At 42.1% G+C, this 144,179-nt stretch overlaps 2 long non-coding RNA genes across 2 annotated transcripts; both read right to left on the bottom strand.

The window, feature by feature from the left end:
• Window positions 1-71,181: 71,181 nt before the first annotated feature.
• On the bottom strand, window positions 71,182-102,221 carry LOC129210765 (uncharacterized). Its single transcript, XR_008578625.1, has 4 exons — window positions 101,921-102,221; window positions 95,040-95,136; window positions 85,035-85,107; window positions 71,182-72,788 (listed from the first exon to the last, which is right to left on the bottom strand). It is a non-coding gene; the product is annotated as an uncharacterized LOC129210765 (long non-coding RNA).
• A 25,235-nt stretch (window positions 102,222-127,456) lies between these two features.
• Window positions 127,457-142,361, bottom strand: LOC129211004 (uncharacterized). The gene is made up of 3 exons (XR_008578704.1): window positions 142,317-142,361; window positions 133,440-133,545; window positions 127,457-127,747 (listed from the first exon to the last, which is right to left on the bottom strand). It is a non-coding gene; the product is annotated as an uncharacterized LOC129211004 (long non-coding RNA).
• Window positions 142,362-144,179: the final 1,818 nt, after the last annotated feature.

The raw sequence follows: 144,179 nt of genomic DNA, 5'->3' as shown, positions 1-144,179 counted from the left end.
AGTCGGGCATTTTTCCTCACAATAGTTTGTTCTCATTTGAAAGCTACAAATGTTTTACAGTCAGCGTGATGGGTCCAAGCTATTGATTGACTGGTGGTCACCCAGGAAGAATTTGTCCTTCAATTAGCCCTGCTTTTTTTCATGTACTGCTGAATTTCACACTTCAGACCAGAGGATCCGTTTGTTTCACTGGAGTGGCTCTTTCACAGGCTTTTCACTAAAACTGGGGTAAAAGCTTTTTTGTTGTTGTTGTTATTTAAATTATTTTTATAGTATGACAATAATTCTCATTACACCAAATTTGATGAACTGATTTTATTTCCATCTTTTTTGTACTGAGACAAAGATTGCATCTGTATGTTTTTGTCGCAAGAAAGAAAGAAAAAAGCCATGTGTTGCCTCAAAACATTAAGCTGCCGAAAAGTACTTTTGTTGCTACCAAAATGAGGCTAGCATCTCATATAGCTGCTTTTGAACAAGAATAAGCTAAAAACTGCTGTAATTTTGTAAAAGCTAATTTCTCTTTTCAAGTTAAATGGAGGGCTACTTCTATAGATAATTCCTGCTCAAAAAAAAAAATCCATTTTTTTTTCAGAACACTGATGAGAAGAGAAACTTTTCCCTGCAGTGAAATGTGAGGCAATTTTAAAATTAAAAAAAGCTTCGGGGGGAAAAAAAAAAGGACAGGAGACCATGTATCTCCCAGAGCCTGTCCTCAGCTGATCACGGGACTTTCACTGTGCCTGACCCCTGTATGGTGTTCAAATGAAAATAGAAGCTTCAGTCCCACCTCCAGTCCTCCGACTATGGAGATATTTATTCATTTGTGCTATAAATGGGGAACTTGGGGTTATGGGTTCACTGTAGCAGATTCCAGTGCAAAATTGGGCCCCTCTATATACAAACATTTGTAACAGCAAAAGACTCTGTGGGCGCTATGGCTAAATGCAGGCTGGCTGCTCCATCTGCCTAAAGATTTGCTGCAATGCTCATATTTAGTACGTTGCTTTGCAAAGTACTTTCTGAGATATCTTGATGGCGAGCAAAATTCTCTTGTATTGTATTATAATGGGTAGCGCTGACCTGATTTATCCTCCCTACGAAGAGCAGCATGGCAAAGGTGCAGTGTTTTGGCATATTCTGGAAACGCAGCAGTCCCAGAGACACATTTGGGGTGGTTGTTCCGGCAGCCAGAGGGAAGGTGGAAAGGGGGAAAAACTGGGTAAATTCCATGGTGCTGCATTTAAACCCCGGAAAGCTCATTTAGTCAGAGATTAAGCTCTGGAGCTAAATCTGAAAGTGAGAAAGGAGAGGAAAAGCTATTGAAAACTGAGATTCTACTGCTGACTATGGAGGCCACATGACCCTGACACATAACTTTTACTGAGTTGACTATATCTCACTTCCTTTAAGTGCCTGTCCCTCCTGCTCACTCTCAAGGACTTGGCCAATCTCCTTTTGTAAATAGAACAATGCTTTATATTTCTCTATTACTCTGGAGTGACTATATCAATAATGCAGGAAAGGCATCTGTCCAGCACAATGAGATTATTTTTCTGATTTCGGTTGACAGTTATGGTAATAGTTTGGCAAACAATCTACTCCACCATCAATGACCACAGATTACAGCTGTTTTTAAAAATCTCAGCCGCTCCTGGAAACTTAGAAGATTGATTACATGGACGGAAAGAGACAGAAAGATGTGTCAAAAGCTTTTATGGCTGAAACTTTTAACTCTGTCTTGCTCCCTGGTTTTTCCCCCCGATTCTGAAAGTCGATGTGCAGCCTCGTAGCTGCCTTACGTGAGTGCAGACCATAATGAGTGGAGCAAGTAAACAAACGATCATGCTGCAAAAGGAATTGAGGAGCTGCTCAGCACCGAAGCCTTCAGAAACCAGGATGGGAGCTGTAAAGGTGGGGTGAGGGTGCTTGTGTGGCCCTCCTGGCCGGGGCGATGGGAGCTGGGGAGCGTGGCCAGGGCTGCTCACCTTGCCTTGTACGTGTCCTGCAGATTGTGCTGTGTCCCCGGTGCCTGCTGTCCCTCCGTGTTTGCAGGGGTGGGCTTTGGGTCAGGAGGGTTCCCGCTTACCTGGTGGACAGTGATATAGGCTGTGCCTAAGTATTTGCTCTTAAAACTTGAATTTGTTCCCCTTTACTCGTGGCTTTCTTGAGCTCTCATTGGGCAGCTAGTGGATTTGACTGGGAGGCACCTGCAGGATTATAGGAGAATCCCTGAAGAAAAGCATTGTTTCCTTTCATTATATGTATTATTTATCTCATATGAATCAAAACTGGGACCTTACAATCAAATACACACCTTGCAGAGCTTAACACTACATTAAAGGACTCGTAACTACCCATAGTCAGAGTGCAAAACACAGTTTTGCATATATGTCCCCTTTATGCAAAGAACAGGAATAACACCATGAGATCTGTGTGCCTAGCTAGCACTGGGATTTCAGATACCAAATGTTCACAGCGAACTGCTCAGGGACAAATTTGCAGAACAAGAATTATCCTCAGAAATTATTCAGCAGATATTTTCAATTTGAGTAACAACGGAGAAAAGGAAATCAGAGGCTGCTTGTGGACAGGGCCATGAACAGGGGGAAAAAAAAAAAGGAGGTCAATTCATCAAATAAATTATTCCCTATGAATTATTCACACAGGTCTAACTTAACTGTTATTCCTACTTTCCCAGCCTCACTACAGGGGTTGACAATAATACAGCTTTGTCAGTTTCTGGACTTTGATATTAACAGGAATAAAATCTCAGAGTGCAGTTAGGTCTACCAGAGTCAGTCAGGAGGTGAATTTGGTCCTACAAGTTGATTTTTCTCATTGGCCATGACATTGGTATGTTATCAGCCACCATGAACCCAGAAGATGCAGTCAAGAAGGTTAGTCAGAAAAAGCTGACAATTACAGCAATCTCCTGATATTTCTTTTCCTTCTTAGTTAAAGAGCAAAACCACTCAAAGCAGCAGTGAATATGGGTTAAGAATCTGGCTGTTCACACTTTCAAAATTCAGGTGGGTTCATCTGTCTTATGAACTCTTCACCCAAGCCCCAATTAGTATTATATTAACCTCCTTAAATATGGGATTGCTGTGATCTTACAATACTCCAAAATGGTCTATTAGCTACCCCATTTCCTGGCTCCGTCAGATGAAAATGTCTGCAGCAGGTCACCTGAAATCATTACTCAATTAATTCAGTGAGCTGCAGTGGGTACCCAGGATGTCTACCAAGCACAGGGAGCTTAGAGGACTTCTATTACACAGCCTCACATTTTCACATTACGAGTGCATGTAAACACGATCTGAGGACTCATGCACCCGGATTCTCAAAAAGAACCAAACCTTGACCTCCTGCTGAAATTGATAAAAATTAGGTACTTAAATCCCGTGAAGAAATAGGGCCACAGCATCATCAGTGGCCTTGGATTAAGTCCCAGGCAAATGAGATTATTAATTCCGGACGGTGTGAACACCACGTCACACCATCACGTATTCTGTGCATAATGCAGTTTACAAGCAAGGAATGAGATATTTCAATTTTCAGAGTTCCAGAGTATGCAGGGAACTTTTCGGGTGGGCTTGGGGGAAAATTTCATTTTGGTTTTTATGCCTATCCGATCATCATATACTGAAAGTTACTCACACCGTTGCTTTGAAAAAGCCCTCTGGATAACTAGCTGTATTTTTCGGAATCTGACTTTAACTAGCTTCTGAAAATGCAAGTTAAGCTCCAAAGCCAGCAAGGCATTTAGAAGGTTTTACCTCAGGTGCCTGTTATATAATGCTATGACACCACGTAAAACCTACTGCTATTTGTGGAGTTGTGGCATTGCCTCCACTGAATCCTTGCTAAATCAATTGAAAGTGCCATTTCCCATCTCCTTTCCCAATCATGCCTCATTAAGCATCATGCAGAATGTAATCTATTAGCAGCAATCTCCTTGGCTGGTGAGAAAATCAGTTATGAGTCGCTACCTTTTATAAAACAAAAAATAAATAAATAAAAACAACATTATAAGGCCTGCCACTATTAAAGAGATTGAATGCGGGAGTTGTGTATTTATGCCATTGAGCCAACTTAAATGTTCATAAAGACGATGAAACTTCAGTATCCCGAGTCGTTGATTTCAAGCTTCAGGTCAGAGACAGATGACTTCATGCTGAGATTTATTACTAAGAGGCGAAGCTTTGGAGTTTGTGTCAAGGTGGGCTCATCCATCACCGGAAGAATTCTGCCATAATATTCTGCTGTCAGATCCCATCTACCCTTGATCAATCTATCAGTCGGCCTGCTTAGGAAATTGTACATAAACCCAATATAATCTGATTAGACATCCAAAAACACCGCTGATGGTTAATCATGCAGGTAAATTGTAGTGTGCTAAATATGACTCCTTTCCCAGTGCACGCACATTATGTTAGACGTGGCGGGGGAAAGTCCCCAGCTAGCTGCCTGCCTGATGAATTTCTCAGTCCTCAGTGCCTGGGAAATCTGTGTTAGTGCTGTGTCCCTGTTAAAAATTCAACCCCTTTTGAAATCATCTGCTTCTTGTGCGCGTGTGTGGAGAGGCACTAGAGTTTGTGCTTGTAGAGTCTGGCTCTCGATTTTCAGTACGTTTTGCAAAAGAAAATTTTGGTGTTTATCAGCAAGTACAGATGACAGGCTATTTCCAGCAAGTATGCTAATGTTATCAACATTTACTGGTATCTAGTTGTGCACTTTGTGATATAAATACCTGGACTCAGACGCACGAAGGTGGAATAGTTGATGGAATAGTTGACTTCACAGGGTCCTTCTGTTTTCTGCGAGTGCCTAAAAATCCATACAAACAGGGACAATCCTGTCCATTCAATCTATCAATAAATAATCCCAGCTCTGAGGAGTCATGAGTTGCCACAACTCTGAGATGAGGATACAGGTGGATGTTCGCCACCATAACTATACAAAAGTCTAAGGGCTCTGGTGACAGCAACACCTCCCATAAGAAGTCAGTGGCCCAGGATTATTTGAGAGTAGCTTGCTCTGAACATGCGCCCATCCCATTTACCAGCATGGCTCTTAAAGAGGTGCCCTACACATGGAGGAATTGTTATAACGCAAAAGTCAGTGGTTCCCAGGTACTACCAAGCAGGCTCTGAGGTGGTGGAAAGATCCAAAGTTAAACAAGTGGATTTCTGAACCGTAGGTTACTTTCAGTCAAAGAAATCGCTGCTTCACCGGTGAACTTTGCAAACTTACTGTGAAGTCCTGAGGCTCCCTTGTTATGTCAGAACAGGTCCTCAGAGTAAGACAATAATTTAAACGTCTTCACGTTCAGGATGCTCGTGAGTTGTGGTGCACAGGAGCACGCACATGGTGAAAGCATAAAACGGTAATTTCCCTCTGATTTTAGTCATATCACCTCCCACTTCCCTTCCAAGGAAAGCCTCAGGTCACACAGTACAGACCAGATCCTTTGCCCCGTTACGCCAATTTAAGCATTGCGTCCTTTCAAGGCGTAGCTGAGATTTGGGACTGCTGGGTTGCAATGCTGAGCTCCCACAGGTTAGCAACTGAGCCTGAGCATCAGTATGGCCAAGACATTAAGAGAGATGAATTTTCCAAAATGAGGCAGACCAGTGAACTGTGCTGGCAATTTAGTTCCATGACTTTCAAAGGAGTTGAGTCAAGTGGAACAATGTTGTACCTTAAAGAAAAAAGAAGCTGGATTTTTATTATTGTTATCACAATTACTACTACTACTATTATTATTCCTTTGGTGTAACAACACTAAAGAAATGGAGAAGTATGTAGAGTTAAATAGCAAACACAGCTCCGAAGGGAAAGAATATTAGTTGTCCTGGGGTGTAAAATAAACCTGCTCAGAGTTGCAAAAAATGGCTGCCAGTGATTCCCGGATAAATTGCTCTGAAATGGAGTTGGGAAACACTTCACCCTCTGGTGCTTTGCCCATACAGGGTATCCTCCATGGCAAGTGTAATCTTGAAAGTTTCCATTAATTAAGGGTTCAAATCCAAAGAAATAACCAATGAGAAGACGGCTGAGGTTAAGGTGAGGCTTGAAGAGCTACTGAAAGGGACTAGAATCTCACCCCAAAGCCTTTTGCTTCAAGTGTCTCTGACTTGCCTGTTTGGATAAACAAAACTATGCAGATTGTCTAGACACGCAGAGACTGTTGGCCACATCCATCAACTTTATCTGAATTTCCCTCTGAAAGGTGGCACAGACTCGGGACACTGGCAGTGCTGTGATGAGAGAGGACATTTCTCATCCCTGCCTTTCATTCATTTTCCATCTTGAATTCAGATTGTGTGGAAGGTCTCATTAAAGAAGATTTAAGGGGAATTATTCAGAGGTGGGTTTAGAGAGAGTCTGTGCAGGTACAGATGATGAAGGAAGAGAAGGTGGAGCTCAGCAGAATTTATAGTAAAAAAAGACCAGAATGGCAACACAGTTTATGCTCATGTAACAACATAGTCTTTATGAACTTTATCTGTTTACCTTCAGGATGACCAGACGCTGCGTACCTGCTGGGTACAACACTGGGCTCAGATTTTGGTTTTTTTGGTTTTGGTTTTTTTGTGGTTTTTTTTTCTTTGTTTGTTTTTTCTTTTCTCATGAATTATTTCATATCAGGACAATGCTGCCCCATGGCTTCTGGTCAGCTTGGGCAACATACCAACCCACCTTCTGCCTACAGACAAAGGACCACCAAAACACCACGAGGTTTATTGGGCACCAAGAATCCCAGCTTCACAGGGAAGGCATTACCACATGTGGTATTCAGATAAGAATAAAGAGAAATAGAAGTCCAAGGTGGATGGTGAGAAATGCCCCAGAAGGCTGCTCTAACCATTAGGCAACACTCTTATCCCATGGAGGGATCTGTGCTTGGGGTTTGCTGGGATGCAAGATTCACTAAACCAGCTCTTTCCATCCTACTACACACAGCACGTTGCGCAATCCAAGGAACAAAAAAGCCTGAACAGCACGCAGTTCAGGGAAAAAAAAAAAAAAAAAAAAAGACAGCCAATATTTATAATATCCTGAAGCCTGTAAAACATTGAGTTGTTTGAAAATCCAGCAGGAAGGTGCACTGAAGCTTAGCATCTACGTTTCGAAATACAGGAGGTAAGGCACAGAGAGCCAGGGACATTTTCCCTGGAGCCCAGCTCTGAAATGCCAGGCTTTAATGATTTGGAAAGAAACACATTTCAGCACTACCGTGGCACAAAATACAGCAGAGACGTAGTCAGGAGCACGAGCAGGTCTTTCTCCTAAATACCTAGGGGAAGTTTGTAACCGCTCCGACCCACTCATGTGCCTCCCAAGGGCAAAGTGTTAACAGTGCAGTGGCCTTGTTGGGGTCGGGTGATACCATGTATTACACCACCAAAATTGTACCAAAGTAGCTACGGGGGGATTAGCCAAAGGTATTTGACAGCTGCTGTTAGGTTGAACTTTACTTTTACCACTGTGGGTTGAAAATTAATACCAAGTCAAGTCATTGTTATATGAAACCATTACCTCAGTGCTGGGTTACTGACCTGACAGGCCGTCCTTTGTTAGAGATCAAATTATTTGGATTTTTTTTGCAATGGCTCCATTAAGCCGGGGTGTTGTGGTTGCTTTTTTAACTGTCTTGGTAATTGTTTATTCCCTCCGGGGCATTTCTTAAAAAAATTTCCTTGTACATCTTTAGCCAAAATAAGTACAGGCCATGGTAAATATTGCCTGGGCATGTGATCAATTGATTTTTTTTATTTTTTTTTTTCTGTAGTAGATGGTTATCTAGCTCTGGACAGTTTAAAATAGTGCAAGAACGAGGCAGTCTCATGATCAAGTGAATGTTATAGAAGTGCTTGAACTCCAAGGACATTTGCAATGGCTGGACAGACCATTCTTTAAAGGAATTTTGATTTCTTCAAGTAGGATCTATGCCTTTGCAGGTAAACTGATTTATTCTCAAACTGCTACCCCACCCTTGCCAGCATCAGGAAAGAACATGAAGGTTACATTCCAGTAGAAGGACTAGGTAGCTCCAAGATGTGCCTTGCTTGAAAGAATTCATATATATCTTTCCTCTCCCCAACACTCACTTCTGGCTATTTGTTTGGAGGTTTCTCAAAAGACCAGTTGCCTGGAAAATATGATGGATGAACAAATAAGTTGGGTTTTTTTGTTTCCTTGGCTTTTTTAAGAGTTTCTATCTTCTACAGATGCTTTTCAAACACAGGAAAAGTATTTGTTCTCCTCAGAGTTTAATTCCCAGTGAGGGGATGGTAAAAACCAAATAGCCATGTGGAACATAGATGGTTTGGATCTGTATCACCTTGCTGTGCCATCAGAACTTCCCTTTTTGCGTTATTATGGGGTAACACGAATAACTCTGAATACCTCCATTGTGAGTGTGACCAGACTCAGGGACACCACTCACCATCTATTACCTGTGCTTATGGAAAGTCAGCACTAGATTTTTCAGTATGTGTTTCCAACACTGACTTACACTGCACTTTTTGCCATATCTTAAAAACAACCTGCAAAATCATACACTTTCTTAAAAATTTGTGAGGGTGGTGTAGAACAAAGGTGCTACTGCTCTTCTTTTATCACAGAAAATGAAACATATGCAGGGAAATCATGACCAGTATTATCGAACTAAATATCCTATACAAGTCAATAGAAACTACAGAGTTTCATCGGCCCTGAAGTCTGACTTTAGGATGCAATAGTACAGAATTAACTACCGATAACTAACTTCAGGTGCAAATTTAGTAGCGGAAGGTGAAAGGGCCTTTTGCTTTCTAATTAGCCTCAGTCATTGGATCCAGCCCTAGCTACTAAGTTAAATCTAGAAGGCTTGCCCAGGATCACAAAGGCAGTAAGAGTACATCACAGCAAGGACTGGCTCCCAGTTCTTGGCCCCAGCCATTTCCCCTTCCTCCACCCCAGCCTTCCCTTTTGTACTTGTATTACTTTTGTCTGTGCAAGTGAATATCTGGCATCAGTATTTGTGCATATCTGGAGATCACCAAGCCAGTTGGGTTTTGCATTAAAAGAAAAGAAAACAAAAGAGAACAGTTAACCTTCCCCCGCCCCGACACCCCCAATACATGTTCTGTACCGTGCTGCGGCATGCTGAATTCATTTGTTTTTACTAACCAAACTCAGGATCGGTAGGACAGCTAAAGGGGAGGAGGCAGTTATCAATAGATAATCATGCTGTGGATTAGAGGCACTTAGCTATGTATTGTACATTTGCTCTCCCAAGGGTATGATTATATCCCTTGGCTATGCTTTAGATGATGTTAAAAACATACTAAAGCAACTGATATCCCTTCCAACCCCAAAACACATGCTAAAAGGGGAGATTAATCTCCTTTGGCAGCTGATCACCTACCTGGTGGTGAGCCACTTTCATTAGAAGAGGAAGGGCAGGGCAGTGTTATATATACTTGCTGCTAACTATACAAGCATGGGAGGCAGATGACTTCGTTGGCTCTGTGCTGTCCCTTGCAGCCTCGCTCATGGGTATTTTTGCCTGTTTATTGAAAAATGCTTAGAGGCAGGAGAAAGAGAGAAGCACATCAGGAAAGTATGATATGGGATAGCTAAAAACCAAAGTGTCCTGGCCATCTACCAGATTCCACTACAGTCATAAAAATCCATCTTGTAGACGTGCTCACGTGAGTGTGGTGAAAGGCCTTTGTCAGTGCAATAGATGCAGAAAAAGAGATGCAGAACAATCTGATGTTTTCCCCACAGGCAGGGCAGTCAGGAGCTCCTTGATCTCATCTCAGTTTCAACTCCTTCTGCGGCCTTTAGAAGGTCACTTCACCATTTTTTCTCCATCTGGAAAACAGGAATAAAAATAAATCACATGCTTATCTAACTATCTCCTGGGGTTGGTGTGAAGTTGTTCATAAAACACTTTAAACATTGAGCACGCTCTGTAGGGCTTGCCTTTATTATGAACTTCGTAAGTGTGTCCCAGATGAACCACTGCTGATGGGAGGATATTACTCCCACAAATTTTTCTGCCTGTGGAATCTGGCAGTGCAAGGGGACAAGGCGGCAAATGATGAAAATACGGGGCAAAAGCAATACTTATGAATACGTTCAGAATAATTCCAGACGATTTAGTTTGCAGGTCTGCCCGACTCATTGCAGTTGGCTTCCTTTTGTGCTCCTGTTACATGCCACGACCAGCAGCCTCTTCTCCATCTCCTTCACCTGCACATTCCCATGCCCATAGTCTGTACTGGTATGTTTCCAGTGACAACAGCTTCCCGGGCCATCTAGGAGCCATGTAACCTTCCCTCAAGACAGGATGCACAGGACACTGGTGTCCTCCAGTAATGATTGTCTTCTGCACCAGACAGCTGTTCTTCCAGGCATTTCTAGCGCTCAAAATGGCAACAAAGCCACAAATGCCATGTTCTGAACACAGCTGTTCTGGTTATGCACTCTCTGTGCTCTTCTTCCACCCCTTGATAACCAGCTACCTCACAAGTTTGACTCCTACTCATAAAGCATCACCTTGTGTGACTAGTCTTCACGTTAGTTTGTCCTATGAGAAATACTTAAACAGAAAGCGTTGAACATTGGTTTCCTTTATCTTGCTGCTTCTATGCATTTCAAACATTGAAATTTAACTTTTTTTCCCTTTTAATTCAAGCACAGAACTTGAGTCCAAGAATATTACTCCCTGAAGGAAATAATCAATAACAAGCTTTCGTTTTGGGTTTTTTTTTTTATTCTTGTTGGTTTTCACCCACCTACCCCCCTTTTCACTTTCATTGGAGAGAACCAAACCTTTTAATACCCAGAATCCTTCTGACCCATCACTAATTGTCCCTATTTTTAGGAGAGCTTGGCAGGTCTGGTGACATTATAGAAAAAGTCCTCCCTAAAGAGCACTGCCAATTTCAGCTTTAATTCCATCAGTAAACAACTTTGACTGTGTTGGGAAAATTCCATTAATCATTCATGTTCTGTGAAGAATGATACACAAAGGAGCTGTCAAAATCAAGCAGCTACTCTCCATTTGTTTGGTAATTAAGAAACTCCAGGCCATTCTGATGGCACAGGGATGCAAATTCCAAGCCCAGCTAGAACCACTTGTAATGAAACGATACAGAATCACCTGCACTTAAACTCTAGAGGCCAGACTTTAAAGCCCTCTTTCCATTTCTGTACTCTCAGTGGGTGTATTTAAGGTCACCTGCACATCTAAATGACCTATCAGATATTTTGATGTCTAAATGATGTCAGCTGCCCTTACAATTATTTGTGGGAATACACAATAATGTGCCAGGGCCTGGGCAAAGAATATGATTAAAAAAATGGAATGAAAGAGGAAAAAATAAAGTGGGTAAAACTGTGGGATTTGTTCCCACAAAAAGATTGTGGGATTTGTTCCTGAAATTTTACTTCAGTCAGATAGCCCAGTTTTCCTAGGACCCAGCCCTCCCTTCTTCCCCCTCAGTTTGTCCACTGCCTTTCCTACCGTATGGCACCTGCTCCTTGGTAGCTTTACTGATTTCAGTGCCTTTCTTCTGGAGTAATGCACTATAGAAAACGTGCTTGGCTTTTAAAATATATTTAAAGATTTAAAGATGTCTTCTTTCACAATGTTTCTAAACTTTTGGTGTGAAGCCCTTCATTCAGGTTTTAACCGAGGCGGGAGTTACTTCAATGTCGAAGATATTTCAGGAATATGTCAGGTTGGTCTGGGTAAGTATGTGAAACTAATCTCTACCTTGTTTGAGCTGAAAGGCTTTGGAAAGCAAGGCAGATTCTGCCAGGATATTCCTGAAGATATCTGCAGTGCTCCTCAGTGACTTGTTGGTGAGGGTCCAACCAACATCAGAGCCTACTCCAGGGGACAAGCAGAGCGGCACAAGGAACAAGACTTTAATATGCTGGGTCTAACTTTCTGATGCCTATTTAGCCACTCTTAATTTATATTGGAGCTTTATCCCGATAAAGCTATGCTTAGCACGGACTAAGAATGGCAGCGTGGAGAGTTAATAACGTATGGCAACAGACTGTCAGTTCACAAATATTTGCTCTCCACAGTGCTTCCATGTAGACTGAAATGGTAAATATGGATTGCTGAATTTAGCCAACAATGTTCAGAAAGAAATGGGCTGAACGATGACCAATCAATTGATTGTCTAATTTAATCACAGACCTTCTCTTCTAGTCAAACTGGAAATAGAGGTTTATAAATAAAGACTTTGTTAAGCCTTCATACTATAGGAAATTACTTCTGGTTTTGTTTATTTAAAACAACAAATATTATTTGGTTTTCTATATAATAAATAATTATATACAATATTTTAGGTTATTTCTATAATTAAAAATATATTATATATGCCACATATCTACTACAGATGTAAAAGTATTCTGTGCTACCTAGTGTCTAACTGCTATCTAGATGTCTACCTGGAAACTGCACATCAGGCAATTAAATGCTGTGAAACCTATGCACTTTTAACTGATGGTACAAGCTCAACCGAGGCCCTTCAGAAGAAATCTGTGCCTTCGGGGTTAGTAGTACTTCATGCTGCCGACTTGGTTGCCTGAAGCTGAGGGCAATGTATTATTTATGAGATTATTATTAGATCAGTAATGATGATCAGTAATTCACCAGTGGTGCTTGATTCTGGGCAGATGTTCTGGAATCAAAGATGTTCTGAGAGATTTGTGCAATGGCCTAATTTTTATGCTGAGGTCAGTTTGCCTGGCAGACTTTCCAAGCAGTGTCATCAGACTGACCTGGTGGTTGCGATGGGAATCCCTAGGAATCACCCCGGGACCCTCACCCTCCGTTGCTCTCCTCTCCCCACTCCCAGGGTGCTCCATCTAAACGTCACCTGGAGAGCTCCCAGCCAGGGGGAAAGCCTCCTCCCAGGTGGGACCAAACACTAGCAAAAGCCCAGAGTTGTTTTTTTGGTTTTTTTTTTTAACAGAAAGATTTAATAATCCCACTCATTTGTTATGAACACAGTACCAGAAACACGACCCCTTTCTGACATTTAAATGTGACCTTTCCTTAAAACCACAAAGTACTCCCTTGCTTACAAGATACTGGCTTTAACATTCTTAACCCATTTATATCAGACCAGTGCAGTTGAAGAGAACCCAATGATGTAACAAACAGCATTTTAAGAGGTTTTGGTATTTTTTTGCCTCTGAAATTTAGGGCTCCCCTCTGTTCTCTGAGGTCCTCATAAGCACTTCTTTGGCTCTGTCAACAAGGACTGTAAAACTCCCAACATTTTGGAACAATGCATGGTGTTCAAACTCAGCAGCTGACTGGGTATTTCTTCTTTCTTGTCCTAATATTGATTTCTCAGAAAATCATTCTGAAACCATGAGTTGGATTTTAGGGGTGGGAAAAGAAGATAACTAGCTGATTAGTTCTTAATCTAAAGTAAAAAATCAATCAATCAATCAATCAATCAGCATGTGCTTCCATTAACGGGCCTTATTTATTTAGAATTGATTAGGGTGCTGTTTTCCAATTATACATCATGCCTGCAAAGGGGTTAGAAATGCATGCTTCCTTCCCGCTACCAGGGAACTGTAGCAAGTTACCATGTGTCAGCTGAGCTGCAGAGCTTTCCTGCAAGTGCGTTCTTCTGCCTGGGGCACGTGCAAAATAATACATTTCACTTTGCCCTCTTTCATGGCAGGCTGAGCTACAGCATATAAGGTAGCATTTGCTTCCCGATAAAAGCATTCCCAGGGATGGTTACTGCAACTTAGCTGACTCACGGTAATTTGCTGAACTGTTGTGATTGGATCATCTCTACTGTTTTTTTTTTAATGAAAGCTGATTTTTTTTTTTCATGCACCTCATTCTCTGAAGCTGCTACTTTGGATAAAAAAGCCATCCATCATGAAACTAGTGACACAACCACAAGAGTGGGCAAAACTGCTCTTCTGCATACTCTCATAGCTTATGGAAGGCATTTAATAAATTCCTTAATATCAGACGGTTTTAATCTACATGAATGGTAATTGAGATCGCTACTTGGCATGCATTCATCCTGCATCTCATCTCTCTCTCCTATGTATATCACATCATATCTTAATTAGAAAAGTGAGTAGGTCTGCCTTGAAATACACTAGGAACATGCCTCTTGAGGAAAAAACCAAAGTCCTGTTTCATACTCCATTTCTTTTGACTGCAGAGGAAAGATCAGAAGTTATAGCATGAACCACGTAGCCATGAATTTTTCTACCTGATGATACTAGATGTTCATTCAAGAAAGAATGATCAGCCTTTTAATACCTGACTAGCAACTTGTTGAAATGAGTGAGGAGCTGAGGTTTTGTTATACTCCAGCAAGCCTGGAACTGCATTTGGAGGATGAGTCAGCCGAGCTGTCCAATGTGCAGAATCAGATTAAATCAAGCGTGGGTTCACAGCCCGAGACCTAAACCCTGGGAAATTACAGGTCCACAAGGGGATCTCAGCATAGCAACATGGCAAAAATAAAAAAAATTCCAAAACAAAAATAAAAACTCTTCTTCTTGCTGAACAGGTCTTCAGCACTTTTCCTTCTCAAGACAAATCTTAACTCTTCTGACCACAGCCCTACAGAAAAGGGGTAGTCTTCATTAAAAACATACTACACATCCACAGATTTAGGACCTCCTTTTCAGAAGCAACTTGAGCCAGACTTTCATTTACCAGCCCTGAAGACAAAATGATTACAGCCGATTTGACTCCATATACTTCCATACACCCAAATACAGGAAAACGCAAACGCTAAGACAGCCTAGGACCTTGAGTGGCAGCCAGAATTTCAACAGGAATAAAGCTGAAGGGAAGCGTCGATCAGACTGAGTAAGGATTAATGAATCTGTCCTTAAAGGACAGCTGTATCCTTCAGTAGCTGTCCTCAAGGAGGGGAATCTGGGAGGAGATCGCTGTCTAGCTCTGGCATTTGGGGGTTCCCTCCTCTCTTTTGGCTCACATGAGCAGAACCTGGACGGTCTCAGAGCAATCAAGGGATTTCCAAGGATTACTTGGTTGTCTCAGAGCAATCAAGGCATTTCCAGGGATTGCTCTGTTGTCTCTACAGAGGGCCAACATAAAGACTTCTGCACCACCTAAGTTCTATCTGGATGGTGTACATGACCGTAAATTGCCTTGTGCTGGCACTGCACACAGCAATGGATTTCACTTAATGAAGGCAAAGCCAGTCCCTTAAAGCTGCACAGCTGCTAGTAGGTATGATAATCTCATTCAGAGCACTCCTCCCTTGGTCTCCCTTCCACCACTCCTGCCTTTCCTTAGGCATGCAGAAAAGCCTGTGATTTTTTTTTTTATTTTTTATTTTTTTTTAATGCCCTGTTTTCAGTAGGGCACCGTAAAGGTCAAGTAAGACATTTGATATATTTTAACGCAGGCGGCTTTGGAGATGAACAGATTTGACATATTTAAATAAAACATCCTAATAGCATGTTCTGGCCTTGAAGGCCTCAGGCAGCATACATTGTATTTGTTAGACACTATGGCTTAATTACTCTCATAAATGAATTATACCCATTTCAATTTAAAACCATAAGTGTTGCATTTGAACTAGGGTCAAATTAAACTTTCTGTCAATTATGCAGATTACTTAAGCAATTATGTAAATTGTTAATAAATTCTTAAATGGAGGGAATTTTTTTCTTGCAAAAATATGTATTTTATGCATTACCAAGCTTAAACACTTTCAGAGGACAAAAGTACGGGAGAAAAAAAGAGTGTGGCTTTAAATAGCTATCCTGGGATTTGCTGCACTATCTCCACCTTATATGCTGGTGGGTAAGGTGCATCTGCTCTTGAGCTGAATCAGGAGAAGTGGACCGCCAAGTTAATGCTAGGTGATGGTTTTCTTCCTCCCCTGGTAAGAGAAGTGCCACTAGGCTTAAGGCAGGATGCTGGTGGTGACAGCCAGTACTGTCACAGGTTGTCACACAATCTTAGAGATGTTGGGGTAAGCTGCCCCTCTGTCCCATACTTTGTAATGCATTTCCAGAGACAGAAAGCTTTTGGAAGTAGTGACTATGCTTTCCTTTTGATTTCCATTTGCTTTACTGGTTGAGCTCTGTTTCCTTCAGCGAGAAAGAAGCAGGAGCTTTGCTACCGATTTAAGCATATGCTGGTTATAGTCAAGAATAATGAAAATAATAATTAATAATCAAAGTAAAAATGTTCCCTTCTCTGGACTTGTATTTCCTTCAGTACTCCAACCACTGAAAGCAAAATCCTAATCTTTCTTCTACGAGGAAGAGGGTGGAATTACACAGTTATGACCAAGGAACAATCCCACAGAATTTAGGCCACTGCCTGCTGGATGTGTTTTGATGCAATTACGCTGAATTTATTTTGGTGCAAGAGTGATTGGAATTTTCGGGGTCCAATTTTAGTCCTGTCATTAGGAGGCTCAACTCTCCCAAGACCTGCTAGTCCTCTCACATACACCAGTTTTATGCCAGTGTAACTCTATTGACTTAATTAGAATTACTCCCTGCAATGAGAAGAGAATCAGGTCCATTAACTTCAATGGGAACTTTCATTAGGACTCAGTTCAGTCTCCAGGGACTTCTAAATGAATTAAGCTACATCCATTTTGCACCCCCACGGAATACCACAAAGGTGCAAGTTACATTTCTGTGTCGCCTCCGCCCATTTGACGCTGACTTGCACGTCGCTGTTATTGAATCCTGCTGATTTGTGTTCCTCCCAGCCCAATTTTTGCTTGTCAAAAAACCACAGAGGTTTCCAAGTTTCTACAAAGACATGTCCGTGATTTATCTGAGCCTGGCACTCGATTCACAGCTAGTCTTGTTTCTACCATGATGCAAGTTGTTCCAGTGCCGGGTGGGGTGAGAACTGGAAATCCCACCAGGAAAAACAGGAAAGCAGACCAGTGGTTGGGTCTAGCAGTTCAGGAGCTTTTGCATCTCAGCTTTGGCAAGGGCAGCGTTCCAACCCAGAACCTGGGCGTTCCCAACTTGGCCCGTGACTAATTGAAATCCTAATAAAGAAAAGGCCTCTGCCCTCAATCCTCCAGGCCACTTACCTTGTGCAAATTAACATTTTAACATCAGTTATAAAATGTGCTACATCTTTGGGAGGTGGGTGGAGGGGGGCACGAGGGAGGGGGAAGCATCTAATGCAATGAAATATGCATATCAAAGCCTAAAAAGAAATGGGAAAATTCAATGAATGCTAAATTATGGATCTACAGAGGGCTGTCTTTGTTAAAATCTACACGGCAGTATCTTTAAACTCCAGAGTATTAACCAAAGGCATGGGGGCAAACATACCTGGCAACCCTTTACTTTTTATTCTTCGTGACACAGAGAAAATACTTTATAAAATATTAGATGAAAGGGCCCTTTCAAAGCTACTTTGCTTTTATGGTGCCTTTCTCTCGAGCTGTTCTGCATACTTAAAAGTCAGAGCCACCTTGAGTGGATTACATTATTTTTTTTAAAGTGCATTATAGCTTTTTCGCAGCAGCCGACGTAACAGCCACCCGACCTGCGTTCCCAATGCCTTGTTGTCATCATGATAAGCATTTACTGTGATAGGAAGGCAAAGAGAATCAACCTTTTTAAACACACACAAAACCCTCGCTGCTTTGTTGAAGCAAGCAGCAGCCCCAGCTCGCAGGGATACACAGGGGCTGTAGACAGAAAGCTATTTAGAGCATTGAAAACAGGCTTATTACCCTGCTATTTTTTTGTGCACAGGATTTTTTTTTTCCCCTCTCTCTCCCTCTCTCTCCCTCTCTCTCCCTTTTTTTTCCGTGACATTAGAGAGTCCGAAGTGACATACATTTTTTATAGCTTCATAAAGTCGTCTCCTGACCGGGTCACCCTTCTCATAACTAGGGAGCAGAACGCTTGAAAAAAGCCATTCATCAACGTGAAAGGAGCCGCTGTCTACTGGCTCCAATATGCACACAGTCTGGCAAGATTCAGCTCAGTGCAAATGCTAAGTTACTCCTTTGCTAATGCCAAATGACCCGCTCACTTCTATTAGCACACAGAAGGGGACAAGAAGGGCATGGCTGCTGTCCGTGTCTGCATAAATGCCTCTCAAGATGCAGACCGGGATCAACACTTCTTGCTAAATGTACTGAACACATACAAAAATTAGTTTCATATTTATACTAATTAAATATTCAATTAAACAAAGATAAAATTATGGGAATAAAATTTGTTCTTGCCTAATGGGCTATGTCCCGTTTATTACTTTTCCACACATATACCATTAAAATCTCTGCAAAGGGATGCAGGACTGTTACTCCTGGTTTATGTCTTCCCCTCGCTCCCCCACAGCTCTTTGTTCTGATCCGAGCCCGTAGGACGGGGTAGGTAAAATCAGACAGAGGGACAAACAGACTTCCCTTTCTGCTCTGGGAAAGCTCCCCGGCTAAAGACCGCTCTGCGAAATACAGACGTTTGCAAAGGGCTCGCTAGCGGGAATATACCGATACACGGGGAAAAGGGAATGATTATCCTGGATGAGGCCTCTCTTTGCTATTAATGATGGCCAAGACTAGATGCCTTCAAGGAACACCCTGGAGACCCTCTAGTGGGCAACTCTGGGATGACCTGCCAAGAGAAGAAGTTTCTTCCTGACCCTATATAATTAGAGTTTAGACTTCTGCCAGGAAGCCCGAGGGTTTACCCCAACCCCTTGAAAAAAGTATGTTAGAGATGTTCAAAATGAACAGTAGGTTTTTGTCGTTATCAAAATAAATGTCACGTGGCTTTTTCAGTCTTGCTTTTGACTCCAAAGAGACCTCGCAGCGATGAATCTCATAGGTACGTAAGTCACTGCGTCAAAAAACACCAAAACCAACACCAGGGAACTGTTTACTTTGTCAAATTTAAATACACTTCATTAGTCTTGTGTTATAGGAAGAGTGATAAATCATTCCTTGATTTAACTTCTCTATGCTGTTTATCATTTTGTAAAACACTTTCACTCATCTTTTCTCTGACTCATCTTCTCCCAATGCTAAAGGGTCCTCATGGTTTTACTCTTTGATTTTAAGAAAGTATTCCACCACTCCTTTTCATTTTTGTGATATTCTTATGAACTCCTGTATCTATTTTGTATAGTTTTTGATCATAAACTGCTTATTCATACAGTGAAGTGGTACCACTTACTGATCACATTAGTTCCAAATTTAGTTTTATTTTGTTTTCTGCTCTTTTCACTGCTGCTATACATTTAACCATGGGATTATTCACCTTTCCCTAATACCCAAAACTTTTGTATCTTTTTTTTTTCCCCTTGAAAGATTATACATACCAGGGAACCTCTGGAAACTGTGGGTCCATGTAATCAGAGCTATGTGCTTATATGGGATTTGCCTTTTACAAAACCTGAAGGTTTACAACAGCTGCGCTCTTGAATTGCGTTTGAGAGCAGAATGCTTTTGCAGGATGAATGCAATGAAGCTCTTTACCTAGGGAAACCTGAGTTCACCGTAAAACTTCATTTGTACAAATAGTTCATTGAGTATTTTTTTCATTATCTGCCAAAACTAATTGTCTTTGTCTTTCTCCTGAACAGGGAACTAACTTTTAAAATAATGTTTATCAGAAAACAGTGTTCTCAGAAACAGATTGGGAGTGTATCGACAGCAAGTCGGTCCAGAAGAAAATTAAAGGGCATTGTTAGCACTTCCCGGATAATGTTCTTTCCAGAACCCGCCTAAGCAGATCTCAGATATTGAGTGGAGGAGGCAGGCTAGTCAAAAGAAACCCTAAAGCTTTTTTTTTCCTGGCAATCATCATGGTGTTTCATGTGGGCCTTAGTGGAACTGTCAGTCAGAAGCAGCTTCCCAAACTGAATGGATGCACATAATGTTGCAATAAGTCTATGCTATGCGTTCCAGCCAGAGAAAAAAAGTCAAGCTTTCATCCCCCAAGCGTTGGGTCAAAAGTCCCAATGGAAAATTTTGAAGGCCTTATTAACCCTTCATCTTTTGTTGTTGCTGTTCAGGAACCTTCTCCAATGAATAGTACTTCTTTATTTCAAAAGCCGTTTTCCAGTTAGATACGTGAAGGTCAAAGAAAGGCAAAAATGTGGGGGAAGTTCAAGTACGGAGACAAACCCAAACTGATGACCCCATTCCTTAACACAGATACGTTTCTGCCTGTTTTAAGCTGCCTGTGCAGGAAACAGAGAATAACACACATGAAGATACTTGGGTGTCAAGGCAGTCAGGCTGTAATTGCCAATTATAAAAGGAGACGGTGAGGCTGCAATATTGATTGAGTTTTTGGAAGAGAAACTAAAGTAAACATAGTACATTCTGCAAACATCATATCTTCATTGTGCCAAGTTAGATAAAACAGGGCCAGAGGATTTGTGCTATAGAAGAAGTTTGTCAAATGCTCCCCTTGACAACTGAAAGTCTTTCCCAAAATGGTGTCTAGAGGGTTTGCTTCTTTTCTGTACCATTTGCTGTGAAGCAACAAGCTCACAAAGAAAAAAAAAAAAAAAAAAAGGGCAAAAAAAAAGAGCCCTGATTGGTTTTGAAACAGAGATTCTCTGTAAAATCCCAAATGGTTTCCAACTGTTTCAGATTCAAAGTATTTCCAAGTATATGCGGAATTTAAAGCACAGAAACAATTGGACAGTACAAATGGATGGAGTTTAAGCATCCCTCGTTGCTTTTCTGCCGTCAGCCTAGTGAATGCAGCGTGACACTGAAACTATGAAGACGGACACTACCAGGCTTTAGCAAAGGTCAAATGTCTGCTTGGATCAGCTAGGTTAAAATTCACCTGCAGGCTGCCTACGCCGTTCCTGTGCTTCCCCATCCTACAGCAGCTCCAGATGACTCCCTGTCTTTTTCCGGGCGTATTAAAATGACACCAGAAATCAGCAGGCAACAGAGGCTCTCAGTCCCTCAATCTAATCTTAAAATGCAAACCGTAAAGAAGAGTTATCTGTGAAGCAGAAGGGAATTTGGGGTTTCTTGCTCACTGCTGAGGAAATCTTCAGAAGTTTCAAAAATTCAGTTTCCAAAAGCAATGAAAATGTAGCTTCTTTTGCTAGTCCCCATGTTTTCTTTGCTAGACTTTTTTTTGAGGATGTGTTTTCTTGTAAGATTTGTTAAACAGTCTAGTTACAGCCGGTTTCATATTCGCTATTTCCTTTGGTTTCATTGTGACTTATATATGAATTTGTGGGCAGAATTGGATGGCTGAGTAATTTATAGAGAAGGTCAATACAAGATTTGTGTGAATAATTGATTTTTCAGCTTGTTTGTGATTTTTTTTTAAAATAGACTGTTTAGAGTCCAGCTGAAAAAGAGCCTTTGTTAATGTACTGAATGCCTCAGTGACTTGAAGAAAAAAACAATTCACACTGAAATATTTTATTCTCGGGAAGTCTAATTTTAATCAACTTGAAGTGTACTGAGAACAGAGTAATTCAAGTTGAAAAAGAAAATTAACAAAACGTTTGAGTTTTTCTTAGACTTCTTCAAAAGAAACAATTTGGTCAGTTTGACTTTTTCTTTCTTTGCTCTTAAACCAAAAAGGCATTTTGAAAGAAGCTTTTACAACCAAAATATTTGTCTAGCTGTAACTATTGCTGAAAATGACTGCCAAGCGTGAAGAAATTGAGTTTTGTCTTTTCTGTAATTTCTGTTATTCTTAAAGTCTTTGGTTTAGTCTATCAGGTCTTGAGCTCTTAATTTAAATGTCAAAATATATTGAAATTAAAAGTAAGCTGAAAGAAAACATTGATTGGGTTCTAAGCAACCTCAGGTACACCAAGGGGGACTATTTTTGTTTGGTTTAATACAATCCTAGTTTTTCAAGATTAACTGAAACTCTGTCAACAAGTACACAAAAACCCTTCCAAGAAAAAAAAAAAAGAAGTAGCATTATTTGCAAATAACCCTTTTTCTCCCAATCTGAGGTCTATTCTCTTTTCAGAGTACACCAAAATATTTGCACTGACTTCAGGTTTCCATCTCCCATGTCCCACCTAGGTTGTGATTTTGTTACCTCCAGCCTCTATACAATTTTCCGGCCGTGCTCTCCCAACAGCTCTCTCGTCTCTCAAGCATACAGTACTGCAGCCTTCTATTTCTTCTAACAGCTTTGCCCCAAGCTCTTGTCTCCATTCTTCTGCAGCTTGCTACGCTTTTATCCTGACACATTGTCCTACCTTTTTCCTCCCTATCACATCTTGCTGTTGGATCACTTCATGCTGCATGCCATTTGCATACTGAATACCAGCAGAGACAAGGTACCAATGTCGTGGGACATGACCCGCAACATTTAGATTGAGACGCACATTTTTGGATCACTCACCCTAATCCCAATTGAGATGAAATGCATCTGAGCCACAACTTTGGCAGATGGCTCACAAATCAGGTGTTCGCTAAATCCCCCCCTCAAAAGTGGGAAGCATTTGTGTATGCTTTGTAAAGTCCAACACTCCCTGGGTGAGAAAGAGCCCGGTCCTCTCCTTGGGCACCCAGGCAGGGCTTAGTTTTCAGGGGATTTTCCAAAAAAACCTGCATGCTATTTTCTGTCTAAACCAGCTTGATTTTTCTTTTGTAAAGGATTTTACAGAGCCTTTTTGGAGAGGTGGATTTTTTTTTTTTCTTTTCTTCTTCCTATTTAATTTTTGGAGCTCACCTAAACCTCTTGCTCAGTCTCCTGTAGATAATTAGCTTGAATGCCATTTCCATCCGTTGTGCTAATGTGAAATCAGACAATGTCAGGAACTGGTAGAATGGTTTTTTGAAATGAGATTGCTTACTTTGTGGGTGTGCAGAGGGGATTTTTTTTTTTTTCCGGGACTTGGGGAGCCACTGGGGAGATTGCTTCAGATATCTTTTCACTTGCTTTTATTAACTACATTGCACAGAATTTGCATCAAGTCAAGAGCGATACACAAACGGCTGCGAGAGGGGAAAAAAAAAACCAAACCCTCTCACTCCCTTCACTAGAAGCAAACATCAGTAAGAGGGTTACAAAGGGTAGTTATGAATCATTTGGAAACCCTTGTTTTGCAACTCTCTTTTAATAGTTGCTTGTCCCCCGACAGTTGCTGCCTGCCCTCTTCCTGGTGGTATATGTATCAGGCAGAGATGTGTTAATCAGCTTTATGAAGTTTGACCGTAGCAAGCCTCCTGCCTATACTCAGTCAATCAGCGTTTGGCCTGATGGTGCAGTTCTCTTCTCAGCTGTTCCACTGGTTGAGTTCATTGTTCGAATATCCTTGGTGGAGTCACCCGGGAAGGGATTCTGCGCGAGGTCAGGGTGCCTCTGTTTCATCCTTCTCGTAAAGTTTGAATGAAGCTCAGCTGAATGATGCTTCTTAAATAAAGTGGCTGCTAATTTATTTATTTATTTATTTATTTATTTATATATTCTGATTTGCCTCCAGATTCCTGGGAACAAGGGGCTTAAGTTTTGCCCAGTGTTGTAAGTCGGGAGGAACAGCAAGAGAGTCGCAGATTTACACAGGCATAAAATGAGTGGAAGTGAAACCAGAGTCCCCAGTTCTTTTATCCTGAACACAATGCCCTTTTGCCTTTTCTCTGCCTTCCTCTGAAAAGAAAGATCCCTACACCCACCACCACATTGCTTTCCTACCACCTCATTACTCTTCTCTGAATGCTTCTTGCTTTACCATTTCAATGGGGAACGGGTCCGAAAAATTTACAACAGCCTTCTTGTCTCCAAGGGAGAAGAAGAACCCTGCAAGGTGCTGGGTGAGCTCGCCAGCCCGCCGCGCCCTCCCATTTCCTAGGGAATGTGCTTAATATCTTCTGGGCTGAACCCCATCCTTGAGCTGTGATCCTGCGGTGACACGTGTGGGTCTCTGCCCCTACGCTCGTTCGAAGCCCTGTACCAGAGCGTGCCAGCGCCCGTCCCCTGCCTGTACCAGGGCTCAGACACCCCGCGAGCCTAAACCAATCTTCACAGGCGCCCGATGCACGCGCAGCGATTTGTTAAATTTCTACATATGACACCTCCTTCCCCCCCGGCACCCCTCCCCACATCTCCTCTCAGCGTAGTTGAACTTTAAAGGGCCCAGGAGAAAAAAGAAATAAGACTTTAAATAATTTATTTTGGAGAAACAGTCAGTGAAGAGGAACAAATAATGTTTCACTAAAAGAAGCGGGACCTTTGACACTCCCCTTTTCGCTCGGGTACCTGAAGGCCTAGCCAGATTGCATTAGTGAAATTTTCATTTGATGGCATTTTAATATTCTGCCTTGATGACTTTTTAGCAACATTTACTTTCAGAGGTCTTGAGTGCTCCCTCGGAGGAAATGAAACATGTCAAAGCCCATTACAAAAATCAAAATTTAAATACCTCGGCCACGTTGGGGCTCACACACAATCCCATCAGCGCTTAAACTGCGGCTCACAACTACTCATTCACTTGCTCAGTTGGTAATGAGTACATTTGATGAAGCATTCTGGGGTCATGGAACATACGTTAGTGATCTAAACTTAACCCATTGATTGCTTATACACAGAGGACTGGGGGAAGGGGTATTTTATTGAAATGTAATGTTAGAATAATTTCCACCAGTGCTGAAATAACTTTTTTTTTTTTTTTTTTTTTAACAATTGCTTTGATGAATTGGCATGTTAATAAGCATGATGGGAGGGCTTTATTTAAGGTGGAGAGGAAGGAGCCAGGCTGGGAATACAGAGCAGTTAGCTGAGCTCTTCAGCCACTGAAAGGCAAGTACAATACTGGGGCTCTCTCCTTATGAAACCTGCATTTGGCCTTCGCTGGAAATCCTCCTTGTCGTATAACCTACCTTCTCTTCTTACTGCTATATCAATTGGCATGGTAGAGGCAAATGGAGATGTCCAGTGCAGGACAGATAGCAAGAAAGTGCTAAATTCTAAATATCACAGCTAAAATTCAGCAATAAAATGTTTATAAAGTATCTGCACTATATAAATCAATCTGTGCAAATACTGCATTTAGTTCTGGTGTAGAGGTTGTGTTTTCTCTGGACCATTCCCGTTTTCTCCTTATTTTTCAAGATATCTAGCACAAATGACTGGGAATATCTGTCATTCCCTTCTTTCTCCTCTCCTTCCCCCCTCAAATTGAGAAATCTTTTTCTGCTGTATGTTAACCTAGCCCACGAAATAACCATAATGTCAATATGCCAGTGTAAGATTTTTTTGCTGCTATCATCCTGAGCGTACGATATGTTATCAGCAGCTCAGCAGTGGTTCCAAGAGTCATTCCAGCCAATGCTTTTCCATGCCCAAAGAAGGCTGGCTCCAAACTCTTTGGCATCCTAGTGCAATCGGCAGAAGTCTGCTTGGTTCATCCAGCAATTGGTGTCCTTTCAGTCAGACAGCTTTTCTCCATCCTCTTCCTTTTAATTGCAATGCTAAAACCAGCATTCAGAAAGCAAATGTCATGCAGAACCCAAGAGTTCACTAGGACCCAGAATAACCACTTATGCACGAAAGGCCAGATATCACAAAATCATTAGAGACAACTTTGCATCCACAAAACCCACTTTCTTCCAGCCAAAGACTTGCGTTTCAGAACTGAAGTTCACGCTTCAGCACTAAATTTACTCCTAGTCCATCCTCATGTTAAATTTCTCTCTGGAGCAGTCCTGATAAGATGCGCTACCAATAATTTTTGAAGGGTTCAGTCTTTGGCACTGAAGTTACAGGAGGGACAAAAATTGTCTTAATTGAGTAATTTGTTGAAATACACTCGCAAACTGCAAATTGCTCCAAATTGCTAAAAATCTAAAATCTGGGCAATTTTGCACATGCACTGTGCAAAATTTGGACCCGCACTGATGTTCACAAAGGACAATCACCTTTAAAGCTGATTTCACATGTGAGTGATAAGATGCCAAACAGCCCTTGAAGATGAAGGAATGATCAAACTTTGGGAAACAGCTTGGATCTCACCTGAATATCAATGACCCTTTGAGCTGATGGGAGACTTTCTCCCTCACACACAATTAGATAGACATTAGGCTGGGCTGGAAATTCCCAAAGGCAAAATACAATAAAAACATTGTACATGGGGAAGGTTGTAACCCTTTCTTTTGTTGATGAAAGAGTAGCATAGCTCTAAGGATTCATAACATTAAACAGTTGTAGGTATTGTGAGGAGACCACTATTAAATTGAATCAGGCCCTACCACTATTTTGTTGTGGGCTTTTATTGCTAGGAGGAACACAGAATGCAGGGAGCATCTTGAGTGTAAAAGCTCTTTCTGGGATTATGAAGGACAAGTGGTTCAGTGCAATTTATACATACTATAAATGTTGTCAGAAGTCCAGTTGCAGCCTCTTACCAATTACTCTGCATTGCACCAACCATGAGATGAGGAGGGTAAAATGCTGGTTGTTATAAACAAACTTTAAGAGTTCCCGTTATTCCATCTTGGCTTCTCTTAGGATATGACACAATTCATTGTGGGCAATCTAACTGTAAATGATTTTGAACTTTTTTTAGTCATCTTCTGGAAATGTGTTTGCAATCAATTTTTACAAGTAAGAATAGTTAGCAGGAGCCAGTTTTAACCACATATATTTAGATGATGTCAAATAGCAAGGCAGGCAGTTAGCAAACTGGGGGAATTCTTCAGTGAATTTGTGTAATGAATAATTTTGACATTCTGCGAAGAGAAAAAGGAGGCAAATTCGCAGAACTTGTTACAGATTCTTTGCTTGGCTGTTAGTAACTAAGCAAAATCAATACAATATGAATGAGGGATCCTGAAATCAGGTAAATGAGACAAATATAAGCGGACTTCTGCAATTCTTATTCCTTGTGAGCAGCATTGAACTTTTTGCTTTTGCAGAATTTGTCAGTATGTCCATTACAGAAACGGAGCAGAAATTGATCTGCGAGAGCTGTCCTCGTCACGCAGTAAGAATGCAAAGCAAAGGACCTCATGTGCACTCCAGACTTTGACGTCTTCATGCTCAAACCCACAGAAAACAGCAGCCAAGCAATTTGACTGTTAGATGATAGATAGTCACTCTGAGACAACATCGCCATTGAAAAGCAGCCTGGTTGCATTTGCCCTGGTTCTGCCAATCTGACTCAAGACCTGTCTATGAATTTGTTGACCCATTTCTCCCTTGTTCTGGTGCCCGCCCTGCACACCACGTATGCTATAAATCCATCGCGCGGTATGCTGCACTGCTCTTCTGTAACATGAATTTATGCTAATGGCTGTCTGCATATGCTTATATCACATATCTATATTAAACTTAATAGTCTGTTACATTGCTTCTTAACCCTGTGTCCACACATGATTAACTTTTCTGATTTCTTTCAAAACCGTTATTAACACAGTGTAGCATTTCACTCAACATGTCACTAACTTTCGCTGCCTGATGCAGGAGTTGGGGTAATTATGCAGCCCTATAACTCTTCCAAGTAACACTGTACACAAAGAGTTATTAGTCTATTCAGAGATTTGGGGATCTGTATGGATGCGTGTTTGCGTATACTTGCTTTTGTTCAAAGAGAAGTAGTGGTAAAGGATGATCCTGCAAAGATTGTTTTTTTAGTTAAATGATTCTCAACTAAGTTCAGTACTTTTGGGCCCAGATGTCATATTTAGAGGAAAGATCATCAGCATGCTTGCATTTGGAGTGATATGCAGGAAAGTCACTTGAAAGTTGAAGCCGGAGTTTAAGGAATAGTTCGGATGACATGGAACTCATTTGCAAAACTTTCTGGAGACCTACAAAGACCCAGACTTGAACCACTCAGACAATGCAATGATCGCAATCAAAAATACTCTTTTTGTGTAAATATCATACTAATAAAATTAATTTATTTAAGGCATTAGACATTGTATTTGCTTATAGATGTATGGTTTCATTGGTACAGATACAGACTTCTCAACTTTCTGCTTAAGGGAGCACCAGCGCATTTTCATACCTCAGTCACGGCTCTGGCTGTGGCTGCTAAAAGCAAAGACGTTTGAGCTGGAAGGCTCTGCCATATAGCATGCTTTCTGAAGTCAGAATTACACAGCAAACTCTCCAGTTTCATTTTCATGAGACATTTTAAGGATAAAATGTTACTCTCTTTTATAAGCCTCTGAAACCATGAAGTTGTGCTGGAATCCAAAGGCCTTTGGAAAACTGCCGGCTGCAATTCACACTTAAATATAAAGGTGAATTTGTTATTTCCCTCCTATTTTATCTGTGGCTTTTGATTTTTAACCAGTTGGAAGATAGGACAGCAAAGAGAAAAACCACAACAAATTGTATGTCAGCCGTACCTTCACGCAATGCACTTGCTGCGCTAAATAATGGGACAGAGCCACTAGTTTTGCTGGGGAGGGTGTTGATTCCTAAGGAAGATGAAACAGTGGTCTCCAAATCAGCCAGTAAATCAGAGCCAGGGGCAGGATCAGCCTTCGGGAGCTCCTAGTCGACAGCCCTGGCCTTCACTATCTAGACCCGAAACTCCCAGGGAAAGGAGAGTTTCGTATAAGTTTAAATAACAAAGCAAATGCTTAAGTAATAATTATAGTAAGGTAACAACTGGAGATCATGCAGGTACACAGCTGAATAGATGTATGAGGCAGATGCAAATTTAACACTGGAAAATCTTTGACTCTTGTTTTCTTAGTCCAATAGCCACATGTTGTTTTTCTTCATTCTCCACACCTTCATAATTTTGAACCTCTTGTGTGCTCATCGTGATATTTTGCAAGACAAATGGTCTCAAGAAATTTTTCACACAACATTGCATTAACAGTACCATAAGTTTTACAGGCTTTTTTAATAGGTGCATGCTATTAAAAAAGTGTTTTTCAAATTTCCTGTTTATCTTGCTTTAAAGCCTTTTGACATCATGGTAGAACAAATAATAATAATAATAGTAATAATAATAATAATGACAGTGGTGATATTTTTAATGGCACAAAATTAGACTCAATAAGTCCCTGTGGATGTTCAGCACCTGTCTGCTTTGCTCGCTACATTTAAATCCAGTAGTTATGAACATAAAGGTTTCTCAAAATTCACATAAGCAAGGGGTTGTTGACTGGGCTAACGGGACGAAGCAGTTTCAGCTATGCCGTAAAATATCACAAAAAGGATCATTGCCATCTGACACTAAGCAGAAATAAACTCTCAAGTGAGTGTTTCTGCTCCACAGGCAACTCTCTATGAAACTTTCCAAACCTGCATCTGACCTGTTCTCCCACCCTTCCACAGAAGAGTAGATCCACCTCCAGCCACAGAGCTGGAACGTGAAGCTCTCTCCACCACTGTTGCCACTGCTACAGTACTCGTTTCAAGCTCAGGTAGAGATTAGGAACAGCACAGGAACCTTACCAAGGAATTTCAGTGTAAAACTGACTTTTCATGGATTTTTCCAAATTTGAACATGATGAGAAGTAGTATCAGATGTAAGTTGATAGGATGTCCCTACTTCGCGTACCATTGCTCTGCAATTTTCTGTTGAAAACTGTCATCACCGTCTTGTGTAAGGACACAATTGAATCCATGGAGCAAGTTAGTGTGTTAGCGTTGATGAGTAATGGGGATAGACATCAGTGTGGATTGCACATTTTAGTTACAAATATAAAGACGTGGTTCACACTCTGAAGAGCTTTCAGCCTTGATAGACTACATGTGAAGCAAGAGGGATGTAGTTTACAAGGGCATGGAGTGATAGGACAAGGGGGAATGGCCTGAAGCTGAAGGACGGGAGATTTAGATTAGATGTTAGGAAGAAATTCTTCACTCTGAGGGTGGTGAGTCACTGGAACAGGTTGCCCAGAGAAGCTGTGGATGCCCCATCCCTGGAAGTGTTCAAGGCCAGGTTGGATGGGGCTTTGGGCAACCTGGGCTAGTGGAGCGTGTCCCTGCCCATGGCAGGGGGTTGGAACTAGGTGGGCTTTAAGGTCCCTCCCAACCCAAACCATTCTGTGATTCTACTATGATTCTATGAAAGGAAAAATGGAAGTTCGTGGAAAAGTAGTGCAAATAAACTGTTGCTCCCATGCTATTTTTTCATTTTCCTGTTTAGTTCAGTTTGTGCAAAAGTCTTCTGAAGCTTATTAATGACACTTACTTATTCAGCCCAATTTTGAATTGAGACAACTAGCTATGTTCGAAATACAAGAGCTTGTGAAGGGAATCTACTTCAGTTTTCCGGAGCAGAGTCTAAAGAGGCCAGCTGTAACAGCCCTTGCCAAATGCAGTTTGCAGGTTGTGCTCAAATAAAGCTACCAGCTACCATGGGAAGGTAGGAAAGACAGAGACTCCTCAGCTGCTTTGAAGGAAACGGCACCCATCTTGTTGCAACACACTCTCTTCTTGCTGAGTGGGCTGACATTTTTTACACTTACGGAGTGCACAAATACATAATTTACTAGCTTATGTGCAAATGTACTTCTAGCTTCTGCTGGATCAGTTCTGGCTCACAAACTCCTGCTCCAGTACTTGAACTTACTTTATCCTTTAGTCTCTAGCCAATAATTTTTATTTTTACTGGATGACAGTTCAAGTGACAGAACTATTTCTCTAGTGTTATGTGTGCCTTAACTGGCTGCCATGAAGCTATGAAATCATTGTAATCATGATGCAAAATCACTGCATATGGTTTTTTCAACACCCATTTACTAAACAAAGAAGTTTGCCAATGGCATTAGAGAGAACCTAGATTAAATTGCTCAGATCATGGGTCCGGGCCATCCCAAAGCTGGGAATGTATCTGATCCAGCTCAGTACCATATTTAAATATAAAACAAGTGGCAGCCAAGTCTGTACGAGCTCTATAAAATATTGAGCTCTCTCTGGTGTGATACACGTAGCCATCATGAAACAGATTGGGCACTAGGGGGGCAAAAATAGAGTGAAATACCAGAGTGCTCTTGGGATTGATTGTATCACATAAGTGAGCAGGGAAAAGGAAAGGACTTTTGCTAGTGGAAAAAAATGACTTGGCAACTCAGGGATGTGTTGTAACAAGAACTTGAATAAAATAAATAGGGAGCATTTTCAGGCTGTGGGGGCTGAATGAACACAATCAATCTTCCCTCAGCTGGAACTGCATCACTCTCACCCACAGCTCCCTCTACTGAATTAAAATCTCATGGTAACTGAAGTTACAGAATGAGACTCCAACGAGGGACATTCATTGAGGAGTCCGTGATGTGTATAATCGTATATGGGATTTCTGAGTGGTAGGTTTTGGGGAGTTACAGCTTCCCCTTGGTACCAACCCACAGAGCATGTCTTGCTGCTGGCTTGATGTGGGCATGTTCAAGAAATCCAGCAGCCTCTCTGTTCAGATTGGGTCTACATCCCGGCCATGACATGAGGATAAATTAGTCATCAAGCTAATGCTGTGCCATAATTTTCCATGTCTCCTGCTGGCATGCCCTACTCTTACCTACCACTTCTTTATTGGGCCTCTACGTTCTTGCTTTCAGATTCACATTTTTCTTGTCCTTTTTAGGATGTGTTTATCTTTCCTGCTTCAGAGGAACCATGTTCTGGTGCCACTAATCCTGTCTTTGCTTGTGTTATCACTTCACAATGATTGTAAAGGTCCTGAATTTTTGCTGGAGAAAATGCCTTCCTCCCAAGTTCAGAGCTTCTGAGCAGAGGAGTTGCGATAAGGGCTTCTAGGTTCATCCAGGGCTTCTTGTTCATCCAGAAGGTGGAGAAGCTATGCCATTGTGATTTAGGGAGCTGCTATGCCCTACTTTGGGCATTAACTAGTGTCACGTGGCTCTTTGGGTTTTTAATTATTATTATTGTGGAAACACCTAATATGAGCCAAGTTCATGTGAGACTCGAATAAAAGATTTCATTAAAAACCTCTGTCTGGCTATTTATTACGCTGTTGATCCCTGGAAATATAAGATGTCATGTGCAGGAGTCAGACCTTCAGCTCTGTAGAGTTTCTGCTAATTAAATTGCTAAGTGTGTCTGTTATTAGGAAATCCATGAGAAATGCAGCAAGGGGAGGGAGAGAAGTGCCCATCTTGTCCTTTCTCTGTAGAGCAGCGTTTGGATCACTCCGACCTCCGGGTCTCGGAGAAGCTGGTTTCTATCCCATCTGAGCCAAGGAGAGAAAACGGGGACGGGCAAAGAGTCAGAGCTGGGGGAAGCGTGTGGCCGGGAGTTCAGCTGGAGACTTTCGGGCACAACTTGCCCTCCTTGGACACACACTTCACCCTCTCCTCCCCCAGCAGCCCCACGCATCTGACATTTCTGTCAAAAGATACCCTGAGTCCCCCCTCCTCCCTCCCCCTCCTTTCTCATCCCTCTGCCCTTTTATTTTTTTTTCCCCCCTTCTTTCCCCTTATATCTGAATAGTGAGAAAATGACTGGAAACAATGTGCCAGTTTGCAGCACTTTACACTGAGGCCCTTTTCTCCTCTCCCCTGACTCGCGAATGACTGAGAGTTGTTTTATCGTACAAAGATTCTCAGAGAAAAGAACTTTTATTTTACCCAATAACACAAGAATGGGCAACGGGCAAACAGTTAGTGCCTTGTTCCCAGCTGCCACTCAGACCGCGGCGGGGGAATCGCTAATGGGGTCTCTGTGCCGCCTCTCTCCTCTCCTCCGTCTCTCCCTGTCTGGTTTGGCTCGAGCCTCAGTTGGCTGCCTGCAAGCCAGGGTAAAATGTTCCCGAGATAAGCCGCTCCACTGCGTTTAATAACTCCACCTTTAGTTTTTTTCAGGGCAAAAAATATTCCAAATTTTTATCACCGAGACTTGGAAGGCGAGCGTACAATGGGGGAAGGGCACGGATGGAGCGACACGGCTTGTAATTTGTCCCCTTGCACCTCGAAAAAGTGCAATATAAAGAAAGAGAAGAGCTGCAGCAGAGGGTGCCCATCTTAGAGAAAAAAAAAATATTTAAAAAATCATTTCCACTAATGGAAGCTGTTGATTCATAGTTGATATCTAAATGTCAGCCTTTTACAGCTTAATCATGCCTTTATTAACCCCTCTTCTTCCTAGCTGAAAGGCAGGCTGACTAGAAGGAAAGAATAATAAAGATTGGAGGATGGGGAAGCTGAAATGTGAAGAGTGAATTAGACTTGTTTAGAAAAGAAAAGACTAGACAAGAAAAGACAAGCTGGGAAAGAAGGGTGTGAAAAAAAACCTAACGGAAAACATCATGCCATTGGCTGTCCAAGTGTTTCATATTCTCGGCAGCAAAGTATGAAGCATAGTTGTTGGAGACATTGAGAATTTGGGAAAAAAAAAAAAAAAAAAAAGAAGCTTCTACTTAATTTCATCCATAATTCTCAAAGCTCATCTGTCATTTAAAATCCTTCTAAGTTGTTATACACTAAGTCTCTGATTATGGAAAGGATTTTCAGATTCTGATGAAGTTAGGTACTTAAACTCAATGAGACAAGAATCATCACATTTCCTTTGACAATCCCACAGTTTGGGGTCTGTTTTGATTTGTTTGATTTAGCAGGATGCCATTAGATTTGTAATAACAACATCAGGGTCCAAAGAAGTTTTTCACAATGGACTAATATGTGTTCCTGAGAAATTCTAGTCATATATAACGTAAGCAAAAATACCTATACTTAAAGCTGTGGGGCACTTTGTTATTACAACACTTTATTTTTACTTGTTTGTAAACTTCCTAAGCTTTCTGAGTATACCTCAGGTTGAGGTATTCATTTTTTATTATTTTTCAGCAAAAAAAAGCAGGTTTTTTGAGAGACTGAAATAAATTATGTTGCTTGCCCAAGTAAAGAATGTGCACCACTCATCTCCGCCTAAGCACATAAGAAATAAAAGGGGTCTTTTTGATGCATCTCCCATTATGAATTTTTGTCATGTATCCGAGCTTCCTTCTTCGGGGGGAAGAAAACCTTCACGTTTTTATCCTACAGTCAGACACCCAAACATGAGCTTCTGCATCTCCCGAGGATCCCTTGGCTTCACTAACAGCCAAGTGGAGAGAGAGGAGGACAATATCATGGAAATCGTGCCAAGATTAATAAATTACTTCTAATGATTATATTTAATAAATAACTATAATATCATTTACATATTAGGTAAAAAGTAATTAACATGCATTTACTGTACAGTATTTAAAAATTATATACAAATAGGAACCTTAACAGACTTAGATCTGTCTGAATCTCGTTTCTAAATCCTGGAAAAGCTGAGATGTTATTACTAAGAAAATCCAGGTGTATTGGAATCAAACTTGCTCTAGGCCAGGTGAGACTTTTTCTGTGCAGATGCAAGATTGTTTAAGTACCTTAATCCATTTTTTGAAATATAAAGTAGGTCTTCTTCAGTTTCACTAAAGCCTCATCTGCTCTGTGCTTCAGAAGGTTTATTTCCATGAGTATTTTAGGTGCCAAGTATGAAATTTTGCATTTATCTTTCATCCCATTTAATCTCATTCTCCCCCTTACTATGGACAGGAAACATTTTTTAAATTGAAGAGAAACAGGCTGATATCTTTGAATTCAAAGGTATCTTTGCTAAGCAAAATGAAGATTTTACTCAATAGATAGCCCCTATCTAGCTGTATTGATTCTGCGCCATTTTTCTTGGCATTGCAGAAAAGGGAAATACATTTCATGTTATTCATGTCAGAATTTGTGAAGTGGGATCCCTGCTTTCAGTGTAAATTTTTCACGGAATATATTTAGTGGCAGGATTCCCTAGCCATTTCAGGAAGGTCTTAGAGAAGGACTGGCCAAACTTCAGATCAACATCTATACAGCTGCGTTTCCAAAATTTCTGAGTTGGTGGACCAGAATGTAAGTTCGGTTGTGCCTTGGTCACAATGCAGCGAGCAGCGCTTAATCAAACACACATCAGCCAGTTCAGACAAGAGACGATTTGGTTTCTTTGCATCACGCATTTCAGGGATGCAGATTTGTTGGAACGAATTAATTTTGATCCTAGTCCATATAGAAAAATAAAGGGAGTGGCAACAGCTCTGTGTGTGTAGAGCTGCTAAAGCCTGCGGAACCCCCAAATTCAAATTAAACCTTGATGTTTTGCCTGTAAATTTCTCCAGGTAAATGCTCTACATTGGTTTAATCTCTCTTCCTTTCCTGCTCACATTTGTGATAATCTCCACGGTGAGTGAGGTCTTAGTTAACTGTTGCTCAGGTTGTAACTCAGAGAAGCAATTCAAGGCTGCGAGAGCAACATTTCAATTATACGAATAATCAAATTCAAAATGTTATTTGAATAATTTGAGTTCTTAAATTAAGCAAGCACTTTTTTGCAAGTGGTCTATAAATTACATTTTCCGCTACATTGGCAGTAAACGGGTAATTAATATCTCAACTTTTCCTTCTTAATGTTGATTTAAGAAAAATAAAATAAGCTTAGAACATAAATGAGCTTTGCTTTCATAGCTCAAACATTACTGTCCCTGCTCAGTTAGCTGTGTAGCTCTGCTATCTTTCTCTTTCCCATAGCTGGACAGATACGTAAGTATACAGATCCTTCTATTTAATTTAAATAGAGGAATTCTAGAACTAAAGAAAGTACAAAGTTGTAGTATTTTTTCAGTTGATTTCAGAGAAAATAGATCTTCATCTTCAAAATGAAGTGATTTGATTTGTTACTCCTCATCCTGTACCAACCAGGCATTTTGGTTCATTTGCCTAATATCAAATGAATGTAAATTTGACTACTTTCCTGACTGGACAAATGTAGCTAAGTTAAAACATTACGACAATAAAAATTTGCAGGGTCATAAATGCAGAGCATGTATTAAAAAAAAAAAAAAATCCCATCCAACTTCTCAGAAAGGCTTTGTGAAAATGGCCTTTTTATTATTTTGCTAAACTAAAGGACAGTAATTCAAATGGATAATATGGGATGAATTGTTAATATTTCTCAGCCAGGGAAAAATTATTAAGTGGACCACTGGGTGACACAAAGAAGGGCTCACCAGTGACTAAATGCATACATAGTCTGATCAGGTAACCCCTACTATAGACATTATGTCCATAGGGATATTTATAAGAAGCACATTTGCTCATAGTATTAAGGTTAAACACTTGCTGTTTCCTTTCCAGGGTTAAATGTAATGAATTTTCACCTGAGTGACAATAAGATATATAAAAGACAGTAAGGGAGACAAAAAGGGCGGGGGGGGGGGGGGGAAGAGAGACTGCATGTTTCCAAAGCTGCACTTTGAAGTGGTAGAAAAATGCAGGGGAAATAAACCGATCTATTTCAAAAGGGTTGGTATTTTTCATTTTTATTTAACCAATTACTTTTTTGCAAAATATGTATCAAGCACCTACCTGAAATGGCTTTGAGAACAGGTATGTTTCCTATAAAGTGCGAAGAGTGCACAGGAGGCTAACGATAGCCATTCTTTACTTGTACATTTTGTTTGTCCATCCTTTCATCTTTTACTAAACTGGTTTTGTTTACAAGAACTATTAAAAAATATTCAAAATCCACTGAGTTCTGAAATTCTGTCCCTCTCAGACTCTATTTCCCCTGTCTCTGCCAGCAAGGTGGGGTGAGAGCAGTGAAATACCAGAGAGACAATGGCATTTACATTCTTTGTTGTTTTAACGTGGAGCTTGGGAGATGAAGGGTGGCAGAAACCGAGGGGGGGTCTAAGTAACTGAAAAGAGACTTCACAATACACAAGAAGCCCTGAGACATACCCAGCAACGCAGAGCCTTTACGTGACCCAAGTAGATGTTTAAAATCAGACCCCCATACAAAAGTGCAGTTTCATATAATCGTAGCTCATCTAGATGGGCTCAATTCTCACATTTGGTCCGTGTCGACCCAGAAAAAAACGTGCTGGCTGCTTTAAACAGAGCCCAAATTCAGCATTTGTTTGCCCCACTACGTCCCACAGGGTACTGGAAGTCAGAACCTGCAAAGACCTTGGCCCCAACCGCATTTTAAACCCCTGCACAACCCCCTGCAAGCGCGGTGAGTGAGCCGCTCTGCGCTTCCAGCTGACACGCATCTCCAGCCCTAGGTCTTATGGAATATTCGAGAGTATTTAATTAATGATTTTTCTACCTGCTTCATCAACCTGAAGAGATATTAGGCATGAACGTTTTTTGTTATTTGAGAAGATGAATACACGATCAGAAATAATAGCTCCATCGTTTCCTACTGGTCAGAATCGGTGGTTGGTTAATTATTCAACAGGCTCTGGTGTTGCTGCCAAACCCATGCTTTCTTCTCAGAGAATAACAGACAAGCTTGTTAGAGCAGCTTTCTTTGGACTGTCACTTCAGTGTTGATATGGGGTTTACTGAGATGCTGGCACTTTAATTTTAGTTTATTCTTTTATTCTCTTACTTCTATCATTAAAAATGTACAACTTTCCCTGCATATTTGTGCTGGCAAGCTGAACTATATTAATATTACCTTTGTTATATCATGCCAGTCTTTTGCAGAAATTATATGCATGGTTTAATGTCTTCGCAGAATTTTAGAATTAATCTGTACTTCTTTCCTGGTACCGTATGTCGCTGTTTTCCACTAGCATGGAAATGCAGGTAATCTCGCGCCCTCCGTGACATGGGCAAGCGCTTTACAAAAAAGCATCTTTGACGGTTATCTTTTATACTTTAACACGACCAAAGAGTTAAGAGTCTTAACCACTAGGCCTTGTACTACTTTGGGATTGGACAAAAGGCAGAAGTCTTGTGATAGTAGTATCCATTTATGAGTGTGCATTATCATTTCATAAGGCAAAACAGAAGGTGATATAAGCCCACTGCCATTCCTTAGTTTTTGACGGAACATATTCATCAAAAAAGCATGCAGTCCCCTGAGCTTGCAGCCATATGCTACAGGAAAATGTCACCAGTTAAAGATGTATTCATTTGCTGTTTTGAAAACTCTGTTTGATATTCATGCATTCCAAGTGTTTTGACCTAGATTTCTGTAGAGGCATTAGATCCAGTACTGAACAGGAAGCTAGACAGCTGTTGCTTGTGTAGTCAAAGGAAGAATTTAAAGTAAGGGGGAAAAAAAAGAATAAAAAAATGAAAACATTTATTAATGCATGCCAACATTTTGCACAGCCAATATGTTTAATACTAGATTAACTAATATAAGCATATGGAGATGCATTTGTTGCAAAGCTTTAAAGAAAAGAACAAAGAAAAAAGTTGGATGTATCTAAAGTTCACACAGAATAGAATTTGCACTTTCTCCTAGAAATGAAAGCCTGGTGAAATGGCAACATACTTTAATTATAAGCTACTTGCTAATGTCACAACATTTAAGTTTGGGGGCTATATTGTAGTACAAACCTCTCAGCGTATGCCTTGCCTAATCCAGAAACCTTCAGGTAATGAAAATCCTTACTGAGTTCTGCAGCCTTTGCAGTCTATTTTGCCCCAAAGTCTTATAAACAGTTTGTTTATTGTAATTGTAGATTCCTTTCTAGTAAATCCAGGTACAAACTAGACATAATGTAAATATACACATCTAATTATTAAATGCTGGCATTCATACTACTGCTATGACAAAGACGCTGCATTTTGTTATTACTGGGTTTATACTGATATAGTTCACCTGATGTTCATAGGTTCTTTGGTAGTTGAGTAATACATGTAAATAACATCGGAAACAAATGTTATCTTGGTTTGATAGGACCTTATGGGGATACTCATCTAATCCACCTTTAGCCAAACAAAAGTTAGATTTCTAAGCTATTTATCCAGGTTGTCTCTCCATAGATCTTCATACCACCTACTGCAGACATCTGTCTTGGGCTGGGCTGGGTAGTTCTGCAAAGGAGCCCGTTTCTTTCCTTTGACTTTGATTTCTCCACATCAGGTGCAAAACCTTGAGACAGCTACAGACAGACAGTCCCCCTAACAGTAATAAGCACGACCAACTCATTTTTTAGTATTAGTGGAAAAACTTTTAACTATTAAGTTCAAGCAGCAATCTCTTATCAATTTCAACATTTTCTGTTAATGGATTTTATACTGAGTCAGTCCAAAAATAGAGGGAAACGTGTGAACGTTTCCCCTCCCCGAAAATGGCTTTCATTTTCGCAGTGAAAAATATGAAGATGGATTTTTTTCCCAATAGCTCTTTTCCTAAGTGTTTATCAAATAGTTTATGCAAACACATTTCAGCTTATGGTTTATTTATAAACAGTTCAATTTCATTCTCCACAAAGGTGTGGAATTGGTTACCCAAGCCACGTGCTGGTTATTTATTTATTTACTTACTTATTTATGACTGGGTGAATGAAACTTTTTTAAACAAGGGAAAAATGAATGAAGAATAGCGAAGAAATGATGCTGCAGTTCAGAATGAATAAATCAACAGGTCTAAATGTCATGAAACCGAATTCGCCAGTACCTTCATGAACAGTCGGGCAGGGTACTTGTGAAGGCCTGTTGACAGCTAAAAACCTGCACATTCAACGGTGCGGTCGGAATACACGCACACACAAATATGTGTAGGCATACAGTCTTGAATGACGTCCCGTATAAATGTCCAGCCCTTCTGTTCCGATGTGCTGCGCGTGCCGTGAGCATACATCTACCTGCACAGATCTACAGAGATACGTACGGACACAGCAGTAATCACTCTTCCCAAATCACACTGTTTGCACTCAAGATAGAAGAACTTCAAATGCAATGTCAAATCTCAGAAATCTAATGAGGTTTGCCTTTCCAATTCAATTCCCCAGTGGTGCAGGCCTCCACCGTTAGAAGCGATGCTCTGGAGGTGGCTCCTTCCTGCACTTTCAGAAGCCAGTTAGGGGGACAAGGTTTTGTGGGACTGCACGCTGCCAAATATCATCCCGCAGGCCATCACGCTACAAACCCAGGAAACGGAGTGAGGCTGATGAAGAGTTAAGTAGGGCCGTGGAAAGGCCATGGCTGTGAGGGGAGGGATTGAGCAGTGATGAGAAAAATAAACCTTCGGGGGTTGGGGTTGTAGGAGTTTGCAACCAGAATAAAAAGAACAAGAAAAGTCATAAACACTTGCTTTCCTGTTGATTTATGAAAAACAGCTAAAAGTATCTTCCTGGCTGCTAGAGAAATTTCTTCTGTTAAGTAAATGTATCAAACACTGGACTTTCTGTCAACTGTGTAACATCTCTGTATATGGCCCTTATTTCCACAGAAGTATCATGCAAATATGTTTCACAGAATTCTGTTCAGTAGTGACTACTGTTGAGGGTGAAGTTTGATAAGTGTGATACTTCCCTTTCCCAAATCAATCAACAAAGTTAGAGGTCTTTCTAAGCCTAGTTGACCCGCTGGGCTTGGTTGGGTGCACAAAAGAAACGCCTGGTTAGCCTGACATCTGGTTAGCTTTGACACCCACCCAACTGTCCATGAATTCATTTATGTCTGGATCATCCGGGCACAGGACCAGGAAGAGCTGATTTGTCTGGTAATATGATGTTTCAATCCTCCCACCCTTGCTTTTCCAGTCAGAAGACACTTTGCATCTTAAACTGACATATTTTCAATTTTTATAGTCTACTTTTGCAAGATCCTTCCATATGGTTAAAGTTAAAATTCAGAGGCTATAGATAGCTGGGTCAGTCTTTGTATTAATCCAAAATGTGCCGGCTGAGTTAGGAAACGCTAGCTCTGTACAACAAAACGTGAACTAATAATGCTTTAGTTCTTTGCTAATAGCATACCTGAAGCAAAATCTTGTTATCCAGCCTGAACCGCTCAGGAATTAGCAGTAGCATACTGTACTATAGCCAGTTTGAACAGATGGATTTAGAACCGGAGAGGCAAATATATCCCTTTTTGGAATTTGTCTGCCTAATTTACTCATGTTACTGTTACAGAGATACCAAGATAGCTGATGATGCTGCTCTGCACTGTATTTACTCGGCTGCATTGCCACACAGAAATGTGATTCATAGACTCACAGGAATTGCAGATGGAAGAGCCATATTAGATCATTCAATCCATCTCCCTGCTGATGCAGAATTGCTCGCTACAGCTACAGTACATTTTCTAGTGTTTTGTCTGGTCTAGTTGTAAAAGTCCCGACACGGGAATTCCACTGTTTCCCTTGGGAAACTACTCCACAGTTCATCTTTCAAAATTGGCACTGTCAGAGACAGGCTAGAGAACCAGGACCATTGACCTGTACTCAGTTGGGAATTCCTCCCTTCCTAATCACTAGGTGACCCTGCATGAAGATGCCATACCATCAAAATCACATGGTGCTTCTGGACATATCACAGATTTACAGTAATGGACATTTTTTCCGTTCATTTGCAAGATACACTTTGCTTCTTCAAACCTACCAACTTTTGCTGCCTTTTCTTCCCAGTCCCTCTGGTGCATCTGCTAGTCCTCAACGTGGTCTATGGAAAGACTTGACGCTAAAACCCACCCAAACAATCTCAGCTCCTCTCTGGATCCTTGCACTTGTGATGTAAAGCTCAAGTTTCTCATTCTTACAGAATGCTGGCCCACCATCAATGCCAGTCTTTTCCCTCCTACCAACGATACTGTCTTTCTGGAAGCTCTTGGTTGCTTGTTTACTGCTACAGGAGCCTTTGTTTCATTCCATACAAGAAAAAGGAATTTTCAGTTTTCTGCTTGTTCAGAAAAAGTCTGGCCAAGGAGGTGGGAACTGTTGTCAATCAACGCCAATAAACAATTTCCAAAAATTTCAGTAAACCAAGAAATAAAAATTAAAAAAAAAAAGGCCTGTTTCACTGAACGAAACATTACACTTAAAAATCTGAGTACACTGTAAATATTTAAATAATCAAAGGAAATATTTAGAAATGGAATTGCTGTGGTCGACTTTTGAACAGAATACTTTATTTATCTGGCTTCTTTTCATAAGGAAAAAAGAAAAAGTCAAAGTTCAGGCAGACAGTTCCAGTTATCTGTATGTATACTGGCTTTTCATTCAGCAGCTCTCCTAAACGTGGTGGTATGACCATCCTCCCATCCTTCCTGATTACCTACTTTTACTATGACTCTCACCAAAACAAAGCAGGTCAATATAAAAAGATTTCACTGGAATCAGAGGGCTGTCTGCTGAAAAAATTCAGATTTCTCTTCAGCTCCGGAGCAATTAGGAAATGGAGACTGGAGAATGAAAACTAGAAAAAATAAGATCAATTCAAATTTATACAATATAAAATATATTTGTATTTTTTTGGTCACCTATAGGTTTTTTTCGCTAGGTTCTGAGCCAGAGTTGGATAAACCAAATACCAAGTGAAAGGGCAGTTATGTCAGTAATTCTAGCCCATCTGGAAGCAATAACTACAGTCAATCACAGAGTAAATCCTTATCTGATGAGATTTCCAGCCCAATTTTTTTAGACACGAGAGGTTCAGATAGTTCAGATAAGGTTTGGCAGCTGAATTGGTATTTGTCCCAAGCAAACCTCCAGAGGTTCACCAGTCACTAGTAATAAATGAAAGTCTTTATAAAGGGATGGTTATTTTGTGGTCAACATGAGATAAATTGGTGGTGCCAGCCCAGGTCCTAGGAGACATCTGTCTATATCCGAACGCCATCACCAGCTCGCTAGACATCTCTGCAAAGGCACTGGTACCTGAAGGTTTTAACGAGCCTTCCTCCAAAGCGGGGTGGCTTTCACTTTTGCCCTGAGGTAGAGTGGGAACCCAACTGTTTTAAATGGGCAGTAGACCTAGCACATTCATGTGCTGGAGCAAAAGGCTCTTTGAAGGAGACATCAGTAGAGAAAACAAGCTGCTTGGGATGCAACACACACCGTGAGATCCACATCCATTCCATCCCTTTCCCATTAGCTCGTTTGCCTGCTATGCCAGGTGTTCTCATTAGCCATATGTATAAATATTTGTCTAACTTTTTTTTTTTATCATTCTGGTACTGTATGTATAGGAAGAAGTGGAGCCAATCTGTGTGTGAAAATCAATGAAGATTTCCTTTTGGCTGCTGGTAGCTGGGGGCCTATTTAACAGCCCCTGTTGCAGTTGGCTGCTATCTCAGAGATGCTTTTCCAACTACTAGGAACCAAATTAGGAAAAAAAAAAAAGATATGGATGAGATATTGACCTTCCACATGTCGTACATTTTACCAATAAGTATTAATGACAAAGACACTAAGGAGTGTAATCTCCCATCAATGAATCAATACAAATCCCATTAACACTCGATGAGGGGATAAGATAGCCTTCAAGAATTTCAGGCTTGCTCTTTGTATAGGACTCCCTCTAAAGGCTCTGAAAGTCCTTTTTGCCTCAGGACCACCAGTATATTGTGATTTTAATGAAATAAAGAGGTTTTAATGGTAAGGAGACTCAGCAGATGAACGCACCTTACAAATTCCAAGTCTGGTCCACACGAAAATGTAATGCTTCTCTGATGTGCATCGATTCTGCTAGAATCTGGAAACTGAGAAGTCCGTAACATCAGCCATTCGGGTTGTCAGCAAGATCAGTAAAAATCAGAGGCAGTTAAACAGTTTCAAACTTCCTAGAAATTGCAGGCTATCAGTTTTTAGTCAGCTGTCTCCCTTGTTCCTCACTTCTCTGCTCTAACTTGTCCCTCCAGTTTCAGAAGTGATACCAAATACCCACCCTTGACCTCTTCCCTTGTAGATCGACAATCATCTGCAATAGTAATTTAACTCACAGTCCCTGAACTGTGCAATTTCTGCTTCCACTGAAACCAAAAACTGGGGCTACACTTCATGGGAACTTAGAAGCAGCTTCAGGACACAGATTTAGCTCACTGAAGATAGCCACGGATAAATTAGTTAGAGGAAGCACTGATGTTACTCAGGGTAATTGGTTCGAGTTAACCACTAGACCTACTGGGCAACTTTATCAAGTTCTTGAAATGCTTTTAAACACAACCATGTGGTGGGAATAAGAGGAAAATTGCTTACATATATCTAAATCCTCTGAGGAAAATTTTCCTACCAAACAGTTCTAATTTAGGCTGATAAATCAGGGAGAAAAAAAAAATCAGATTCTGAGCTGTATGTTTTGATTTGGAAGCTTTTTTTTTTTTGTTTTTCTTTTCTGAAGTACCTGGTGGGCAATTTTCAAAGCCTCTGAGAGTAATTTGTACTGAATATTAATTTGAGGAGGGGGCTTTACTCCTCTTCTCAAAGTCTTTCCATAAATCCAGAGCAAATTTAGGTACCACAGTGTCAGTGAACTGAATAAAATCCTCTTCCTTAGTCTTCTATTTCCCTTTCTTCCTCCACTCTCCAGTATTTATGTCTCTCTGAAAAATTTGAAAAAAACCTGCCTGCAATTCCATTCCTTATTCTCTGGTTTTGCAATTAGATGTTCAGTCTGTGTTACCAGTATCATGGGAAGACAACTGGGCTGTCTGCCTCCTTCCTGGTTGCCTCTGAATTTCTTCAGCCTGCAAAGAAAACATTGTGGGACTTTGTTCAGAACAGTAAGAAACTAAATATTTATCTTCCCTCTTATAATTTATGCAGTATGGGATTAATATAGAAAGTACCAAGATTGAAAGGTCAAGTGAGCTTCCAAACAGTGTTTCACAATGATATATCATTGCACTTTTACCATGGCCTGCTTTCTAGAAAAAGAAGCACCAGTAGCAATGATGCACCTAAAGAAATAATCTTAACTGTGCTATGGCCCCATTTTCTGTTATGTATTTATAAGTTTCATTTACATTTCCTGTAGGGATCATTATCTCTGCTGGAAATTTTATATCAGCATTAGTACCAAAACAGTCTACATTTGTGGGTTACCCTCTAATTGTTTGCTGACACCTGCTGATGTTTTAATTATTCAACGGACTGGCTATGGCGTGAAGATAGTGTAGGTGTGGGATCTTTTGCTGTTGGACCAAGTCAACACAGCCCACATCCCTATCGCTCATCTGGAACAGACCAGGGAGTAAAATATCTTGTCGAGTATACCTGGGTTTCCTCGCGGCATGAGGTCATACAGTAGTAAAAACACATTGTCCTTTCTCATGAAAGACTTTTTGGATGGACAACTTCCCTTCCTCCAACCTGCCAAAGTCACACTCCTCACATTTATGCCCAAGGGACCTTTCCAGTTCCTGGGATTTCAGTAACACTCGAACCATTCCCTTTTACCTTTGCACTGCCATTATCGTAGGGACTTCAGGTGAGTGCCAGCCAGCTGGCATGCTGTACACCACAAAAAAGGGATGTATCTCTGCTCACTGCAGCTTTCATTAGTTTTAAGCTGGTCGAATCAGATAATGTAACTCCTCACTATGTCCTTTATACATCTGCTCGGTAGAGCTAGTCACTTAACTCAGCCCTTCTTCTGAAGCTGGAAAAGACCCGTCCATAAGATTGCATCCTGTGTCAGAATAACACACCGGTTTCTACTCAGAAGATATTTTAAGTGCTTTGCTAAAGTTGAATGACCCAGGCTACTAGCGGATATGGTGGGTTCTCCACCTCTTGAAGTCTTCAAATCAGGAGCGGATGCCTTTCTGAAAGATATCGTTTAGCTGAACATGATTTATTAGGCTCACTACAGTGGGAAATGGGTGAAATACTAAGAGTGGAATTATAGAGCAGCTTAGCATAAGTGACCTGATGACCCCTTCTGGCTTTAAAAATCTAAGAGCTTAGCCAAAGATCCAAGAAGTGAATACGGCTTTTTTATAGGCATGATGTAAACAAGTTTATGTGGATGCATGTGTGAACCAGGACTCGCCGAGGTTTTGCTAGGTCAGATTTGTCGCACTTTAGAGCGTAAGTCCAGTTCATGAGTACAGCAGCCATAAAAGAATAATTAAAAAAAAAAATAGGTAAGAGCTAAATAAAGCAATGGCATTGTTTTCCCTTAAATGTCAACTCCTTTGGAAGAAAGAGAGGAGTGGAAAATTATAGGTGTCTGGCCAAAAAAAGGGAGGGGACGTGGAGCAGGAGAAATATCAGCCATCAAAATCTTTTGGTTTGCCGATAAGAGAGGAATGAAAGACTTCCTGCACACAGGGAGCAGAGGCCCCGGGGGGCTCCGGGGGGCCACGGCCGGTGGGGAAATGCCCAGCGCTGTACGTAGAACCCCCCCACGCAAACAGCTCCCGCCTGGCCCAGCGGTGCACAGGAGCCATGTGGCGAGCGGGGGTCCGGGCAGCGGCGATGCTCCCGACCCCTCTGCGGCCCGTCTGGCCCGACGGATTTAACGAGTCCAGCAGTCACATCAAAAACACCCTCAGCCTTTAGATGAATGAGCTGTTTGTTTTTCTTCCCGATGGCTTGATAAGAGGTCACAGGATGTGTTCAATTTATTATTTTTTTCTTTCTTTTTTTTTTTTTTTAACAAAATGAAACAATAGGTTAAGAGAGAAAAGCCCCAGCCCAGTCCCAATAGGTCTCTCCGTCCCCCGTGCTGCTTCATTTCCTGCCTTTTTGAAGCAGACATCCCCCTTTTGTTTTCCTCCAGCTCGGCCAGCGCGTGTCGGTGCTGCGGCCACCGAACAAACAGGTTTTGGCCACCGTCCCCTCCTCGCCCCCGCCTGCCCGCCCGCCGCCACTTGCTCACGGCCGGCGGTTTCCTGAGCTCCGGCGGCCGCTGCCGACCCGCCGCCGGCCTCGCAGGAAGCGATGGAGAGGCCTGCGGCCGCCCGGGCGGAAGGGACGGGAAATCCCTGCAGCTGCCCGATTGCACTCCCGTGGCCGGCGGGACGCGGCCGGGGCGTGCGGGCGCACGGCGATAGAGCCTTCCTGTTGGCCCCGCCGCGGTTCTTCCCCCCCCCCCCCCCCGCCACACACACACATACACACACTAATGCTGGAAATTCGTGGCACGCCGGCTCCCACACGCACGCCGGGGGAAGTGCTGGGAGCTGGAGATAAGCCCTCCCGCCGCTCCGGCTGCCACCCGGCTCTGCCGACGCGGTGAAAGTGGGAAACAAAGCCGAGGCGCCCGGGAGACTCCTCCTGCCTCTGCCAGGAGCGTACCTGGAAGGGGACACTCGGTGTCTTCAGTTCAGGGGAATGACAGGTCCTGGGCAACCTGCTGAAGGGGAGCAAGTGAGTTGCCGGGAACCCCCAGCCTCCGGGGAGATGCACGGAGGAAGGATGCTCAGGGCTGGGCTCAGGCTTTGAGTGTTTCACCCCCCCTTCCCAGTCCGTCAGCCCGTCCTAAAAGTGGGGTGCAAATGGGTTGTTCCAAACATATATGAAATCCATGGGTTTCTGGGGGTTTGGTCCCTGCCTCTGGCCAGGCACCAGTACACCACCAGGCTTCCCCCAAGGAAATATGTCCTTGATTGCAAAAAACAGGGTTGAAATTCAAAAAGCAATCGCTGACTTCTTTAAAAGTCCGTACGCACCCTGTCTGTGCCCACCAGGAGTTGAGTAGCAATGGGAAAAATAAGTCTTCCCTTCTGGCTGGAGCTGCCCAGAAAGGAGGATGATGGCACACACAGATTTCAGCAGCCCCCGGGAGGGGGGGTTGGATCTCTGCCTGTGGGAGGGATGGGGATGAGCTGCTCCTGCCTCGGCCCTCCTGGGTGACCACAGCTGTTTGCAGCCATGCTGCAACTCTGAGGTTTGCAAGAGGTGAATGCAACTTGTAAATCTGTTCTGTACCAGCCTAACTTCTGATTTTGGCCTAAAATTATGAAAATTGAAAAAATTAGGAACTCTTAAGCTGCTCATTAAAGTTTTCAAACTTCCATCTGATGACCTCTCATTATAATTCCCTTCATACAGGTGACCTTTTTCTTTTGCACAGAGACTGCAGTGCTCATCCACGAGGCAATGCAGGAGTTAAAAAGATATTCATATAGGCAAATTTGAACACTAAAATAAAATCGTCTTCCTGAGGTCATTGTCTCTGTAGACCAAAGCGAGGGAGGAAGTGCAGGAATGCGATGCTGATTAAGATACCACATGCTGGGCAGGTATCAGTTTAAACACTTTAGACTGTTACCTGCTCAGCAGGGGAGACCTGAATCCACATTTGATGATTGGGCCATATTTATGTCTCAGCTCAGCAAGTCTCTATACATCGGCCTGATGAGCAGAGTGTATAAAACTCACACCAGTGTCTCCATATTAATCAGAGGGGTGAAAAAAGGTTTCACAGGTATGTTGGATTTCTAAATACGTGGGTGTCCAGGACCCATTTACCCCAGGCTGTATTACGAGTAAAAGATAATCCACCTACTCTGCCCCCTTTCACATTTTGGATGAATCATGCAGCAAGCTGAACCACATCGAATTAATACGCGTTCAGTGGCACAGGCAACCAAACTGATAATCTGCCGCCTGAAGAAGGGAATTTCTTTCTTGTACGTGTGTATATATATATACACATGCACACAAAAAATTATATACACATATATCTATAACTGTAAACACACACATACATAGGCTTATATATATATATGCTTTGCAACTTTACATGAGAAGCTGTAGCTATGTTACATCATACAGTATTTGAAGGTCTCAAATTCTGATTAGCATTCTTGATGGATTCTTTCAGCATGGTTTACTCAGGAAACAAGGCTTATGCAATCACAGTCTGTGTATGTGTGTACGCGTCTGTCACCATTAGACATCAGATAATTTACACAGGAGAGAGGCATTATGAATGTCCCTAGACCAGGAAAAGCTTCCTGGAGAAATAGCTTCTGTCAGTATTTTCACCTTAAAAAAACACAGACGACCCAACTACAAGACATGTATCCATTAAAAATCGTCACTAGGCTTTGTTCAATCCTATACTTGCGGAACTGCTTGCTCAACATTGAAAAAATTACTATGATTAAGAAGTTACAGAGGATGTCACCAAAGAAGCAAAATGCTGCTCATATTTTCTATTAATCCGCTACATTGTTCACTGCAAGATATATACATTTGTTAAGGGTTTTTATTTTTCAGTTTACAAAATTCTCCTCTTGGCAATACACAAGTGGTTTTGCAGCTCTGGGCAGAGCTCAGCTTTCAGGAGATTGCCCTCCCACATGACCAAAACAAGCTCACACGACACATGGTCCAATATTACTATTTGAGAGTTAAAGCTCCCTCCCAAATATTCATGAGTGATGCGTGAGAGAGGGCTTTAGCCCATATGCTCTGCAAAATCAGAACTCCAGAATAAGGTCTGATTAGCACAACTTCTGCTGATGGTCCTGGGTGTTCCTTCAGCTTTAGCCCGTGAAGATTAAACACCATAAAACCCAATTATGAACATAGGATTTAATATAGCTTAATTGTGGGTTGTTTTTTTTTTTTCCTTGTGTTTTTTTGCTTTGGGGATTTCTGTGGATATACACATATATATATACAGCCTTGGCACTGAGGTTCATACAAAGAACAAAGAATTGGGCTGGAGCGTTGCTTACACAAAAAATCCGACTCAAACAGCTGTGATTGCACCTGGAGATGTCCTGGCTCCTGCCAAAATCCATCTCTTTGACTGGGAGAGCTACGCTAGTGCCCAGTTAGGCATTTGTACCCTGGTACGTGATATTCCACTGCCTCATCTCAATGCTACAGCAGGAGCACAGACAAGGTACTGGAGTTCCTTTTGGGGCAAGTAATCCAGCGACATGGAGAAGCCAGGAAGGAAAAGGAAATTACGGTTCGAATTGCTGATATTTCTAAAGGAAAATCACCAGTTGCCATGACAATAAAAAAGTGCAATATTCAAAGAGGTCAGAATTAAAATACGTGATTTACTCTTCTCAAAGAAAGTGCTCCAGACACACACTCCCCTAGTGGATTTTAGCTTTTGAGATTCACAGTTTTTATTCGTATTTTATAGATTGAGCTTCCCTCACCGTTCACATAGTGTGCAAGCTGACCTCGTCTGTGGAGCCCATTTCTGAAATAGAGTCCTTGTGCTTTCTAGTAATTCCTAGAAAATCAGAAAAGGTGTCAAACATCTCTAGCCCATCTTGATGTCTGTGACTAAACAGGAGCGAACAGGCCTGGAGAGATGGAGAAGCCCCAGCTGGGAAAAGACGATGAGAGCACTTGCTTCTGTAATATGAGTCTGTTGGCAAACAGAGATGCTTTGGGAAAGACAGACCCACAATCAGCACTTTGTGTCTCTTTTCCAGTGCTCTGGAGAGGGACGGATGCTTTGTTTTTTATTTTTGTTTTGTTTTTAGCCTCCCTATGGCATATTTCCAGTTACAATATAGCTACCTTGGCACCTCCTTTTCCCTTCTTTTAATGCTGTCGTAAGGAAGACTAGCTCTTACCAGAAGCTTATTTCAGTATCTACATAATAAAACTGTCCAGAGGCTCCACCCACAAAATTTAAAATTTGCCAGAAAAAAAAATAAAATCCAATACTCTCTTGAACCCTCAGGATACAGAACCAGATTTTTTTCCCCCTTGTGGTAGCCTACCAAAATGAGAGAAGAGGATTGCTATTAAAAAAAAAAAAAATCCCCAGAAACTCCTCCTACCAGGCTGGGATTGATCTCTGTTTACCTCGGGGGTTGCAAACTGGCAGGAGAACCTGCCATCTGACCACGGCATGTGCCAAGTCTCGCAGACTTCTTCTTGCAACCGAGTCCTTGTGCTGTGATTTACTTTCCATGGAATGGGGATGTGTCCAGAAGGATCAGCGAGATGTAAACCTCGAAGTGTACAAAGCCTCTTTTGTTCTGAACTAATTATATTGTTACTCCTGTGTGTGCTAGGTTGGAGATGTCCAAGGAAGAGCAGCCAAGAAGTTTCTGCTACTTTCATCCTTGGTCACTGTTCAAGCCGTAGGGGATGTTGGTGGTTTTGCCCTCAGGGCCATCTAGAACAGAGAACTTTAGGAATTCACAAAATCAATAAACAATAAAGCGGTATCCAGGGAGAGAAGGGAGGAGAAGGGTCAGCAGAGGGACTTTGCAGCCTTCCTGACATCTGGGTCTTGCTCAGGGTGGAGAGGGGAAGGGGCAGCATTTTCTCAGAAGCTCTCAATTTACTGAAATAGGTTGAAGAGGTTGAGCCACTTAAAATCAGGTTAGCTTTATTAACTGTTCATTTGCTGTGCTTGCTTAGGAGATGTTGGCAGTGAACACCCTTACCCATACTATATTTTGAAGAGGACAGATTCTGCTCTCTGTGGTGCTGCTGTAAATGCTGACTGCATTAATTGTGCTGGATTCCCTTCATTCAGATCCTTAGCAAATTGTGCATGAATTTTATTCACTAACACAGGTAAAAACCAGTTGAATTAATAAGCAATGACTTTGAGTTTTCAGCTTTTTTTTTTTTTTCAGTCATGTAGAAGGCTGGTTCGTCCCCATTCATCCTGCTCAGCATATAAACGTACCAAAAATGTTCTGAGAGAATCAGCATCCTCATGGAGAAGGGCTGATCTATGACTTCAGTGGGCTATGGGACAAGCCATAAAGGAAGAAATTTATTAAGCAAATAATGATTTATCGTAAGAAATCTTTGAACCATACATTGAAATTCTTGTATTTGGGGCAAAATATTATTTGCACAACAGACTCAGCTCTCCTTATCTCCATAGCCTGAAGTATTCCAAGTGCTGCCAGCTGCACAGTGCGTATCTCATTGCAGTACATGGTGCTCTGAAGTGTGCCAAGTAATAAGCTATAAAGAGAGAAGCAGGACTCAAGCAACACAAGGATGCAAAGCAATATTTTCCCTTGACACCCAAGGTCATGGCATAAAGAAACATGGAACAAGGGAGCGTCAATTTTCATTGAAGATGCAGGGTACAGTGCTGCTGTACCAAGCTAACACAAATAAATTAACGTGATGGCAAACTTAGAGTGTCCCCTTAAAATGTGTTTGTAAGTGTGTGAGTGTGCATGCGGGGGGATGTATATTTTCATGGCTAGCAGAAAAAGGCATCACAGACTTAAAAAGAAACACTTTTTAAAGATAATCTACTCTGTATATACTATAAATACTGACATACAGTTTTGCAGGGAGCTCTGGGTTAAAAAGCTGAGAGGAATAAGTATGGTTTGCTGCCCAGTGAATTACTCATCAATACAGTTTTAACTCATCACCAATTCCTAACCAAAACATATATTGATTATACTTAATGTTTGTGCCCCTATGAAGCTGGAGTAACTATTGTTGCATTCTTCCGTTCTCTTGCCTCCACGGTGAGAACTGTATGTGTATAGGAAAACAGAAGAAAACTTGTTTGTCTATTTTGATTTTGCGGTGGTATTATACGGTGTAAATAAGGAGTAGATGCAGAGGACGAGTTGGGTTTCTGATTGCTCTGTGCCCAATTTGGAGTCCTGTGAAGTCAATGGAAAATCCTCCATTGACTTAGGGTTTGTATCTGTCCCTTCAACTTTATCAAGCCAGCAAGAGGGATTCATAGCATTCACCATATGGCTCCAACTTACTTCGGTTCTTTACCTAACATTTCTGAAATGCAGACTGTAAAGGAGCATTCCTTTATAGTTAGGAAAGCACACAGTGCTTAATTTTAATGGAAAACTCTTTTTTAAACACAGACGGATCCTGCTGTGTTTGACAAATATGTTCCAGAAAGAAGCTCAATCTAGATGTTATGTGTAACTTTATCTTATTCCCTTTTGAGCACTACTGTTCTTGCAAAGTGATCTCTCAACTGCCCAAAGTCATTACACTTTTTCCCTTTCACATTGTACCTCTGTAAATGTCAGGCATAACTACATTTTTATTTGCAGAGATACCACTGCTATGAATGAGTAAAAATTTCCTGCTCCCCCGCCTCCTTCTCTTTACCCTGTGCGCTTTCTGCTAATATGATTTGTTGAACAAATTGTTCCATTAATCTGGGGCTGTTTGACAGAGTGAGAAAATAAGTGCCAAAGTGAGAAGATTCACAAGAATCGGAAATCTCAGTCCCTCTTTCTCAAGGTAAATAGTTATTATATCAGGGTGTCAGACTGGTGAAATGGATGTACTTTCATTCTCAGTTTGTAAATGTCACTTTTCCTCAGCCCATCAGGGTGACAAATGAGGTGTGGGTTACAGTAAGAGTTCATTCCTTGACAAAGTTCTTGCTGGCTTATTTCAACAGGAAGGTAACCTCCCCTTTCTGCCCCCCACCCAAAAGCAGGGGGAGGGGGACAAGAAACAAGGCAACCTGGGCTTGAAAAATGCCCGAATTGTTTCCATTTGCTGCTAAAACCTGATAGAGGTTTCTTCAAAAAACAAGTCGTGATACACTTTGTTTGCCTTTCTCCCCTTTCCTTGCTTGTTGTTTTTAGCGAAGAACCATATGACATACTTTTACTGGGGCTTATGTCAATATTTATTGAACAAGTGGTCAAGAGAGGCCACTTTTTCAGCCCCGTGCTATCTGGTTGTTAATTACCACACTGCAATGTGTTAATGAAGAAGAACACCCTCTTCTTTTGACAGATAATTGATAAGAGATCGGGAGCCCCAATGCCTGACAAGGAACATGAAATGGCGTCTTTGATTGCCCCGCAGACCACTGTGTTTGAGCAGTCATAGGACTAGCAAGGAGCCCACATGGCTCACGGGGAAACTCCCTCCCGGGGTGAAGACTGTTGTAAGAAGAGAGCAAAGGATGATCTGAGCGATTTGAGCACAGGACCTTCTCTGACTTCTGAGTCTCTGAGAACCATACGGTTCCTCAGGAAAATAGAATTTGCAGTACCTCATGAAACGTCTTCACCAAGGCTGAACCATCATCTTCAGGACATAGACTTGTGCTTTTTTTTTGTGTTAATGCCCTAGTAACTGCGAAAGGAAGCTGCTGCTACCTGAATTTGCCATCGTAGTAATTCAGAAAGATATTTGTTTGATGGATTTCACCCTTTTCTTTCAGTTCGTAGTAGCTCTTAGTGTTTGGAAGTGTCTGGTGACTCAATTCGGATTCTCATCTTGAGAATGGTTTGTGAGACGACTGTGTTTGGTGCTCATGAGCAAAACTGCTATGAATCAAGCAGATGTGATTTTGATAGAAATTCTGGAGAAAAAGCAAGAAGAAAGTAACTGTGGAAGGATTTTATTTCCTTTTACTTTCAGAATGAAACAAAATTTTCTACAAAAACTTGGAAAATAAAAACAAATTTTCAGAACAAAATTGAACTCAGAAGCCAAGCTCTGTACAGGCTTCCCTAAGGTCTGCAAGGATCTGAATCACAAATGAGGATTTTCAGGCATTGCTGTCTCCTTGGTGGGAGATGGCTGGGATTGTATCTCACAAATACTCAGATCACAAGTCCTGAAAATTCAACATTTGTAAGTCCTCAGGCAGACCCTAGGAGCTATCAAGCAAGCTGAATGGAAAAAAAACCCGTGAACGTTTAGCTGAGTCCTCTTGTATTTTCTTAGAAGCTCATCAAAAGCAGTATGTTTCCATGTAACATTTTACTTTTGGAGAATCAGCATTTTCTGATGGAAATACATGTAGTTGCAAAATGTCTGCCCCATTGGGGTATGATCTGGCACATGCCATAAGAAATGAAAAGGGTTGAGGGTGAATGGGATGAATTTCCAGATCTGGATCTCCTGCTTGAACCGAAAGGCCCCTAAATGGGTGGCTATCATAGACTCTTGTGTGTTTGAACCCTCAGAGGGAGATATTAATTAAATGCATGTTACATGTTTCTTTTCCTGACTGATAAAATGTCAGGCTTTGAATTAGCTTAACAATGGCAATGCTTATGATTCAGAAATGGAAATTTGCTTTTCATTATTAAGAAAACCACTGTTCTCCAACACTCACTTAAAAGTAGCTATTTCTACAAACACATATGCCATTATATTCCCATGCTAGAATATTTGTGAGAAATTAACATGAAAAAGGAGACTACACACAATCAAAGCAAATCTATCTAATTTTCTCTCTGTGTGTGCATTTCCAATGTATTTATCTTTGTAGAATCCAGGCAGCAGATAATACTGCATTTTGTATGACATCATACCTGTTTCAAACAGATCGTAATCTCATAAACATACAATAATGCTTTACCTAACAGATCAGGGACTAAAAGGCCCTACTGAAAAAGAAATTTCAAAAAGTAATAGTACAGCGAACAGGAAAAACAAATCTCTTCATACTGCAACTTTCTTTTTTTTTTTTTTTTAAAAAAATGTTCTTCTCTTTTTCTCATCAAGCTTGCTCCTGCACGTAAATTGTTCTTTGAAGACCTATTTTCTCCAGTACTGGCTAAAATAAGCAGAACAGTTACAGTCAACAATATTCTGCCCACTTTGCCAGAGCCTTCATAATTTATGTCTAACCTGGATAGGAAAAGCCCTTATAAATTTCAACAAATGTCTCATTAATTAACACCCCATCTCCCTAAGCCACAGAGCAGCTGGTGAAAAGAATTGTGTAGGTTGATTCTGTAGATATAAACTAGGTCAACAAGAGGGATCCATACTCACTATTGCAGGCTGATATTTCTCTGGAGGGTATTAATAGTTTCTGGGGTCTTTCAGCTTAGACTCAAAACTATTCAAAGTCAACAGTATAAAGCTGCTCAGCCTATGTACTTAAATTTAAAGAAAAACAAACCCGCAAGGCATTACAAGGTTTCTGTGCAATGCAACGCAATGGGTCAAATCCTGAAATCCTTACTTAGGCCTCCAACCAAGACGATTGGAGGCTTTCTATTGATTTAAATGAACTTTGTATTGTGACCTTTTTCTGGTTAACGCTTGATCATGCAAACTCCTTACTTTGCTGATTACACTATATATTCATGGAGAGTCTGAAGTCCTTAGTCAGGCAAACTCTTTCTTCTTGCCTGCATGATAAATTATCTACAAAGCATTATTCTCTGCTCATTCCTAAATACTCCTTAGCCTATTCAACATGCTAATTTTAGGGTAATTTATTTTTTCTATAACTGTGCATAACTCTTATAAAATTAAATTAAAAATATAAGGTGGGACTGTAAGGAATTAATATTACAGGTCTATCTAACGCAAAGACCGAATACAAGGTGGAAAAATGAGAAGGAGTAAATGCCTGGGAAGCATTTCTCTAACTATAGATGTATTGCCTATGAAAACCTTGTCTGAAGTCATCTGAGGAGGCAGGCAGGTCATTTTCACTTATTCCTGCAGTTTTAGTGTATCCCATATCATGATTGGATACAGGGAAACGAGAGGAGGATGCCTGAGCAGTGGATAGCAGTGAAAGATTAGCCGTACAAAATTTAAACTGGATCTGATAGCAGGAGGAGGGAGTCAATGGGCAGGCAGAGCAGAGGAAGACTTTTCCATGCCGACAGACTCGTTTCAAAAAGGTGCAGAATTAGGAGTACAAGACCGAAATAAATGAGAGCGTGAGGGTTAGCATTTATCAGAAAAGAGGGAGAGCAAGTAGGGGATACACCAGGATGTGAAAACAGAAAAGCAGTCAGGAGCAAAGTCATAAAGCTCCTCGGAGGAGATAATCCTGACTCTAGTGAAGTCAATGGGAGTTTTGCCATTGACTTCAACAGGGTCAGGATTTCATCCAGGGAGTGTTAATGTGATGTGGAAAGAAATAGGAAGACAGTGGAGATACTCAGAGAGAGCGAGCAACATGGTCATAGCATATAACATTAGCATATTAATGGCTATGGCTGTTTTATTTTACAGCTCTGTATGAAGCATAGAGACTATACGAACTTCAGGAATACTAATATGTCCCTCATTATTAACTAATGCAATGGCAGGAATCCTCAAAATAGAGATTTCCTCCCTCACCTCCATTTTCCCCTGCAATATCTCTTGAGGGAGGTTGAGTCAGACTAATTTTGGTATTAAAAAAAAAAAAGAACAAATATCATCATGTCCAGTAAGCCTAATGTATTGATTGAATCCAAGCTGACCACAAAATTTAATTGCAGGTCCATAATTATTTGAGGTTAGGAAAAGTTACATTATATTTTCTGAGTTAAGCTAAATAGATCAAGACTTTTTATCTTGAAAAAGAACCACCTAGGAGGGGGAGGAGGAGGTCAGATATAGGTCTTTAACATTCTGGCTGGCCTGCAAATGGCAAATAGATAATGAGTGTTCACTGTCTCCAGTAATCTAAGATTTAAAAGTCATCAAATGAAGCTAGCAAGAGGTATATTCAAAACGAACAAGACTTCTCTCTTTGTAGCACAAAGGCAACTCGTAAAATTCCTTGCAACAAGATTTAGGGGTGGTTGCGTAGTTTCAAAAACAATCTATGGAGAAATTCATTGAAGAAAAACACATTGAGAGCTATTCGATGCATAGAGACCTCTTGTTCAGGGAGTTTCTGAGCCACAGGTCACTGAAAAACAGCAGAGTATTTTAGAAGAATATCCTTGTATTTTTCCCAAGTTATCTGCTCTTAGCTGACTCCAGAGAGCACGCTGGGTTATATGGCCCTTAGGTCCAACATGGGGCAGCAATTCTCTATTCGAAGGCAATAGAGGCTAATTTATTTAAATAAAGCCTCCGTTGATTGATTTATTTATTTTCCATTTTTAACAAAATTTCTGTGGGGAAAATCCTGTAATATATTTACTTGTTCCTTCAAGCTTTTATCAAATATGCTGGGGGTTCCACAGGAGGGGTAGAAGCGTCTGCAGGTAAAGGCTGTGTTTGTCAGAATGATCCGACTGGGAAGCTCCGCGAGGTTTGGCTGTGCCACTGCTCACTAAAAGGAGACGAGTGTGCCAAGAAATCGACAGGTTTGTTGGCTGGGTTTTTGCCTTCTACTGGAAATTCACTTAGGAGCTAATCCAAAGCCAACTAAGTCAATGAAAAACTCCCATTAAGTTTAATGGGTTTGGGATCAGACCCTTAAATCATATGTAGGCAGCTAAATCTGCCAATTCCTTAAAGATGCATAAATTTACCTGCTATTCCCCAAAGCGCAACTGCATCCCTCCAACACCTGTCTGACAGAACTATTGAATATAATAAGAAAACCTTACAGAATCACAAGTAAGCTGTGAACACCAGCCTGCCACCAATCTCTTCTGATGCCGAGGTAGTTAGTACCTGGGACTACTAAAAAACCGTAATCAGGGATGGTGCTGAGATATGAAATACAAGCATTCCATCTGTCTAAACGGAGCAGCTCGCAACACATTAGCCAACTGCTAAGTCGCTGCTTTTCTACAAACTGAGTCATCCTCATCACACATTCCGCTGGGTTTTAAATGATTGACAGGAAAAAAAGCTAAGAGAAGCAGCTATTTCTTTACATTTAGCTGGTTTGTCAGGGCATTTGAAAACTTCTGGATTAAGGTGAAAATGCTTAAGGATTAAGTGGGGAGTGAAGGGAAAGGGAATGAAAACATTTTAGTGCTGTGAATTTAGAAGTCAAGCAGACATGCTCAGGAGAGCTAGCAAGACCTTTACCAATATGCTGTATCTAATCAACAATATCATTTAGAGTTTTCCACTTTATGGAGGAAAAAAAGTAATGTTTGAAGGTTTCTCTCGCCAGTGCTGTATCTCATCAGGGCCTTAATATACTCAGCATGTGTTTTGCAAAATGAAATTTTACAAAAATCAGGGTCACCTCTTGCACCCAGGCAAGAGGTATTAAAAGATATTCATCTTTACAAAGAGCGCCCTGAAATGATGGAAATAAATATAAGTCTCGAACTTTTGAGAGAGGTACCAGGGGCTCGTTTGCACCAGAGAGTTGTGAATCATAACAAGAGATGTCTAGGAATGTATTATTCAAAAGGAATCACTGATACTGATAATATTCACATTTACAAGACTGTTGTGAATTGTTGCAATGTTGTTAATTACATGAATTACAGGCAAAAAGGAGGTGATTCTCTGTACTCCAAATTTCTCTGTAGTGTGGTAGGCAAAAGGTAACGAGGGGGTCAGGAAATGATGATTTCATTCCTTGGCCTATTGCAGGTGTCCTGTAATGGTTTTAGTACTCAGTTTTCTGTGTTTATTTCCCCATCTAATGTTTTTGTGCAGAAAAAAAAAAAAATAGAGCAGAAAAGTCATATATTACTAATTTTGCAGAAAATACTGGAAAGTCCTGTCAGGTAGCAGGAGATTAAAATGTCTTCAACAAAATGTGGAAACTTGGTTTGGAAGATTATAGGAAAAATGTAGGAAGTTCTTCAAATACTTGAAGTAAGTTTAAAGACCCCATGGAGGAAAAAGACAAGTAGGAGGAACAGGAAGATTTCATATTATCACTTGTAGGAAGATGTTTCTTTTGCAGAGACCCCTAGAGCTGAAAAAACAGAAATAGTGAGTCATTAATTCTCAGCTCAGTTGTTTTCTTTGATGTTTGCTATTCAGAGTAAGTAGTTTATACCCATTCTGGGACTGGAAACGTGTTTATATACACAGTAGCATCATCGGCATCATCAAAACTGAATAATTCATATTTTAAAAACCCCTTGCACACTTTATAAAATACTATACAGGCATTGCTGCATTTGCTCATGTAGAGGACCACACTAACTCTCTTCCTTAAATTCATTCCCTAGAAAATGTCCCAATGCTTAGGGAAAAAGATTGCAGATTACAAAAGATAATTACCACCTATGAAAAAAACACAGTTGAGGTTTTATCGGTAAAGATTGATTCATGTAACACCCAAATGTAGCAGCTATGATTCAGGCATCTATCCATCACAGCTCTGATTATTTCTGAACTTTCTTTTTGGGGCAATGTGTGAAAACTCGGATTTTGGGCGGTGTGGCTGCTGACACTTCACCGCAGTGCGGTCCCCTAGATTTTAAGGAGCTGTGCTGATTTCCTCTGAGTGCTTCTTGCAGCCTTACATGGCCTGTGCCCTAGCTGTTTTAAAGGTCTGACTCTAAATTCATCTGCTCTCGTGGCAGTGGAGGAGAGCAGTAGCATTATAGAACTTACTCCGATCTAGGAATATGCACTGCTTTGAAGGAGATGAAACCTATCCTGAGGATGTCCCAGTGATGGTATCTTCACTCTGAAGTCTGCTTCCCTCCAGACCCAGCAAGACCAAGTGCCCTGGCTCCCCTCTGCCCAACACAAGTTGATGTGCACACCATTGCAATGGGCATCCTCCCACTAAGCACCAGTTCAGGGTTTGCTTTCTCATAAAAGAGGCCAAAGAAATTAGGTTGAGTTCTGAAAAAAACCCCAACCAAAACAACCAAAAAGCACCCACCCTGATACTATGTATGTCAATGATTTTATTGGATTTAATTTGTTGAGTAGATGTACGCTTGTCAGGCACCCCAGACACATGGTTAAAAAATAAAAAGGGAAAACTAAGGGCTTGAAACGTCACACAGCCAGCCTGTACCCTTCCAAGTCTTGTAAAATACATGTAGGTTAACATTATTAAATCCCACTTAAAAATAGGTTGGTTTGGGTAAGTGTGGCATGACTTTTACTGAGATTTCTACTCAGCCTGCATTCTGGACCTTAGAAAATATGCCTAAGTACACATAGTCACTTGCTGATGTAACCACCTAGCTGCTTCCCTCTATCGGGTTCTTAGCCATTTCCACTTAGTAGTAGAAAGGACTTTTTATTTTTTTAGTCTGCACATTGTACATGCACTTAAATTTACATGAAAAATTGCATGCGTAATAGGGCATAGTGGCAATGAAACATGCACACTGGAAAATGTCCTGCCCAAACTTGTACAATTTGGTGACACGTTTGATACCAGCGTTTTCTAATACATGATAGTCCATTCACCGTTAGCTTTGAATCTCCTCTGTTAAATGCCTTGTTTCAGTTAGAAACCGCACAGTAGGAAATTAAAACATGTTGATAGATTGGAAAGTTATTAAGCTTCCTTTCAGTGTTAAACAAGAATTTACAAGAATTCGCTCTCCAAATTTATCAGGGATATATTTACAGTACTTGAGTAAGTGTGAATATTACTCACTGGAGATATTTAGTCACATACTGTATCTTTCTGAAGGGAGACCATATTGCATTAAATGTCTCCACCATGTTCTGTTATTTGAAAGATAAATCCTTGAGTGCTGATTAGTCATATATTGATACAGAACATCTATTATTTTGGGTCTATAAGAAGATTTTCATCTCTGTAATATTAATTTCTTGGCTATCATCATGGTTTTTCTTAGCAACCATCTTTCATTATCATAACTCAGGCCACTCAATATTGTTAAATTTCCTCATGTACAGTGCCAGAAATGACACTGCAGGTGGGGGAGGTAAATCTTGCTTAAATTAAATGGTTTGGTGTGGGCTTAAAACAAGAGCAGACATTGCTAGGGTTTCATGTGAAGTTTTTCCAGTGACACATTTTGTGGCATTAGGGAAAGTGCTCAGACTCAGAGGGGCTCCATTTCCACGTCTGAAAAATGGGTTGTAATGTAACTTCCCAGTGACAGTGATGCTGTATTTATTCCCAAATTATTATCTAATGTATTAGTTAAAATATGGCCCAATAACTAAGATCAAAAATAGTATTTAGCAGTTCTACTCCCATGGAATTCAAGTATCTCCCCTTGGGTATCCAGTAAAGAAAACAACTAGGTGCTCTGTCTTGGGTGTATATTCTGGTCTAGTTATGAAATGCAGGCAGCAATGGCGACCAGAATGAAATCTCAATTTTACAAAAGAAAAGGTAAAAGAATTTTGATCGGTTTGTAGGCAGTGAGAATTATCAGCTATATCTGATACGCATGAGCTTTACTCGATACTGAAAGCCGAAATAACATCCCATAGCTCAAAGTTGAAGGTAGGAGCAATTTTTAAGCATTGATTTTTGATTAACCATCAGTGTAGCACTAGATTTTTCTGTCTTTAAATCACAGCTGGGAATGGTATTCTGAAAATACTGTGGTTGAGTAAGAATCGAAGTTCCATGGAAAGTTACTTTTCACAATGCAATATTGTTCCTATTACATTAGAGAAATATCAGTTCTCCTCTTCTGTCTTCAGCCCACTTGTCAGGAGAAAAATTGTCATGTTTTCAGTTTTTCTCATTTCCCCCCCCCCCCCTTTCCATTAAAAACCAAACAAACAAAACCTCCAGTAAAATAACTCTGCCCACTAGCAGTCAAAGTCCACACAGGGACCCTAATTTACTTCTCTCCAATTTAAAGGTTGTGTAAGTGTTTCTGGATGGGGAAGATTTATTTTTTTCTAGAGAACAGTCACAGAAAAGACATTCAGTGCCAGGTGCCCTGCTACTGCCCTTCTAACATCTCTCAGCTGTGAGACGGAGGGAGTCAGACCCAGGGATGACACAGTATCTCATTCCTCTGCCTTTTCAGCCCTCGTCTCTCTGAGGTGGTAGTGATCACCGTAAAGTAGGCAGCTCGATGTCTTTTGTGATCAGCTGTGTTAGAGAAACCGCTCTAACACCAGCAATTAATTTCTCCTATTGGGACATCAGGGGCTTCAAACAGTTCACGAGCACAGCGAAATAAATGGCAAGACTTCCATTTTCTTCCATGAACTTTCTAGGGCATAAATCAGGTTTTAAGGGCACAGGAGATCATACTGTCTGACTTGCTGTATAATCCTGGAAAGGAGGCCTGTCCTAGGCTGACCAGCTTGTGAATGGAGGCCACTGTGCTTTTCTTTAGCAGGTCCTGCAGAAAAAAACATCATTTTCTTTGGGCAGAATGCTCAGAATCATGATGGAAAGGAGAAAAAAAAGGTGGAAGGGGAGAGAAAAGAGGAGAGGAGAGGAGAGGAGAGGAGAGGAGAGGAGAGGAGAGGAGAGGAGAGGAGAGGAGAGGAGAGGAGAGGAGAGGAGAGGAGAGGAGAGGAGAGGAGAGGAGAGGAGAGGAGAGGAGAGGAGAGGAGAGGAGAGGAGAGGAGAGGAGAGGAGAGGAGAGGAGGAAAAAGTACTTCTACTGCATTAAATTCAGCTGGATGTAAACCTGCCACAATTTAACCCACGAATCTTAGCCTTTCCTTCCTCAGCTCGACCAACCTCCTGCTCCATTGTCGTTCACAAAATGTTATCACAACCGAGTTGAGCTGACTGCACACTCATGACCCTCCGAGCACTCAGGCCAGTATGAGACAAACCAGCTGTGCCAAATCCTAAAGTGAAGCATTGCCGTGAGGTTCATCTGGTTTAGATCAAAGGGCCATAGGGCGGGTCTCATCGGAAAGTGCTGGGAATAGGAGTCCTTAAACCTTTTGATTCCTGCAGTCCCTCAACCTCCAGATAAATTAAAATATTTAATCAAAATCTAATGGCAGTGATCTTGTTTGTGCGAATGCTTTATTATCCTGTGCATTTTAACCACAATCTGCCTGGTTCCTAACGCGACCTAAAGAACCAGTCGGCATTTATTACAAATGCAAGGCAGAAAGCTTCTGGCTCAGCAATTAATCACTGACATAGAGGAATTTCTTCTCTCCAGGTGGGGAACCCATCCAAAAACTAAGAAAAATAATCGGGCTAATTAATTCTTATCTGCAAAGAGCAATTAGATAAATGACCTAAAAACAGGCCTGTCACCCCTAGTGAGGTGCTCAGCTTCTAAATAGAATAATGTCTCTTTGCCAGGCCATCTCTGCAGTGAAATGGAGATCACAGAGAGGAAGGGGAAAAGACGGCATGTGGGGAGGGAATGGACTGATAGGGGAGTAGGTTAATTAGAGCTGAGACCAGCCATTGATATAAAAAAAAAATTAAACCAAAGCTCTGCACTTGGGTAGATTTGATATGATCCCATCACCTTCACAGCTATGCCTTTGTGCATCTGGAGGTACTAAAGAGAGTGAAGTCATGTCTCCAAGCTACTTTTGAAGAGGAAAACCACTCACCAGGCTTGTCCACCATTGCGTTGCATTTCACCCCGGTGAGTGGCATCCCTGACACGGCACTCTATTAACTTTGAACCGCGCGGCTCCAGCACGGAACGATGGTGCCAAAGTGAGATGCAGAGCACTGTGTTTCAATTAGTTTGCTCTGTCAGACTTCTTTGGTTTCAGTCAGGAAATGTGCAATGCATACAGCTTCATGAGTGAGCCAAATTAATCTAAGCAGCACAAGTGAGAATGCAACAAGAGCATATGCACATCAGACCTTTGGTCAACTGTGCATCACTGGCAAAAGTCCTGCTGTCCTTTCAGATGTCTCAGCCACTCAAAAGCCAGAAGGAGTGATCAAAAGAGGAGAGAAAGGCCTTTGGGACAGTCTAATATTCAGAATATCATTGGTTTTGCAACCCTTCCTGGTTATAAGTTTTGCTTTTTGACAGACACTGAGCAAGAATGTGAAAAATCCTTCTTCACATATGAGAAGCCATCTTCCAAGGCGGTCTTTCTCTCGTGTTAACACGCATCTTCCTTGCTCTGTGTGCACAAGGTATCATTTCCCTGATCCTGCTGTTCTGCCTACTTATATCATAACACCATGCCACTTCCGATGGTAGGAGACAAAAGGAGACATTGAAGTAATTGATTCAAGCTTATCTAAGTATTTACAGAAATAAGTCTGAATGACTAGACATAAAATACTACACCAGTGAGATTAAGACAATCCACTCCAGTTATAGTTAATCAGGGCTTTAGCCTCCAAGGAGCTGATTTGAGACTAACAAAGTGTTTTCCAGCTCCCAACCCCCATGTCAATCACATTCCTCCTGCCTTGGAGCCATTAGCACAATACCAAATGCAAATGTAAATAACAAGTCTGCAGATAGTTCATAGATTTGCTCTGTTACTGTTTCCAAGATCCAAAGCCTTTTACAGTAAAAAAAAAAAAAAAAAAAAAAAAAAAAAGCCACAATCCCAAAAGCTACAGATGTTGGTAAGAGACCTTTGTTTCTCTCTGAAAACTTGTGTGACCAAGGTTCCTATAATTTATACAAAGCAGATGCCTGCTTAAACGCTTTACTCAAAGCTGTCATGGCTCCTACATCCAAGCAGTGAACAATAAATTATAAGGACTAATGGATTAGATCAAGATGCATGAAAACACTGTATATATTCTTAAGAATGATACTTCACCTACAAAAAAACCTGTGAATGTTTGGAGAAGAGACGAGATATCTATTCCAGTTAAGTACTTTGCTGCTTGCATTGGCTGAAATGCAGCAGCACAACACAAGCAACCATCTGTGTTTAAACACAAAGGAAGAGAAAAGCAAGTCTGTGTCAGTTTAAATTTATATTTCTCCTTGATGATGTTAACGGGAGGTTTAAGGCAGACCAGAGCCTACAGGATACCTAAAGATCCTTCTGTAAGATGGATGCGCGTGTTGAAGATGGACAGCTCAGACCCAGGCCTGAGCTTCCGCAGGGCTGGGGATGTTCTGGGGAGAAAGCTTGCTGCAGAAGTAGGGTTCATTGCCAAGCTTGTGTCTACTTTGTAAACCTTGCCGGAGTTCAGAGCGTAAAGATGAATATGTTTCAGTTTGGACTTTTTGTTGCGTATATCAAAATGGACAAGGCTCCAGGCACAGGCTGTTGAGGGTGACTAATTGGAAGATTGCTCTGATAAATAGCGTCTCTTCATTTTTTGCTAAGATGCGGGAAAGTTCTCAAAAATTGTAGACTCAGACAAGAATGCAGTCCAGAATGGATACTTGCTAATAATGCTGGACCGTAGAGATGCTGGGAGAATCTGAAAATAACATTGGAAAAACAGAGAAACAAACTGACGTTTGTAAGCAGGTTGGTGTTTTCAGATAGTGGGTTTTTTTCAAGAAAAGCCGGTGGCACATTCTTTAAAGTTCCCAACAGAAGGATTGAATGATGCAAATCAACAATATAATGCCAAAAATAGTTTCACTAATAATTTAATTAAAATTAATAACAAAAAAACTAAAGGGAGAAGACATCTGAACTGCAGTTTTTCTGCCAAAGTTCTTCCCTTCTATTTCTAAGCCTACTTTAACGTTAGGAAGAAGGGCCAAACCAAGGCCTATTCCTATCTTATCTAAAGCACATCGGCTGCAAACTGTTGGTAATATTCATGCCCACAGTGGAATTGGACATTCAGAGCTACTTGGAACTGAAAATTATGGGGGCAGCCGTTAGCTAAGGGTTAGTCCCCAATCCTCCGCAAATGTTGGAACGGGTTCACTTTCCTCTCCATGCATGCTGTACAATGATTTGGAGTTAGGAGAAATAACTTTTTTTTTTTTTTCTTTTTCCTTGCAACCAACGCACTTATGTTTAATTTATACAGAAGTAGGTACAGCCTCCTTCAGCACCAGAGTGTTAGGGTGTTTTTAATGAATAACTTATAAGAAACAGTCACCTGCTAACAGGTCAGCCTCCCTTTTGTGTTTCATTCCAGTTTCATTAGTAAAGAAAAAAGGCCTTTGATTGGATTAATGGAAATAAAACCACAGGGACTAAATCATAAAGTATCCAGTGGTTATTTCTAGTAGCTCCTACTTTCAGCCGGGATCATGATTTTTATCATGTCAAGCTCAAAGCTGTGGTGTATAAGTACGACTGTCTCGGACTGCAACATGGAAAAGGTTTTGCTTTAGCAGAAATCACATTGCATCTTCCTCTCTTCAGTGATGCAGCTAAACAGCCTCTGGTTTTGAGGATATCACCCCTACTTGATCCCTGAGCTGCTGGGATTGCTCTCAATAGAAACTTCCGAGTGGACTCTCTTTGGTTGTTTGCTTTTTTTTCTCTCCTGTCGTGATTCAACCCGGCAGGCAGCCAGAACAACCATGCTTGGGTAGTTCTCGAGCTGAACCACCTCCCAGCCCACCCCTCAGTTATATACAGAACATGACGTCATACGGTATGGAATATCCCTTTGGCCAGTTGGGGTCAGCTGTCCTGGCCGTGTCCCATTCCAGCTTCTTGGTCGCCCCCCACCTTCTCATTGTCAGGGCAGTATGAGAAGCTAAAAAGTCCTTGACTGCTTGGCAGCAACTAAAATGGCAGTGTGTTGTCAACATTATTCTCTTACTAAATCCAAAACACAGCACTATACCAGCTGCTAGGAAGAAAATTATCTCTATCTCAGCCCAAACCAGGACATCACCTCCACCTTTCTCCTCCTCATATCCCTTCACCGCCACCTTCCAGCAAGGGGCTATTTTTGTTTATGTATTTATTTCTTTTCATTGAAAGAATTGCAATATCCGGAGGTGGCTACAGGCAGGACGCAGAGCCATATGCTCGGCCTAACTTACATAAGCAGTGTCCTGGGTGACAGCCTTTCCTAGCCCATCTGCAGCTGCCAGGGAATCCATTATTTTTCTGGTCCCTGGAGAGAAAAAGTTCCTGAGCATCATTACTCCTAGGCAAACGTAACTGACTCTACCATGCACCCTAATTTGCTTGTCATAATTATAGGTCGCTCACCCCCTTTTGCTATTTATAACCCCTTTTTATTTATTTTTTGTACTTATCAATAATGAATGGAGGCTAGTGAATCATGGGGCTGTAATATTTGAATATTATGAAAATGCTAATAACAAGGTATCATAGGCAGCAGCACCCAGGTCTTATCAGCTGGTCAGATGCTCTATTAAGCAGCCAGTGAGGAGTTCAAGCAAATTGGTTATGTTAATGTCCTGTAGTACTTGGGGAAGATGAGGAGTTAGCAATTAATTTTTTTTTTCCTTCTTCCCAGGCTGCAAGCTGACAGGGCAAATTTATATTCCTCCTATTCTGTGGGACCCCAGCTCAGAAGGGGGGCAAGGTGGAAATGCAAGAAGCTACCAAGAGCTTTCTGAGATCTAATTGAATGGTGCAACTGAAAAACTGGTGGAAGGGGAAGCGGGTGAGCAAGGAATAAATAAATAAATATATGTATAAATAAGCAAGCAACCCCCAAAACAATGGGAACGCAGAATTCTTCCCCATTCATTCAGCTGACAGTGCTTTTGCAACTTAAACCTGTTTTATTAATTATGTTTGACATTTCCTTAATTAGTTTCATTTACATCCCATCAGCCCCTACCAGACGATTGCCCCATACATCATTTCACCAGAGGACTGAGATGCCTACAGAATTACAAAAACACCCCCCCTCCCCAATCCTCAATAACTCATCACTGTATATTTCACAGATTTTGAGAATTAGTCTTTTCACCCCCTATTTTTCTTAAAAGATATACAGATATTTTGTCATCTTTTTAAAATGATTATGACATTTTCAAACGAACGTGATGCTGGACTAAATTTCTATTTTGCTTCCATGCACACAGTTTGCTTTGTTTTGCAGCTCCTCCGTATCTTGACATTGACAAAATGAGGACTTTGCTGAAGGATCCTTTTCTGTGGACCCTGTCGTAGCTCCACTGAGCCCTGCAACTCTGCCCCAGTGCTTTCCCCAGATAGCTCTGCATACTCACAGCGCCTTGCTTTAATTTATAGGCAGGTTTCCTGTTGTCCCCACAGTTGCTATGCAGTTTTCTATGTATTGATTAATTTCCACAGAAGCCATACAACAGACTTTTTACAACTTTAGTAAGAATGAAAGGATTGTTTGGCTGTTTCATGCCATTGCTCTGACTTACTCTCTTGCGCGTTTGTCCTGCCTCTTCCTCCGTCCCTTCCACGGGCTGGCGTATGAGCTGTCACTTTGCACGTGGAGTAGTCAGAGATAGGGCTACCTTTAGACCCAGGCATTTTAAATTACATAATATTTTAGACTCAGCTCAGTGCGTTGTGCACCGCTGTGACGAACAGTGGAACTGGGAGAGACGGAGCCCTGTGCCTCGCAGCGGGGCTGGTCAGAGATCTCCAGGCTAATGCAGGTTGTAGTTTAGCACGAGGAGGACTGAGTGCTTTCAGTCTGGAAAGCTGCATAGCCAAAAATCACACGGTGCTGCATCAGCAAATCGAGTCTCCTGTCAGAGCAGCTAGCCCTGCACACCCAACCTGAGAGCCACCTGGCAGGAGGCTGGACCTGCTGCACGCCTCGGCTGTCAGATGTCTGGTGCAGAACCCAGCTCTTCTGTCCAGCGCTCAGCACAAAGTGACTGACTGTTCCTGACTGGGGTAAAGTGACAACCTGTTTTTGCTAATCCCAGAATGCGCTACCAGGAGCTGTCATTTCGGAGTCATCACACTCTCTGTTGATATCAGTGAAGTTAATCATGCAGAAGGAAAAAGCTTGTATTAAGGCAGATAATTATTCCCCAGCTCCTTAATAACACATGCAAGGGAAAGTGATTCTTATTGTCTTTGCAAACTATGATATTTCAGCACATTTTCTGCTTAGTATTGATGCCCAGGCATTCTTTCTCCTTTACACTTCCTAGCTCAGGGATGTCATACTATGCAGCGACTGGCCATCCAGCACACGAAAAGAGAGAACTTACTTTATCGTGGAGTGCTGTGCTTCAGAGACAGAGCCCCTACTCATTTGGTAACATAAATAATTGGCATCGTGGGTGCTTATTGACAGTAAGTAACCCGTTTGTCTTGATTGCTTTGAGAAGTTCATCTAACTGAAAAGATAGCCGAGGAGAAGTTGTCTATCCAACAGCCTACGTGTCTTTTGTAAGGGCAGTCCAGGTCTGTGTCACAGCACAGCGTGGGGATCTGCCAGCTCAGGTCCTCCCAGTACAAGTATCAGATGGACTTACAATCCCCAATAAAGGAAATATTCATGCAACATATGGAACTATATTAACTAAAAGAAACACACTCAAAGAAATATTGATGTGCTTGCGTTCTCAGTGGGACTTATTTGCTAGGGCAAAGCCTGCTTCAGTATCTCTTAACCAAACTTCTCAGCCCTTTTGGCTCTGGAACCAGGTCGTGTGAAGCCAGGCAGATATTTCTGTGCCTGCAACAGGATCCAGACGTTACAGATGCTCCTGGTCCTCTGTCCTCTCCAACCTTCACGTGGCTGGATCTAGGCTGGGTTATAACCAAGTGTCTCCTCAACTAAACCCAGAACTTTAAGCCTTCACTTTTATAAAATCCTCCCAGCCCTTGACCCTCAGAGAAGAGGTACAGGGGAGAAGATGGGGGAATAACGCTCTCAGTTCACCTTAGAGGTTATTACAGCTGCGCCTTGGGAACTGGCAGACATCGGGGCTAGAGTTCCACAGTTGGACTAGACATGGAGAAGAAATCTTGCAATTTGTTCTGAAACTAGAGAGATTTCGTTCTGTTTTGGAAGCCTTCCAGGTAAAAGCCATGTCTGGGACCCTATCCAGATTTTCTGCAAAGCAATGGCTGTTTCATTTCCAGAACATTTCAATCCTCAAGATCAAAGGCAGCCTGATTTTAAAAGCAGGAATTAAGTACTGGCGAAGAAGAAGGCAGATTTAACTTTGCTGTAATCATGCACATGATTCACAGAGGAGTTTAGTCAAAAAGTTTGGGGGGGGGGGTATTGTTTTGTTGTTTGTGTCTTGCTTCATTCCTTTCCTTGTTCTCTTATCTTTGATCCAAGCATTTCCCCAAGACACTGCAAGAACACGGGTGTGAGAGGAATACGAAGCAGATATTGTAGGGAAAAGGTTGATAAGATACATTCAGTAGTTGCTGGTGTTTTTATTTTCCAAGAATGCAGCTCAGAAGCAGTTCAGAGGAAATTTGGAGAGATGAAGACAGGGGATGAAATACATATTGCTGTGGGATCCAACAGCCCTGGGTGTTGTTCTGTGGGCTCTTGCTTCACACAGTGGTTCTTTTTGAGCTAGGCTGGCTGCTTTTTAATAATGTCCTCTTCGGTCATTGATGCTCTTTCATGGCATGTTAACCTCAAAGGGTTTAGATCATTTCCCAGCTTTCCTGTTTGGATTCCACTACAAACGTATGAACATAAACCCCGAACCCTCCAGTTCAATTATGCACGTTTAAAAACCTCCACTAAAATAGTTTGGTAGATTTTTCAGATGCTGCTGGGGCTTCAGATTTATCTGAAATAGCATCAAATGGCAAAAAAAAAAAAAAATCAAAATATTTTTCTGTCACATGCTGTCATACATTGTCAGGGAACCTTGTGCTGTAGCTGCAGTGAAGTTGAATCTGATTAAAAGATCAGCAAACAAGGCAGGTTGAGGGGAATTTGATCTCATCATTGCTATGCCTGGAAATACCTGTCATCTTCTAGGTTGTCCTGCACTGTGACACTCTTTCTTATCCAGTTTGCCAATGGACATTCATGGTGACATTCTGTGCAAGCAAAGGGAGGGGAAAGAAAAAAAAAAAAAAAAAAAGAGACCCGATCCATTCCAATTTTATTTTCAAGTCCTGTATTATTATTCCTCTGAGATCAAGCCTAAACATAAATACCAATTATCAGAGCTACAGACAAATGAATAATTTGATGTAAAACAATCCTGCTTTATTCAAATGAGAGTAGAGGTGAAATTAGAGCTACGCAGGATATTGTGTTAAAAAGCACACACACACACACACAAAAAGAAAGCAAGCAAAATGTCTAATTTTAACATAGTGTTGTTATCTGTGATTAATGATTTCCGTGGGTGTATAACTCTTATGCAAAAATGCCATGTAATCATGTACATATTTGATTAAATAGCTTAATTTGTGTTCATTTAAAAAAAATAAAATAAAGCCAAATAAGCTAGATAATGAGTGGGCGTGTTGTAGGAAAAGCAGATGGGATTTGAGGCACTAGCTGTGTTCAAAGGAAGCCACCAATTTCACTTCAAGAATATTTGCGTATGAAAGCTGATATTTTCTAGAAACATTCATGAGTAGAACACAGAGGGAAATTTTGCCAAATTCTGCTGGTTTTAATGAAGGCACACAGGGAAAAAAAAAAAAGTTCAGCTGAGCCCAGTTCAATTCCCACTCTTTGGGAAGAGCATCTTTATTTATTTATTTTTCTATATTTACGGGGAATGTTTTCTTTTTCTGAGTCAATTATACCTAAAGCATCCTTTTGTTTACTTCTGAATCTCTGACAACAACCTCCCCTTTCTTTGCCTTCACCTGTGGAATTAAATACTTATTTTTCATCACACAATAAAAAAGACACCTTTCCAGACTGGAAATAATGGGATTCTTTTGTGGGTAAAGCTGTGTAAATCACAGTGTCAAATGAATGGACAAAGCTTTAATGGGGCTAATAAACACGTCCCTCTGTATTGAGCAAGGGGAATTTTTATGAAAATGATCAAATAAAGTAATAAAAAAGAAGGGGCTTCCCCTCTGGGTTTATGAGCTCTCTCGTTACACATCATGTATGACACACTGACTGGCAGAATATATGATGGACTGTCATACATTGCAGAATGACTTCAATTAGGATGATAAGATGACAAGTTCCCATAGTTCATATCTGGGTTGGCTGTGGGGTTTTTTTCAACAGGGCTCTTACTTTGACCTCTTTCTTTCTAATGTTTGATACGAAATTTAAAGGGCCGGTTGAGGTCATAGGAGACAAAATATGACATGTCAGGGGAGGGAGAGGAAGGCCGTTTGTTTCTTTGTTTGCTCTTCTATCCATTGGTAGGATCCTGTAATTCAGTGTCTGACTCGCTATTAAAAATAATTAATGCCAACAGTTCAGCCCACATGCACAACTCCAGAATAACAAACCAGCAAGTGCAGCCTGCCGCTCATGACCGGCCTCAAAAATCACACAACCTACAAGCAAATACGGAGGCACATCAGACAACATGACGCATAAGCCAGCATCCACAAGTGTCATCATCAATTGCTTTAAATCACCTAGTCCTGCACGTAGGATCACAGGGCCAGAAATACCTTTATTTCCACAAGAAAGGGGCTGACTTCAGGCCAATGAAGAGATGCTGGAAGAAGCAGAACACTGATGTAATTTCCAGTTCTGGGATTGTCCAGCTAAAGTCTGGTTTGGCTCTCTCCGAGTATTCAGCAGCTAAAAGCCGCAAAGACTTTGGCTGAGACAGGTAGGCAACTCTGCTTGAAGAAGGAGTCGTGTCTGAGATGGATGGTGAGGTGGTGCTGTCAGCACTTTGAACCTTAGAGTAGAAAAAAAGGTACAAATTAGGAAGTACTTAGAACTTACTGATGGTTTTGAGGGTCTGGGAAACCTCATACGTTAAAAATAAAACAACAGACAAAAACTGTAGAAGGCTTTCTTTTAGGGGTATTTTGGAATTCTTTAAACGAGTATGCTCCAATGGTCATCAAGAGCAAATATTGCTATTGTAGGACCTACATATAATACTATTGGGTCAGGATCAATCTCAGACTGCTTCTCCTGTGGCAGCTATAAAATAGACAGAATGAAGATGGAAAGCTATTCATCCTCTGCAGGGCTAAGCGGGCTCCATGATATTGCTGATCCCTGAGACCATCATCTGCCTGACCTCAGGGGTACTCTCTGGCCGGACAGCACTGCCTCATCAACTCAGAATCTGACCCAGGCATTTTACATTGTCACATGATTTGAGACAGTCCACCAACCTGGAAAAGGGAAAGGATTTCCAACGGAAGATCAAATATTTTCCAGGTGGCCTGTTCTGCAGATTCAGCGCTATTGCAAAGGATTTGCCTTCCAGTCAAAAAATTGCTTGTGCACGAGTCTCAAAAGCAAATCGGTAGGTGGAAGGAGCGGGATAATGGAGGCACTTATCGCTGAACAAAGTGATAGGTTTGGTTTGCATACATTCAGGTGGGAATGACTCTGACTTTGAAGAATAGCACATGTCATGGTCTAGGCACAGGGAAGAATATAACTGAAACACAATGAAAAAGAAAAGCCTCACTAGGTAGAAACTGAATAGCAAAACTCACTTCACTTCTCCTTAGCTCTGGTAAGCCACAAATATCAGTAGCTACCAGGAAGAATTTCTTTGGCATCTACTTCTTGGGATAAATTGAGGTCTAAATCTAGACTAATGTGCCCAGAAGCTCCTGCTGGATGAAAAAGAGAAAGAAAAAAAGAGAAGAATAAAGGGGAAAAATTCAGCTGAGTTTAATCTGAACAGTGTATCCATCACCAAAAATGATACAAATCAGCTATTACTGGATCATGCAAAAGCAACTCCACTACCTGTGATCCTTCCTTTGCTTTCTAAACCTCTTTTCAGCCCAGCCTAATGAATTGTCAGAACTGTCAGACAGCTCCAAGGAATGACAAATGTCTATGATTTGCTGCTGCTGCTGCTACTTTGCTGAAAACACCTGATGTATATAGTCTTGAAATCCTCTGTTTTGTATTAAAGGCAAGGGTAAGCTGGAAGAATTGGTGTACATGTAGAGTTATTTTCTTTCATTTTACATATATGTAGCCTAATGGGAAGAATATGATGAAAAAAAAGTTCAGGTTGAATATTAGAGCACTCCTAAACTAGGAGAGGAGGCAGAAGATGCAACCTTGGCTGTGACCCATTTTGAACATTTTACAATCCCATATTTAGTTATATGATTTCATATTATGTATAATAACTGTCTATGACCTGACATAAAACTTGCAATGATGTATCTCCGTACTTGTATGATGTTTTCTTAATCAAAATTATAGATAATAAAACACAAAGCATTCTAACTACACAAAGAAATTATTTGACAGACAATAAGATCAATCAAATAATTAATCTGACAAATATCAGAGTTTGAGTTATACAGGCTCCAAACATTTATTAACTTGCAGCCAGATTCTGTGAACATTTGTCATTGACTTAAATGGGTCTAAGATTTCACTTCTTGACGAGTGACAGGCCCTGATGGGTATTTAGTCATTTCTGCTATACCAGATTGGCACTGTACTTAATACATTTGCTAATTCTGTCATAGAACTTACTCTCTATAACATTCCCCTGCACCTTCCCTAAAGAAACTCTTGTGAAGCTGTCCCTTCAATAACACACACAGAAAAAACATAGTTTTGGAAAACAGACAGTACGACTCTTGCCTAATGAGTCACTTGTCCAGCACTGTAATGCATTTAGAAAAGGCTCCTATTGACTGGAGAATATTTTTTTGCTGCTTCAGTGCTTGTTGGGCGATATTTTCACAACAGCTCCCAGGCAGTCAGGTTGGTTGTATGACTTTATGGGAAATGATCTGCATTATGTAAGGACCATTAGAAAAGAGATAGACGCGACCATGGTACTATCCTTGAAGGTAATGGACACTGAGGACCTGATCTGTTTAAGATTAGGAGCGTCACAAATTGGGTTCCTCATCTGAAAGACTGGAGGCAAAGAACTGAGGTCATGGAAAACTGAACCAACTGTGTCAATGAACAAGGAACCAAGTAGAGCTGATCATTCCTCTTCCTATCACAGGGGGAGGTTTACTGTTGTAGAGTGAGCTGCCTGGGGAGCCGGTCCAAATTCAAAGGGCTGCTAAAAGTAGGAACCTTAATAAGAACCAAGAGGATATTTTGTCATATTTCTTGTAGGCCAACTCATTTCCACCTCTGGAAAAAAAAATAAAATAATGCTGTTTGTAGATCAAAAGACACTCCCAGCTGCTCTCCTCCAAGCATACACAATGATGTCCCTGAATGGTAGAGCCAAGGGCGATGCTTCAAAGATGGGAAATGCGGTTGAGCTAGGTCTCAATGTTTTATCAATTTCATTAATGCTTCAGGCTCTCAGCAAGCCAGGAGCATGAGAAAAACTTATTTCCCAATGGATCAGGCCTAGTCCAAATAGAAAGTACTTGCCTAGCCCTTGTGAGTCTGATTAAAGTAGAGGTTGGGAGAAAAAAACCAAAAAAGCCTATAAAATTTCAAATTAATTAGTTGACTCGCATGAAAGACTGCAAAATGGAAGACCCCTGTACTGTGCGTCTTACAATAAAACACCGCTGACACACACTAGCACAGCTGCTGCATCGGTGTAGCATGCCTGCAGATGTTACTACACTGTCGTCTCCCCAGACATCATCGCAATGAACACTTTCCTCCCCAAACCACTCCTGTGATTCTCCCCATTTTACAGGCAGGGAACTGAGGCACATAGAATACAGCGCAGGACCTCCGAGGCATCAGTTTGCTGGCACCTATGGAAATCAAGAGCAATCAAACCTCTAAACAAGGGTTAAACTCTGAATAACCTTGATAATTTGATCTTAAAGGGTTTGCCCTCAGGGGTCAGTTGCAATAAACCAAGGGGTGGAAAACAGGTCCCCACATTATTAGGTGACTGGCTAAGTACTGGGGTAAGTTGTCCTCTCCCTTATGATCAGACGCAGTTTGGGGCAGAAGTGCCTGCCTGAAGACACTATGACATCGTTGCTGCTGTGTCACGGCAAAAGCACATTGATGGGGCTATGTGAGGCGCTCTCAGGGCTTGCTGGTGAATAACGGAGGGGGGCATTCTGCTCGCTCAGCAACGAGAGCTGGGCTCCCGCAAACAGCCACAGCAAAGGGCAGGAGGAAGCTCTGAAATACGCTGTTGGTGTCATGCACGGCAAATGAAGATGTGCATATCCAGACAGGAGGAATAATGATAAATAAATGCCAAAGAGATTACCGGGTTCCTCTCTTAGATTAACTCTAGTTTGGCAATGATTGGGGTTTGGGAACTCCTCTGTGATTTAAGAATAAGAATTCTTTTCTAAGTGGCCTAAAACTCACTGCTATATCATCACTTGCTGTTGTCAAATAAATAATCATGCGAAATCAGCTGCAGAGAAAAGTCTCCTGTAGAACAGAGTTCATGCATGACATATGATATATCTTTTCAAAGGGACAGATACATCTTTCTTACAGCCAGCATGCAGCTTCCTTCACTGCACCTTCCCTCCCATCCAAATCACCTCAAATAAATGTGAGTTCTGCTGTGTTCACAGTAATTCCTTCATTTTTAAACACATAATGGAAATGTATAACTAGTCCTCATAAAAATTTATATCTCAATTCGTCCCTTTAATTTATAACAGGCCCTCCAGGCAGTTATTATTCAAACATTAATAAAATGCCTATGGATCACCAAAAGCATCAATTTTCACATTCGCCTCCCCTCCTATTTGTACATATATAAAGCCAGATTAGAGTTAATGCCACTTCTGTGTCTAACAACAATTACGCCTTTAATAAGATAGGAACAAATGATATATTATCTTAATCATGTTAGGAATTTGAGTTCTTTTCATGAAACAAAGTTGAATTTTTTATGCCCTTTGTGACAATTGTTACTTAACAGCCTATATGTTTGGATATTGCAGTTTATGCAAATGTTCATGTTCTATAAATTTTAGATTTATCTCCATTTATCATTCCACATGTTCTAATATACAGGCATTATGGTCTCTGACTTTGCACACAGTCTAAAATAAGATTAGGACACCTTTCATGTATTTATACCATAGAAAAAAAGGGGGAGGGAGGCAGAAATAGCTATTGTAGGGGCCAGATCCTCAACTTCCATAAAACCACATACTGTGCAGAGCTTCATCTCACTACGCTGATATAAATCCATCTAAGAATTTGGTCTTTCATTTGCTAACAGTTGAATTTTAAAGGATTGAATTTTATAAGGGAACCCTTCATTTTGTGCTCTAAAAGCAGTTGCCAGCTCATTGTATATCACACTGTAAAAACTATTACTCATGAGAGTAATCATTGCTAATATGAGCTCTCCCACAGGGAGACAAGGAGACAACTTGCATGCACAATGGTTTTTGGCTTGATGCTCATTTAAGAGGAGCAATGATCATTAGGACCATAAGGATTCGTAGGAAAGAATTCCCTGGGATTTATCATTTTTCTGCTGGGAAATTTAAAGCCTCTTGAATTTGGAGAAGAGAGTGAGAAAAGCAGATCCTAGGCCATAGTTTGATTCTGCATAAATCACTCAGTCGTATTGACATCAAAGAAACAACAGCAATTTATGTCATCTGAGAAGCATCCATGAACAAAAAAAACCCCACCAAAAAAAAAAAAATCCACCCAAAGCATTCGAGTCTAAAGGAAGTTAGATTTATTTTCAGACTTCGCTCATGGGAACTAGCAGTGATGTTTCAAATGGGTGCTAAGCTAAGGCGAAATGATCAGGAATGGAGATGTCCCCATGGTTTCTTTACACCGGTAAACACAGCTTACGGGCAGGAATTCAGTTCCTTGCCTTCATTATGGAAACTGTGTTTGTAGCAGCGTTGCAACCAGGCATTAGCTGTCCAGGAAATCTTTCTCATTTAGAAAGTTTGCAGCAGTGATCTGGAAGATTTTATGACGGTGTCTTCCACCCGTGCCAGCGGGAAGTTCCCGTGCATTCACTAAGGTGCTCCCTCCGTTTCCCCTGCAATGTCGAAAATGCTGATGAAGACTCGGGAAGGGACCAAATCTAAAGTGAACCCCATTAAGACAGTAGCTGCTTTCCTGTGTGTTTCATTATTAATACTGAGTTCAATTACTCTGATTTCTTCTGTTGATGAATTAGTAGCACCAGAACCAAGTCCCTGGCTGATACCCATTTGTCTTTGCTTATAAGTGCTAATGTGATCCTGTTCCTTTAAAATCAAACTCCTGCTTCAGTCACTTTATGTCTTTGCAACACTAACTGTCTTTTCACTAATTGGTTCTGTGTAAATGAAACAAGCTGAAAAACACTGTGGCACCAATAAATATTAATAAGTTATTGTTTGTTTTCTTTACCTTGCTTATGAATTCATACAAAGACAGTGCTAAGACATTAACTCCAGTCTATTAATTGCCACCTGATAATTGCCACCTGATACTTTTCTCCTGGATAATTAGGTACCCATTAGTTCTAATCAAGTAGTTACTTAATTATTGCAGTAATTAGTCTAATGGACTAGCAAATTGAAGCTTTATCACTTTTGGATACTTAATGTTCCTGACAGAGTACTTCACAAGTGTCAGGGTTCCTGATTCAGCAACCTGCCATCGATGAACCCCCTGCTGCCATTTCCACCCCACCCACGCTGCTCCCCAGCCACTCACAACACAACTTTGATATGTGAAGCCAGAGGCAACATAAATTTGAGTCCCTCTTCCTTCTCGTTCCCCTTCCCACCCCCGTCTATGCCTCCCCTCCTGTGCTCTTACTGCTCGGCTCATTCCACGCCAAAAGAACTTTGTTGGGAAATTAAATAAGATCTTGGCATGGAGATCACATGCATTAGGCTGTACAGCAGCGTGATTCAAAGAAAGGAGCTAATGTTGGCAGGTGTGGGAAGAAAAAAGCAACTGTGAGGGGAGAAATAATAAAGAGCGTTCATGAATACTCGTACACAGCCAGGCTTGGAAAGAAAAAGGGAGAGGAGCAAAGCCGACTGGTGGTAAATGAAGGCATGGCTCCAAGGTCTGGGACTGGTAATAGGTCTCTCTTTCATCTCCGAATCAGAGGTGCAAATCTAACAGAGATTTTTAGTGACTAAAAAATATGGAAAGTCTTTTTTTCTGGCCATGGTCTCTGTACCACTGAGTTGGTGGACAAGGGGCCGTTAGCATTTCTGTGCGCCATGGTTTTATAATTAATATAATAGTTAATTCTAAAGGGCTGTCAATTCCATACTTTCACAATATTCAGTTCAGAAAGGGCATGTGAAATGCCATCCTCACCCCTGTACTCTGTCCGTGTACTAGTCCATACGTCGTCCTTGTGCATCGTGCTTGCTTTTGGATACTAATGTGTTTGAGGTGGATATAACACACGTAGACATTTAGGAGCATTAAATGTGGATTTCTCTCTCCCGTTGATCATCTGATCCAGATTCTCTCAAGTATCTTCGTGTCAGATTTATATCAGAATTGATCATCAAGCCCTTTGGCAAGTGTCATCTGCCCCAGGCGCTGCAATGTGTAACGTGTAAGCGCTCATTGTACTGGGAAGGGGAAAAAATGATTGATCCTGACCAGAAATAAAGAGGCTAATTCCATTCAATAAACACTTGACAACTTGCTAATGGTTAAACTACTTCACATATGCGGTAAGATTATGTATTCTGAAATAGATGTATTTATCTTTCTTGAACAGATAACTCATGTTTCCATTGCTGCTAATGCTGTAGCACAGTCTCGGATCTTGTCCAGAGAAACAGGCTCTGGGACATGCCTGGAGTGGGTCCTGCTGGAGGGTGCCGGGTTGCCAAACATCCCAGGACCGGGATTTGGTTTTTATGGGTGGCCAGGTATGGGCTGGTGGCAGCGAGGAGAAATGGCTGTTGTGCACCTGGGTTTTGAGCTACTGTGGAACTGGAACAAGGACAAGGTGTGGGTCAGACATCTCTTATGTGCCAAAACCCATATAATTTAGGTTACCACGTAAAGACCAGAGTCCCCTAGTCTGTCATGTAATGCATATTCATAGACAAAATAAACCCCATATCCAAGAATCCTCACAAACACTGGAATTTAATTTACCTATTGAACTATCCTCAGTATGTTCACACTGTCAGAGCTGCAAAGCCAGCAGTTTTCTGGGAAACAAATAAATTAGTAACTTCATTCCCCCTAATTCTTCTTACTGCATGAAAAGCAGTGTCCTTTGGGTAAGCACTCTTACCCAAAATACAACACACTGTGACAGAGGTCACCGGCTCCTGAGTTTTCTGCCATAGCTCCACATACATCCATCACAACTGGCTGCGAATGCTCTGTTTCCTCTGAAGTTACTCGTAGGTAACAGTCAATAAAACCTTATGCAGCTACTGAAAAATCATACCACAAAACTACTTAAACACCTGTGTGAGGCCACTGAGCAATAACAATCCCATGCACTGAGAGCAAAATTAGGCAAAGCATACTTGGCCCATTAAGAAAACATATTGCTTGAAATTAGAGTGCCTCAGGATGCCTAGATCTTCCTCCTGGTGCTCTGTAGGAGAGGGCTGCCAGCCCTGTTCAGCATGGGACCTGTGTTGACCTGAATTCAAGTGTCTGAGACCACCATCTCTGTTGAAGGCTCCCAGTGGCAGAAATCTCGTAGAGAAAGCTTCTGACGGTGAGAAAAGGTTACATTCTTGTCCATCAATAGCTGTAAATTGTAACTGATACTAAAAAGTTAGCAAAGACACCTGAGAAAGGCAGAAAACCTTGGAAAATCAGTGGCTGCTGGATCCACCGGGGCTCCTGAGTAGTTTTGCTGCTGCAGGCACCTAAGATCATACGCGTGTCCCTCAGCGTGCAGCCGAGAGCAGGCAAACACTGACAGCCTCGTCTGATCTCCCCAAACTGCTCAGACTTCTCTGTCCCACAGCGAGCAAACTTGGTTCAGAGCCGTTTCTCCGAGAGTGCTCCTCGCTCCCCGGGGGAGAGGGCAGCAGGGCAACAGGTTGCGGGGGGGAACCCATCGGGAGGGTCTCATGCGTGCTGTGCCTGCACCGAGGCTGAACAGAGACCGTCTGTCTCCAGCGCTATCGATCCAGCACGAGCACTAAATTCATTTTGAGGACGCTGAGAGAGAGAGTGAGCAAACTCTACATGACAGATGTTAGTCACGTTGCTTAATGTACTACTTGAAGGTGTTCAGATGCTCTGGTGATGAGGGTGCAAATAAAACCAATGCAGAATAGAGTGAAACAGGCTAAGAAAGGATTTTTAGTTTTAAAAGGCTAAAAAGGCTTTTTTAGCTTGAGGGGGAGTAAATATCACAGTATCCACATCATCAATTTTCCCTCTGGATCTGACTTTGAAGCACTGGTACAATTCTTCAGAGATGACACCGCAACAAGCAAATTAGGAAACAAACCGAGAATACCTTTTATGTTGGAAATACCAGGAGAAACTGTCCGATGATTATTGAGAGAGAGAGAGAGAGAGAGAGAGAGATGCTGAACTCATTAAGGCAAGATCTCTCGGAAAGCTTATGATGGTGTTGCATGCAAAAGAAAAGAAAAAAATCCCTGAAACATAAAGAAGCAAAATCCTTAGCATCCTTTCCCCACTTCTCTCTATGCACTTTCTAGCACTTCAGTTCACAGGCTTAGTTGCAATCAATTTTAGCTTGTAACAATTCAGCAGTTTAAGATCTCCATAATAGTTTAGACTACCGCTGTTCAATGGGTTGCACAGCTTTTGGAAAAGCCTGCCTGTTGTGCTGGGGAGGGGTGTAAGTGCAACGGGAAGGAAGAATCAGGGAGGCAAGCTGCTTCCAATTTGTCTATCCAAATCTAAGATCTTTTTATGGGGTGAGGGTTATTATTGGGAAGATGTTAGTCTTCACCTCTTTGAGGAGTTCTCTGAGCACTTCTTTTATGCTTTTCATCATTTCCTTGCTTTTGCACACATGGAACAAATGCCAGCCCACAGGATACAGGCGATAAGACAAGATCAAAGACGATTGTTCAGCCTTCTGCCACTGAATAAAGCAGGGTTGTTTGCCTGTATGGAGAGTTAGTAGCAAAGTATCTACAGGGTGACATGCAGAACACTATGTGGTTCCTCATGAGCACTTCTGGTGAACATTAAGTGCAAGATACCTTGCACAAAGCTAATAGGAATTTTGCCTAAGGGAGGGGGCTCCTGAAATGTAAGTGAGGGGTAGCTAATTCATGGACAGTCTGGCCCTTGCTCCCGTCTCCTGACTGCCACGAGCAGCCACATCCTGGGTCCTGCTGATGAGAAGAGTTCAACACCCAAGAAGTTCAGTGGCACGACTGCACTGAAAAAGGAGTAGCTGGCAAGCAGAGTCTGAGGAAACCGGGGTGATAGGTCGGAAAGACACTCCAAGCCATAATTTCATCTTTCTGGCATAACTGGACAGAGAGCTGGGAGTATGAAAGAATAGTTACAACACCCTTGGCCCTCAGGAGATGCACCAATGGCCAGAAGGAGGAGGTTTGAATGTCTGGGCCACCTTCCACTGTTATATCAGGTTAAGGATTAGACTGAGCACACCAGTAAAGGCCTCCCTGGCCTTCTGTAGCCACTCTTTGCTAAAGATTAGGGACATGGACACAAGCAAAGCATGATACCTCAAACTGCTCGTTCTAGTATTTGGGTGAATCCAGAAGTAAGCACCTAATGCTCAAATGCAATTCATGCTGCTTGACATCTGTCTTCTGTCACCCCAGTGCAGAAAAGCCTGGGTAGATGCCACTTCTCCTGTCAGTTGCTGCAGGGGAGTTGCAGTATCCCCCTCTAGCAGCATGCACAGCAGTGACACAACTGGCACAGCCATCCCAGTGTGCACCAGCCCCCCCCCAAAACACCCCTGGAGGGCTTGGATGTCCTCTTAAAGCAGAAAGTAGTCTGCTTTCCTGCTAATCCTGCTTTCTTCTTCTCATTTAGATCATCCTAGTGTAGGTCCAGCATTGAGATGATCTCAGGGTACAAGTGAAGAGGGAGGAGGACCAATCACTCTGAAATTTGGGTGTATGGATGGTTGAACCTCTGGATTTGGGGATCTTTGCTTTTTGTTGTGTTTTGGGGTTTTTTGCAGGTTGTTCTCAGCTGCTTGTCAGACTGGGCCATGATGAAACCCAACATCTTGCAGAGACATAAAATGGAAAACAGGCAACTCATCAGAAAAGTAGCAGCTGTTTTACACCATCACAAAACAAAATCATCATACACTAAAAACTAGATTTAGCAGTTTAAAAGAGCTGCTAACACAAAATTAGCTGGAGACAACAGCGTGGTTTTGTAACTGACAGTGCTTCACTCAAACGCCCTAATTCATGTAAAAACAACTTACGAAACATTAAACGGCTGATGCTTTTGGAAAGGGGAAGAGCATTCAGACTTTCAACGGCTGCTTAGGAAGAACGTGTAGATTTATTACATCATCTTTTTTTTTTCTTTTACGAATTTTAAATAAGCATTGTGTTAAAACTGCCACCTCTTAAATAACAATGATGCTATAGTCCTCCTGATGGACAGAGACACCAGCTTTTATTGGCAAGCCATTTGTATTTATTGCAGGCTGAAAGCCAGTAAAAAGGTTGTACAAAACTTTAATGGTGAATGAGATAGAATAAGAAGGCCTTGAGCACTTTGGATCATCAAATACTTCAATAACTGGGTATGGCCATTCATACAACCATAAGTTCATACACATGGAGAGGATATAAAGACCCAGTCGCCATATGAATGGACTTTCTTCTGGAAACTCATATACATATATGATCTGTGCTAGATACAGGTGCAATACAAGCTTTCTTTTGGCCCAGCTGTATTTCCCACTGAGGATAAATTTCCCTGTGCTGTAGATACATCCCACCCATAACCAACACAGCTCCTGAGGGTTAGAAATTTGCTTGGCAAGAGATTCAGCTAATCACTTTACTACCAAAGGGAATGTGCCAGAGATCTGTCATTTTGTAGCCATGAAGGGGTGATTCCTGATTGCTTGGGATTAGACTTAATTTGTCCATATGATTACTAAGATAAGAATTTGGTTTATTTTTTCCATGAAGCAGCTGTCCTACTCTGGCTGAGGTGCTTCCATATCTCCCATGGTTGCAAGTCCTTTCGTCTGTGTGATCTGACCCTGCCTGTCTTAGGGGATTCTCCCACTGTGTCCCATCAAACTCTTGCCTGAGGAAGGAATTCAGGGCTGGATACAGAGTAAAGGAGGAATAATGTTTAAGCTGAGGTCTGGCTATTTGTTCTGTGCAGACAAGTTGTGGCCCTGAAGAAGTCCTCTGTCTCTCAACAAATGGCGAGAGTGGGAGCAAAAAACATGCCCCATTCTTCAAGGGTATTTTTGTTTAGATCCTACTCCTCAAAAGACTATACATAGATGTAAGAGTCTAGTTGCAAGCCAAAGTTTGAAAAGTTACAGACTCTAACAGACAGTCTCTGATGGATCTGAATTTTTCAGCTAAAGAACATCTATGCTCTTGACCTGAGACCTAGATTTCACATTTCAGGAATTAAATGAGCATCATTTTCTAAAAGACATTAGACCAAGGCTGGGCTATCGAAAGGATGGCTTCAGGATTTAGATGAAAACATTGTCATGTCAAGGAAACTTAAAACCTGACATATCTTGTTTCTGTTGAAAAGCCAGACCTAGTTTGTTATACCACATGGTGGCTTGTTATGTGCAGGAGGCAAAGAAAAAGTGGAGTTTGTTCTGGATTTAACATCTCTTACAGGACTGTCTGCAGTAACAGGGTATAAGGCTCAGTGACCCAGCTGATCTGGCCTTGTCTTATATTACTCTGTTCCAAATTTATCCTAAGACCGTGCCAAAAACCTGCCAAAATATATGGGAAATATTTGTGACCTCTGCCAAACCGTGAAGCCTCTGGGTCTGAGATACCTCAGATGTTCTGATTAGACTGAAGGAGTTGAGCCTGAAAAAAGGGGAGTGTGAAAAGAAAGGAAAACTATTCCCTACCTGCAGCTGCAAAGCTGGGGTGCTCATCCTCCTTCCATACAGGAATCCTGCTTTTCTCAGGAGAGCGTTCAACCTGATTAAAAAAAAAAAAAAATTAAAAAAAAAAGAAAATTGTAATGGAGGCAAGGAGAGGAGAGCCTTCTCCCTTGAAAGGGCCATATTCAGCCTCAAGGGGTTGGAGCCCTCCCCTTTCTCTTGCTGCAAACACTGAAATTCAGGTTGTGTCTCATGGATGTGTCCCAAAGTGGGGTCTTCTAGGAGCTGGGCAACCACTACAGCCACCCAGACAAGTCACTGCTGCAGACCTGAGGGGATGAACAGAGAATCTCGCGCAAGCAAGACGCAGAGCCAGAGGAGAGATTGACTGATCTTGTTTCGGATCAGATGGATGGCTCTAAATGACCTGTAAAGACACTCCCCGAGCCCTGAGCTACAACAATAAGAGCCAAGACACCACTAGCACTTCTGAAGTAGTTATTAGTGACTGAAGTAGCACTTGTCAACTGCGACTTCTGTTTCAAGTAATAGTTTAACAGCATCAACTTGAAGAAAGGTTATATCTCAGTGTGTCTGGTGTGCAGCTGACATTAAAGGAAATAATTGGTAGACTTAGAGCAGGGGCAGACGCCAGTGGTAGAACAGGAGAGCAGGTTGGATACTCGAAACAAAACTTCAACAATACTGTGTGAAACAAGAGCCAGGAATCCATCCTAAGCCCTGGCATAAAAAGCATGAGGAAGTTGTAACCCAACCTGCAGAAAGTGCTCTGTGCTCCCCACCGTGAGCTGTGCTGCTGTGACATTTAAAGACTCATCTACAGTTGCAGTTTGCAGCCCTGTCCTAACAAGAGGACAAAAACATGTTACCCCTTGCAATTCTTGGCCAGCTTTTCGGAAAGCACGTGTAATGCAATCTCCAACTGATTTTTGGCTTCAGGACAGCAAAGCCCAAGAGAAAGTATATGTGTGTATGTATGCATGTGTGCTGTTGAGGAGAAGACAGGAAATCGTCTGGAATGAAGTGCACAGTCTCATTTTACCTGTAGTTTGGCTGTGTGATGCTAAAACAGAGGAATTAGCATGCAAATCCAGCAGTGCCTTGGCTATCATCACCTTCCAATTAGCTGCATTTGATTTCAGTGGGCGCTGATGGATTGTGTCAGCAGGTGAGGTGGGATGTCTGTAAGGTGCTCTGGCTGCCACGGGCAGGAGAGCACTGCGTGTGTGCATGTTTTTGCCCTGTGCTGGTTGCTGAAATGATGCTGGCTTGCCAAAACAAAAGCACTGCTGTTACTCGCTGGCCAGAGGAACTGATTCTGATCTTGGTGATCCTGCATTTCTGCAAGCACTGCTGTAACAGTCAGAGTAGCTGGAGTCATGTGGGCTGATCCACCAGTTATCAAGGTGAAAGCGTGGGTGTCTCAAACACATGGTTTGGAGCAGTGTTTCTGGTTGCTGTCCCATTCTGTTCCCCTACTGCCATTTCAAAACCCATTTCTAATTTGTATTATTTATTACTGGCATTGCATGAAGCATCTCTCAGTCCCCTTCACAGAAGTTATAAAGCTGCTGTGCTTGGCACTGTAGCATAGCAATATAAAATCTCATTCTCGTCCAAGGAAATGCACAAGCAAAATCAAGGGAAGAGGAACTGGCAAAAGAGCAGAAGAAAATAGTGTGGTAACCTGCATCAGCATCAAATACAGCTGCATCCAGGGAAGGGGAGCTCTGCACACATACTTCTTGCTCTCATAAGGACACAGCATGTATGTTCTAGCCAGCCAGCCTGAGAGGGTGGAAGGGGCTCTGGCTCCTTGGCTGCCCATAAGACCTGCTCCTGACTGTTACCAGCAGTGTTTCAGCAGACCAAGCTGAAGTGGTAGCGCATGAGTGAGTCAGAAGAGCGTCTTCAAAGTGAACAGTGGCTTGTATTTGTTGAAACAGAAGAAGAACTGCTATGGAAAAAGATCTTCCTTCCAGGGGAAGGAAGCCAAGACAGCAAAGACTTGGTCACACCAGTAAGGTAGAGAAATTACTTTTACAGAGTAATTTTGTAAAACAGGCATGTGATCCAATTTTTCCAGAAAAAAATGATGCTTCCACAGATAAAGTGCAAGTAATTCTGAGCCTCTGTAAGAGTTTCGTTTGTACGGAGGAGCAGGAAAGTGAGCATCTTTTCTGTTCGTAATAAATAAAACTCAGAAAGACATAGACACAGTCTGTATGTAATACATTAGAGGGAGGTGAGCAAGTTGAAGAAATGGCTTACATTAGAAGTCTTAGTAACTGTAAGTGTGAGCCCCAGGTCATGACAGAAAAAAGGAGAGACAAAGAGGCAGGATTTCATGGAGTGGAAATTAGGAATTCATGGTCAGCTTAAGATGATGGCTCACCACAAGTGAATAAAAGTCAAAGGCATTGCCTGAAATTTTACTTTTGGACAGAAGAAAACAAGTCTGGAGTAGACTTGTGAGTCATTGTCATAGCAGTGATACTTGAGTTTGTATATGCAGTTAAGGTTGCCTAGAGAAAGGTATGGGAGCAGAAGAGGAAGAGACTAAGGATAGCTATCTGTGAAGCCAACACAAAATTGGAGGGTGGAGAGAGGATGAGGAGCCTTCAGTCAACAAGAGCAGCATCAATAGAGGACTGAGTCACAGATGCTCACAAGAACAGATTTCAAAAAGGAAGCAATAATGTTGAAAATTGCTGATGGGTCAAAAGGCTGGGGCTGGTATACTGCTGTCAAGTTTTGCCCAAGAAATACAGAAAGGTTTTGTTGAGAGCTGTTTCAATGGGATGTAAGGTTGGGTAGATGGGACAGAGGAGGTGGAGAAAGCACATTGAACAAGCCTAGATAGGAAAGGGAGCAGGGTTTCCAGAGAGGCAGACAGAGACAGAGAGTAATGTTTACAAATGGGAGGAATAAAGCATTGTATTATGAGAGCTGGACAACAGAAAACAGTGAAAGGTTCAGGAGCAGGAGAAAGGAAATGAGAGGGGAAACTGAAGATCGAGAGATGAAATTAGACTTCTAGGTTATAAGGGTAAGGAAAGAAGAAAAATGTTTGTGACTGTGATGGGAGAGGGAGGAAGAAGGGAAAAACAACCTGATTCAATTTTCTCTTCAGAGAAATCAGCAAGAGCCTGTACACTACTATAAACAAAGACAAAAAGGGGAAAGTTGAGGAAGAAGTAAAAAATGCAGTTGGAAAAAGATGTGAGAGATGGGGCCCAAGGGCTGGAGGAGAGGAAGAGCGAGGGTATCACCAGGAGAGAGGAGGCAAATGACTCAGATGTGGAGGAGAAGTGAAGCTGGAGTGGACCTGATAACTGTACCAACAAAGGGCCAGGATGGGACAACCCTGAGGAGGATCCAGGGAGCAGAATAGATTCCAGCTCCAGCTTAACCTGCAAAAAAGTCATTGAATTTATTCTAAAAGCAAGGAACAATGAGAGAAGAATTTAAGCTACTGTTAATAACAACATACTATTTAACTGTAACAATAATACTGATGGTACTCTGAGCTATGTCATCTGTTTCTGCCGGTTCTGATTATCTTAAAAGAGAGCGTGCCAGAGAAGCTTAAAAGAGCACTGCCACCTTTGGCACCTACCCCATATCAGGTCTGCAAATCCACCCTGTGTCTCGCTCAGATTGAGAGCTTCTGTCCTTGAAATGTTAAACTCATTATCTGGTAGGTGTGGACAGTCTAGTGTCTCACAGAGCCAGGAAGAAATTTGACATGAGTATGTCACGGGGTGGGGGGGGATGTGTGAAAAACCCAACTCCTGAGAAACGTTGAGAGCGCGTGCATTTTTGGCAGAGGATACCAGCCAGACATGTCAGCTGATAGTATCCATAGAGCTGGAAGACTGAAAATGAACTGCATTACAACAAACAGAGATTTCACAGCTGAAAGCGGCACACTGACATTTATATTAGCTCCGTTTGACATGACCTGACGAGCTGGGCTGGAGCGAAGCCCGTCACAACATCCACCCACTTCTGCTCCAACCCACCAGCACCTCTGCCGTGCTCCTTTCTCACCGTCCTGGGAAGGAAGGGGATCATACACATCCTGATGCTCTTTGCTGCGGGAAGGCCAGTTCTTGGGCCCAATGCTCAGCTAACGAGCAGAGGCAGTGTTTTTATCTTGTCCTGATTGAGGGCGACCTTGTGACAGACATGGCCATGGCTGTCAGTGCAAGTCAGGAGGGCTTGACAAGCTCCATCAAGAGAAGAAACGTGGTGGGGTCAGGAAAGGTTCCCCTCCTCTAGGCTATTCTGCACTTTGACACTGAACCAGAGTGACTCCCTTGACCTCGGTGGAGTTACCCTGATTTACCTGAAGGTAGCAGGGAGCAGAATCCAGCCCGATAAATTATATCGGTTTTATGGGGTTTGCGTATGAGAAGAAGGGAAGTCCGGACCCTCGGTCCCTAGGGCTACTTTGGGGGCTGACTGTCAAGGTGTGTTTTTTATTGTGTGTACCGCTTGTCTGATGATAGGAACTAAATTGAGAAGAGGCTCATTTCTCACAGGCCACTGAGCAACCAGAATGTGCTAACTGTCATACGTAGGAAGCACTCAGGTGTCGGGATTGTCAAGAGAGAAAGTGCAGCGCTTTTTATTAACTGCAAGAGCAATCAGCTCTGTCTGGGTCTGCTCAGTCTTGTGGAAACACATAGTTCACACTGGGCAATGCTCAGAGGCTTAACACAGGTATCAACACTGTGCCTCCCGTAATAACTTCACATTAGAGCTGTTGCATTACCGACTGTTGCATAGTCACAGCTGTACTTGTGCAGCCTGGTAGTCTGATCTCTTGGAGGCATTTGCTAAGTCTGAATAGGTCAAATATTGCATGATTCAATAGCATGGTTTATGCATGGTCTTGCACGGTTTATGCAAAGGCTGCGTGCACCCCTTTTGCCTAGCATGGTGCCCTGCTCAGGGGCTGCGTGTGCTGGTGCAGGCTGCTTCGGGGTTTCGGAATAGAGGGATATAGGCAGGCAGTGTGGTGCGTGGCAGAGGGACCCTAAAAAGAAAGAGGGTGATGAAGATTAATGCAAGTCACTAGTAGCCTCCTCCTCAAGCTAACAGCCTCACTGAGTCCTTCCCTGAAGGCTAGGAAAATACCCCCAAATTTGGAGAGGTTAAATCTGATTTTGATTTGAATTTAACTTGTTTAAGTTGGTTTAAATTCAACAACAATTAAATTGTTTTTTTTTTTTTTAAATCACACTTTTAAAAACTGGCTCTAGCAGCAGCAGTGTTGCCTTTTGCTGGTGGTAAAAAGGTCAAATGTTGTTGACATTTCATTTGCATTCTGACATTGTGTCACCACTGGATGAACTCAGGGGCTCTCTCTTGTCGGCTGTGAGATCTCCAAACAAACACCACGACCTAAAGCCACCACAAGCAGATCTCTGCAACATGCATAGGAAAGAGGCCAAATACCCCTCGAATCCCTAAATTGCTTCCTCACTGCCTAGAGGTTATGAGAAATGTTATAAAAGGTTCAATTTCTGCCAAGGAGTCAGTACCTACATGAGAGCTGCTACATCTCAAGAAGCACCAGAAGTGGGGGAAATCTCTAACCTGTTGCCTCAGCTGGGAGTTTTCTGCCTGAAGTGATCGGTCGATTACATTTCCCTAGCATAAAATCGGCACGCAATTAAATATATACATGTGGGCAAAGTTCCAATCTGTTTACTTCACCGCTTTACGCAGGGAAAGCCCTGAGAACAGCATTAAAGCAAGAGGCCAGCTGGGCCAACAGAAATGTTCACAGCTGGCTGCAGCGCAGCACTTAGTTGCAAACACAGAAAATAGCCCACTACATCAGAAAGAGAAAAATGAAATACATGAGGCACACTGGCCACTGCGGTGACTGAGTCTCTCCCTTTTCACATGGTCAGGGATGCTGAACATCCCTCTCCGATTACTCCAGAGTGAAATGCTGCCTCATGGTGCCGTACGAAACGCCGAGCCGTGCATGCGATGGGGTGGGCTGCACATTTTAAGGACAAGCAAAGTGACACAGCCTGTCTTCAGAGAAGGGTCGGTCAGCTGTACAGCAGTTTGTGCCCTTAGCAGGTGCTTCAATGTCAAAGGTATTAAAGCTGGTTATTTTCAGAGCTGTGCCAAGTGCCGTACAGGCTTGTTCCTCCCCTACCCCCATTCTAATTAAATTTATAGGCAGTGACTATGAGCTGGGCTAAGATTTGAGCTGTCAAGTTAAGAGAGAAGCACCAGCAGCACAGAACCCTCCAGCTGGAAAGACAGAGTTTCTGATGGTGGCTGTACTTTCTGGAAATTATGTCTCCAGTCTCATCTCTCATATGTTTCCCGATATATCTCATCTTTCTCTCTGTCTCTCACATACCCAGGTGCACACACACACACACACACACAGAGGCACGTGCCCACTCTGTGAGTTATGTGCTATAGTGCCTTGCTTTGGTGGATTGCCCCTGTCTATACAGAGAAATATATATAATATAGCTGAGGGCTGTATCCTTCTGTCAGCTACATCAGTGTAACGCAGGCTTCTCCAGCAGTGACTGCGCTGCGGATGAGTTAACCCTAGATGTGGGCTGTTCTGATTTGCAGTGGAGTTGGTGAGAACAGCAGGTTTTGCAGCTCTGAACTGACGTTGCTGTGACCGCGTGGTGCAAAGTTGTCTCATCCACCACCTTGTTAGAGCAGAGCTATGGGCAGGTCCCTGATAAATTTGGTCAATCTTGGTTGCCGCTCCAAGACTAATTTCCCTAGCAAGGCACAAAAATTATGTCTTTACATGGTTTGCAGCGAACGTTTCCTGCAGCTTTCAGCTTTACATTAGACCGTCCCTCCAGGCTTCAGTAACCCAAAGGACCTCTCTAAAGATTGGCTGAGTAGTGCCTCCAGAGACAGCAGCACCTCGAGGGATGAGGCAGCCCCAGGACCTACAGGATATTCTTTTTCCCCTCTTGAAGTGTCCTTCAGGAATTCACCTGGACTACCCCTGCCTTAGACTGGGAGATGTGATAGCATCACAGCTGGCAGTGAAGTGGCAGCATGCCAAACAAATATATTTTCTACAGCCCTTCCGAGGATCATGTTAGCAAAACAACTTCAAGCTACAGTGTGTTGTTGCTTGCACACCCTGTGGAGAGCATTGGCTGGTCTCTGGGTGGCACAGCAGAGCACTCATCCAGTTCATTTCCCTCTGGCCAGATCGAAGGAGGGTAACGATTCTGATGAAGCTATCCCATCCAGAGGCTGCTCACAAAATCACCAGGGAGGGGGGCTTGGTGGAGGTTTGCAATGTGTTGTACGCGTTCCAGTTGGCTTTGAAGCAAGTTAAACAAACTGGAGGGTGATGTGATTCTGATTTCTGCATCTCCTGGATGAGACATTGTATCGCACAGCCCAAACCTGATCCCTAGAGTTTTCAGAAGAAAAATCATCCCACTACCACTGTGATTCCTAAGACAGTTTTCCGAAACTGCAAAAACTCAGACAAGGATGAGGGGAAAGACACACAGATACTGAGGAATAAAAAGTTTCTTTTTGGTAGAGCAGGGAACCTGCAAGAAGTGCCGAGTGTCCAGGAAGGATGGGGGTGCTGAGGGAAGATGGAGTTCTTCTGAAGTCAGGCATCAGGTTTTCCCTGTTATTATTTACTCTGCTTTTGAAAACAAAACAAAACAAAACAAAACAAAACAAAACAAAACAGCATGGCTGACAATGTTAGAAAATCTTTCTTTAGGTGCCAGTGGTAGGTGATGCAGAGAAGCAAGTACACGTGATGCGTTGGTACTCTTTTTAAGTAAAATCAAAAGACTAGGGATCGGGGCAGTTTAGGTCTCCTCATGAATGGCTAAGGTTTAAGATGCTCTGAGATATAATCTGGACAATTTGTCATCCCTTTCCCCCCCACAGAGAGGATAATTAACACGGTAAAATGCAGTAGGCTCCGTGTACCCCTTTCTGATGTCAGTGGCCCATTTTAAGGTCAAAGATTGAAATGCTCTGATGGTGTCAGCTGAGCTTTTGCGTCTGTTGCTAGGATTTTACTCACCAAGGACTCTTAAGACAATGTATGTTCATTAGTTTACAAGAAGATATAATTACCCATCCAAACTGTACCACGTTTCATTTGCTACTAACCTTCTGATTCACCTAGGTAGGTGGCAATGAGTGCATTTGCTAACTGGTGATTACCAAATTAGTTGCATGATAAACCTTTTTCAACATACCTTTTAGGGAAAAAAAGTAAAATGAATAATGAGTTGATCTTTTCTTTCAGCATGCTGTAATTTTTATTAATTTAACTTGAGCCAATTTATTAGAAGCGGAGGGGAAAGAGAGGGAGAGAGCTCGTATTCCTTTGAACTCATATTGCAAAAGAGGCAAACAACGGGAAAATTTCTGAATGTAGTTATATTTTAAAATCCACATTAATTATAAATCCACTTATTCTTTGTAAAAGCAGGGGCTGCAGCCTGGTTGGGGGGAGGGAATAGGGGGTCATGTATAAATTGTCTCCCAAGGACCCCACTGAAATTTCCATAGCATTCACCATATGACACTGATGTGTGAAAATTGACATGAAGATTTGAAAATTGGGACCGAGGGAGACCAAGCATAAAATAACTTCAATTTTGCGCTCTCTCTGTCTCTCGGAGGAATAGTGCAGTGGACTGACCAACACAACACAAACAAGCGAAGGGGAGAGAAAAAAATATTCAGGGAGAAGGATAGGAGTTATTAAAGAGAAAACACACTCCTCACTCACAGAGAGAAAGGATGATCAATGGATTTAGTCACAGAGAAATTCAAGCAGAAAATTGCTGCTGTTTTTTATCTGAGAGGCAGAAAGTTTAACCAAACCAGAATTCTCTCAACTCACTCCAAGGCAAAGGGTGAAGAAAACCACTGTGTTTTGAAGCAGAGGGAGAGTTTTGTGTGTGTGTAAATTTTTGTGTGTGATTTTACAGTGTTATGATGCCAAATGAATTGTAAGGTAGAGTCCTCACCTCCAGAAGTCTCAATATGGAAGGTTTTGTTCTAGCTCTTTTCTTTCTGTGGAACTCCAGATTCTGTACAACATCCTCAGTGGAAAGACTTATTTTCCAGCTATCTGTTTTCCCATATTCAAAAATTATACATGAGAGTGCCATAACTATGCGGAAGCTGTCGGCTTGCTGTTTATAATCTGCCATGAATTTTGAAACCCCACCAAAATTAGAAAGCCAGTCTCTTCCACTGTGAATGGCTATCAGGCTGTAGATAGATGGAGCCACTGGACTCCGCTGTTAAAAGGAAAGTCCTGTTCCTTCTTCAGAAGGAGGGTAAAAACCTTAAAATCAGTAAAAACAGATCAGGAAAAGAACAAATCAATAAAAATTAAATGTTTCAGTTCTGTCTCCTGTAACCTAAGTCTTAAGGGGTTAATTGTTTTGCTCTGGACAGATTGGCACTACTATCAAATGCTGTATAAATTGTCTCAGTTCCTGTTCTTTGGGATGATTTTGTGACTCTGAATGTGGTTTTTGAGAGCTAAGTTTTGGTATTCTAGAGCCCCTTGCTAACACTTGTCTGTATCCATAAAAATCAGCCCAGCCCTGGGACTGACCTTTACCCCTTCCAATAAATAGATCACTATGCAAAGGCAGGAGGTACCAAAGTATCACCGATCTGTGGAAATACCAGCAAAGTTCATCTCCTGCAGTATAACTGCTGTTCAGGAAATAGATATCCATAATTTTCTTAGCGCTGGTTAGGTGTTCAATAGTTCCCATCCTTGGATTATTGGTCAAAATGCCTACCGGGGTTAGAAATTCACTGTTGGCTCTCAGCAGGACCATCCAACCCTGCTGCGCTGTGATGCAGACAGACAGATACCCTACCTGTAAGCCCATGGGGGTTTTTGAAAACCCAGATCCGTTATAACCTTGGTCTTAAAATTCCACATCTGATCTGCTCTGCTCTGGATAGACACTCAACGCTTACCATCGTCATGAGTGTTGAACAAGAGTCCTGTTGTTAGTCCAGCTGTTTCCTTGTTGGATCACAAGCTGTTTGCTGATCTCTGTTATCCCAAAGATATCTGCAAGACAATGGAAATGCAAGTGTATACATTTCTGCTATCCATATAGAGAGAGAGAGAGTGATGAAATAGAGATACAGAAGAGGGCTTTAGCTTTAAAACTAATTTTTCTCTGCTTACTGTAAGTCCTGAGGTCATTCACAGTCTGAGAAGATGCACTGTACAGTCCTGAACACTGTGCTGTCTCACCAGACTATTTTTCTCAGGCTTACTTACTTTATTTTATTTAGCTTTGTGGCACATAAGGTTCCTTGTGCTTGCTGATATGATGATCTACAAGACCAGTGTTCACATGCTATGGATCTCATTTATTACAAAGCGAAGTATATAATAATGAAAAATAGCTACAGCTATTCCTTCTCTCTCCAGGGTATCTCAGCACCCTTATGGATGACCGCACACATAGTCGGCACCATAGAAACAAATGGAGGGGAAATGGCAGCGCACTGTTCAAAGCTGGAGGACTGAGTGCCTTTGGTCTAGAAGCATACTTGATCCATAGCTTCTGCTGATGGCATATTACAGAGGCTACTGAAAAAAAAAAATAGTATTTATATTTTTTTTGAAACAGCATGCATAGATGTGGAGCAGATGGGCCTTGTAGGAACTGGGGAGAAGGCAGAAAGGAGAATTCTCTATTATAACAGCCTGTAGGAAGCATTTGTCAATAAACACCTTGAGGATTTTCAATAGCATCCAAAGGAAAATGCCCCACGATTCATAGACTAACACAAGAGCTGCCCATCATTGACTCTTAATGCTCTACTGAGCATGAAAACAACAGCATGGAAACAGTATGAAAAGGCCTTGCAGGTAATTTCACAGGGTAACAAGGAATGCCAGGCTTATTGTAATTACTGGCACTGGGGACAACAGAGTTAGTTTAAATTAAATGCTGGGACCTTTAGGGCAGCTTCTGTGTTTCACATACTGAGTGGTCTTTGTAAATTTTGTACTTTGACTCATCTGATATAGTTATATAAAATTAAATGGCTTGAGTTGCACTCAAAATACGGTTTTGAACTTTCTACAACTAGGAAAACTAGGAAGTTACATTTAAAAAAAAATAAATTGAAGTTTTCCCAATGATCTTCTGATTCCAGCGGCTGAGGCTTTGGGGAATGTCATGAGAAAACTACAAGAATTCGCAACACTAGAACGAAAACAGTGATGATGATATTAATAAGGGTTTAATATTAGGTAACCAGAAAATAGAATGCAAGGCCACAGTATCTAATGATTTCATTGCTTTCTTTTACCAGCCTGTTGCAATACACTGGCCATGAGCCAGCATTGCCTTGAAATATAGTTCTGTAAAGTGTGCGTCACAGAAGCTGTCTTTTATTTAAATACTTAAATCTATTTGTACTGTGCCTGAACATGACAAGGCTGATGCCATCTCCCTTTTAATGAACTGACATTATCCAGTTACTTTTCATTTACAGAACTGTGAGATCAGAATTCGGCCCGACACTTTCATTAGCACTTAGAAATTACTCAAGAAATCATTCTAAGAATTAATTCTTAATTCTAATAATAAAACTAATTCTTATAATGTTTATATTTCCCTATTTATATTTCAAATACTCTTTAAGTACTTTAATTTCTCACCTTACATCTCTCTTGCTATGTGTATGATCCTTATGGTCTTTTTCCTCTAAAAGGCCCACTCTTTCCAATAAAAAGACAATTTTAAAAAGAATTTCTTTCTTTATTTATGTATAATCACAGCACAGATTGCATCAAATGCTTTAGAACACACATATAAAACACTCCTGGCTGGTTTCATGCAGTTGGGAGATAGTCGTCTTGCTGTGAAGTTTGAAATGAAATATTCAAATAATAATAATAATAAAAAAAAGGATAACACCTACCTTAAAAAGGTCTTCAGAAACCTGCTGGGGAGAGTTTGAGGAGGAAAGATAGGAACGATATACTGCCATTTTTGAGAAAGGATGGAAGAATCACCTCGATTACTACCATGGAGAAATGTTTTCGAAGTTACTTTCAACTCCAGAGCAATAGTAGCAAATAGTTTGCGAGCTATCCTGAAGATTTTAACTAGAAAAGTGATATTCACAGAAGCAAAAGAGACAGTTATAGGCCATCGGGTGCAGCATAATTGGCACTCAGCCCCAGCCACAGAGGTTGGAACTACATCCAAGCTTTTCCGAGATTGACAAAGGGCATATATTGAAGTTGGAGGCAGCCTAGTGAAAGCTCATTTTCTTGGACTATATAGTTCTGTCAAAATGCAAGCGCTTCACAAACAGCTTCAGAAGTAAAGATGGAAGAATAAAGTTCCCGCAGTTCTGAAATGTTCACTTTTAACAGCTTGGATATAGAGTAGCTTGATGTTCGTGTTTAGTTTTTATATATGTATGTTTAAAATAATTTTTATATATAAATAGGTTTATATATGTAGGTTTACATCTATATATGTATGTGTACGTGTATAGAACTTTTCCTTTATTGGAATATTTCCTTTATTGTAAAATTATTTTAAAAGTCAAAAAGCAAAATAAAACGCTGTTTGAAGAACGAACAATCTTAAACTTCAAATATCTCAGAAGAGAAAGCAGATTAATCTCAAATTATTTTCCCAAGTGCTGATCTGCAATGGATTAATCAGACTTTTGCATTCGGAAGCAGAAAGTGAAGGAAGAAAATATCTGACTAACCTTAAGGTAGATGCCATAGGTGAAATCGACAAAGTTTATAGAAGAAACAACCCTTCTTGGTTTGTAGGCATCACATATTTTACAGGCAGACAAGGCTTCTTAAGGACACTCTTGATATCTTAATACTTCAATCTTGTTCAGTGTCATTTCTGAATGAGACCATTGTTGAGGCAACAGTGAGTTGCATAGCTCCATCAACCTTCTTTAATTTGCTTGGAGATTATGGGAAAACCTCTATAAATCAGTTTTATGACCTCATGAAAAACTTACAGTTGTATGGCATCACTTGCATGAATTATGAGATAGCCACAAAAAGGACCAAAGATGTCAAGGACACCAAAGTGAAGCTTTATGTACCCTGGGACGTAGCATTGCATTTCTCAAATCTACAGTTGGTAGAAATACCAAAGGCAGCCATGGAAGCTAAACTTCTCTGTGTCTCCTGAACACGAGGCAGTGATTTGGAAAGGCTGGGAAGGAATTGCTAAAATAGGCTTGATGAGGGTCATTAGTCTGCAGATGTAGCAATTTAATTCTTCATTAGCATTATAAAAAAAAGCAGAATGTACACAGAAAAAAATATATATACTAAATAAAAAAAAAGAGTACAGGTCAAATGCTCCTTTTTTTTTCAAACCAACTTTTTTTTTTTTTTTTTTTTTTAATTTACGTAGTGTCTTTTGCCAGGAGACTTCATACAGCTGCAGTGGCAGCCACATATTTGGTATTTTCACCAAACAGATCTCCAGTTGCTCTTTCCTGGAATTCCTTCTGCTTTAACATTGCATCTCGATGTTTTGCTCATATTTGTCAAAACCTAATCCAAGCATCGCTGAACTTTGTGATGCTTCGTGGTACTGTAAACCTAAAGCAAAGCCTGAATTTTGCAAATTTAGGTGATGGCCTTAGAGAGGAACACCTGGAGGTCAGGTTCTTTAGTGAGTTGGGATAGAGATAGCCATACATATCCTGACTATTGATTAGGTGGTTCCATCAACATTGAAACACTTAATAACATCAAACTGATTTTGCCAGTACTTGTTTTCAGAGGAAAACTGGAAGAAAGATTTTGACTGTGCTAAAGAACCCATGCCAGCTTTTTGAGGGGACACAACAATATTTGGCTTTACATTTTAATTTCCTATCATATACTACAGAATTATTAAAAAAAAAAAAAGATAAACCCAAGAAAAATATTCTGGTTTTGTCAAAATATTTTTTTTCTTTTATTGACACCAAATGAATCTTATGATGTTTCCTGGCATGAGTACTGAATGTTTCCATTGTCACTCCTGTTCAGAATGGAGCCAAGCTCCCAAATCTCAACCGCCCTATGGTGAATAAAATGTTTATCCTCCACCGACGGCAGTAATGCTCAGCTTAGGCAGCCTAAACATGAGTGCCCGGAACAGAAGAGGCAGAAGGTCCCGGGCTCAGCCTGAGCGAGCCTCTGCCAGGCTGATGTCCTCTCACCTCCCCTCTGGTGTGCAGGGAGGGGGCACAAATGCAGCTCTGTAGCACCTATGGAGGGAGGATATCATTGATGCTGTGTTGGCTGTGCTCCATCAAAGAGTCCTGCAGGCACTGGAGGTGGGGTCAGACGCTGTCTGCTCTTCCCTGCTTGATTCCCACCTTCCCCCTTTCCTGCCCTCACTGCAGATGTCCCTGGGACTGCTCTGACACCTTAGAGCTGAGCAGACTTTTAGTCCAGGAGAGAGGCAGGCACTGGATACAAGACATCTGGGCCCAGTGTTGTGATTTAAATGAGCCTTTTTTTTTTTTTTTTTATTTTAACAGGTCTCAGCATCTCTCTTTGGCACAGAGAGCTGAGACGCGTAGATAGACTTTCTGCCTTTCTCCCCTCTCAAGGTCTGCTCAGCTTGCTGTTTCCACTAATACTCTCACTCAGGCCCTGCTGTTTGAGTTTCTTCTCTCTTTTTTTTTTTTCCCCTGCCATTATTCCAGGTGGTTACCCATCCCATTTCACTTACCCCAGAGTGTCACCAGGCTGCTGCCAAAAGCTCTTCTGTTTTCTCTCCTGTTGTGTTCAGTCTTTCTCTTTTTTAACTTTTAATCTCAGCCCTAGGTGAGGTGTGCTGAACAGTCATGATGAAGCTTTCAGGATGTTAGAAAGTAAACTGCTGGAAGAGGTCAGCAAGAGCAGAAACCAATAAAGCACAAGAAGGAAGTTTGATACGTACGAACAAAGCAATTGGTAATGATGTGAAATAGTTGGGTCAAACGAGGGCTGTGCACAAATGAAAAGATTCACCTCCAAACACCTGAAAAGTTTACCTAACCTGCTTTTCCTTGACAGGAGCTAGTCTGTTGCTGTGAACCACCACTAACAGCTTTACACCCCGCTTTATTTGCACATCTCCAGACACACATGAGCATCTGGCCATCAGCAGCAGGGTGGATTCTTTTTTCAAAAGAAACTCCTTAAATCCTATAAGCCTCCTGCTTCCTTTTCTCTTCCATTCATTGCTGCTTATTACCCGAAAGGTCTGATTTAAGACTAAGTTTCCAATATCCTCTCTTAGCACCAGTAAAGCCATTGAATTCAAAGGGATGGCCTCTGATATATGGGATTGTTCAGTGTAAAGGTGGCCTCATCCAGCTCCTACTTAGTCAGACAGTAGTCAGATACTGCAGCTGCCATTAGGGATGGCAAAATTCCCAATTTGCCAGGCAGGGGAGGTTTGCTTACAAAAGGGAGACTTTTTTTTTTTAGCTGGATTCCACTTCTGGATCCCCCAAAATTACCCAGGGGGATAAAAAAAAAAAAAAAAAAAAAAGGAAAAGAAAAAAAAGAACAATTAACTATCAATTTGGATTAACCCATTTTCATGCTTAGCAAAGATTAAGGTTTTTTTTAAAATAGATGGTGAAAACCAGTAGCAATAGCGAGGAATTTGGGCACAGTATATTAGTGAATGTGACCTCTCCTTCCCTCCACTTCTGAGGTGGTGGCAGTGCAAAAGGGGACACATTTTCCCTCCTCTGCCACTTGCAAGCCCAGGCTCTCTTCTGGCTCTGCTCTTGGTACAGCTCTGGGCAAATATTTTCATGAAATATCCTTAGAAAGCAGAGAGCTTCCTGTCAGTCCCCGCTGTCTCAGTGTCATCGCTGATCTCCTCCAAGGAAGTGTTCTGATATTTCCACGATGGCTGCGGTAGATTGACCTGAAGGGAACAAAATTTCTAGAGCCTTGCTCAGATGGCCAGTTCGACACAACTTTTCCCTTCTCTGGGAAGGCAGCCAGCCTGCCAGCTGCAGCCCGGGCCACCCCTTGGTGGACCTGGAGGGCACTTTCCTAGACCTCAACGAGGGCAGCCTTTATTAAAAGGAGAATTACAATATTAATAGGATTTTTTTTTAATTTTTTTTTATTTTTTTTTTGCTAATGACAAAGAACTCAATTTCTTCATACTTGGAAGCAGTTATATACCCAACTATGCCAATCTCAATATTATCTCAGATGGGTACTTGTTCCCTGGAGACCCTTAGGGGAACGACCTTATGTCCCTCTACCTTTGATAAAGCACTGCCTGCATGCATATAAATCAATTAACATCATCAGCTTATGCTAATTTTGAATTTAGATGGCATCCTGGAAATAAACAGGGGTGTTTATGCCTGTCTAGAAAAGAAAACACAATGACAAGCTTCCCTCCTCCCCACCGTACACACACAAATACACCCACGCCGGTATGCACACAGACGTTGGGATGCGGCAAGCCCCTGCCCTGCAAGGAGCCTTCATTTAGCTGCTTGTGCTCTCTCGGTTTTCTAGGGGGATTTGGACAAGCAGAGCAGCCGAAATAACACCGTGCGACACATAAACATCCCTTGTCAGCCATTTGCTGTCTGTTTTGCTACTGTGTCATTCGCATTCCTGGTTTTGTTGTTGTTCTGCTATTGCTGTCTTTAATTTAGAATACTCCGAGGGTTGTGAAGTTACCAGGCTGGCATGGAAAACACATTTAAGTGGAAAGGATTACCCTATTCGTGAAGACCGCTTCCTTTTTATCATAACCTGACTCTTCACAAGAAATAGCACATCACAACCTCTCCCCTTCCCACCGGCGAGCACAACTTACTGGTGTTAATGGTCAAGAACTGTCCTGAAGCATCGGGTCCGAACAACAGCAGGAAACGCAGCTGTGAAGACATCCAGGAGGGAGACCAAGCCTTAAGCCACAGAGGAAGATCGAAGAAGCACCAGCAGCCTTTGTGATCAGATCGAATCAAAATTTCCTTCCTGATCTCTTCCCTGGCAATCAGGCGAATGGTTCGTAGGCAGCCAAGTAGAGCAAGCAGACACCCAAGGAGGTTTAAGGCCCTATGGACTCATCAGCAGAAGCTCCCTGTGTTTCCTTCTGGAGGACTTCCCCTTGCCCAGGCTGGGCAATCGGTTGAGTCTGAGGGTGTTATGCGGAGAACAAAACACTTCAGTATATGACACGTTTTAGCGCAAGACGTGCAGAACTGTATACTGAGAAGCCTTTCTCTGCTACTGACATATCTTCTTGAGAAACATATTTGTGAACTAGGGATAATTTTTATCTCTGATTAAAGCTGTAAGCAGGCACAATTTCCCAGCTGACAGCTCTGGGCAAGAAATGGATATGGCAGAACTGTCTAAAATACAAGTCAAGTTAATTTCCTTGGATCCTGCAATTCTCATCAACATGGGCATTTTCTGACGATCTGATTTACTTACCAGCAGTGCCCAGCCTTCTATGCCAAGGCAAAGAAAAACAGAGGACATATGCTGAAAAATTTGTAACATGGTTCCCTAATCAAGTGCTGGCTCCATCCTGTATCCTGTTATAAATTGTAATCTACATTGTGTCTACTGTACACATGTCATTATTCTTTCCTCAGATATCTCAGGCAGCTCTGCCTGATTGCACTTAAATACTTTTTTTAAGTCATTATTTGTTCTCCTCTTATTTATATGTTGCTCGGCTTGGTGGTTATCTCCTTTTCTTGTTAACAGAGGGACCCAAGGTTACTTTTATTCCTCATATCTGAGGAGCCAATTAACTTCCAGCATCCCCCAATGCCAACCCAATAAATAGAGGCTGCTCTAGCCATATTTCCTTCCACAGGGAGACCAGGATGTTCAGCCAATTCTGAATCCACTCTTAGCACTACTTCATGGTTGAGATATTCAGCGGATGGTCTCAGCTGAAACACTGACCGCTTGCCTGATTACTATGTGTGCTGCTTTCCTCATCGCTTTTCTATTACGCCTAGAGTATCGGTGGATCTGTTTCACTCCCAGCCCAAAGGGACCCCATTTCTGCGTAACATTAGGATGAGAATATCTCTTCTTGGAGGGGGAAAGCCGAGGGGCTTTTTTTTTTTAGTTTTGACGATAGCATACGCTCTTCTTTTTTTTTACTTCATCAGCCTCCTTACTTCCTCCTTGCAAATCTGCAAAATACCCTTAAAATTATTCATCTTCCATTGAACACTGCTGGGGGCTAGACTGGCCCCTGTGCGGTCTGGAGCTAGGAATTAAAACACCGTAGCAGCTTTCATGGGAACAGCTGTCCTAAAAACAGAGCGAGGCACCGGCACACCCTGGGCACAGCCCCCCCATAAATAACATGGCTCCAACCCTCTTAAATATCCTCAGTAAGTCTCACTAGAAGTTGTGGGGTGCTATTATATTCGTTCAAGACTGTGCAGTCAAGCAGCATAAAGCTTCCTTGCTGCTCGAGGGCAGAGGAGCAGTGCCAGCATCAGCCATACACAGGCAGGGTGGTAAACTGATGGAGAAACAGCATTCACGGTGGTCTCTACCCATGGCTGTTCTCTGTGCTTTGTCCTACTTTTGCTAAACCTTCATCCTTCAGTGTGGGGGAAGGCGAGACCGTGCAGGTGGTTGCATTCCCCGGGACAGGGAGAGTTATGTGACTGAAAGTTGGCCGGGTCCTGCCGTTGTTTTACGCCATCCCAGCTGGTAGCACTACATCATCCCCGCAGAGCCGGGCAGGTGCCTCGGCGCTGGCAGAGGGGGAGGGCAGGGATCAGGCATGAGTCAAGGTCAGGGACGCAAGCAGCAATGCACGGGGAGCGTGCAGCGCAGGCAGTGGGGACCCAGCTCCGTGCTGAGCCTGGGAGCAGCTCGGAGAGGATGCTGTGAGTGTCGGACTACCCAGCTACAGCCCTGAGACTGGACTTTCCGCTCCTTGAGAAATGGGGAGAAAATGCGGCATCCTTCAGACAGCAAAGCATTATTCTGGCTAGACTGGTAAAGAGGAACATGTTGAACAGGAAAGCAAAGAATTTTGAGATGGGTGGCCGCAACAAACATATAATGAAGGACAGAGTGCAAAATCTTGCAGGCCAATGGCAAGAAACCCCTCCATTTGTGAATCTAATAGGTGTGTGACACACACGTGGTAGTCATAGTTGAGCCTTCCCATCTGGCACTTCTGATTAATCAAGAGCCTCTAAACCAAGGAAACCTCTGAAAATATCCATCAGCAAGAGCTGAGAGTGCGAGAGAAAGTAAGACAACTCCAACTGTGTCCGCAGAGGCTGTGCTTGATGCTAACAGGTGGTGACGAACATCGCGTGATTTAGAGCTCAGAGGGGAACAGGAATCTGAAAGATCAAGTATCGTTCCAAAACACAGACTTTGGGACCTGAACATTCAGGCTTGAAGTCTTCCAGGACAAGAGCTGAACATGAAAATGAGGAGAGAAAATAGAGAAATCAGCATTTCTTGCCTTCAAGTCCTGTTCATTATAAACAGTTGAAAAAGAAATTATTAACTCACTTGATATGCCAGTTTTCCTTAGAAAGCAGAAAAAAACAAATCCTGCTTTTGTTCATATCTTAGACCAGTATTCAAAACCCCTTTCTATCAATAGTACCTTGCATCCTTTACACATTAAGTTGCAATGACACCCATACCCATACCCTATACAAATGTCGATTGGCAGGATGAAGACTGGCGGAAGTAAGAACTACAAGTGATTTATGAATGCAATTCAGTGGCTCTTGTCAATATGCTTTATAAACAGCCTGGTTTGTTGAATTGCTGTACGCATCATTTCTGCAAAGATACATGCAGGTCTCAGGTGCTTTGCACTCAGCAAGATCTCTGCAAAGCACCAAGGAGGTGAAGGAGAAGGGGTGGAGTAAATGAAGTAGAAGCTCTTGAGAAGAGAAAATTCGTTTCCCCAAAGTTGCAGGACTGAAGTTCAGCAACGGAAGAAGATCACTGGCTTGGCAAGCCTGGATTTTGCCACAGGAAAGCACTTTGGGACTACCTTACCACTGTCCCCCAATATCCTTAGGACTTAACATGCTCTGTTCTTCTCCTGAAGAACTACCTTGAAAATAGTTTATCCATCTTATAGTCAATATTAAGCAGTAACATTAACCAGCCCAGGCTCTCCTATCAAGCCCAAGGTAAAAATGATCTGAATTGGTGCTGATGAAGATCGGGTGGGGAGACTGCAGAGCGTGGAGAAGAATTCGTTTGCTTTTTCTATTGTGCCAGAATGAACCCTCTGAAAAGAGGATGGTGCGGCTTTAATAATAAAAAAAAAAAAGAAAAAAGAAAAAAAAAAGAAAGAAGGAAAGAAAGAAAAAAAGAAAGAAAGGTGCCTCAGTTGTCTCGGCAGCTGATCAACAAAGGAGCAGTCGTGAGCTGTAACCTCTTGGAGCTGCAGTCTGGAACATGACACATGTCAGGCTATGATAAATGGTGCGGAGTGTGTGCAATTTCAAGCGCAATGCCCTTGAGATGCTCAGGACCCCGATCGCAAATGTTATTGTTAAATTAAACCTTAAAGGAAGGATTGGAAAGGGGAGGGGTGGGTTTGTGCGTGTATGTGCGTATGCGCGTGCGTGTGTGTGTATTTATTTATATATATAGAGGGATATATGAAATGCACAGAAGAGAAGGGAAAAATGGCAAGGTGAAGCGAGGAAAAACTTTGTATTTCTTTTAATTGAATTGTGCATCTTCTAGGTCTGTCTGAGCTATGGGAGAACTTCAGGCAGGATTTGCTATCCTGCTGGCATTTTATTACTTTTGCTCCATCACAATTTGATAGCTAGAGATCAGCTAAAGCAGGCAGGTGTGAGATTGGCAAATAAATAAATAAATAAGGAAGTACGTGCCACAGATGTGCAGTTTCTCTAGCTCAAGTGTTCTGCATCCAGGTACCTTTGAATCCAAATGAGTGAAGTTTCAGAGAGTACTGAGTGCTGATTTTGGGAGCTGCCGGTCCCTGAGGACTTGTTTGTTAGTTAGGTGGTTTGATGGTGTGTGTTTGTTTTTTCTGAGGTAAATGCTCATGCTTAAAAGCTGCTCTGAGAAAGAGGCAGTGTTCACAGCCATGACATGCTGTGGGGAGCGTAGGGACTGAACTTTGCAAGTCCTCCAGGCAGATTTCATCCCCAGCCTGCAAGAACAGCCACGACGTGTGTGGCACGCCGTTTCTGTGGTGTCAGCGTCCTACTTTTTTCTGTGGTTTAAAAATTGGAGTGGGGGCAGAGGCAGTGAAGATGTCTTTTAGACAAGCAATTGCAATAGTACAAGTGGTCAAGGGGTATGGAACAGAGAAAGAAACAGAATAAGTGAGAAAAAAAATAACCACTCCCATGTGTTCAATAACCTTTTGCCAGGAGAGGTGGCAAGGAGGGCTCCCGAAGCCATACCCTCCGGCTTTTGCATCAGGTGGATGGAGTGGAGAGCAGGGACTGGGTCTCCTGAGCTCCCATTTCTACAGCTTCCAGGTCCCTCCTTGCTCCCTCCGAAGAGAAGAGAACCAACATGCCCCCACCCTGAGGTTGTCTCTGGCCACCCTGCACCTGGACTTTAATCTGTTCCTCTCTCCCCCTCCTTCTGTTGCCTATTTTATGTCTTCCATCTTTCACATGTGCAGAGGAGTCTCCAGTTATAACTCACCCAGATTCCTCAGAAGTCCTTTCTTTACCTTCTCCCTTTCCGTACTCCCTCCCCCACCGCATCCATGCTAAGTGCAATTAGTGTAGGCAGTGCAGGAAACACGGCGGAGAATGGAGCTGTGTAAATGAGGGGGAGGACACGGAGGGGTGAGGTATGGGGTGGGGGGAGCTGGAAAGTGTTCAAGGGGAAATGCTTGCATGACTCGCATAATTGAAGGGAAGAAAGAAGCAAATGAGCAACATAAACCCTCCACTGGAAAGGAGATGGGAAAAGCCTTTAAATCATAATGAAAAGAAAAATTCAAACAAGCAGTAAAAGGTAACAAAGGACTAGCAATGACTCATTAAGTAAGATATATTGTTTGCTCTAATTTTTACCAGATACAAGATAAACCCACTGGTCAGGAATGACCAGCAGAAGAGACCTCCATGACCTGTTTAAAACACTCAGGACAAGGAAAACAGGTAGCAGAGATCTGGCTCTACCAGCAGTAATCCATCTGCTTATCGCTCCTGGTTGCCTCCACAGTAACTCATCATCCATTAGAGCCTCAGGAGTGACATGACAGGATTATAACCAAGGCTTAGATCTGGGAATTATAACAAATGCAAAAAGCACATTAGATACCAACGTACTAAGATTATTATTTTTAGAAGGCATCTTACGAACATCCTACAGCTTGTTTTGTACTTTTTGGCTACCGTTGCCTAGCGTCCAGGAAAAGTCAAGTCCTTTTTCGGTTCTTTGGAACATTTTCCCCATGTTTCTTGTTATTAAAGAAAATAAACATTAGACAAAAGCGGACTTTATTGTATCTATAAATAATTCAATGCAGATGGATTCATGGAAAATACCAGCAGGCAGATTTTCAGAAAGAGAGTAATGCTCTAAGGTTAGATGGGGAGGGAAACAGAAAGGGTGAAGCGGCAAGAAACTGCAAGATGTATTGAAAAGAATAGACACAAACAAGAAGGTAACTAATGAGGGGTAACTGAAAATAAAGGTAACTTGGAAAGACAACCCAATCTCTTTGAAAAGTTCATATTCTTTAGTTACGAGCATGGGTGCTTCCTGCCACGAAGGAAAAGAAAACATTTGCTATGTGTCTTGAGAGGGTACCAGAGAGTTGCGTTTAATCATATCTCATACTGATGTGTTACCCCTCCTAACTTTCCCCTTAGGGGACAATTGAAAGTTGCGATAAAAGTATGATTATTTAACAATGTATCCCCCATCTGATAATTGTTTTATGTGACAACCCGGACTCGGCAATGCAGCCAGGCTCCTCTCCAAGCGCAGCCCCGCTGCACACAGGAGTGCAGTCCTCCCATACAAGCTTTTTTGCAGAATCCTGTGGGCTCAGAAGCCCATGCGGTTCATGTGGATAGATGATACACTGACAGATTCCTGGAAAAGAAGCTCTGTCAGTTGATAAAACTTGTTGGTATTCAATGCTCTGCCTCAACCTAGGAAAACACCTTTTGCATTATAACGTAACTTTTACTATTTACTTTTTGGGGGATGGGGGACAAGGACTAGCACCCTGGGAGATGTCCGTATGAATGCAACTAGCCAAATCTAGATGTATAAAATCTGCAAGTATTCCTGTACCTGCTGCTCTTGGAACAAATGACTTTTTCATTATTTGAACCACAGCATGGTGGGAACTTCTTCTAGTTCTTAAAATTTCAGAGATCTGGGAATCCTCTCCAACAACACAGCTTGTATATATGCTATCAGTTCTGGATCATGTGTTTGTAATCATGAGATGTTTTTAAAACTACCCTTAACCTGGAGAAGAAAAAGCTGACAGTATTTATATGAATGAGTATTTTACAGCATTCAGTGTGAATTTGAAGAAAAGGAAGTTCTATAATGGTCACATTCCATTAATATGGCAGTGAAGACCAGAGATTTTTAAGCACCAAACAATTCCCCTCCTTCTATTCTTATTCTCTACTGCCTGTCCCCCCACTTACAACTCCCACTATTGTTCCCAGAGTTCCTCAAACCATTTATTTTCTCTCCATTGCTTATCTACCTGAAGCAACATCAACGCACAGCCACTGCAAGTGGCAAGGAACATAAACATACTCAGGAACTCTGAGAACGTAAAGAAGTAAACTGATGTGAGAGAAAAATGAACGTGGAGAAAAGCTTGTCCCATAGTTAGGAGGATCTGGTGAGGAAATGAGCGGTGGGAAGGAAGAAGGACATTTATGGGAGGAATGAAGCTGCTTTGCTTGATTGCAAACAACCGTTTCAAAGCCATCAATTTTGCTGATGTTGCACAAGAAAAGTGCAAGGCCTTCTTGAGGTACTGCTGCTGCAATAAAAGCCAGTTAGGAACTTAGCTGGAATCACTGAAGCCAGCATAAAGCAGAAAACCATGGAATATGGAATACCTCCATGCGCCATATAAGACATACAAGGCCTGATTGTGCAGTCACTAATTGGAAAGGGATTGTAGTTTTGTGATGGATTTTGGCTCCTTTTTCTGTGCATAACCAAAAGGCAATTGATACTGAAGTGGAAGGCAGAAGAGCTGTAAAACAGGTCTGTGAAGACAACTGAATCTGTCTCTCCTTCTCAAGACTGCTTTTGGAAAAGGTGCTGCAGTCGTGAGCTATCTTCTGCAAACACAAGGCATCAGGAGAGGGAGACAGGAAGGTTTCCAGGGAAGACAACCACCCACCCAGAGGTGAAAGGAAAGGTTTACTCGGACCTGTAAACATTTGAGAAACAAAAGTAGAAGCACAGGGAGAAATCATCTTCTTGCCATTCTGCTGCTTTGCCACACGCTGGGGGAACAGCACATTGTTCTCCAGCTGAACAATGCCCCGTTCCCACCATGTGCGATAGGAAAAGAATGCGAGCTTTACTTTGCTTTATTATCAACTCTGTGCAGTGCGGAGATAACTGCACAGGCTGGTTGGTCCCTGAAAATCAAAGACGAATTTTGATCAAAATTGGATTACGGGGCATTTCATTTCTACTTAAGAATGGTTCTGAACTGATTTCCCATTTACTCAATATGCAAAAAAATAACAAAATAAAAATTGTCAAGACTGAATAATGCTGCTGAAAAGAAAAATAAAGCCCAAAAATTCCTGAAAAATAATTGGACTGAAACAGCTCCAAGTGAGATTAGCTTTAAATCTTCTTAAGAATGATGAAGGCTCTTGCAACCAAAGGCGAGTTATTTCATTAGGCTGATTCTGCATATTTAATTCTCAGCCTGCCAACTTAATGCAATAATTTTTAGTTATCAGGGGCAGTTTTTTCTTGATATGACATTGCATTTGGTTTAAAAGTAGATGTCCACAATCAAGGCAATCACAGACTATTAAGTGCTCAATCAAGTCCCAATCAAACTGTGTTCAAAGGGGTTAAAGGGAGATGGTCAGAGCTGCCGATCCCAAAATACAACCCAGCCCTTCAGCCCATCCTGCGGCCAAAGGAATAGTACTCTTTAGACTTTAGCAGACTCTGCGATGGAAAATATTTCTGTCCAAAACAAAATTGGCCTGTAATCTGGGTAAGCTGTTCAGAGCAAACAGTGGCAAATTTAGCCTTTTCTCCTGTTTGCAAATCATCCATGTACGGACTTTGTTTTTGTAATGCCTTTGCATGTATTTGTCTGACAAATACTATATATAGAAATATTTCAGCAGCCTGGTGACATTGATTATGTCTTGTATTATCTACGATAGACTGGTCCTCTAGGTTACGATGCAATTTAGCCATAGAGCAAATATGCTAAAATACCAGTGTAAAAGGTACTAAATCAGGTCCTTATGAATTTTAAAGCCTAAATCTGAAGCTCTTCCTCAATCTGTTTACCGAATCAGTGCGGCTGCTCCCAAATTAAAGTGCTGTGCCCCATAAGCAAGAAGATCAGACTTATGAGCCATCATAATCCTGCTTGCACTTGTAAATTGTAACTGATTCAGCTGTAAACTGAAAGCAGCTTTTGGGACCACAGTATTAACACTTCCGAAAGTTTCCTACCATTGTCAACCTTCTAGCCTTCAAAGCAGTCCAGCATGCCAGGCTGTGGGTCCTGAGCTGAGCAAAATGTTTGTCCTATGCCTACTGAGGTGCAGCAGAAACATCCTCTTTGTTTTAAAATGTTTGGTTTATAACAACACATGTTTATAATGGATGTATGTTTGTGAGGGGATCTAACTGAAAAGAAGGTTATAATTTTAAAGAGGAAAATCTACGTCTATGCCAAACTCTGTAGAAATCCTGCATGTTAAGGTCACATATGGAGCCAAATTCCATTTAAAGGCTTGAGAGCTCAGCCTGATGGCACAGAAACCTTTGACAATGTTTGCTACCTCAAGCCTAATTTGTTCAAACATTGCAGCTTGAGGACCTCAGGTTTCACCTCTCCACAGAGAAAGTAACGTACATCTGTCTTATGGATCAATCAAAAACCTCATCTCCCATTCACCTGAGCGCCAGATCACTCCCCTTTCTGTAGGTGCCAAAAGGGCAGAGCCAGGGCTGTACACGTCTGCTGGGACCGGACCAGAGAGAGAGGACAGCAGGCTACCTTGTAACCCACAGCAGATACCCATGCAGATGACTGAAGGATATCCATACAATCCTTGTGCCCTGCATGGACATTCAGGCAAGAGAATAGCTGTTGTATAGCTACAAAGAAACTATTTATTAGCTGTGAGATATCTGATCCTTGAGTATGTGTCAGAGAGAGTATTGCATGGATCATGTTGACTCCTCTTGTCTTGATGTTTGCTTGTATTTATTCCCAGGAAGAAAACTTTTCTTGCTGATGTGCCAGTCGCTTGGAAAAAAAAAAAAAAATTCCCCTTCTGCCGACATTCCCTTCCGAGTCTGGGAACCTCTATTGTCTTTTCTCTGGTAATAAATGATAATAATTAAAGGCAAATACACAATAATTAGTCACACTAGGTTTATCCATCTGGCATACCTGTATCTCATCACTGTGTCTTTGAAACAGATGACAAGCACCATATTGCACAACATCCTGCTAATGGGTTTGAGCAGGGAAAAAGAAGGTAAAAGGGTTACCACAAAAAAAAACCCCAAACCAAAAAAGCCCCCAACCTCCCAAAAAAACTCAACAGAGAAAGTAAAAACAAAAAAAAAGGTCAGCAGCAGGGACTGACAACATTATACAGCATTAAAAAAAATAGTGGTGGCTGACTGTCAAGTTATAAACTGGCAGATGTGCTTGGAAGTGGGGTTTAGGAAAACATGGAAATATGCAGTGCTGCTTAAACTACTTCCTGCTTAAAATACCTGTACCTGACATAGCTAGTGTTGAAATAAGGATCATTTCCTGGAAGATTTTAGTTGGGTATGCAGACGTAGGGGGAAAACAAGCTATTTTAAGAACTTTGCCTAGCTGCCTAAAAAGTTTGGGTTTCATTCCGAGGATAACACGTTATGGACCAAATAATCAGCTATTTTGGTCCCTCTTCCCTAGGCTGATCGATGCACACCAGAAGTCTCTCCATCCCTATCAGGGCTGCCTGAGAGAAGGCAGAGTAAAATTAATACAGCAAAGAATTTTCAACAAATATTTACTCCTTTAAAAAATGATCATACAAGGCTGGCATTTGATTTCTGGGAACTTGTGAGAAGCAGAGATTTACTTGTATAAATAATCACAGAGAGCCGATTTCAGTCACATGTATTCAGATTTCGATTAAACCTCCACAAGTGCCTCAACTCTCTTTCAAACAGACAGCAGAAACTTGTTTGCACTGAGAGCTGATTTTCTGGTTGTAATGATTTTCCGGTTGCAGTGCAGTCATGCCCAAGACAGCAGCCACGGAGCTGGACCCAGCTATGTTACCTAGCTGCATAGACACAAAAGGAGCAAAGAAAAGCAGTGCCTGGCCAAAAGCCTCTACAACCTTGATATAAGATGAGCATCAAGTGATTTTTGTGCTTCCCAAGGTCTAACCTGCCTGAGCCTTGCACAGCTGAAAGCTATCAGTTGACAGTCTCTGAAGCGATAAAATGTTTAAAAAAAAAAAAAATTTTAAAAAATCATCTATAATATGTATTATGAGATAAAAAAGTAGATCATTGGTAATTTATACTCACTATTCATCGAGGCTTCGAGGCAAAATCATGCTTCAGAAACATCAAGCTGGTCATCAAACTGCTCTGTTACCTGCACCTAACTGCGAAGATTTGTATCTGGCTGGGGTTTAGGGACCGTCTCAACTCTGTCTCTGAAATGAAGGTACCTCTTCTGTAGGTGTTATTCAGTTCAAAGTTGTCACAAGTCATAGGGTGGCTGATGTGGCACTCGGCAGCTGAAATTCCTTTGTTGGGCATCCCCGTCTCAAGAAGAGAATAATGATGAACTTGGCCAAGCTTACTTGTGCTCAAGCAGCGCATCCAGGCATTTGTAGAAATGTTAGTGGCAAATTTGTTCATTTTCAGTGCATTAGGAACTCTGACCATACAGGAAGATAAAGAAAATAATGGGAAATGTATTTTGAGCAAAGGGAAGTTTTACAGGTCATGCTCTCTTAGCACCTCCTCCTGAACTCTGTACCTGACCATGTTAACATCATGAACTTTGTTGGAAAAACAGTTTTTTCCTTATACACCTGAAGTTTATCTCGCACAAGAGTTTCCAGCCCAGAAGCAACTGCATTTCAGCCTAGCTAAGCCCGTTGGTGCACATCACACACAGTACACTGCGATGCTCTTGCAATTAGTCTGCAAATGGATTGTTTCTCCCTCAGTCTGGTAAGCACCATGAGACTCTGGGAGCAAAAGACTGGAGTTCGTTATTAATTCTTCCTAGGTAAATTAACTGGGAACAGCTTTTCAAAATACTTCCTGTACATATTTTCTATACAAAGAGACCTTCTCTTGTTTGTTTCTCTCTTCCTCTGGACAGTCCCTAGTGATGATTTTCACAGCTCTTATGGAAGCAGCTCATTGTTCTGCAGAGACTTAATTAAAGTGTACTTCCATGTGAAATTAGGCTATTGTATTTATTTAATCTTTATGGTAATTGCTGTACAAGGGCTGTGACTGTCTGCATCCTACTCCACACACCCACATCTCTCCCCACCCCACGGTCACCACTCCCCGAAGGAAATGGCTAGTCATTCTGCCCTGGTTGAACTCCTCATCTACTCAAGTGATGCGTTTGAACTTTAACCCGTGGACAGCAATATTTGCTCGCCATGCCAGCATCTTTCATGGACAAAAGGTATGCTGGAACAGTTCTGGAGAGAGAAAAATGCATTGCTTGTGGTTTTCTTCTCCCAAGCATTAGGTGATACTGTATTGAGTTCTTACAGAGCTCAAGTGGTATTTCACACTTTCTGTGCCAGTCCGTAGGTCTTTTCTAGGCTGGTTTTCTTCTTGAGACTGAGCACTCTGTTGCTGTGGGAAAGATTTTTCTTAAAATTAAAAGTCTATGAGCTCCAGCCAAGTCACCTGCAATGTTAAAGATATAATTTCAATGAAAGCACAATTGCCGGGTATCATTTATGTCCAAATAATATCTGAGCAAAGCATAAAATAAAGCTCTGGCACTTGACTATTCTTCAGGGGTGGGGGGAGAGGAATGGCTGCAATTTTTTTTCAGTACATTTCCACAGTGAGATGAATCTGTTTTTCAACGAGATGTTAGTAAATTGAAAACAACATCAAGTTTCATTGACTCCAGTGTGCTTGGAAATGGCTCAGTAGAGTTGCAGTGAGGAATAAAAAAATCAAATAAATGTAATTAAAGCCTCCAAATAGTCTGATGCCAATGTGATTGGCATTTATTATTTTGTCCTTGAAGAATGAGCTCCCAAAAAGTGTTTGTTCCGAGCTGCACCAGCAGACAGGAGATCTGCCCCTCTCTGAGACCATACCTAAAGTTCAAGTCTGACTCAAGAGAGCCCAGTCACACTGCAGGAGGAGGAAAGTTGAGGTTTCTGGCCCATCGCTGTAAGGATGGAATTGCATTTTCTGTCATATTCTAACATCCCATTTAAATTAATGTTGCTGCAATCCTCTCACATAGAGAGGCTTCATATTTAACCTAATTTTTCAGATTGGTTGATTAAAATACAAGACTCCAACAGTTCATAAATCAGTTGTCTGAAGCACAGATTATAATCCAAAGCCTTTCCAGAAATTCTCTTGTCTGGTTTCTGCCAGGTCTGTATGTTATGCAATTGATAACCTACCCTTTCTTTCCATATGAACTGATTATTCTCTTTCATACTGTCCCACAGGGCTCTATGCTGGCCCTTGTGCTTGTGAAACTCTGAATTGGCTTCCTCTTCTAAATCAGCATGAGGAGTGAATTATTATTGCAACATCATATCGCTATCGCTCAGATTTACTTTGATTTATCTGCAGGCTGATCCCAATAGGCCAGCTTTGCTTTCTTGCTGGGTGGATGTGTTGATGCAGCTATTGTTTCAAATCTGGTGGTAGACAGACCATAGCTGTGCTCTTTCTTTGCAGTTTGCCTTTCTGGATGATGGGCTGTGTAGCTCCATACTGACATAAGGGACACATCCACCACTTTGGAAGAAGATATGAGAAACCCCTCACTAGGCAAAAATGGAATAATTCATCCTCACTGCAAAAACTTTAATAACCTAATCCTTTGGGCACAGAGAACAGCTTCAATTCAAGATTTTATAGCCATTCAAAATTTTTTTAGTGTTAACTCTGACTATTCCTCTTCTCTGCATAAGGGTCTGATGGCTGTATGGATCTCACTAAAGTCTGACTGGTGAAATCTTCCAGCAAAATTAACTTTTCTGACACTCTAATACACAATTTAGTATTTCTTCTTCTGTTTAATTTTTTTTGCAACCACAAGTGGAGTATCTGATTTAGGTAAAGAAGGGTGTTGCAAAACTTCTTCAGAAGTATAATGTTCAAACATCTGGAGGCTCTAGACGGGGTTTGTGGACAACCTATTCTAAGTGCTACATTTACATGCCAAAGGAGATGTATTCCAGTCTGAGAGGGCTTCCCATCTTATGCAAAGACAAGATTTAGTAGGTACCTGGAATAAAAAGAGATGTTAGAAAAATGAGTAATCTACTCTTTTGCTTGTTTTTCCTTGGATGAGGCTCATTTTCTAGGTAGATGAGAATTTGGGAGATATTGTTTGTGTGACTTCAGATTGACTTGGTTTTACTCCATAGCTGTAACCTCAGCTATCTGCAATCTGTTCTTACACATTCCTTCTTGTGCAGGTCTAGTAAACTAGGGCATGAGCTCAGCATCTCAAATAAGCTTCCAGTTTCACCTGCAACCCCTCTGAGTGTATCACCTTAGGCCCCCACACCATTTTCAACTTCTTCATTAGTACAATGCCTGCTGTCCTCAGAGAATGGCTGTTTTATTGAGCTTAATTTTGGACTCCAAAGACGCTGCCAGGAAAGGCAGCGATGAGAGTTCCCTTTGATGCAAACCTGGTAATATGACTGCACTTGCTGGTGTATTGTACCTACAGTAGTGTAGGGAACGTGTCTGAGGTGATATTTGATCTTCCATGACTAGCTCTTACGATCTGCTTTTTTATATGGTTTATATACACCCTACGTGTGCCCAGGCAGTGCTATACCAAGGACTGATCTCAGAGCATGGCAGTGTTTTAAACTGGCCACTGTTATCCTTCAGCCCCTGAAAAATGCATGGGGCCACACCTTGCAGGGCCTAAAGAAAAGAAACAGGGAAAAACAAAACAAAAAGCCCAGCGACTACAAGAATGGGCAGAAACTTCAGCTCCATTATCACTCCCCTTCATCTGCTCAAAAACCCTCACTGCAGGGGTTGTCATGGTGATGCAGGTTTGACCTCTCACTTTTTACTCTTCCAGGAGCTAAAAAGGTAAAAATGAGCCATTCCGTCTCGAATGAAAATCAACCTCCCTCTATCAAAGGACGCCGAATTGCTTTTTCCCTTTGTCAAACCTGAATGTTTCCATAGGCGACACAGAAATTAATAAATAACCGGTACCGGGCACTGAGAAGCATCTGTGGGTTCAGCGGGATGTGCCGGTGGCTGTGGCGGATGGGGCTTGGCAGGAGCAGTCCCATGCCCGACTTTCCTAGAAGTCACAAGGCACCACATCCCACATTTCCCCTTCACCGTCTCCATCTCTCTCTGCGGTCAGCTCCTTGCTCAGCCGGTTTAGCGTGGGGTTTGTGTTTGTGGCAGCTCTAGGGCAGAAAAATCAAACTATTGATTGAACTGTGTATCAGCCTCATAAGGCATTATTAGCAGCCTGCTCTAAGCAGGACCAGAAAGGGTAAAATCGTTTATTTTTATTAATATTCTTGAGAGTCGGGCTTTAGCAAAGCTGCTGTTTGGCCAGGTTGGCAGCAAAGCAATGGCATCATCTCCTTGTCCCTGGATGAACCTTGTAACGCACATGGAGGTGCTTGTGTTTGTATGAGGAGGTGGTCTAATTTATTGGGCTAGAGCCCTTGTCTGGACTATGAGCCGAAGTAATCTCCTTCTGTCGATTACTTTTGAATCTAAGTCCTCTGCTTTGATAACCAAATCCTTCCCTACTTGCTCGTTGTCCCCCTCCAGTCTCTCCTCCCACCACTTTCACGCAGTGCCAGGGTAGCGTGACATGTGAAACCAGCATGACTTCAAATCAAATATTCAGGTTAACAACAAGCTGGCCTTGAATGAAACATTTGAAGAACCTCTGATGCAAATTCCCCAATGCCTAGTACGGCTCCATCAAACCTCTTCCTACAAGAGAGTCTCCCCCAGTTCTAGCTTAAGAAAGAGAGACTGAATTTATTTGACAGAATCAAAAAACCCCCTAAGGCGTATATATAAATATACACACACACACATATATATATATTGTATGTGTGTATTTATATATGCCATATATATATATATATAAAGCACCAGCCTTAAAGTCCTACTAAACTGCAGCTGAAGTCTGGAGTCATCTAAAGTTCAAATGTTTCCCATGATTTTGGTATTAAAGTTTCTGAGAACCAGTGTTTCTGGATCCATGTACCCCTGTAGATGGTCCCCATGGCACCAGACAACAGGACTTCAGCTCATCTCCAAACACCGTTATCCTCAGACCAGGGATCATCTCTCTGGAGACCCTTCATTCACACATCCTTGCTTCTACTTTTCTTTCCTTACAGATGAGTCTTTAGTGAAACAGATTCAACAGATGGGGACGGGTGGTCCTTTGCCCCACCCCGTGTGCACTCACCAACACCCAGACACACTCTGGTGTCTGGCCATCTCCCTCAAAGGTTTTGTACATGAACCCCTGAGCTGTTTGAGTAGAATGAAGGCACTGCTGTCTCCCACGTGCATCAGAGGCATGGCTGTGCTGAGCACCGAATTGCTCTGGGCTCAAGACTGTCTCTCAGTTTCAGCCATGGGACCACACTGACCTTTTAGACCTTCACTTTTGCTCCTTTGCAAATCAGCAATACTCATTGAGGCACCAAATGCCGCTACTTGTCCACCATCTCAGTTAGTTATTTCAAGTTTTTTGAGAGCTGAAGAGCATGGGCAAACCCCTGCCATGACCTACCTTTCTCCTTTGCCAACCTCCCTGGTGCACACAGACCTTCTTCTTCTCATCACACACGGCAGCAGCCTGGGATATCCTCATCCCAGGTCTCGTGCTGCACCCTCTTGCTCGTTTCTGGAAATAACTGCAGACTTTCCCTTCGAAGCCAAAACCTCCTCCAACTCCAGCAGTGACCATTACTACAAAAGTCACCACGACCTCTTAATTCATTCAGCAGAGTCACGTCACGAAGGGACACAGTAGATTGCTTCTTGATCTCAGCTAGTAGGCCACTGATGCCCTGAATTATGAAGACAGATGTTATTAGTGCCAATACTTCAAGAGTATCTTCTGGAAGGGCATTCCACAGGTTAATTATACCTGTAAAGCTTTTTCCTTTACAATATTAGAGCCCAGTGAGTCTGGTTTGACTCTATAAAAGATGGTTGTCATATTACATGCAAGCCATTTCTCTAGCACAGACAGGCATTTTCTAAGATTAAGTTTTACAGAGAAAAAAAAAATTATCTCAGACATACCCCTTTGTCTTAATTTCAGCTATACCAGAAGGAAATCCAGCTCTGTTTAGACTTACTTTAGGGATTGGGGGTGAGAGAGATTGAAGTATATAGTGCCCTAATCCCATTGTTTTCACACTGTAATGCTCTGGAAATAAGATAGCGGAGGGATGTAAGGAAGGTGCTAACTTCTGTATATTTATGATCCTAGGTTCAGCCCTGAAATGCAAATTAAAAAGAACTTCCCCACCACCACCACTTTCTCTCCCTCTCTCTCTTTCCTTTATCCTGCGTTTTCCACAGCCTGAAAGATCTAAGTCAGTAGATAAATGACTGCCAGTGGAATGCTATAGCTGCAACGTAAACTATGAAGACTAAATCCATAAAAAAAAATAATAACACATCCCCCAGAGAAAAGTTCCGCTTTTCATATTTAAATGTACTAGTTATCACCTATTCCTGTTCACAGGGCATTAAAATACATGCTGTTTCCTAAGCCCTGATGCAGCTCTAACTGGACTCAAGCTTGGAGCTAAAACAGAACATATTTTACAAAGTGGTATAATGTAAAACTGTTGTCTAAACATCTCTCCTCCTTACTAGGTCTCTCTAGGGCTTTCTCCAGAGAATCCTGCTTCTTCTTTATAGCGTGATCATTTATGTCTTTGTTTATTAGTGGAATGAACTTGTCAGTAATTATCTTCCCACCAGCCAGCCCTTGTCCCGGTTCCCTACATGCTCATCTCTCCAGCTTGGGTCGGACACAATGGGGCGTGCTCCTGCCAAAGTCATTTCAACATCAGCCCTTCAGCATGCTGCAGGGCGAGGAGGTCACTCCTGGAGCATCACCGGCAGCCTCCCGAGCCCAGAGGTCACTGGTGGGACCAGGGAACAATGACCAGGGTTGCGGTGGTCGTGTCCAGTGACTCTGCTCTCCAGAAGCTGCACTGCCGAGGTGGGAGGAAACTTGGCGAGCAGGTTACCGTGCAGGCAGGGTGCCCTGAACACACGCACAGACCCGACCCAGCCGTGGGGCTGCAGGAGGTGTCTGATGGGATTCCCAGGAAGGACAGACCCATGCCGTGTGGCTTTGCAGAGCAAACTCGGGCAGGTTTGCTGGGCTGGGCTGTAAGGCGCTGCCACGATGCTGGAAGCAGCTTCAGTGCCAAAAACCCTGAGACATGAGCATGGTTCTCAAATACAAGGACTCGCCTTCTGATTCCACCACTCTAATTCACCAGTTTAACCCATACACTGCCGGGACACAACCTACAGATGCTCTGTCCTTCAGAAAGGACAAAGTTTATTTCCTCCTGATATTTTGCTTTTTACTCACAGCTTCTGCTTTCAAGGCTGTGAGGATACTCAGGTCTGACTTTGAGTTCTGCCAGAGATTTTCTTCTGCGATTTTTAGGTAAACCACTTAGGATCTGGCCAGCTGGGGAAATCAGTGACTAATAAACTCTTGCATAAAGTTGCAGCGGATTAGCTACTCAGCAGAGCGCCCCATGAATCTGCTCCTCTCCTCCGAGGGGATTCGCTGTGCGAACGACTCGCTGCGGGTTAAGAAGTTGCTGCATGTCAGCTGATCCATGGTAACTGTCTGTCCATGGCAAATGTGAGATAATTTAAGGGAGTTTAATCCTTTTTCTTTGCCAGTCCACATGATGAGTTCGTGCAGGGTGGTTAGTACACAGTAAATTCACACCGTAATTTACTGTGTACTAATTTCCCCAAGCTTTTAATTTCACAGTGTCTCAGTTTCCTCATCTGTAAAAGAGAGATAATAAATACTTTCCTTTCTGGCAGGAGTGCTCGAGATCCTTCAGCAGCAAACATAAAAGCAACCATTTAAAAATAGTTACTTACAGAAACTTAATTTTCGGTGTAAGCAGTTATTTGTGCCTGATCTTACACTACAGTATCATGAGAGTAGTGATAGGAAGTAAATAAAATTTGAAAAGTAAATAACCCTCCTAATGTGAAAAATAACTCAGATGTTGACCATAATAATATTTATGTGCAACTGCAATTGCGAACCTTTTAAAGCTTTCTGTTTCAATCCACCTGTGATTCCTTTTAAAGGGAATGAAACAAAAATTATGTTTTTGCAATAAAGACGTACTAGACTGTTTTCTTTAAAAAGAAACAACACATGTCAGGAAGGCCTAAACCTTGTATTTCTTGGGAGGCCCTAAACTTGTTGGTTTTTTTTTTTTGACCGAGTGATGCGTGATCAGACCCAGAAAACAGTGTGGTTTTTATTTCAGATTTTTCTAGACTGTAATAGCCCACGGGTATGTGCTATAAACTCGAGGAGTTGGAGGAGACCCGTTTTTAAGAGGAGCATGGTTAGGTTTCTGTTTCTGATTGGAATGTTTGTTTTAAACTTTTCTTTTAGGGGAACATTTCAAAGCTAGTCACAGTTTCAATGATGGCTATATTTACATTGTAATCCCAGTCCCTGAGAATTGTCTTATTCTTTCTGTTACAGCTGAGGCACCAAAAAAGGAAAATTTGCCTTTAAAAATTATTCTTCATGCTGAAATTATGAGTATAGTATTAAAACCTAAAGACTGTTGAGGTCAGGCAGCAAAAAGAAAATCAGGAACTTTTTTCATTAGCATCCATATACTGGAAATTCTGATTAACATATAAAAAGGAAACACTTGAAACTTGTGTATATGGATATGACACTTTTTTTTTTTTCCCTCAACTGCTGAAGAAACTTTTAGATCCTCTCCTGCTCTACTAACAAAGCAGTTTAAAAAGCAGTTCGAATTGAAAAGCTTTCCGTTTCTCCCTATTTTTTTTTTTTTTAAATTCTTCAGGTATTTCTAAGGGATATTTCACTCGGCCAAAGAACAGTTAATTTCAATCATCGCTTGCCTCCTTGAGAGTGTTACACCGCGGTGCAAGTCGGCATCGCTCCGTATCGTGGTACTCAACTGCCCTCCACTGGATGCGAGAGGCAAAGGCAGGGTTTCTTTTCAACGAGAAAAATCACCGCAAAAGTGAAAAAGTATAAACTTGGGGTGTACTTTGCTTATTTTAGCTGTTCTCTTGCGTCTCTCCAACACAGAGTCCGCGAGGTTAGCTAGGCTGGAGTTAATAATTCTGAGAAAATACAACTGCCAAGAAAATAATTTTCACTGTGTCTTGGCCAAGTGAATGTAATAGTGACTATCCTTCAGCCACACTCTTTAAATCCAATAATTCTTAATAGCAAGATGAAGAGAAAGAAAGAGGGAAAGGAGAGAAGGAAAACTATGTTTTGGGGATAAGTAGCATGATTTAATCCAGTTTAGGACAAGTTAGGATCCTTAGAGCATGGGCTCTTACACTAGAAAGCACATGGGAATCTCCTTTAATGTGCTTATGTAAAGACTAATTTCTCAAAAGCTCACTGATTTAAAAAAAAAAATAAAAAATAAAAAGTCTCTAAGTGTTGACTGCAATAGCCCTAGCAGCAGCAGCAAATAGGCTGGCTCCAGCCAGAGATCTTGTCCATCTGCCTGACATTTTGATGCCTCAGCTGACTTGAATTAGGAGAGAATAACTTGGAAGATTTTTCAGTCCATCCAGCTCCAAGTTAAGAGAGTCCTCTGAAGCAGTGACTTATATTGCTTAAGCCCATGCAGGGAGCTCCTGGTTATGCTCTTGATGGCTTTATTAGAAACACAGTGGTGGATCTGTGCGATATAAAAACCATCCAGGGGAGAGCCGCAACACCTGACCTCCTTTTGCAAGTAACCGAAATATTTGGGTGCGGGGGGGGAAGGGGAAAAAAAAAAAAAATAGCTGAAAGCGCTTCACCGTTCCTCATACCTCACTTCGCCGTGCCCTTTCCCCCCCAAAGACGCACGCCTCCCATGCAACACATGTTGGAGTGAACTTTTGCTCCTCGGAAAATGGGACGACACACTTTCCCATGCAGGCGGGTGAGGACGTTTCCCTCCGATTCCTGTGGCTCGGAGCTGAAGGCTGCCGTGTTCGATAAGGTTTAAGATCTCTGGTGCCTTGAGATTTAGCTTTGCGTTTCTGGTGAGGCCCTTGACGGCTCAGATGCATGGCTCTCGTTTGATTGTCGCTTTCCATCACGCTCAGGGAAAGCGGGGCTAGAAATTTGGGTAGAAATATCTTTTTCTGCCTTTCCTTCTTCAGGAGCCTGACTTCTGCTTTCCTGGCTTTCTGCAAACGCCGCAGTCCTTGCGTAGACGAAACCCTACCAACTTGGAGGTTTAGTTTGCCTGGCTAAAGACCGCAGGATTTGACCTCTGGAAGCTCGTGCTAAGTCCTTGCAGTTCTGATTTTGAGTTTAAGCTTTGGCCTGGAATAACAATGACTGTGAGGGAAGCAATAGGTTATGAGCTGGGTGAAATGATACCTGCTTCTTGCCAGAAAGACTAACTGCATTCAAGCAACTTCTGTCCTCATTTCCCTTTAAATAAATATATAAAGATGTTTAAACTTCCCATCTGAGCTGCAATAATGAAAATAATGTGCACATTAATTTGTACGGGGGTCAGTGAGTCTCCCCAGCTCAACGGTTTTCAAACAGAGTGCGTAGTAAGCCCATAAAACATTTATTTTTCATAATTTATGAAGCATTACATATTGTGAGTCCACAATGCCAGCTGACGTAATATGCAATAAATTTGAAATAACAAAACATTTCTCATGTATTTTCCTCCTGATGTGACAATGCGGGGCATAAATTTAAAAGAAAGTTGCCTTAGAAGACAAAAGCAAGGCAAAAGAAAAGAATGCTCTTAAATCAATAAATACTTATATTCCACCAATCATTTACTGAGCCATTCCCCCACTCATGGCTGCGGCTCTCATCTTTTTGAAGCCTCTCGCTACCCCTGCTTCACAGCCGGAGCGAAAGGCTGCTGGGGTCGGTCACTCGTGCCTCCCCACGCGTCGCGGGGCTGGCAGCAGCACAGATGCCGGCAGCTGCCGGTACGAGATCCCTGCCTGCTGCCTGCCCCTCCTCAGCCAGCCGAGCTCTGCAACCGTGCGGGCTGCCGGCACAGCTGCTCGCTGTCCTGCGCTGGGAAAAACCTACCCAGTAATGACAGGCGGTGGGGCAAAAAAAATCAATACCGTGTAAAGGTAATTTTCCTCCAGAACAATTATCGTTCCCTTATTCCCAGGAAGAGTAGCTGTGACGGTCTTTGCACTTTTGAAGATAACTTTCTGGTGCTAATTTAGTAGGCGTGCAAATATGTAATTGCAGGATTATAGCACAGAGCATTGAGGAAAACACTAAAAACTCACCTATGTGGCTATGAAAGCCAGCTGATAAATTCTCATGTTACAGAAGACACCTTATGGGCTGGAGGTTCAGACTCTCAGCATCTGTAAAATTGCCAAGTGCCTTCTCCCAAGCAGCGAGGATCCGGTGCTCAGCACTATTTGGTTTCATTTGGTCTTTTTTTTTTTTTTCAATTCAGTGCACCAAACCAACGTCTGCTTCAAGAAAATGCTGCATTTCAAGGGAGGGGAAAAAAAGTGGAAGTTATTTGAATGCATGACGCAGAACAGGGGTGAAGGGCAGAACAGGGTAAAGCAGTTCAGGGTCTTTGTCTAGTGTCAGTACTCTGACTGCCCTGGGGTTTATAAATAAATACAAAAATATTTATAGACAGTGGAAAGAGTGCTTTGCAGTGAAAGAATGAACTTTCTTTTTTATTTCAGCTTTTGTATTTACAGGGCTTGATTAAAAACTTTACACCAGAAACCCAAAGGGGGAAAAAATTGCCATCAGGCATGATGTGAAGTTCAGTGTGTCGGAAGTCGGTTTTCCCGGGGAAGGCACGGCGTGTCCGCCGCAGCCGGGCGTGCAGGGACATCTACCGGCAGAACGGCCAGAGCTGGCCCTTCCCCTTGCTGCCTGGGAGAGGTCTGGCTTTGCACAAAACCACATCGCTTCCAGTCACAGCAGAAGGCTTTGGCTGATCTAGTTAGAGGAATGTGTACGGCAAAGGGAGAAAAAGAGACTGGCTTGTCCCCAGAGTAAAATTGAGCTTCTATGCAACACATCCCAGGGTGGGGTGTCCTCTGCTGAGCAGCCCCGGCTGCAAAACCATTCCAAGAGCGCCAGGACTATCACCTCTGGAGGCAGTGGTGGGGGATGCTGGGCACATTATGAATTCCCCCTCCCTTTCCTACACTATTCCTACACCCCTCTCCTGCTGATCTGGCCCTGTGCACAGAGGAAGCAGGCCTTAGGCATGGACCCAGCCCCACCACAGAGCTCTCCTGCACTAGCCCTGGGCACAGCAATGAGATTTAGCCGTTCTTCCCTCCCTCTCCCCCAGCAGCAGATACCTCAGGCAACCAGACGAAACGTTGTCGGAAATAAAAGGCTCCTTGCCTCCTCTCTGCCCTTTAATAAAACCACAGGAGACAAGACATATTTAATCCGTACTGGAAAGATATGTACACCAAACTGATTAGATAGAGCAGGAACCAGCCTGACCCTAACATTCGAAACACTGTCTGTCCTTCTCAAGACAGGATGAGGATCACAAGCCAGGCAGTCTCACTGTGAAAAGCTACTCAGAAGTGTTTGTTTTTCTCATCTCCAAATCAAGACAAATTTCTCAACTCCTTGTAGGAGTCCTGGTTCTATAACTCATAAATGGAAATAAGTGACTGTCTTTTCCCCCCCCACCCCCACCCATGTTGTCTTCTCCACATACTGTTTTCTGCCTTCAGGGTATCTGTTCTATACTTCCAAAAAATCCATCTGGTTATTTTACTGTAACACACTTACCAGAACTGTAAGATCATAGAAAAAAACATTTAAAAAGGACCTCCGGAGGTTTCTAGGTCAACCTCCTGCTTCTTGAAGCTGCATCAACAGCAACCCCAGATCAGATTGGGGATGGTTTTGTGTAGATGATCCCTGAAAGCCATCAAAGAGAGCAATCCCACCACTTTCCTGAGTGACACGTCCTGGTGTTGTACTGCACTCCAGGTAAAGAAGTTTAGTTCTAGTTTAAAACATAAGACATGAAAGTAGTCTTGAAGTGACACAGTCATCCTTAGTAGCTAAACATGGTACAGCAACAGACTTGGAGGAATGGTCTGACAAGTCTTCTATATCTTGCTGTCATCCTATCTAATGATACATATTGGCTGGACACTACATTTCAGCCAGGACAGACGTTGCTCCCCAATCTGACTAATCTTCAGTGCATTTTAATGTATAGATCCTCAAAGGCTTCCTTTGTGAGCAGTGCTTTAGTAATTGAATTTCTACTTGAAGACATATAAAAATAAATTATCATTTGAAAGTCAGCTCTGATTCTATATGATGTATATGAGACAAATCCCCCCCTAACCTGTCCATCTTGTCAACTAGAGATGCTACCTAAGTTAAAAACAGCTGGCAGAGCTGGGGTAAAATAAGTTAGACCTGCCTCAGAAGCAGCTCTCTGCCCTGAGCAGTGACTACCCAGGGCTTTCTGTTTGAATATTCAAGTTGCTGGGAGAACAGAAATGGGACTAAGCAGCAGTATTGAAGTTCCAGTTTGTACCCAGGTTTCAAAACCATCCATTGGATTACCTACATTCGAGCTTCAGTTCAAACTGTCTTTTCCTCCAGCACTTCCCCACAGAAAGGCCACAACTGGGCTACATCCAGACTTCTAGCACACCTCCACCATGCAATGTGGGGGCAAAAAGATTGAAAGGGGATCACAGATTGGGCAGGAGAGTTGGGAAGAAGGGGAACATAGTGATGTTTTGATAGATATGTTAACAATGAGATATAGTCCTAAGATGGGACTCCTACAAATACCATGGACATATAACTTTAAGTCTCATTCCAGTGTCATCCACCCCAAAGAGACTCGCCTTCCCTTTGATTACACAGGGGTTTCAGCATTTTTCCACGGTCTTCCTGAAGGCAGCTGCTGAATGCCAGGCAAATGATTCTTTAGAAGCACCTCCAAAGTCTTTCACTCAGCCGACATTATGAATATCAGAAAACGATACATATGAATGTATTCCTTACAGTTCTATACTTCATTTAAAACATTTCACCTGCTTTTATTTTTTCCTTTCTTTTTTTCCCAGTCATTACACAACATCTGAAAGATAAAAGAGGGAAATCATTTTGTTACTTTAAATACTTATCTCAAGCTCTCATTTTGACTACATCAAATACATGCACTGTGCTAAAAAATGCACAAGGGAAAAAATCCCAAGGATATAGCTAAGAGATTGTGAGAAGAAGAAACAGAAAACAACAGCAGATCATAGAAGAAGTAGTGTCTAAAAAATGAGAAACAACAAAAAAAAGCACAGAGCTATAGCATGGTAGAAGAAAAAAAAATAAATATACCACATAATTTATTGCAGGGAGAGTTCTGAAGAAAATGTCTTGTGAAATAAATATAATGCTCATGAGGACAAGAGATCTCATTCATATCCAATCTGTCTTGTGTAAAGAACTAGGCAATAATGTTCAAGTAAGTGAGTCACTGCAAGATCTCCCAGTTCGGCTGAAGATTGCTCAATAGAAATAATAACAAGCCACAGAAAAAAGACAGTGTAAGTACAGGTGGGAAAGGGATACAAACTCAGAGCAATAAGTACATACAAAATATCGAGATTGCTGTACAAAGTAAAGGCATATGTGTCCTTCTCTGTCTTACAGACTGCTTTTCCTTCCGTGCCCCTCTGTGACAGTGAAGATCTGCTGGAGTGCCCAGGCTGACAGCCTCCCTCTGTCTGGGCCTGAGACGGCACAGATGTAGACAAGCTGGATGGAGGGTGACTTATTTACTGATCCAGAGTCCAGGCTCTCTCAGTGAAGGACCTTCAACTCCATAATCGGTTCCTCATAGCGAGCCATGAAGGTCCGAGTCCCAAGAAACATCAGGTGCCCTTTGATGCCACCACCAACCTGTTGGCAGAGGAGCAGAGGATCCGATGACAAGCAGATCAACAGGGGTAGTAGCTCAGCACTTAGGTGCTTAAGTGAATGAAAATGATATATATTTGCTATGCAGCAGCTACACCTAACTCAGGGGATAATCTTTAGTGTGTGTTCACATGGTCTTCCATGGGCAGGCTGAGGGAGTTTGAAGTTCTGGCCAAACAGGGCTGGGGCAACCAGCAGTGCAAAAAGCTGTTGGCCACATTAGGAGAGCCCTGGACCAACGCATCCTTGGGAGAGACTGGCTTGGGCAGCGCAAGAACAGCATCACACAGACCCGAGACTGTCCAAGCATGGCATGCTAGCACGGGGACCTGGGGTCGCCTACCAAAGATGGTGGGGACCTGCCCTTAGCAAGAACCGAGGACACGGTAACGCCATCCGCTTGCAAACTGGCACAAAGTGCCTGGCGGCGGGGCCGGATTCAGCCTGCCTACACGCAGGGGCTCTCGCACGGTGCCTACAGAAGGTGTCTGGGCACCTTGTGCAGGCAGAGGAGAAAAACAGACATCTTCAGCGAGTGATTCATCACACTCTAAAATCTGAGCCTTGTGGGAACATTTCGAAATACATGAGTTCATTTCCTCCCAAAATGCAACGAAACTTGCTTTTATTTATTTTTTTGTTAACTGCTTCTCTCCTTGCAGGTCCCTCAAAATATCTGAAGGAAAAAAAGAAGAAAGAATTGAATATTTTTGATGTAAAGCTGCTCTGGCCACAGGTTTCCAGCTTTGCCAGGGGTGAGGTGGGAAAGGAGAGGGGATTAACATGATGGCAGAAGGATCCGCTGACGATTGCATCTGAACAGAGCTCTTTCCAGTCCAGGATTACAGGTCTAGAGCAGAAATCTCCTTGTGACTGCTGGTTTTAGCTGCTACAAATGTTTGCATAACCAGGCTAAAATGCAGTAGCAAGACTGTTTTGTCTGATCTTGCTTCCTCTTCCTCAGTTGCTGGAGGTGAGGCAGCAAGGAGACAGCGGCAGAAATAATGCGAAAACCAGCTGTGGGGAGAGGGCAGGGAGGACGTAGGGGATGGGACAGGATCGGGAGGGACAGGGCATCAGCCTGCAGCTGACATCTGCAATGAAACCATCCTCACCCTTGGCACAGCAAAAATCCTGCTGAAGTATGTCTGGCAGCTCTGGCTGCTGGGTGGTCCAGCACGTCCAGGAGCTCCCAGTAGGAGACGGAGTTGTAAACTGAAAGGCTAAGAATTTCTGATAACCCAAATTGTTTTCAGAGAAAAAAAAAGCTATCCAGTCACATTTGGAAAAGAAAAAAAAAAAAAAAGTCCTCTTGTCTACACAGCTCTACATTTTTCAATCTAAATTTGGAGTTTTGGCTACTGTGATTTTTTCAGAGTATGAGGTGTGGGTGGGTATTTTTGTAGAGGATAATGTATATCTAAAATGATACAGATTGTTGCTAGAGCCAGAAAGATGTTTCCATGTCAGAACTGTGAGGAGAACAAACTATGCATTTTAAAGACTAAGAAATAGGGACCACCACCACCACCACCTAAGTGACCTGACCAAGGTTAGAGCATGAGTCAGTCACAGAGGCAGGCAGGGAACTTGCTTCTGTGCTCCACGTCACAACGCCTGTGCCTTGGATTTCACTGGCTGCAAAAAAACCTCACCAGAAAGGATCGGAGGGGAAAGGCACAAGTGTTCCCTCTTCATGAACATTTATTGAAGCAGTTCAAACTGCCATTACGGAAAATTTGTCCATGGACTATAGGTGCAAACAGCACCATGTATGATAAAAACCAGGCAAAGAAAACGTTGCCTGACGGTGTGACTGTATCTGTTTTAATTGCTGCGATGCTCTTTAGTGGGACACCCATTGCCAGCTGAAGGAGTCAGCTCGGGGCTGTGCCTGCACGGTGGCCCAGGCTGCTGTGGCCAGGGGAGTACAGCAATTAAACATGGTGATGGCAATTACGTGGGCACACCGATGTCTCTGAAGCACTTGCTAGCAAGGGAATGAATTTACAGCTGTGCATCAGCACACTCAAAACTACCTAAGCACCGGACTTTTTAAATGCAGTTAATGGATCATTTTTCATTTCATAACTTTGTGAGAGCTCCCATCCCGTTCTTCAGCCATTACAAAGGTTTCCTTGGATGGGGATACATTGCTGTTCTCTGTACACAAACTTTGACTGCTCTTATTCTTTTAGACTCCCGATAATAGGGTAAACTGTAACATCTCAGCTGAAGTCAATGGAACTATGAAAGCCTACACAATAATTAAGGAATTACCTCAAGACATTAAACTTAGCCTGACTCCTGAAATCATGAAATTAAATGAGAGAGAACAAGCATTTGTGAGGTCTTGTTATAAAAATGTGTTTCTGACTTCTACTCATACCACAAATCCCAACACCACCTTATGCAACTGACGTGAACACGGACTGAAGAACCAAAAACCACAGCAGAAAAGGAAAAAGAAATAGAATTCATTTTTAGCATCCTGATTTTTTCAGACTGACTTCATGCTTTCAGAGCGCTCTGTGATGACAATACAAACAGTAGCTCATTTCTCAATCAAATTCCACCCACATCAGTGTGTCACACTTGTGCCTGATGAGCAGGAAAGGGGTGGTGATGGGGTGTTATATACCCAGGGGCATGCAGACATGCAAAAACATAGGTACCGCAAACTCCTTTTCAAGATTTCTTGTCTCTGCTCTTGCCCTAGATATAGGGCTGGACCAGCAGAAAAGCAGGTTGCCGAGTTCTTTGTACCACTACCACAATCTTTTAAAACTTCAGAGGCAAAGATTTACACACTTACATATTAATTAGACTTTCTGATACGTCTCTGAAATAAATCCAGTAGCTGTGATGATTTCTGTCTTGAGAGTAGGTAAACTGAGGCTGACTGACCTGATCTGCCCCCCGCCACCCAGTGCGACTCTGGGACTGAGCTCCGAGTCCCTCTCCCCTTGCACAGCCACTGCACTGCTCTTTTTCAGGGCATAATTACCCCATCAGTAACGATGAGAAGATTTTATTTAACTGAGAGACTGCTCTAAGTGCCCAGCTTGCAGGTTACATCTCACCTGCAGGAACTTAGAGGCTATCTGGACATTTGATTTCATGATTCATTTAAAGCGATACGAAATGCTGCTTTGAAGCACACACACACACACACACCCTTCCCCCTTCACATCCGATGACTGCACAGTGAGTGGAATTATACTCAGCATGTCACACTCCAGTGGACAGAGATGGTTTGTAAAAGCTGATAAGCCTTGTTAAGGTTTGCAACTTTGTATGAACTTCAGTGATAAATACTGCGTTCATGAAATGCCAAATACTGCTGGAATGTTGGCGTGAGCACGACAGAGATTACAGCTAATGTGGGAGCGCGTAGGTACACTGTGCAGTAAATTACAGTCATGATATGCATCCACTTTCTGTGAAAAATGTTGGGTTGTGAGCCAGGGGTATTTCCTATAGTGCAGTAAGCAGGGATCTAATGGAGCTAACGACTTGGATTTAAATTAATGAAGCAAGAATGACGTGACGAGGATCCTGCATGACTACGGAGGGAAATGGTCGTCAATATTTGTTCATGGCTCTTACTCACGCTTTACCTGCTCTGGTGAGGATGTGTGTTTATGGACATTCCCATAATGACTAAAGAGACTCCTTTTCCCTTGATTTTAACGAAGAGATGACAACCTCAGTCACTAGCGAACTTTCAAATTGTCTCCCTTTCTTTTTTTTTTCTAATTGATCAAAAGGAATTTCAGAACGATGTCCTGCACACAGATGAAAGCAAAGTTTGATGTTGTGAAGTGCTAAACTTCTCCGCTTTGACCTGCAGGATTGAGATGAAGGAGAATTTTGTCTTTAGTAATTAACATGACAAATAACTGTGAATGGGAACTTGCTGTTCTGAATGACAGCGTTGTCGTCTACTTCAGGGTGAGAAACCCAGGGCCAGAATCCTGGGGATCTATCCCTTGCTTCGGTCTGACTTTTCACAGGTTCGAAAAATCTCTGTCTCTCACCTGATGGAGACGAGAACAGAGGCTGGTCTCTTGCAAGAGCACAGCACCTATGAACGCATGCTTGCTACATCCTCTAAGATACTGCGGGGGGGAAGAGTCGATTGCCCAGAAAAAGAATAATCACCGGTGGCTAGATTAAAGGTATTTCATGAGCACTGCCTTTCATGCTGACAGTTCTGCTATAATCATTCCCAGCATACTACTCTGCCTCTGTCGGTATTCATCTGTTGCCAATTGCCTTGTAGTTACTGTGTGAGTGTGTTAGTTGGGGAGTCGTCTTTTGTTCTTTGTTTTTACAGCCCTCAAACACGAGGGATCCTATGACTGGGATCCTGAATGCTTTGAGACACCTAATAAATGATTGTTAGCATTCGAATACCCAAACTCTGCTTTGCGCTATCAGGAAGACTGCATAGCGAGAAGATAACTGATATTAGCTAATTGCTGTTGAGTGACTTTCATGCAATAGACCACAGAGGTTTTGCTTTGTTTTCTTGTTGGTTGGTTTTTGTTTGTTTGGGGATTTTTGTTTGGTTTTTTTAATTACAGAATGGAAATGCATTGCGTTTAATCACCAACTTGGTACTAGATGGCTCCAGCAGAGAGTCCTAAAACTTACCAAGCCATAGAAATAGACTGAATTGGCTTAAGCTGTATTATCAGTGCGTAGGGAGATTTGTACTGCTGTCTATGCTACATCCATTCTGTGCAAGGCATTTGTATCTTCAGACATATCATTTTGGCTTTGCACACCAGATCAGCGTTATCTGCAGGACATACTCCACACGAACACAGCAATCCCCCCTCATTCGTCTTCCCTTTCTGCTGGCTCGTGCCTGGTGGAAAGCGAGCAGCTCCTGAAATCCTGCCCCAAGTTCTGTACAGCTGTGTAGAATGAGAGCAGAATCCTCCTTGCCCTTCCCCAATTAAAACTTCATCACCAATACCCAGATAACAATGCAAAAGAAAAACACTGAAAGCTGTTCTCACTGGTAACCGACATGACCTCCGAGCTCAAAAAAGCCCAGCGCCCTGTTCTTCTCCCGCTATTCCCCTATAGCCTCACCCACGGCGCCCATCAAACAATCAGTCACAAACCCCATCTGTCAACACGGGGTCTGCAGTTCATGGAATCTGCCCGACCGTGGTGTTGTATTACTGAGACTCTCTGTAAACAGAGGTACTTTGAATGACTTGTCGTCTCTTACAAATTGCACGGGGAGAATGAAGGCTACAGGACTGAGTGACATAATTGTAAGACAAAAATTACAAAGGCTCTTCTTTCACTTACCCTGACAGTCTTAGAACTAAGCTAGACTTTCACACGCAGTGCCAGGGCCGATCAAAGCTGCCTTGTAAAGTTTTTTTTCTTGCTTATTTGCTAGGCATCCTTGATGCTAAGCAAATTTACATCAGGGTTGCTTTATGCATCACAGTCCTGTATACTGTGATGTCCAAGTATTCCCCCTCCAACAGAAGTTACCAATCTTGAAATTTAGTCTGAAGCTTGACAAAATACAAACTCTTAACACTGTATTTTGTGGTTTGGTTTTGGTTTGTTTGGTTTTTACATATTCTTGCTAACGTGTCCTTCACCCCTTTCTTCATCCCACTCTAAACAAAATTAACAGTACCTTGAGGTCCATATGTCTGAAGATCTTGGGGAAAATCTCCCCTCTCAATTTCAGTCTAGCCAGTCACATTCTCTTGAGGTAGCTCTTCTGTATCTCAGTCCTGTCCCTGGGAAGCAAAGGTCACTGTTAGACTAACTGTCCGGCTGTCAGAATAAAGGGACCACATTTGTTTAATGGACTATGGAGTCCAGAGAGATATTTGGGATCTAGTGATACTTCCAATGGGTCATATGTTCCATGTATCTGTCACGTTTGCCATCTAAACAACATAGAGTCTGGCTAGATGCCACCGTGATGGGTGGCTGATAGCTGTGTGTAACAAATAACAACAGAAAGCAGAACACAGTAACGTTACCAAGAAATTACATTGGCTTCAATGGTGCTTTTTGTGTCCCCATGTGTAATGCCCTAACTACTTTTTTTGTTCACGTGAAAAAAATACAAGACTTTTCTAAAGTAGAAGTCAGCACCACCAAGGGCTTAATTACATAATGAAACATTCTCGAAGCCCTCACATTAGCTCACTGATGCCTAGTGGAAAAGGCATTACCTAGCAACAGTCACTAACAAATCACAGGAAAAATAATAGAGATTATATGCTACATCACTCTACAGAGTCAAAATCGGTAGCAGGATGTTCTTGCCCTTTCATTTCATGTGGAAAAATCCATTGTTTACAGGTGTGAGGGTGTAAGGGATGCATTTCGGGGAAAACCAGGCCCATTGATCTTTCATTAGAAGCTAGCCTTTAAAAGAAGCCCAAAGGTAGAGTGAGACATGTTAATCTGGCCAGAGATAGCAGACTACAGCACAGGCATGAGAAAAACAACCTCTTTTTCTTTTCTTTTGTCCTCAAAGAAATTGCTTCTCATATGTCATTCATTCTCAAGTGCTTCATTAGCAGAATGAACCCATTTTTTAAGCACTGAACAGGAGTCCTGGCTTGAGTTCCCCAACACCAATGTCCTGGAGTGTCTCGGACAAGTTACATCAAGGTGTTCAGCAGTATCTTGAGCAGCAAGCTTTGGGGGACATTGACTCTGTATTCTGTTTACATTCTAGTTCTGTGCATTACTGTGGCAAAAACTCTTAGAAACTGCGGTAGAAAGGACCACATCAGTATTTGTGAGACAGAGTTATTAGAACCAGCCCCATATTGCAAATGCAGCAAGCAAAGAGAGATGGGTTTTATTCCGAATTATGCTTTGTTAACAAGTTGTTAACTAAGTTCTCACTCCAGAATATTTAGAGCCAGCTAAATAATATGTGTCAAATCATTGATCTGACAAGTTTCACAACTTTTTTTTTTTCCACTTTAAATTTCAAATATCTATTCAAAAAATAGCATGTTCAGTTTTTTCGCTCAGTTTTAATTACTGGCGACAGCAGGGGAGGGAGAAAGAACAAAGCTAAATGCACACATCCCAGAGGGAGTTTGCCATGTCTGACCATTAGGGGAAAAGAAAAAAACCAGCACCTTTTAACTTGGAAACTGAGCCCACTTAGCGTGGAGGTCCTGTGAGGAGAGGAAATGCGGAATCCTCCCAGTGGAGGAGTCCTCCTTTGCGGTTGCTTTGCTAATCACACCTGTAGCTGGCTGCTGTGGCAAAACTTGTGCAACAGGATTATTAGACTGAGGCAGAAGTTCTGCAAGGATGCAATGTTTGTTGGGTTGGGCATAATATGGCTGGTACCGGGGACAAAGGGAAAAGCTGCAGCATAGAGCTCTGCTCTTTATACAGAACACTGGTCAGAGACAGGTGGCTTAAATGCACAGGACTGTGATTTTGAGGGATGAGACTTTGACTTGTGCATGTGTGTGTGTACATATACAGACATAAATGCCCATGTCTATCAAGATTTGTATTAAAAAGTAATTACAGTGTTCCCTGTGCAATACCCAGGCAGTCAGCTGTAGCTCAGAGCTGGCACGGGCAAAGAGATTCCCCCCCATCTCGACTCATCTCACTCATCAGCCCCAGACTGACGGTGGTGTTAAAAGCCACGTCCATGAGACTGCACTTTAAACTATGCTTTGAGAGTCCTCCCGTATCACTGAGGGAGTAGCAGGATTTCTATGTGGAGCTGAGAAATAAAGGTGTATTTTCTAAGAGAAATACCTTAGTCTAGCTTGATTAGCACAGCTTAAACCCCCAAGGCAGGCACGGACCTTTAGCAGGTCCAGTTGTAGTGAAGTTTAGGTATGGCCATAACCTGCTATTAGGAAAGACTGTGACAATCTTCTTTCCCTCTTTCAGAGATCTCAGACCAAACAGGGTTGCCGTGAATACGATGCTGCTCAGTGCATGTTCAAGTAGCACAACTGGATTCCTACCAGCTCCCTAGTAATTATCAGGTATACACGAAAGAGCCAATCAAGCACCCAAAAGGACAGGCTGCCCTCTGCTCCCCCCGGGTGCAGCTGGCTCCTTATTTCAAGCACAATCTTAAATTACAAGGAAAAAGGATTTGCTGCAGAAGCAATGTTGTTTGGTATCAAAAAAGATTCCTCCTTCCTTCTGCCACCTCCCCCCATCTGCTTTTCATGTTTTATACAAAACTTGCTGCTCTGAACACTCCTGGATTTTCTCCCCTTCTAATAATAAAGAAGCGAATCTGATGTCTCCCACTGATGGCTTCCTAACCTTCAAAAGCATGTGTTTATCATGAGTTTCAGCTATCCAAAATAGTTTTGACCTGAGGTTACAATGCAGGCTCAGACTGCTTCGAAGTGGGTTAAATGGATGATAAGCAAACATTTCATTACAGACCCTCAGTTGTTGTAAGGATGTGCAAATCCCTGAGAAAGATTTTCAGCATATCCTCCAGAGCAGCGTGGTGCTTTGGACCTGGGAGGTTCACTCAATCAGAGCCCTGCTGTCGCTTTGCAAATATCTCCACCAACTGTGCCCTGCATCATCACTTTGCAAGGCCCGGGGCGAGCCACCAGATGGGGAGAGATTCCTCCCACCTGATGCACTGTGAGGGCTGGGATTTTTAAGTCTTAATTGAAAACACTCACCTTTTTGCTGCCCTGCCCCTTCTCTGGTTTCTGCCTGAGTGAGGGAGTGTGGAGTGGTGCTGATGGAGAGTTGGGTGGCCCTGGGGGAGATCAGTTCTCCTCTCAGCCCCAGCCTGCTGCATCATGAGTGGCTCGGAGCCACGTGCATCCAGCAGTCAGAAGTTTCAAACCTGCCAGCTACACCCTAAAAATAGCTTGAGCAGCACTGTGCCAAGTCCACTGATTTATTGCTGGGCTACCTGCGTCTCGAGTGTGAATGGCCCAGTGTGGACTATCACACAGCCTCGCCCCACCGAGGTGTGGGGCAAATAGGCACTGCTGTGAAAGACGTGCTCGCTTTGCATCTTGCTTACAATAAAAAGACAAAGGCATAACAGTCCTAGTGGCTAAATACACCCCCACCCCAGATGGGCACGTATACAACGCACCAGGTACTTTGTTGGTCTCCCTCAGCTCAGTGTCTCCTTCCTAATTTAATCCAAACAACAGCGGCACTTTATGGACGACCACTCGCATTAATCCTGAGCAGGATGCCCAGACCCAGCTGTCCAACCAAAGACCATGCCCCATTTTCTTCATTCCAACTTCTCCCACACCCACGCAGCAGAAATATTCTCAGGGCAAGGGCCTGAGCTAATTAATGATAGAGAAAGGCGAAGCCTGAGAATTTGCAGTGTAAATCTGAGATGGGCACCTCCCGTGACTCTGGTTCCAGCAGCACAGGGGATGGATGAGTGCACACCACGGTGTGCTCGGTCCATGTGCTCGCTGAGACATCTGCCAGCTGCATCCCATCTCCAGTCAAGTCGGGAGGTAGGTGCTGGCCCAATGCAGCATCAATGCAGTTCTGTGGGTTTGGCTGCACGTGGGCAGCTCCATGTTCAGGCAGACATGTAGACTGGGTCTTTCCTTCCCTTGCTGACGTTAAAGTTGCTGCCTGAAAATGTTAACATTTCCTCTGGATCAGAGAGAACAGTATGAAGATTTTCTTTCCTTCTCCAAGTCAGCTAGCAATTTACAGACCTTTAGCTTTAGCTTCCAGGTTCATTATTCAGCCCGTGGAGAGCTATTCTAAGGCTTAGGTAAGTGCATGAAGAATATTGCACTGCTGTCAGCGAAGTTTCCCAAATCCCTAATTCCAGCCTAACTGCACCAAGGCTATAAGTACCTCTGCTCTGCAACTGCACGAATGACATGCTGATACAGCTGCGTCACCTTGCTTAGTTTTATCTGTCCTCAACAATTACCGCTCTCCACAATTCTTCTTCTTCAGCCCAAACCATTCCTAGCGCAGGGCTATACATAGCAGTGTCAAGTACAGCCCTTTATTTCTATGGTACCAGTGGGATTAGCATAGATTTACCTATTTTTCAAGAGAGGAGTGTGCAAGAATACGTCTAATTATGCTTTGCTAAGTATGAAATGTCCTTCTATTTAGCAGATGCTTGGGCCCTACTTTGACCTAACACTGAGTGTTTCAAGTAAACTGCCAGCAGCCCCGTCAAACTGTTGTGGGTAATTTGGAGTATGAAATGTGTTAAATTATTCAAAGAGCTGAATAAGCATAAACAGGCAGTACAACAGGAGAGATATGCATACCCAGCGATGCTGGTGTGACATTTAATACATCATATTAGCACTCCTGTTAGTACAAAGAGCTGGATGCCTAGCACAGCAGCCTGCAAATTCACAGGCAGAACACAATGTAACTGCGTTTTGTCCCCCGTATAGCCTTCCTCCAAGTGTTTCCCTTTGCAAAGCTAGATACGGCTCGCCTATAACCAAAGGTGAAAGTTGGGAAGCAAAATTTGATTCCTCCCTGAAATGCAAAGTGCATGGGGTCAGTCTCACCCACCTTTGCTTCACGGTGGCATCAATCATCCTGCTGATAGCAACTGTCTGATTTAGAGCAGTGGTGCAAAGCAAATCAGAATCAGGCTCAAAACTGTCTGATACTGGGAAGTGGACCCCTAGACAGACAGACAGATTCTGCTTAGTAATAGAGCTAACGCAGCAGAGAACGCACGCAGGATCATAACACATGTCTAGTTCAGAAATACATATAAGCCCCCATGTCCTAGTAAAAGCTGACACTAATTCAAGACAAAACCCTGCATTTTACCTACTGTGGAAACAGTCCATTATTTCTTATCCTTCAAAACAAAGAGTGTTTTCAGGTTATGGAGTATTTCTGAGATCTCAAGGGATTACACTTCAGGGGATGAATGAGACGCTTCTGTAGTTCAGGGTTTTGTGATGGTGAGCAGCAAGGGGGAGGCGATACTCTCTACTTTGAAAGCTTTTTCCCATTCTCAGGAAAAAAAAGAAAAAACAACAAAAACCAACCAAACAAAAAAAAAACCAAACAAAAACCCCCCAACCAATCTGTACTTTGGAGAAGTTTGGGCCTGGCAACCCAATCTTTATTGCTTGGTTTGTCAATGAAAATAAAAATAAAACTTAGAAGAAAATCCATACAGCCAACTCATAACAAATAAATGGAATGATATCTCCTGAGAGTGGATGGAAGCCCTAGCGATGGAGTTAAAGTAGCCTGGACAAAGCACTCATGGATGTGAAAACACTGTCAGCAGCATGCCTGGATCAGCAAGGGATGGACTAACTGACCTGAAAGGCTTTTCCTTGTGTTTTTATTTTTCCCCTTTTTCTTTTCTCTTCCCCCCCCCCCCCGCCCCCGTACAATTTTGAGTAGGGGGAGTTGTGGCATGTGGATTACTTTGTGCCAGGGGGAAGTCTGATTTTAAATGGTTCTGAAGCTAGTTTGCTGGCTGCTGTGCTCCCTTATCTTAGAGTCACCATTTTCTTTCTGTAGTTTTGTCCTGTTTCATTTAGCTAAAAAAGTAATTTTCTTCTAACATTCTCTTAGAAGGCTAGAAGAGACATTGGTACATTTTGCCCATTCCTTTGGGACAAATACATTGCAGCGGGTCTCTTGGCTCTCCTTTTGCTTGCATCTGAACTCCATTTAGCGATAACATGGGATTGATGAGTCTAACTCCATGAAAAATATTTACTAGCTTTGTTATCACGAATGCTTAGTGATCGTATAAGGACCAAAAAGTAGATAGCTCGCTTTTCAAATGGTGAATGGGAATTTGTAATACAGGCACTTGGAAAATCTCCATTTGAATTTGCAATCTGAGACAATTTTTGTTCCTTTTGGAATGTATAGAAAAAATATTAAATGTCAACTTGCCAAAAACATAACCTCTGCCTATAAACACAATGGAGATGGACAAACATTGTGCAGGGAAATGTCAATTCAAATTTAAATCTTAATACAAATTTGGGTTTTGCAAATATTTTAAGACATACTTTTTCCCAGGGAAATAGCCAACTTGTATCAATTATTTAGGAGTGTTTGTGAAAAGCCGGCTTAAATTTATAACAAGTATATCAGTTCAAGAAATGTGAATCTAAACATCAAGTCCCTTTAGTCAGGGAACAAAAACAAACCACATGACCTCTTGATCCAAATTAAACCAGATTGGCAGCATCCAGAACCGCCTACAGAAATCATGTGAAATTAGGAGTTGATACAAAGAACTTTTTGCCTTCTCATAAATGTCTCAAAAACATAATGGGGAAAACATCTCTATTCTTCATTTCCCCTGCTGCTTACACCACTCTTTCTGATTTAGGGAGGATCATTTCTCTGAGCCAGCTCCTCTTCCTCATAAGGCAGCTGGCAAGAGGGAAATGTAGGCTGTGTCTATATTTGCATGTGTGTTTGGATTAAAAATGTGCTTTTATCTCCCAATCACCCCCACAGTCTGCACTGTGGTGCACGTTACATGCGGTCAGATAAAAATAACAAAACTCAAGCCCAAACTGTTAACAGAAATTCATTTCATGGGACCATAGTAGAGGAAGTCAAAAGTAAATCCTCCCCCAAATATCCACAGCATCGAAATGAAGCCCACAGCATCGACCACTGCCCTCCGTGGAGCTGCTCGTAAGGTGCTGCACTGTTTGTCGGTGTAGATGCAGTCGTGCTGTAGGCAAAGAGGGCTAAGGAAAGACTGGGAAAGGCAGTGAGACCACTGAGGACAAGCTGACATAGCTTGGGAGCCAAAGGGAACTCAAAGGTTCATCCACTTCCCAGCACCTCAGTGATAAAAATAAATCCTATTAACTTCCATCAGAATTGAATTCTCGTTCAACTCTGCCACACTAGCCAACTCTTGTTAGAGAGAGGGCACATCAAGAGTGAACGCTTGATCTCTGTGCCAGACTTTACATGGCATCAGTCGACATGGTCAGGTAGTGAGAGACTCAACAGGCTTGTGAGATTCTGGAAATTAGTTCAAAAAGATTGGAGAACACTTTTATGAATCTTACTGGCTGCACAAAGAAGCTGAGTCCCTTCTCCTTACTGACTTTACATGCAACAAATACGTTGTATAAAATGCAGTGGATTTATTAAAAAATAAATAAGATCAACTCATAAAAGCTAAAGCTGACAAACTTGCAAAACTTCTTTAACAGAGAAAAAAAACCTTTAATGATCACTGCTATGGTTTAAAGCAGGAGAATTGGGAGGGTGAGGAGAGATTGCTTTGAAGTTCTTTCATCCTCCAAGGAATGTGACTACTGGTACATTTTTTTTTACTGATGCTAATTCTCACAATCCCAACTAATTTTAAGTCACCTGGAACTGGTTTCAAATGTAAAATACTACAATGTAGAAGCCTTATTGCATCTGGCCTCACTGCAGCTCTGTCTTATTTCTCCTTAGTGGGTTCTACAGGTCTGCAGGATTTTAGTTTGGGTTAGGTTTGGGTTTTTTCCTTCTTCTGGGGGTGTGTGTGTGTGTTATTTTTTAAACAAGGTCTTAGTTTTTCCTGCAAAGCATCCTCAATGCAAAAGCTCCCACCCTTCTGCCACCCCCCCAGATATCAAACTATTTGTGACATTCCTGGGCATACTACGTGAAATAAGAGTGAAGAGAAAGTCCCACAGCCAAAAAGAATCATTAACTTTTTCTTTTCTTCCTGCTTTACTTATGTGGTAGATTTTGCACAGTTAGTTTCTCTGCAATAGCCAAGCTGCACTTACAGTTTTCTTTAATTTACCAATAGTTGATCTCAGTAATGCCTATATACGCACTTCATCTTGACTAGAAGAGTGCAAGAAGAGCCAAAGCTGGACAAAAATTCTTGAAAGCTTTCATAACAGCTTTTATTGAACAAGTTTTGAAGTGCAAATTTTGCACTTTTGCTGTATTTAACAAAGACAATTTCAGAGTTGAATTGTCTTCAAGCACTTTCGGTTTGGTTTTCTTCTTCTCACTCTCCTTTCTTGTTCCCCATCAGTGAATGGATACAATAGCAGTAGGAAACCAAAATACTCAATCATTGTGCCCTTTCAATGGAGTGTAATGATACTGAAGGCTGCATGCAGTATTAGGCAATATAGTGTAAATAAACTTCTCCTTTTACATAATAATCCAGATTTTATGGGTCATTCCTGGGAAAAATGTACACACGTCTGTGCAAGTTTTCCATAGGAGCATACAGAGTTGTTATCATTTCACAGAACTTTCTCATTTTAGTCCTAGAACTGTCGTTGTCAAACAAATTCTGTGTTTCTTATTGACTGAGAGGTAGCACGAATCCATACTGAAAGCTCTCCGGGGGCTTGAAAAGGTTTGTGTGTCTGTAACAGCACATCTATCTCATCTGCAACGGTCTGCTCTGCTCGCTTAAGAACACTAACTGGTAGAGATAAGCACAGGTTTCCAGTTTCTTACCTGGAGGGCAGTGGTTAGGTGGTTTATAGGCAAGATGACCTCAGATTGTTACCAACTTTATCCTCTTATTCTGGGTACTCACATAAATGTCTGAAGTCGTACACATCATATTAGCAGCCACTCGAAATGCTGGACGTGCTATCCATTCGCCTGCCTCATAGGAATGGGGTGGAAAGCAATGGGAGCGTATCCAGCGTCTTCAGCAAGCGCTAAGGGGAATGAGGGGAACAAGGTGAGCAGTACACAGTAACTTCATTAACAGATTTTAGTGCACAAGTTCAGTTTGCTATTGAGAATGGGAAATCTGAGTCCATGAGTATCATGCAGAAAAAGACAGAGTCCAGCTCAACTGAAGGATTATTTAAATTATTTTTAAGAGTTTTCATCAAGGCAAATGAACTACCATACCTGATGTAGTGTGGGGTCTCCAGATTCTTTGCTGACCAGTCCCATCTGCCGTGGTAGTGTGGCTGGCTCACATCATTTATACATCCAATGGAAAGTTGCTGGATATGGGGAAAAAATACACTATCAGGACAATCAGGGTAAACTGTGGCCCCTGAATCCAGCAGCTGGAAGTCTCTGCATTACTGTCAAGTCCAAGGGCACAGTTATATTTTTCTCAGTAAGGATCTAGCCTGGGTCACACCAGGCTCTGATGGCATTTCAGCAGCATGACACCATACATGGGCGAACATGAGGTGATGCAGTCTCATGCCTGGGTGCGAGCAAAAGACTGGATTTGTGTTTTTGACTCTAGATGCTTTGATCAACCCCTGCTCCGTTAGTAAATGAAAGTTCATCTATAACAAAACATAGCCTGAAATCAGTTTAGCATACCAAGCCTCTGCTTTGCTAATCAAAATAAATAAAGCAAGCACTTATGGTTAGTTTGGAAAAATAAGAGCAGGCAGGTGAATATAGCACGTACTTGACATTTTTCCCATTCCTTCTCCATCACATGATGGACACTCTCCATACTAGTAATGGAAGGTATTGTAAATTAAATATCCAAATTTTCCACCGTGCCAGCAATTGTTTTAAGCCTGCTTCTCGTGCCTTTTATCTCTCTTACAAATCTTGAAGGGAATAGGATTCATCAGTACACAAATGGCCCTTATTTCTGGCTGTTAAAAACCTGATGATGAGCAACATTTCCAAGGAAGAAAAAGCAGTCAATTTCCGAAGCATGTGCAGAGTTAATGTCTGCAGTAATTGCGACTAAGTACGGTAGAGCAGAGATGCACTGCCAGCTGGAGCCAGGGATTAAAAAGGAAACATCTGTGCTGAGATTATAGGAACAGAGGAAGCTGTGGGAAGGAAGGAAGCGAGAATGCCCATGTAGGTCCACCTACCTCATTTGAACTTCTCCTTTTCCCCATGGTTTTGTTTTCCTCTAGCTAAATTCTATGTCTTTACCATCCTGAGTGCAAAGAAGAGCCTGTCTGATTGCTCTGCTGATTGACCTTTCCCTTAGACTAACCTCATGACCACACAGGTTATCAACGTGAATTCTAAGCAGTGGGATTTGGGCACGTGTTTAAAATTGAGCAGGCTTTTAAGTGATTTGCTGAACAAGGATACCTTTGGGTGTAATGACTTCAGGTGAAACTTTGGGCCTCAACCAACAAACTGCTTACAGAGTCAAACTTTAGGCAGACAAGAAATTCTCTTATTCTCAACGGGACTATACGCAAACTTAAGTTTACGTGTGTTTAGTTATTCAGTTAGACTAGGAGCTAAACAGGAAGATTGCAGTCCAATAGCATAGTATTGCCCATTATATCTGAACCAGAACGTGTTATTATAGATATTGAATACAGACTGTATTCTTTATACTGTATTCAATAACACATGCTGGATTTAATGAAAAATCATATTTTTTTCGAGTATCAGAATCTTAAAATCTATCCTTCCTTTAGGAATGTGTTTCCCTTCATTCCTA

This window comes from Grus americana, chromosome 10 (genome assembly GCF_028858705.1).
Source record: "Grus americana isolate bGruAme1 chromosome 10, bGruAme1.mat, whole genome shotgun sequence".
Classification (NCBI taxonomy): domain Eukaryota; kingdom Metazoa; phylum Chordata; class Aves; order Gruiformes; family Gruidae; genus Grus; species Grus americana.
Note: the sequence above shows the minus strand (reverse complement) of the source record. Positions and strands in the feature narration are given on the sequence as shown.